We start from the raw sequence: 144,179 nt of genomic DNA on the forward strand, positions 1-144,179 counted from the left end.
GTCTAGCTGCGTGATGTTTACCTCCTCAGGCAACTCCAGCCTCCAGACCAGGGCAGGTAACGAGCCTATACATTTTGCCTCCTAACTAGAATTATACCTCCCTCTACAAAGTTCTTCCACCAGATAAAGAATTTTTTGCTTGCAAAAATATATAATTGGTTAGATCTAATTATTCCATATTCAGTTATGAGCTGAAACAATCGACAATTTCATACGTTCCAGACCTTTCAATATTGGGGAAAAAAATAAGCCTGTATCTCTTGCTTTTTAGGGTGTGGGTCCAGACGTGTGAATTTTCCCCCAGGACGAACTAGAGCACCCTTAGCGATTATTATATCTTCTTGATCATAAAAAACTAACCAAACTAACTGGATTTAACCTATAACCTAAACAACTTTCGGTAGGTGTAACCTAAATAGCTTTAGGTTATACTAACCTTTCTCCACTTTATTATTAAAGCCGAAATTTTTCTTTACATCACAATAGCAATTAGGAACCTTAAAAGATTTCTTAGATCTTATTTAACCTGGCACGGCCCTTAAGATGGCAGTCTCCAACAGTTTCCTTCTGCAAGGGAAAAATCCATGACAAGGAAAAATACGGAGGAAAATAATGGGCGGGGTAGCGTTTCAAGGGATTAGGCTGTGCTAGCTTTCGAAGGAGTTCATCTTACTTGTTACTTAGTTGGTCATCCTTCTTGTTACTTAGTTGGTCATCCTTCTTGTTACTTGGTCATCCTTCTTGTTACTTATTTGGTCATCCTTCTTGTTAGTTGGTCATCCTTGTTACGTAGTTGGTCATCCTCCTTGTTAGTTGGTCATCCTTGTTACTTAGTTGGTCATCCTCCTTGTTACTTAGTTGGTCATCCTTCTTGTTACTTAGTTGGTCATCCTCCTTGTTACTTAGTTGGTCATCCTTCTTGTTACTTAGTTGGTCATCCTTCTTGTTACTTAGTTGGTCATCCTTCTTGTTACTTAGTTGGTCATCCTTCTTGTTAGTTGGTCATCCTTGTTACTCAGTTGGTCATCCTTCTTGTTACTTAGTTGGTCATCCTTCTTGTTACTTAGTTGGTCATCCTTCTTGTTACTTAGTTGGTCATCCTTCTTGTTACTTAGTTGGTTATCCTTGTTACTCAGTTGGTCATCCTTCTTGTTACTTAGTTGGTCATCCTTCTTGTTACTTAGTTAGTCATCCTTCTTGTTACTTAGTTGGTCATCTTCCTTGTTACTTAGTTGGTCATCCTTCTTGTTACTTAGTTGGTCATCCTCCTTGTTAGTTGGTCATCCTTGTTACTCAGTTGGTCATCCTTCTTGTTACTTAGTTGGTCATCCTTCTTGTTACTTAGTTGGTCATCCTTGTTACTCAGTTGGTCATCCTTCTTGTTACTTAGTTGGTCATCCTTCTTGTTACTTAGTTGGTCATCCTTCTTGTTACTTAGTTGGTCATCCTTGTTACTTAGTTGGTCATCCTTCTTGTTATTTAGTTGGTCATCCTTCTTGTTACTTAGTTGGTCATCCTTGTTACTCAGTTGGTCATCCTTCTTGTTACTTAGTTGGTCATCCTTCTTGTTACTTAGTTGGTCATCCTTCATGTTACTTAGTTGGTCATCCTTCTTGTTACTTAGTTGGTCATCCTCCTTGTTACTTAGTTGGTCATCCTCCTTGTTACTTAGTTGGTCATCCTTCTTGTTACTTAGTTGGTCATCCTCCTTGTTACTTAGTTGGTCATCCTTCTTGTTACTTAGTTGGTCATCCTCCTTGTTACTTAGTTGGTCATCCTTCTTGTTACTTAGTTGGTCATCCTCCTTGTTACTTAGTTGGTCATCCTCCTTGTCACTTAGTTGGTCATCCTTCTTGTTACTTAGTTGGTCATCCTTCTTGTTACTTAGTTGGTCATCCTTCTTGTTACTTAGTTGGTCATCCTTCTTGTTACTTAGTTGGTCATCCTCCTTGTTAGTTGGTCATCCTTCTTGTTACTAAGTTGGTCATCCTTCTTGTTACTTAGTTGGTCATCCTCCTTGTTAGTTGGTCATCCTTCTTGTTACTTAGTTGGTCATCCTCCTTGTTACTTAGTTGGTCATCCTTCTTGTAAGTTGCAGCTGTTTTGATATTACAACTTTCAGCCGCTCTTTCCCCACACACACGAAAAAGAAAAAAATATATAAAATAGATCAGACATACTTTACCTCACCTCTACTTAATAGAACGAATATGTTTACCAATATTTAGCGAGAAAATGTATCTCAATATTCTGCATGTATTTCAAATAGAATAAGTATTCCTTCATCCTTGAAAAAAGATAAACAGACCTCATTATGAAGAATGGGCTGGTTTCACAATAATCATGTTTATTATCATTATCATTTATATCATATTCATTTTTATCATTATTATTATTAATGATATTATTATTATTATTATTATTATTATTATTATTTTATTATTATTATTATTATTATTATTATTATTATTATTATTATTATTATTATTATTATTATAATTATTATTTTCTTTTTTCTTTTCTTTTAAACTATTCGCCATCTCCCGCGTTAGCGAGGTAGCGTTAAGAACAGAGGACTGGGCCTTTTTTGGAATATCCTCACCTGGCCCCCTCTGTTCCTTCTTTTGGAAAAAAAAAAAAAAAATGAGAGGGGAGGATTTCCAGCCCCCCACTCCCTCCCCTTTTAGTCGCCTTCTACGACACGCAGGGAATACGTGGGAAGTATTCTTAATCCCCTATCCCCAGGGATATATATATATATATATATATATATATATATATATATATATCTTCTTTTTTCTTTTAAACTATTCGCCATTTCCCGCATTAGCGAGGTAGCGTTCTTAATAAGAACAGAGGACTGGGCCTTTTTATTATTATTATTATTATTATTATTATTATTATTATTATTATCATTATTATTATCATTATTATCATTAATAATAATGATATTATTATTACTGTTATTATTACTATTATTATCATTATTATAATTAATATCATTTCTTGCCTGTGAATCGTGACAACTTTGAAGAACTTGTTACTTAATCCGTATCTATGAGGAAACCATACTGTCATATTCGTTCGATAAATCTACACCAGAATAAAGATTTTCCATAATTGATCCCCACCGCAGTAATTGACACACTCACCTGCCCCGCGCTAAAATCTTTCTAAAGCCATAGTTCTTGTTGGGGTTTTACCCCTACGGATGGCAGCCACCATAATGGCGATTCCATATTTCCAGCTCATAATCACTCAATAAAAAAAAAAAGACTACCAGCTATAGATGCACAGACTGTTGATAGTTATAGCTAATCAGGAGTGAGATACGACGACATCAGAAGAGCATCACCAAAGTCCAAGGTGTACCAGCTTAATGAAATCAGAGCTCACCTTAACCAACCTCAAAGATGGATTTGAAAGAATCGCTTATCATTGACCCCTAACACTTAACAGAGGTGATTTAGTGCATGATATGAAGCCTTTTATCGTGCAATAACGGTTAATAATGGGGAGATTTAAGATAACCTAGAGAAGTGAGGGGAAAAAGTTAAGGGACTAAATATCACAGCTCACCTTAACCAACCTCATATATGGATTTGAAAGAATCGATCTCTTAACTCCTAACACTTAACAGATGTGATTTACAGTATAGTATGGCGCATTTACCCCGTCATAACGGTGATAATGAGTAAATCTATGATAACCTGGGGGAAATGAGGGGTAAAGTAAGGGGAAAGCTAACAGAATCAACAAACCCATGAGAACCTGACTCAACTTTTCATATCAACCTAAATCTATCGCACATTCCAGGTTCTCGCAAAAGAATACATTTAAATGTTGTGGTTGTTTAAATTTTGTTTTGGAGAGATTTATTCAGCGGGTGAATAAAGAGTTCGAAGCTGCTAAACACAGTTGACAAAATTATGTCAACCAGTTTCCATGATTAATTGTTGACTGCATTGTGCCTCCATATTGACAAATACGTGGGTCAGGGTGGCAGGTAAAACAGGGAATGGATCTTGAGTTTTATTTTGTTGCGTCTCGGCGTAAATCCTTGTCCTAACAGATGAAAATAATACATTACTTGGAGTTGAGCAGACTTCTATCCTGCCGTGAGTCTATACGGGTCTTCCCCTGATTGGCTGATGCCAACTTCTGGCCCCACCTCCTTCCGTGACGTCACCATTGGTTTTTCTCGCCACCTCTGTCATGAAACCTTCCCAATGCTTTATTTTCACATGATTGATTGCTATATATTGCAGCTCAGCTGTGATCCTCATCCCCTTATCTAAGCCTTTGCGGATTATCCTAACTGCTCGTCATGTCGGCGAGTGTCCACACATATATATGTAGGACAAGCGAATTGCAAGTTCCTGTTAGAACGCAGACCATCTGTCACACGGCATCTCGTATACTACACTTCTGTTCGTCCTCAACACGTTTTGTTCGCTTTGTTTCCTTCAAATTGCCCATCTTTAGTCCGGATGAGCTTGTGATATTCATCCCCCGCTTTCTGCTAAACATTTATCCACAACATGGAATGTGGAACTTACGTGTTCTATATTTAGTTTGGAGATTATGGAGATAGGTATGGTCGATCCATCTCTGGAGTTGGTGCATCATCATCTTCTACTCCTTTCCTTATCAATGGCGGTATTCTTTAATATCTATCCAACCATTTCCAATATCTATTTCTTTTTTTTTTTCTTTTTCCACAGTGAACGAAATGCGCTCACATGCTGATGACGTTGCATTCCTCCACTTCCCTCATTTCTATCCCAGTCTCTTTCGCTCGATCTACATCTCGTCCCAAAATAACATCCTCCATAACTCAGGCTAGGATGAGACATTTCCATGGGGTAGACGAAGACTGATTGAGGTGGATGCTTCTAAAGTCTCTCTCTCTCTCTCTCTCTCTCTCTCTCTCTCTCTCTCTCTCTCTCTCTCTCTCTCTCTCTCTCTCTCTCTCTCTCTCTCTCTCAAACCTCACCTATCTCTTTGGATGTATCTATTATTCCATCACTTAGTACAGATGAACATACCTGCTGCTATCACTAGAAGGTTTAGCCTACCTTGAAAACCTAGCAATTAATAGCGAAGTCTGCCTTGTTTCAAGAACGGGGAATCCAGTTTAGCTGTCGTAAATGCTGACCTGAACAGTTGCTCCATTAATGCAAAGGAGTGATCCATTATTCTAAAAAGTAACTGCTCTCGCTTCTGGGGAAGTGATTGGTGCTATATCCTTACTAAACAGAGCTGACTCTATTAGCAATTTGAATTATCCATCTTCCGAGTCGAACTTCATAACCTGACCCCACCATAGAGTTCACTTTCCCTCTTGTATAGTTGTTACTATGTTTTGTTTTTTTTTTGCACCTTAGAGCTGGCTGCCTGTGTGACCCCCATCATTAGCTAGATCGCGTGCTGTTCGCCAAACTCCTGCGTCTCATGATTATTGCGTGGTTGTTTACAGTCGAAGGGTGGGCCGGTTTGATATATATTTCACACAACATCTCGAAGCTTCGTTAGAGTTCTCTAACCCCTAGTGTCTTATGAGACAAGTAAGACCTATCCATTTATATACGACAAAGCGTTCCAATTTCTCCGAAATTCCCAGAATATTCTTATTGTTCTCTAGTTTCTCCTTTTCCATCGACCTTCTTCACCTCTCAATTAAGGGTTGAGCCTACGAAATGGATTCTTGTCAGTGACAGGAGCCTACAACATAAAACGACGAGGTGGTGTATTGTTGATGGTGTCTGGTGATCCGATGTACTGGGAAAATGCGTCTGTGCTGGTGAGGAGAAAAAGGCGGGTTTAAAAAAAAGGGAAAAGAGGACGTAGAGATCAGCAGATGTTTGTTGTCTGACAAATAGCGAAATTCAAGAATAAAAGGAAGACGAAGTATTTATGGATTTAGATAAAGCGTGAGATAAAGCGATTAGAATTCCAAAGCACTTCAGCGATTAGAATTCCAAAGCACTTCGGCGATTAGAATTCCATAGCACTTCGGCAAGTCTTGTCTTTCTCGAGGACTTTAGAAAGCTGATACGACAAATAACGAAATTCAAGAGTAAAAGGAAGACGTAGTATTTATGGATTTAGATAAAGCGTGAGATAAAGCGATTAGAATTCCAAAGCACTTCAGCGATTAGAATTCTAAAGCACTTCAGCGATTAGAATTCTAAAGCACTTCGGCAAGTCTTGTCTTTATCGAGGATTTTAGAAAGCTGCTGATACGAGCTTGTGCAGTAGCAGCAGTGAATGTGTGTGTGTGTGTTGAGAGGGAAAGCGGCGGTGTGAGTTTAATGGTGTGATGTGAAGGCGCGAGTCTCTCAAGGTTGTGTGATGTCACTGTGGCAGTTCAGTGCATTTATGTGATTATTGATCGTACGCTACGGCGAGAGAAAGTCCTACATCCATGTCACAGCCCCGTCTCGTAACCTTGTGCATATGCATCGTCTTTAATTCCTAAGGATGTTAACACACACACACACACACACACACACCTACATACATACACCAGTCTAAGCTAGGGTCCATGAGTGACATGAAACACCATTGGAGGCGACTGTGATGTGTTCGTTGACCAAGGAGAACCATACCAGTTGCCACAGTTGATATTGTGTTGGTTGCTAGATTAGGATAACGACTGGACGTACTAGCAGACCAATTTGATGCTGTACACTACCATTGCCTGTTAGTACAGAGCTGGGAGGGAGGGAGTGAGTTCTGCACGGGTGCTTACCCCATCTCTCGGACTTTCGTTACTATCTAGCAACATTTGAAACTTTACCATGATGTCAACTGTCACACTTAGCTCATGCCATTCAACCATTACACTGATGCTATACGTCTTATTCATTCATAAAGTCTTTTATGTTTTATTTCGTTCTATGGCCTCTGATTGTTCAGTCTTTCCATCTCACCAAGAACTGCCCAACTTTTAACATCATCCAAATGGCAGGAAAAAAAAAAAACCACTTAAAAGGTTGTTATCAAGGCAACATTTCTTTTCCTCTCTCTCTCTCTCTCTCTCTCTCTCTCTCTCTCTCTCTCTCTCTCTCTCTCTCTCTCTCTCTCTCTCTCTCTCTCCTTCAATAAACAAACTCGTGGCCTCTAACCTCTCACTGTAACTCAGTTGTTTTGATTATGATACCTTTTGATGTGCCATCCTTTGATTTGCAATAATTCATTCCACTTCGTCAATTATGGTGACCAAACTTGAGAAGCATATTGTAGATTTGGCATGTAGTAAGGTGTAAATAGTTTGCTCAATATTTCTGTATTCGTATGTTGGAATGTGATCTTAATATATGCCAATATACAGTTTGTCTCCTGTTCAATTTTCCAAGGGCATGGCACAGAAGTCCCTATCAAACACAGGTTCTTACACCTTATTTTCCTGCTAGATAATATTCATATCAACACCTTCTTTTATTGTGCCTCACCTGTTTCATTAACCACGCATGAAAATAATCTTGGAGTTTGTTTAGGTCCCCTTGTAAGTTGATGCAATTCTCCTCAATCACTCTTACTATCATTTCCTTGATGACCTGCATATTATTGACAGACATATCCGCATATACATCCATGGTTTTAGGACCTAACTCTGCCGCAAATCCATAGCAATCCCTGCCCATTTCCAATAAGGTAATTTCCATTCCATTGAAGGAACATTTTCCCCCCCTTCATTTCTACCTAAAGATCCAGCTTCTTTACGAGCTTCGTATGTGATACACTCAAGTGATCTCAGGCAGTCTGGATGCATATAATCCATGCAGCCTCTTCAGTCTGTCATGGAGATTTCTTGCTCATTGAAACCTAAAACATGATTATTAAACATGAAACATGATTATTTTTTTGTTTTTTGACGCATAACCACCTTGACTTGAATCTATGTTATCCCTCGCAGTCTATAGGCTGCAAATAGTAATCCATTTGTTCTCTGGTTTCCTTTTCCATCGTTTCGTTGACCACACTCTTCAGATAAACCTGTTTGTAGTTCAATGCAACTTCGCGATCCCGTGTCGTGTTGCGTGACTCTTGCTCCTTCCTCCAGCTACATTTTGGACAAAAATATCAAAAGGCCGAGTCTTCAGCTCATATGGAGAAAGTTTGTATCAGGAGTATAAACTTTTTATAGGTCAAGACCCTTTGAGCATGTTTACCTTTTTTTGTTTAAGAATTTAAATGTTTTCAAGGATATCCCTGTGTCTGTTATGGTGGGGTGATTATGATGTCTTCTGTTAAAACACAGAGGAGGAGTGTAGAGAAGGAAGAAGAAGAGGATAAGTCGGTTGTAAAATGGTAGGTTATGATTTAAGAGGGAAGGAAGGTCAGACTGGAGGATCAGCTTGCATTGTGGAGAACTGGAGGTAGCGGATGTTCCAATGTTTGAAGGTAAAAGTTATTAAGGCTGAAGTAGCGAGGAGAGTTAGGAAAGGCAGAAAAATCTGGAATGCATTGAAAGCTCTGGGGTGCTCCCCCACCGCTTGCTAGACTACGCGATACCCGGCAAGCTGCTGCGTCGTATGACTAGTGTGTGGCCATTGGCAACAACAACAAGGTGGGCCGTTTTGATAACTGTTTCCACACTCCTTGAACCCTTGTAACTCTCTACCCTCTCATGTCTTTCATAATAACTATGACATGGCAACATTTTAAGACACGTTTTCCCTTTTCATTGACCTTTCCGTATTTCAATTAAAGCCCGGCTTTGATTTGGAATTTTCTCCGTGACTGGAGCCTCCATTGATAATAATGATATTTTTTTTTCATTTATTTGAATAAACAGATAAAAAAAATGCTTGCGTGAGGTGGTACTTGTCCGGGCCCTGATTGTAGCTATTATAGGTCATGATGGATAAAAGATAAGTAGATATGGTAATGAAGTGAGAAAGGATATTTTAGGTGAAAAGATATTCGGGGAATGATTGGTGGCCGGATGCAATCACATAGTTTTGTGTACATGAGTGGTATGATGTAGACGTCTATTGGTCTGACGTGAAAACATTATAAGTGTAAAGTGATAAGAGAGACGGACGTTTATAAGTGTAATAGTCTACGTTTCACTTTAGTCTACTTGGCGTAGGTTGTGGATAAGTGGGCCTACCTACCTGATCCACTTCTTATCCAGAAATGTTGCATTAGTAACGAAAATTACTGGTCTAATGGATTTTAGAGGATCATCCATAAGCATTTCACCTACTACAACTGTGGAAATATTTCCTGATAAGTCTAATAATACTTCAGAAATGCGTTAACAAAAATGCTAAGATCAACAGGTTATATTTCTCACGCTCTGCATATTAGGGTAATGGTGAAAAAAATCAAAAAGTAGACACTATTTAGCGTCCTTAAGATAATTATTATTCAAATCGCCATATAAGATTACAGTTGGCACTATATGGACGATTATCTACATATTTTTAGTAATTATATATATTTAGCTGTTGTTGCGTACATTGAGAAATAGTTTGGCCGGCAGTCTCTCAGTGTTTTCAATATGGCGGATCCCCTAAGTATTCTCCGTCAGTACAACGTCAATAAAAAGGAAATAATCACCAAAGGAGACAACATTATCTTTGGGGAATTCTCATGGCCAAAGACAGTGAAGACTAACTACCTAGTTTACGGGTGAGTATACACAGTATGGTGACCAGGAGTGTCTGGAGGGAGGTTGTTTACACGCACCTTCTGGAGGCGCTGGAAGATGTGATGGTCGAGGTCTGTCGTGGGTTATTATATGTTGGGTATATATATATATATATATATAAATATAACGTGGTGGATTATATTTGGGATATATCTAATAATATGCCGTGGAGGCTTTTATATATTGATGTATTTTCCTGTATGGTGTGGTTGAGTTGTGTATTTTAACGTGTGTTACCAGGAATTCTGTGTAATATGGGAAAAGGCGATATTTTATTCTAGGTTGTTGATATGAAATTTAATATGATTATTAGTGGTTTCGTATCAAGCTTAGCACAAGATGATAAGTTTTTATCAAGTGATATGACTGTTGTAGGCTGTGGTTATTTTCCCAACATACAGCTGTGAACTGAATGGTCTTTTGCCGACATTTTCTGTTTTCTGTATTCCACTTTATTATTGTATTTAACGACTTCTTTTATAGAAAAAAGGGTATTAATGATTTAGAACAAAATTCACTGTATTATCCTTGGATATCAAGTGATTTTGTTATGGACTGTTAATGTCTAAAGAATATAATAATAACTATGAAGCATTGTGTTTTGCTAAACGTTGTTAATCACATTACATTAGGCAATTTAAGGTGTCATAGATTCTGGAATATGTGGGGCTAATTAACGTTAAAGTAGGTAGCACCTTAGTAAAAATGTTAATAGGACCTACGTATACCTCATTTAGTGTCCAAAAGTGATTGTAAATATAGTCCAGGTTTATATAGTAAGCTGCGAAGATTTCATGGCTGCTTGCTGGTTTGTCTCTTTGTTGACATCCAACACCATTATCATGGTGCTTAGTCATGGTTTTAACATGTATTTCAACAAAATTAGCAAATATTGATATAATTCTTGACTACTAGAGAGGTTAGGTAAAGTTTTCACGTGTTGATTTCTTCAAGTATAAGTTAAAGGAACACAAAGATTGCATGTCACAAATAGTAGTCATTTGTCAAAGCATTTTTTATCGACAGCTGTTATTTTATGATTCGAGTCTGGATTTTGCTCAGTGCTTCTTTTTCTTTTATTTTCTTATATTAATGAATTATTTGTCATGTTTACCCAAGTTATACCTTTGTATAAGAGGACCAGAGTGAAAGAAGTTGTTATATAGTATGCTTCTTGTACCATCCTTGGCAGTATACTTGTGTACTATTATCATTGTATGTTTAATTTTATTAGCAATTAATCAAGTTTTGGTGGTTTCTTGTTCAGTAATTCCAGTTTTGTTCTTTACTTTCCCTTCCTGACCAGTATAGCCATCTGCAATGATGTCACATCGTTTATTGCTCTCAAGATAGGAGATAATGTTCCATGTCTCGCTCCCTAGTCCAGCTCACTTCTAAGTAAATAGAGCCCAATGATATGTGTTTCTTCAATATCCATAAGCTAATTTTCTGATCCCCCAAATTGGAACTTTCCTGGATTTTGAAATCATGATTTCTGAGGTATGCTGCTCTACCTGGCTTAGTCAAGGCTTCTTTGTTAACGCTTATGAACTGATTCATAATTTTGAATGTCTCAGCCAGGTTATCTAGCTTCTTAATCAGCCCCTGATGGGGTACAGTGCTAAAAGTTTTCTGGCAGTCCAGGAGTATACAGTCTACACAGTCATTCCTCTGATAGTAAGATGGAGCTCATCCTTTTGTAAAAGTTTTTGATATCTGTAATTTGTTACCTTTCACTGAATCTCTCTTGGCTCCCATTTAGTAGTTTCTCCATTGCACATAGTCATCCATTTGCTTTTCTGTTTATGTTTTCCAGTATGTTACTGACTGCAGTTGTACTTCAGCATAATTTTTCTGTCTTTTTGAAAAAGACAGGATTGACATTTTCCTTCTTCCACATTTTTGAAACTACACTTTATTAAAGTGACGTGTTGAACAACATTTAGAGTGGCCTACCAAGTACTTCCACATGTTGCCTTTGCATAAAGGGGGAACTTCAGAACCGTGAGCCTTGTATGGGTCAAGTTGTTGGATTAGCCTGATTATGTCATTTCTCTGTTTTATATTTTCCAAGACTTTGTTTCCATCCCACTTTGCTGATGTTAGGACAGTAGTGTTCTTCACTGTGGGAACACTGTCAGACTTGATATTCCTCACAAATTGACTCATCACCTTCTCTGTGTCCCTCAGTCTGAATAACTGCTCTTTAACCAGTACCTTGCTCCTGATAAACTATTTTTTGTGCCTTAGACCTCTTTGCTCTTTTCAAAGTTTCTCTGCCCCTCCCTCCTATCTTCCAGTACACATTTCTTGCCTTCTTATATATTTCATAAGGTATTCTTCTATTTCTGTGCATATTGCTCCTTTGGTTTTCAAAGGTAGTATTTTACAGTCTTCCATTCCTGTCATACCAGTAGGATGTTATTTCCAAATGTAAATTGGGAACCATACCATCTAGGGTTTTCCAGGTATAGATGATGATGTACATCTGTTTGCACCCAGTTTATACTTTCAAAGAACCTGATCAGCTCTATGTACTTGGCTTGATTATATTTTTTGGGAGATTCTATTAACCCTCTTAATTCCCATCTTAAGCCCACTTGAAGCTCATACTGTGGTCAAAATCAAACATGACATAACTTTCTCAAGTTGATGTATCATGTTATGTGTTTCTCTTCTGTAATGGTTTTTATATGATTCATAAGTTACTGATACCGGCAGTTCTCCTTTATACTTTACTACAGTAATGAAACATGTCTCCAAAAGAGTAAGTTTTCCTTGTTTGTTTCTCTTTGAAATATTTTGTTATCGACATTGCCAAATCTGAGGAGTGTTTCACTACTTCCTTTACCATCCTGTGTGTTCCTTGATTCTGTCTTAATGTTAACAGTGTCAGTAAGGTCATAGACATACATGATAAATGGCAATGGACTTTTATGAACTTTCACCTGCTTGTGATTACATTGCCATTGAAAGGTCACTTTGGGTGAGGCTGTATTATCATCATTGGCCAAAAAGGAGTACAGTCTTACTCAATAACTCCTCACTCCATGCAGAGAAGTCCATTCTTTGCCTGTTAGTGATTGTAGCACAATCTTGAAGCTGCAGGAACCCACTAAATGGGGTCCTGGGGTTATATGATTGATTGATGAACAGTGATGGCCTGATGACCAATCCATGTGGGATACCACTTATGACAGCAGCTCATTCAGAATTGCTTCTGTGGAGATGTATGATTATTTACTTACTCAACAGGAAAGCCTGTATTCTGTCCGGGATCATACCTTTTATGTTTGCTCTGATCTTGGAAATGTGCTTTTTTGGGGACAGTATCCAAGGCTTTCTGGTAATCTCAGATGATATTTACCCTATAGCCATTATGTAGATTGCTCCTGGAAGATGGTGAAGCAGGACTTTCCCCTGAAGAACCTATACTGATATATAGTCATGGTTTTCTGAAATTCTCCTTGAATGAGTACAGCATCTCTCACAGGTTCTTTCATTAGATTACAGATGACTCACTCACTTCCTGCTCCAGAAGTCCCTTCTGTTTTCTCGAGGCACTCAAGAAGCTGACCACATCCACCAGATGGGACCCTAATTCATAAATAGTTATGTGCATGTCCATGTGTAGGGAGTGAAGGGCAATTTAGTAGTAAGTGCTTGGTGTCTTTTTGGCAGTTGCATCGTTGGCCTGAAGGGTCTTGGAATATGGTGATACTTGATACCTGATGATACGTTTCAGGTTAGATGTATGGTAATTACCTGAAGTCTTCTGATTGGATACTTGTCAGTTAACTAGATGATAGTTACCAGTTGTCTTCTGGTTAGCTTTCATGTGGATGGAAGAGATCAAAACAATCCTTAATCTAGGGGCACAGTGCCTAGACATTAGGGAAAAGTTTTTTTTACACATTAGGCACATTCTTAGAACAGTTTTTGATGAATGTCATATGTACTTATAGATTTGCTTTTAGATTTGCAAGGCTCTTACATCTTTTAATGTGAATTCAGGGTCCATAATACTTTCGTTATCAGAAAGTCTGGTTTGAAATTCAGATATTGGTACATCATTGTATGTCACAAAGACACTTTTGAAAAAGTCACAAAGTGACTTTTTGAGCTAAGACTTGGTCATTGGTTTTAAGGAACCATCATTTATTTTTTATATTTGCTACTCTTACTTTTGCTTACTGATGCTGTCTCACATAGTTGTAGAAAGCTTTAGACTTTTCTGTATACTGCTTGACTAGCTGTTCCTCATTTGTTCTAGAATGATCTCATGGCTGGCAGGTGCTGAAAGGCTACGAAGAGACATAAACGAAGTCTTTAACTGGGTAATTGCGATTAATATGCTTTTCAGTGGTGAAAATTTTCAACTTCAGTATGGGGAAAATGAAAAATCAAAAACAACACTGAATACTGGACAAACACAGAAGCAATCAGCTATCTGATGCTGACTTGTTGAGCCAAAGAGAGGTATCTCTGGCTTTTGTGCTACTTTTTGAATGTGGGCCCCTTTAACCCATCTCTATCAGTACCCTGAGTTTTCTTCCCATCAGCATTTTCCTATCAGTTGTCCTTGTTTTAACACATCAACTGTTATTTAAGTTTTGTATAATTACTGGTATACTACTAAGGCCCAGAGGCAAGTTAAAGCCAAGGCACTCAAGGCATTTGCTGTCAGCCCAGTGCTTTGAGGGGCCCTGGTCCTAATCGCAAATGAAGTCAATTCAAAGCTGGTGACAATTGATGAAATGTTCTCTCTCGAGTCATCATGATGTCACAGTTTGAAAGCAGAGAGACACTAATTGGCTTATAACTGTGGTGCTTGTGAGAGTTGATTGATATGTTAGTTTATAATTAATACCTGCTTCCAGTCAGACTAAGCTGAAATTAACTGAAAATTCATTAGGAACTCTGACATTGTTAATTAGGCACTGGGCCCAACTGACAGTCTGCTGGACTTTGATATCTCAGAACTGAACATGAATTAAGAAGCAGGAATGATGAAAGTAAGAAGGCCAGAAATATTCGAAAGTTTGAAATTGAATTTGAAACACACTCACTTTGCTGTGTGGCTGTTGGTAACTGAATGGTGGGTTGTTTTTGTGATTGTTTCTTTCCCTACACCTCGAAGCTTTGGAAATGTCTTCATTTCCATTTCTTTCCCCATAACTATAACCTGGCACATTTTAGAAGACAAGTTTTTCACTTCCTTCAAAACTTGAAAATGCTTTCCATTGTCATCTTTTTGCTTTTCTATCTATATTTATTTTTTTAGAGGCCCTCCCTTTATGTGGACTTTTGGCATGTCTGTCAAACTGTGTGAATTTGTTTTAACGAATGAACCCCATTAAAATAATGATATGGGTTTTGATGCATCATAATGTACATATACAGATTCTTGTAAGACACTGCCAAATAGTTTTCTTTTAAAAGCAGATTAGAAATGGGTAAACATTTAGTTGTTTGAATTTGATATAGTCCTTATAACCAGGCAGAATTTTTTGCTATCTTTTTTTGTTGTTTGCCAAGGTCCTTTGAGCTTTGCATATGGCTATGATAGCAAGAAACATGAAATTTGATATATCAAAGCCTGTGAAAACTACTGTCAGGGAGTGATGTAGACATCGTCTGCATTGAAACTCAGTGTGTTTACAGCCAACCAATAGTCAAAGGACTCGGAGAGCAAGAATGTTGGAAGTCACTCTTGAGCAAGGCCTACATCTGCAGGACCATGATCTGTTGCTCTGTTCAATTTAGATGGATCATTTTGGTTATCACGGTGCTTCTATAAGAGTACAATTCATTTCTCTCTGATCATCGTGCAAATTGTGGGAACAAAAGATTGGAGGACCCCATTGCATCTCAGGGATAATCTGTTGTAACCTTATCTGGTTTTTGAGAGAGTTTCAAACACAATCCCTGTTGAAGTGATGGAAGTTGTTTTTGATTTACAGTGGATGTTACTCACAGGGATCATCTAACTTCAGCTGTTCAGTATCTCCTCAATGGAACTTTTTTGAACACTTTCTCATGTTCCTCACTACTCTTAGCTACACTTCGCAGATATGGTTTCTGAGGATGAACCCCCCCTTTCAGTGTTCCCATGTGAAGGTGAGTCTTTTAACATTCCCCCTTGATTTGTTCCACTAATGAGAATCCTAGGAGACAGTCAAGTTTTATTTTTATTTTTCTAAACTTTTGCTAAGTCATTAGATAGATAAGCATCCTTAAACTACACATATACCAGGTTAGATTTGTGGATTGAAATAGTTTACATAGTACTGGACAACATGGCTTTCAGCTGCTCCCTCATTGCAGATATTTATTATAAGCATTAGAAAACAGATGAACTCTGATGATCAGAAGAAAAGTCATGAGTGGCAGATGTAAGTGTGGTGTCATAGGACAAAAGAATGTGTTAAACATGAATAAGAGGTAAAGTGAAAAGAAGAATCTATGGATTTTAGATGTACAGTTCACATCACATGACCCAGGCACTTTCTGGTTTCCTCAAAAAATGTGATTCATCTTATTACAGTTTTGAAATAACAAGCACCCTTAAATTGCTGGTGCTTGCATGCTTTTGAGAATGCAGAAATATGAAAGATGTTTCTTTAATTTGCAGTTGATACATAAAAATGGATCATGCTTCAGCTAATGAAATGAAATAATGGTCACAATTTAGACTGGGTTAACAGTGTTTTAGGTGATTTATTCCATCCTACCAAACTTTATATACATTTTACGATGGCTTTGTAGATTTTTTATCGCATTGGTTCTGAGTGGAACCAAACAGTTGTGTTGCTGTTTTTCCCCAGTCAGTCAGTTTGTTGGAGGCTTCAGCTCACAGTCTTTTGTATCCACCACATACTAATTGGTGTTGCATGCTTTGTAGGTACAGTACTTGTCTTGATCTTCTAAGGATTAATCCACAGAACAGTCCAAAGTATTATCATAATTTGATCCATGTCTAGTGTGCCACTAGCAAACCATTTTTTAAGTGCAACTCAGAAGCCATACTTTCCATAATTTTCCAGGAGCAACTTTTGAAATATCTGTCATCTGCCATAAAGTTTCATTAATTGAGTTTGTTACCAAATTCTACCTGCTTGATTTACACCTTGAGAGAGAAGTCACCTTTGGGAGGGGGGTTGTCAGTAGGAGTACAGTCTTGTGAAAGAACTTGTCTCTACAAAGGAGGTCACACTTCCCTGTTACTGGAAGTAACCTTGAGCTGCAAGAGCTTGTGGAATGAGATATCCTAGGTAACTCAAGGGCTCTTTCTTTTAATGGTTCTTGGGTAAATATTTATAAATGATTGAGTAAGGTGTGCTGTACTACAAAGGAAGTGTTTTTGCCTGTCCAAATTTTTGATGTTGCATATATGTATGATTTTTATTTTGCAGTTCTGGAAAAGATGGAGCTCCTAAAGACTACTACACATTGGAATGTCTACTGTTCCTGCTCAAGCATGTCAGCCTCACACATCCCTCATATGTGCGGAAGGCTGCGGTAAGTCACCAAACAGAGAAGTGTTTTAATTGTAGACTATATAAGATTAGCATCTGATTTATGTTGCAGACTTGTAATGGAGTAGATAATACACCGCAAAATAAGATATAAATCATAACCTGTATTGGTTACAGATGGGCATTGAATAAAGGTGTAAGTCATAAGTATGTATATTAGTAAGACTGGCGTACAGTAGGTTTGGATGAATATATGAACGACAAAAAATCACTACTATCGTCAGTATCCAAACTCCCGAGAAACTGATCCACCATAGTCTACCAAAATTTTCCACTCTCATCACACAGAACAGCTTTGTTCCCAGTCATTCCACTGCAACATTTCACATTGGTCTCATGAAATACATCCTGGATAGCTTTAACTAAACATAGAACTAATCACAGTAACATCAACAAAGCACTTGATGCTGTACATGTTATAGCCTTGTGCAAAATACGCTTTACATGCCTCACAAAAAAAAAAGATTATTAACCAACTTTATAACTGGATGCCAATTCAGTCATTCACAATGGCTTTGTCTCCAAAATTCTCACACTCCTCAATGGGCCACCAAGGATTGGCTCATTCACCAACCCCCTTCCCTCATTTCCAAGATAACCTCTCATTACCTTCTGAAGATCATAGTGTGAAAGTCCTTTTATATGTAGATGACCTCACAGTCATATCATGACACTAAAGCACTACTCAAATACTGTAACAACAAACATGCAGTACTTCATTAGGCAGTTAGAACACTGGCTCATTCAAAACACGAATGTCTGCTTTACCACAGAAATCCAGCATCACCCTCTTGAACCCAGAATGATCAACCACTACTCACAAAGGCCAGAAACTAAATGCTTTCTGAACACTAAACAGCACCAGTATAAAGAATCTTTTAAGTAACATTTACAAACTCTTCATCTTTTCCACCTCAGACTACACCTCACTGGCCTGGTTATCCACCCTGTCAAAAGAAGTTAAACAAAGCTGCAAATCATGCAAAACAGGACATTCAGAACAGTCACAGGCTGCCAAGCATTGACAAGTATTTGACACTTACACATTGAAAAAACTTCCAATACAGTCTTTCTTTAGTATGATTGGTTCTCATTTCTTTGTAGCAGCACTAGACCCTTCTCCCAGACTATTCCATAACCAACCACCAACCCTCAAGTAGGAACAAAAACTTACCCTTGCCTTGCGTTTTGGAAACCTATACAGTACTCACAGAATTGTTTGTCTCTCCAACAAACACATCAGTGACAAAATTTGTACATACTAAATTTACCAAACAAGCAGTGAGTAAATGCCCTCCCACTACTTTTCTAAATGCCATCCCACCAGATAAACACTTCTGAAACTACACTTTCAAGGCATGTACATGTCACTTTGTCATCTACATTCTGAATATCATCATTCACCATAACATTGCAAACACTTTTTCAACATATCTCATGACCCATCGTTACTAATATGCACCATCCACAGTTAAGACAATCAACGTTTTACTTAAAAGTTGCCCTGTTCTCTTTCCTCAAAGACATGCATACTTCATCAGTCTTTATGACCTGTGGTAGTTCCCAGTCAACATTGCTGAAAACAGAGAAGGAGGTGAAAGAATGGAGTGAAAGATGCTTTGAAAGCTCAAGGCCTGAACGTGCAGGAGAATGTGAAGCATGCATGGGGCAGACAGAGTAAATTTGAGCAGTGTGGCATACAGGAGGTGATATGGTATCATTGGGCTGAAGTAGGGCATATGAAATAGTCAGGGGAAAATTATTGAAGGATCTTTGGGTCTTGGCTATGAATAGGAGGCTTTGGTTTTGGTGCATTATACATGACAGCTAGAGAGTGGATGTGAGCAAATAGGGCCATTCAGTATCTGGTGTCTGTTCCTGGCATATTACTTTTTATGTATCCTGGGTATATATATATTTTTGTCATACTTGAATGTAGCAATTTGATATTGTAAACAAATGCTTCCTTGTAGGCTGAGAATATCCCTGTGGTACGTCGTCCAGATCGTAAAGAGCTTTTGGCTTACCTCAATGGGGAGACATCAACAGCCACAGCCATTGACAAGTCTGCTCCGCTGGAGATCCCCACTCAGGTTAGTACAGGAATTTTTGATGGTTTTGGTTTGATGTGAATTGACCTGATATTTCAGGTCTGTTGATCAAGTGCCGGTAAATGTGTGACTGTCTTTTAAGATAATTAAAAATTCTTGTTAAAGAAAAATTAGTGCTTAATCCTTGGCAATCACCTACTTTGGTGCCTAAGTGTCACAACAGTTACTGAGGAGGTCCAGAATTGCTAGGTTGAGTGCATCTGCATCTGAAATTGGCTCAAAAATTTGGCGTTTATTTACTCTGTCACAGGAATTACCGTTATGCCAAAGCAATCGTTACCAATCAGAGATTATGAAAAAAATGTTTTGTTGGAATTTTTAGAGAATTCACAGTTGTAGTAAATAATAAGACAACAGGATTTGGCAAAATTCATAGGAAAGCACATTGTTGGCAGGAAATAGCCAATAATTTCACTGCTACAGCTGGACGTAAGGAAACCACTACGCATACACTGGCTAAAGGGAAATCTTCACAGATCTTAAGTAAACTATTCTTTATTGTTTTGAACATAGTTCATTTTAGAAAATAAATTAAATGCTGTAGTAAATGCTTTTATGGTATGGTATAGCTGAACTGTGTTACTGATTTTGTGATATTCTAAGAGAAGCAAATATCATTTAAAAAATGTAGATTACCCCAATAATGTTATTATGTGTGTTTTATATGCATCCACATTCCAAAGAGCAGCTATTCTTGCTACAAGCTTCAACAGAAGAAAGCTGGAGTTGGGACTTCATCAGAGATAGTGGATAGTATGTATCAGAAAACAAGTAATCCCAATGATTGAAAGAGAATTGGACTCTGCAGTGATAATGCTGTCATTAACACTTGGTAAGCTTGGATTTCATTGATATACAGATTGATTTTAACTCTATAATCATCACCTAGTGCAGAAGTTCTGTGTTTGGGAAAAAATTGGAATATGTGTATATATCTATATTTATCTTTATTTGTATCTATCTTTGTGTATCACTTTATCTATCTGGCCATATCTATATATCAATTTGTCTGTCTGTTTATTATCTCTTTTTAAGTATTTATACGACTGTACATATACTCCAGATGTTTATATTTCAGCTTCGAGATGTAACATATTTTGAAATGATTTTTTTAAAATCTGGTCATTGCAGATTCAGTCAGTGGTGCAGTCACTTTGGGCACCTCTGCTCCATCACATTTTCTTATGGCTAGTTCCATAAACACAATTGGAAGCTGACCTCTCATTCCAGTTGGAAGGTTTGCCAGAACTGTTGTCTGTCCAGGAGTATCTTGAAGAAGCACATCTTGGGTTTGCAGACAGAAGTTATGTGGGAACAGCCTTTGAACCCTCATTTAGGATACCAGAAGGTGAAAATTATAAACAAGAATAGATGAATCCTATGCTGCTGTTCTTCATCGAGTTGCTGCTTGTAGCAAAAAAATAGTGGGAGTCGGATCAAATTTTACTTGACATGCAAGTGTCCTGTTTGAAGGAGTACCATCAGTGAGAAATAGCAATCCTTGACCTGCAAATGCTATACTAGGAGAAGCATTTTCATGATGGATGATATCTGTATGCAAATTGCTGTTAAACTGCAGTATGGATTTATTCCAGAAAATAAAGCTTGTTAAGGGGTGACATATTAATATGCTCCAAAGTTATTTAAAGAATTACCAGATCAAAACTCGTAAAAAGCTGCAAAATACTGTATATCACAGCAAAAATATATGTAAAGACGCCTTACACATTTCCAGGCAAGAAAAAAACGTGTGAGACAAAAAGGTAATAAAATATAAACTACTTTTATGGTATTATGATATACATTAGAATTCAGATATTCACAAAAACACTCTATGATTGATATTTGCGATCTTCCTTTGTCTTTCAGCTGACTTATGATAATGTTTCCTACATCTTTCATATCATTTTCATTGTAGTTTGATTCCATAGTATCACCTGTTTTCGGAAGATCATATGTGTACTTAATGGCTGTAACAAATTTCAGCCATAGCACTCCCTCATAACTGGCTCATCTCATTACAGGAGTTTAGAATGTTCACATCACAAAATACATGTCAAACTAAATAGTGATACACTTCTGTCTTCAATGATATTTAAAGGGACAAATAAACAAACATAACTGATGCTCTTTTCAACATATACTCTTTTGTAGTTAAAATTCATAAGGTATAACTCCAGCCTTTAAAATCTTAAGCTCATGCAAAAGATTCAGTGGCACATCTATTTTTTCATTTGTAAAAAAGTATCAATAATATAATCACATAAATCCACATATATAATCAGTTTTCATACAGGCTAGGAGTTTTTGAATACTTAGGCTAAAGATAGATCTAGATGCATTTATTTTCCAGCTGGATTTCAACAATATACCACCAAATCTGGCTGGCAAACTTCGGGCATATGAACTTTCTAGATTTTTAAGTAAGTATTGCGTTAACTCCAGATGCTACCGAGCTGACCACAATACAAATAGAAAGCAAGGGTAAAACTTAGATTCCCTAGGGAAGAGGTAGAGGAATGGTGGAAGAGAATGTGCATCATAATCTGATGTGTTACTGATACACCATTCATGCTGCCTACAAAAGGCAGAAACCAAGGCCACGCTTAGTGTCTGTAGGAATTTCATGATATTGGCACACTGTAAACAAAGCCCTTGAAGTTTTGCACTATTGTTGCGACTCCTGTCATGCCCCAGTCAGTAAGCTCTACACAGCTTCCATTGTTTAAGGGATAATGCTACATCAAAACAGAAATTTGAGAAATTATACCTGTTAATCTTTTCCTTTATTTTTTTTGAAGTATGTTCCAAGAATGATGAATTTTTTGAAGCAGTTTTGAAATTTTTACTGATTGTAAAGGAAGCACTCCAGAATTTTTATATGTTGTGTTAAGATTTTAGAAAATATTACATAATGAAATAAGCTGTTGCTGCAAGACCAGGTTATGTCAACAAACAGAAAAATAGTTCTACAATATAGAAAAGGTGTCTTTATGAACTTTTGATTTTAGAAGACATTAGAAATTACAAAGAAAAATATATAAAAATTGCATAATTCCTATTATTTCATTACTTTGGATAGGTTCCCATATATTACTTCTGTTATAGCATGAGCTACTGAAGGGTACCATTTAGTACTTTCATTATCCCATGACACTGCCATCTACCTTTGCTTAATGTGCCTGATTGTCCTTATAACTGTCATGTTAGCAAGTTCATTACTGCCTCAAGGAAACTTCAGAAATACTGTTGCATAGTCTGCCATTCATCATTTATGTAACTGACAGTATTAATACCAACAAAAGCGTATTTTGGCAGGCACAATAACAGGTAAATATAACTTTACCCTGATCCTCCCAATTGCATTAAATGGGCTGTCTGTGTTGGAGCTTATAGAATCTTGAAGTATTATCTTTACTTTATGCCTGTATGGTCATCACTATCATATTCACATGACTTAATGAGGGTGAAAAAAAATAGTGGAAAGACAAAGCAGAAATGAGCCAGATTCTTACCCCATCTCTGAGACACTTTGCTTTGATTTTATGTGCTGGACTACTTGCGATATTATCTTCATTTGTGCATCAGCATAGTCATCTTCATCATATTTATCGCTGCTGGGCATATTTGTGGTCAGAAAACAGTGGAAAAGTGAGCAAAGATAAGGCAGATTTATGCACTTCCTCTGAGAGATGCCCCCAAGCAGTCATCTGCAGATATAATTAAGTGCTTGTAATGCCATCTTTTGAGAGAAAAGCACATGGCTAATGCTCTTGTCTGCTGGCACTGAAAGAATACATACCTGTGGATAATAACTTTCAAAACATAAGTGACCCAAATTAACTTATGATGATAATTTACATGAAAAGTCAGCGTGACTGTACTTGGTATAGCAAGAAAAGGGTTTATAATTAGATGACCTGATATTCCACTGAAAGATGTCTAATGGCAGCAGTTAAACTTGTTTTTTATGAAATTAACAGCTGAAAGCTTGGTCATGATAATCCTGAATTAGTATCAGGAGTTTGATTGCAGTTTTTAAAGTTTTGGGGTTGGTCACTTTGGTTTAGCGTTTGCCAAAATAAGCTGAAGATATTTTAAACCATGTAGATGTAAGCGGCTGAAATCAATATCCATGTTAGTTTTGAAATTTAATCTTTCGTGATTTTTTGTCAAATGTGGAGATTTTTTTTAGGCCTGTATTGGTAGGCAGATTTCTACTGTCCATATGTTAACCATCTGCAAGGTGTTTAACATACTTTCATGATCTAGCTAGTGTCCACTAAAAGGTAGTGTGTCTTCATAATATGAGGATAATTAGCAGGTGTTCTGTAGTCCCTTACATTAGATTGCCCAGCAACTGAGCTGGTAATGATGACGGAATCATTTCTTTTCCTATAATGTAACTTTCATCTTGTCAGGTGCTTAGAGAGATCTCTTAGTCCAACTCTCTCTCTCTCTTCTCTTCTCTTCTCTTCTCTTCTCTTCTCTTCTCTCTCTCTCTCCTCTCCTCTCCTCTCCTCTCCTCTCTCCTCTCCTCTCCTCTCCTCTCCTCTCCTCTCCTCTCTCCTCTCCTCTCCTCTCCTCTCTCTCCTCTCCTCTCTCTCTCTCTCTCTCTCTCTCTCTCTCTCTCTCTCTCTCTCTAACAATATCACAGCTGTTTCCCAGCATCTAAAGAACTTGAATGGTATGAGACCCAATAACTCTAGTTAATTTTGCTAGATTATATCTCTTTATAAAAGGTTTTAACCTTTAGCTTGATCAACCACATAACTTGAAGAAAAGTCAACTTTAGACTGTGGGACTTTAAACTTGTGTCCCATCATAACTCTAGCTTGACTTTTTTGCCAATTATAAAAAGGTTTAACCTGGAAATCAACTTTACTATTAACTTATAAGAAAACTCCATCTTTGGCCAGTGAACTTATTACAAATACTAGTAGCTGGAAATTTTAACAGAAGTGAGAAGATAAAGATAACACATCACTTGATGTTGGTTACTATTCAGTTTGTAAACATCACATGATGTTGGCCACCATTCAGTTAGTAAGCATCACATGAAATGAGGCACCATTTAAAGGTTTATGTATGGATTTAAAGCTTTTGTTTGTATTTCTTACAGTTTAGGTAATTTAGAAATTAGAGCATTAGAGACCGGTAGTATACACTGCATAGTTGGAATAAGATGGAGTATGTAATGAAAATTTGAAAGGGGTGCTTGAATATAGAAATCATAAGAAAAATGTATGGATAAAAGTCTTTGGAAACATCATGGTCATATAATACTTACTGTAAATGATAGTTTGTTCAGGAAGTTGTTTGGTGATATAAATGAAGGAGCATGGAGAAGAGTTAGACCATAAGGAGTTGAATATATGTAGAAAGTTGATTAGAGGTATTTCAAATGAAGATGTCAGAGTAGTGATTTTTCTGAAGGGTCAGTTAATCCCTTGAACAATGATCCCCAGGTTTCAAAATCTAAACCCTCAACCTTTTGATGACTGAAATGCTTGTCATTAATGTGTTTGGTAGTAGTAACCTACAGCTTTGCCCAGTCTGCCCTCCAACCAATCAGCAACTTCCACTATTGTGATGTCATCATCCCTTGGCAATTGGTACCACTTGCCCCATATTGTCTCAGATCTTAAACACAGTAGGACATCTCCAGATGTGCAGTATTTTCAGGCTTCTTCCACCCTACAATGGATAAGTAACCTTGTCTGATTGAGATAAGGTATGATGCTTTATGTAATTGATTTATTTATATGATTCTCATGGTTTGTGCAGCATTCATAAACACTTTAGAATCATTAGAATCACATTTGCTAGAGTGATACTATTCACAACAGCTAGAGTGATACTATTCACAACAGCCAGTGTATATGTGTGTGTTTGTTTGTACCAATTATTATATAACCATTTCCTGTATACATAACATTGTGCTCATGAGCTGCTGTATAACCAGTTCCTGCATTCATAAACATATGCAGTACACTCATTGCATCCCATCCATGGTGATCATCATATGAAATCAGTGTACTGCCACTCCAGTGTTTTTTTAGGTTTGCGTTTTCACCTCTTCTCCTCCACACACTCACATACACTGAAGTTAGGGTGTGTATGTGTGCATACATACACTGGAGTAAAAACATGTTATCTCTGTCATGGACAGAAGGAAGGGATGGAGGATTTTTTATTCTGGATCATCAGAAATCATTTGACATTGTCCTGCATGGAGGCTGATTAAGAAGCTGAATCAGTAGGCAGGAATTTTAGGGAGACTCCTTCCACTGCCTTAATGGAAGGGAACAAAGGATGCATTCAGTAGAGTGCTGTAGGATTCTTTCCTTGGACCATGACTCTTCTCAATCCATTAAGATAACTTACCAGAAGGTATGGACTCCTACTTGAGTATGTTTACAGAAAATGCAAAGGTAATGAGTGAAGTCAGTAGTGAGGAGGATTGCATTAACTTACAACAGGACTACAAAGTTGATCTGAAAATGATCGATGAAGTTCAACCCAAGTAAATGTAAAGTAATGAGGATGAGTCACAGAAGGCCTTGATATGGTTATCATCTAGCAGGAAATAAACTGCAGGAATCTGTGAGAGTACTTATAAGACAACATTGTCCCTAACCTATTGCCAGAGTAACACCTTGGGAGATAAGACCAACTATCTTCTAGCAGATATTGGAATTGCATTCTGGTTTATGGTTAAGGAAATTTATGGCAAGCTGTTTGTACTATACATAAGGCCAAAACTAGAAAATGTTTCTTAGATGTGGTAACCATACATAAAGAAGTAGAAAGAGCTAATGGATAAGTTCAGAGGAAAGAATTAAATATGGTACCAGAATTAAGAGAGTGGAGTTACTGGAAAAGGCTATGGGCTTTGAATTTGCCCATCTCTGAAGAGAAAAGAGTGAGGGGTGCCCTGATTATATCTATAAGGTTTTTAAAACACTGATGAGATTGAAAGTTGACCTACTGAGAGGGTAGTAGGGGTATATAACATGAAATTGAGCAAGAAACTTATGAAAGATGTGAAGTACGGGTATTAGATTGGTGGATGAATGGAATAAAATTAATGAAGACATGGTTAATGCAGACAGCATACATTAATTTTAAAAGTTGTATGATGGGAAAGAATGTTCAGGATATGGTGCCCTAAGAGTGCAAGAATGTAGAACTCCCTTTACAGCATATGTTTGTTATTATTATACAAAACTCTGATTAGAGGGAAAATAATCGACACTTTTTGTATATATTGCGATAGCATTTGACAAAGTGATTTAGATTAAGGAGTGCTACTAAAGAAGGTAATGTAACTTGATATTGAAGAAAAGCTTGTAAGTGGATCAAAGGGTTCTTTACCAATAGAAATTTCAAAGTGGCTGCAAATGGAAACTTGTCTAAAGAAGTGTTTATTGCTGTCCCATAGTATCAGCCTTAATACTTCTTGTAATCACTACCCTACATTGATATGAATATAAAAGAGATAGTCAGATGTTTTGCTAATGACATGGGAGTAAGTAAAATTGTGGAAAATGAAGATCAAGGAAATATGCAAAAAATCTTTTGATATCTTATACAAATGGGCAGCATTCAACAGAGAAATTCTGCCAGATAACTCATGGGACAATTAGCACTGTTTCAGTGTGTTGTTTAACATCAGTTAAGCAGACTGAAAAAAAAAGCAAATTAGAATTCAGAAACACTTTAAAGTCACAGGACTAGAACTTGTGAACTATCATGAAAGATGAGATCACAGGACTAGAACTTGTGAACTATCATGAAAGATGAGACTAAAAACTCCGTCATTGAGATGTATGTAAGGGAAGATGCTGTTTATGGTAACATATGCAATGTATCAACAAATAGAGGATATAAAAAGCAGCACAACATAGTATATACAGAATCATTAGATGAAGTTTATAGTATGTTTAAAGAAATTATAAAAAGTATCAGACAAAAATATGTTCATTCCCAAAGACGAAGCTTACCTCATAATGGGATACCAGGAGAACTAAAAAACTAACATGAAGTGACTACAGAAATATTCAGAAGAAAACTAGACACTTTTATTAAGGACAGTCCTGGACAACCTTGAATAGACAACTACACCAGAGGAGTAACCCCGAGAAAAATAGCATCATATAACATGCAAGATATGTGATGAGTTGTAGGATGGTGGTCAAGAGAAACAAAGTTTTACAGCAAGCATGTAGACCATGTGTTACCTTTACCATCATGGCAAAACCTCATTGTAGATAGTTTCTGCCAACAGTCATATCAGTCTTCAGTATACAAACTCTTTGAAAAACAGAATTAAGCAGATTATCCCACTCATGTACATAATATGGCTCTAGACTCAGCGACTTCACTACCACACTAAACAAAAACTTCACAAATCACATCATAGATGGCTTCAATCTACCAAACCACCCCCTTCTGCATCATGTTAGTGCAATAGAATCATCAAAGCTTTTAATATTGTCAACTGACATATCCTTTCACAAAAGATACTCTATACCACACTCCACAACAGTATCAAAAATTGATTGGCCAACATCATAGCTGGCTGCTTAGCCAGATTCATTCACAGAGGCTTCATATCCAGAACCCTTTAGCTGTACAGTGGAGTTTGTAAGTAGATGTTCGTTCTCCAACCTTCATCAGTCTCTACCTACATATATGTAGTGAAATCTTAGCACCTTGACTCTGTGCAAGCAACAACAAACTTGCTAAACTACATCCCACATTTGCTACAGTAGTTCACCTACAACAGAATGTCTGCATCACCACAGATGTCTTTAGTTTGCCTTTTGGGCTTAGATGGACACAAATCCAACTTGCATCCTCCTGTTACCTTGAAAGGACATTTTCTCCCACTAACTAAAGCTCCAACTATTTTGGGCTTTTTTAGATATCTGGGAGTGGATCTGGCAGCGGATGGAACCATGGAAGTGGAAGTGGATCATAGGGTGGGGGAGGGGGCGAAAATTCTGGGAGCCTTGAAGAATGTGTGGAAGTCGAGAACATTATCTCGGAAAGCAAAAATGGGTTTGTTTGAAGGAATAGTGGTTCCAACAATGTTGTATGGTTGCGAGGCGTGGGCTATGGATAGAGTTGTGCGCAGGAGGATGGATGTGCTGGAAATGAGATGTTTGAGGACAATGTGTGGTGTGAGGTGGTTTGATCGAGTAAGTAACGTAAGGGTGAGAGAGATGTGTGGAAATAAAAAGAGCGTGGTTGAGAGAGCAGAAGAGGGTGTTTTGAAATGGTTTGGGCACATGGAGAGAATGAGTGAGGAAAGATTGAGCAAGAGGATATATGTGTCGGAGGTGGAGGGAACGAGGAGAAGTGGGAGACCAAATTGGAGGTGGAAAGATGGAGTGAAAAAGATTTTGTGTGATTGGGGCCTGAACATGCAGGAGGGTGAAAGGAGGGCAAGGAATAGAGTGAATTGGATCGATGTGGTATACCAGGGTTGACGTGCTGTCAGTGGGTTGAATCAGGGCATGTGAAGCGTCTGGGGTAAACCATGGAAAGCTGTGTAGGTATGAATATTTGTGTGTGTGGACATATGTATATACATGTGTATGGGGGTGGGTTGGGCCGTTTCTTTCGTCTGTTTCCCTGCGCTACCTCGCAAACGCGGGAGACAGCGACAAAGCAAAAAAAAAAAAATATATATATATATATATATATATATATATATATATATATATTGAACATGCACCACCATACCTCAGATATTAACACAAAAGCATCAAAAAAATAAATTCTCTGTTCACTTACTGGTACTAGATTTGGAGGAAAAATCGCTTAGTATCCTTTACAAACATCGTCCAGTCTACCCAAATCAGTGCCTTGCCTGCCTGATCATTTACCACGTGAAAAGCAAAGATAACAGCTGCATGTGACACAAAACAAAGCACTCAAAACAGTCACTGGCTGCCGAGCAACTAAAACACTGAAATTTTGCACAATGAAATGGGCCCTCCCAGTACAATTCCACGTTGTTATGCACTGGGCTATTCCATGATTGACAACCAACACTCAAGTAGGAATATGAAAAAACCTTACCCGTGAAACGGCATGAGATGTGTGCTAATCAAAGCCATCTCATAAATGAAAGGGCAAGAGAGATGTGGTAATAAAAAGGGTATGGTTGAGAGAGCAGAAGAGGGTATATTGAAATGGTTTAGTCACATGGAGGGAACAAGTGAGGAAAGAGAATATATATGTCAGAGTTGGAGGGAAGGAGAAGTAGGAAACCAAATTGGAGGTGGAAGGATGGAGTGAAAAAGATATTGAGCGATTGGGGCCTGAACATACAGGAGGGTGAAAGGCATGCAAGGAATAGAGTGAATTGGAACAATGGGGTATACCAGGGTGGACGTGCTGTCATTGGATTGAAGCAGGGCATGTGAAGTGTCTGGGTTAAACCATGGAAAGTTTTGTAGGGCCTGGATGTGGAAAGGGAGCTGTGGTTTTGGTGCATTGCACATGACAGCTAGAGAGGGAGCTGTGGTTTCGTGCATTGCACATGACAGCAAGAGACTGAGTGTGAACGAATGTGGCCTTTTTTGTCTTTTCCTAGCGCTGCCTCATGCACACTTGGGGGTAGGGGGTGCCATCTCATGTGTGGCGGGTTGGCGACAGGAATGGATGAAGGCAGCAAGTATGAATATGTACATATGTATATGTCTGTGTATGTATAAGTATGTATATGTTGAAATGTATAGGTATGTATATGTGCGTGTGTGGGCGTTTCTGTATATATACATGTGTATGTGTGTGGGTTGGGCCATTCTTTCGTCTGTTTCCTTGCACTACCTTGCAGATGTGGGAGATAGCGACAAAGTATGGTAAATAGATAAATCGATAAATAAATAGATAAATAAATGAATATATGAACCCTTTCCTAAGCCAGGTACCCATTTCATTCACAAACCAAAGGGGAAGATGATCACCTAGGTTGGCTTTGGACTAACTGCTGCAACCAGGATTTAAACCCATGTGCTTTACTCCAGGCAGCTCGTAAATGTATCACAGTCAGGTTCATCTTGAGTTGCTTCATAGTTGCTGTGAATTTTTACTACCTTTTGCTTCACTTTACATGATATTTCAGGTAAAACGGACTGTAGAGGACACATCGGACAGTGCTGCTAAGAAGCCACGTTACGATGACAGTGACGTACAGAAGATCAAAGAACAGCTTGCCCTTCGCTTCGATGCACCTAAGAAATCATCCATTGTCAGCAACATTGATAGGTACTCTAACATTTATTTACAGGCATAATTAAAGGCTGTGCAATTCTTGTTCACTTCACATAAAACTAATGGAAGCACACCTAACCAGTTTTCCCAAGCACTGAGTTTGGCACCATTGGTCAAAGAGGGCGAAATGATTCTCAGGGTTTTCTTAACTGCCATCAGTCGATTGGGACCCATCTGACCTTTATTGACACTTTCCCTAGACTTGACACTTTCATTTCTCATTTTAACAATATTTTTTCTACTTTTTCATCTCATATTTTTTTCTCTGAAACCCGTCCTCCCAAAGAAGCCTCTCTTTCCACTGTCATATCTCTGACTATTTTTGCTGTCATTTGTACTTCAATGATGGTGTATGTCTTTACTATAGTACGTGGATACCTATTGCTTTCCTCAGGATTTTGATAATTTCAACCTTGAAGTTGTATAGCTCAAAATTTCCTTTGTCCTTTATATCTTTATCTATATGTGTTTTGCATTGCTTCCTCAGTTCCTCCAACTATATAAAACTCTTTGACTATTTGACCTTCAGACACGAGGCATTCTTGCTTCACGTACACATACTGAAAGATTATTCTGGAGTGATCCTGATAGAGTCAGGATTCTTCCTTTTTTTCTCATTAATGAACTTTAATACCCAGTTAAAAACCGAACTATAGTTCCTGATCATCACAACCACTCTTCAGACACAGCCTCCTCTTTTCTGCTGAACTCTTCTGCTAAAGATACAACGTTTCTACCCTTCCATTTGGGCATGCCAGCCCTTATTCTTTCTCAGAATGCCACTTATAGGAAGGCTTAGCTTTTTGTACTCATTTAACGTGGATCAGTACTGCTCTCAGGGCTAGGATACCTCAGCTATTTAGTGGAGGTCATCTTGGGTGAGATGGAGTCCATCACTTCTACTAGATCTGTGTTCCCCCCTCCAGCTGTAGTTTGATGGTTATTGCTTCGATGCTTACCTCATCGGAGACAGTGAAATAGGCCATGAAAGTCATCTATGCTGAATTTCATTTTGTCTTCATTTTTTTCTTAGAATCATTGCAAAGCTGTTGATAGATTCATGCATGCCTTCAGGAAAAGAAAGTCTACCAATCACACTGTCTCAACTAATGAATCTTTCTGGCTCTTAACCAGTAATTAATGTAGTTTAACCTTTCATCCTCTTCGGACTTCATTTAACTCACCCCCTGGTAAAGAAAAAAAAACTTAAGATCAGTTGTGTTTTGCTCTGTATTCTTTTTAATGTCGAGAATCTGTTCCAGCATGTCATGTGCACACTATTCCTGCCTTGAGTGTAATGGGGACTTTGCCAAAAACCTGTATAATGGGTTATCAAGTGAAATCAGTAAGTGAAAGTGTAGCAAATAGACTGTGTGTAAGGGCATCTCTAGCAAAATGATAGTAGACGGTTTAGATTTTGTAGATAAAAATGAAAATTTAAAAAAAGATATAGAAAGTGATGTAGAAACTAGAATGGTCACTATGGAGACATTAGTGGATAGAAGTGGTAATTTTAGATTGCAAGAAATGGGTCAAAACCCAAGACAAGTGGTATATTAACTGAAAAAGTAACTAATTATAGGTTTATAATGTTAAATGATGAAATAGAAAAAGAATCTAGGATCACATGTACCATTGACTCTTAATCATGGCACTTATGTACAGAGTTTTGTGGTAGGAAAAGAAACAGGGAGAGGCTGTGTGATCTGGGAGCTAGGCTGGAAATCATAGTTCTCATTGTACAGCACGTGATTAGGGAAACAGATGAAGACAGCGCTGTCATTGTCCAGGCTGACAAAGTAATTATTTGTTAAAGAGATACATGGGGGATAAATAGGATTATATTCCCAGATATCATGAGTTGCATGAAAAACTGAAGAATAACTGCAAAAAACACATACCCAGGAAGTGTCTTCAGCACTGATGTACTATGATTTTTTTTATTTGTTTCCATGTATCGCCTATGTTTTTAGTCAATGGAGGTTCAAAATATTCATCTCGTAATAGTTGAATGATATGGTAATTTCCATTTTTCACACATTATTTTGTACACATTACATATTCAGAAAAGTATATAAGAAAATAACTAAAATAGGTTTAAGTCATATCTCCTGAAAGTTAGTTATTGTGTTCATTTGTTAGTGACTGTACTGTCAGTGGATTGGGCTCCAAACACCGAAATACATCTTAAAAACCAAAATAGTAAGTGGGAAAACTATTTCCCTCTTGTAAATGAAAGAACATCACGTAAGAATGATAGGGAAACAAGAAATGAGATGTAGACCTCAGCTTACTCAGGGAGTGCTAGGTGCTAGAGCAGTAATATACCTTACCATACCTTCTCACCATAATTTTTTATCCTTGGAAAAGCTGAAGACTTGATAATTTTTTCTTATTCTTCTATGATATTCTTTTCATTTCATATGAGAGAAATAGTTTTTTCACTTTACTGTTTCACTATCTAGAATATATTTTTGGTGGTTGCAAGACTGAATGAGTTAGAGCACTAAGGCCTGCCAATTAAGGAGGGGGACTCCTTCAATGGATAGATTATCCTAGTTGGAGGAAGCTACAGACCCACGTTAGAGGAACCTTTTCAGGATGGGTTGAGGTAACTAGCGGAGTTCTACAGGGTTCAGTTCTGGGATCATTACAACTCTTGATCTGTGTTAAAGACTTACTGAAGGTGTGGAATCCTGCCTGGGTATATTTGCGGATGTTGCTTAGATCATGAGGGGAATGGAAAGAGAAGAGGATTGCATCAGCTTACAAGGGACCTAAACAGATCCTAAAGTTGATTTTCAATGTGGCTGATGAAATTCTACCTGAATAGAAGTAAAGTAATTTGGGTAAAGCAAAGTGAGAGATAGCCTCAATGTGATTATTATCAAGCAGGAAATAAGCTTCAGGATTCTTTGTGTGAGGACTTGGGAGTTGACATGATCTCTAACTTGTCACCAGAGTCCAGTATAAAGAGTGAAAAAGATTTTGTGTGATCGGGGCCTGAACATGCAGGAGGGTGAAAGGAGGGCAAGGAATAGAGTGAATTGGAGCGATGTGGTATACCGGGGTTGACATGCTGTCAGTGGATTGAATCGGGGCATGTGAAGCGTCTGGGGTAAACCATGGAAAGCTGTGTAGGTATGTATATTTTGCGTGTGTGGATGTATGTATATACATGTGTATGGGGGTGGGTTGGGCCATTTCTTTCGTCTGTTTCCTTGCGCTACCTCGCAAACGCGGGAGACAGCGACAAAGCAAAAAAAAAAAAAAAAAATTCAAGGACATGGATAAGGAAAAATTTAGCAAGTGATTCATATTCACCATAAGGCCAAGACTAGAATGTGTTTCTCAGATTTGGTCACTACCCAAAAAGACTCACAATTTGCTCATAGAGAAGGTCCACAAGAGGGTAACAAGAGATGGTGCCAGGATTGAGAGCTAAGTTAAAGGTAAAGGCTGGAGGCTTTAGGTATATCCACCTTGGAAGAGATAAGAGTGATGGGTAACCTGATCACAACCTTTAAGATTTTAAAACATCAATTATTTCTTATAGATATATATGGATAGAGGAACCAGAGGATATAACATAGAATTAAGCAACAAAATAGTTAAAAAGGATGGAAAGAAATTCTTTTATAGTATATGAGTGGTGAATAAATGGAACAGAATGACTGAGGACATGGTTAATTCAAACAGTATACATCAAGAGGTAAGGCCTCTTAAGTGTAAAACCTCCTTCACTTACAGTACAAAGAGGTAATGATTATTATTACTGTTATTATTATGATTTTTCTCCTGTGACTGCTATCCTGTTTTATCTCTGACACTTTTCTTCCATCTCATTTGAACATAGATTAGGGAAATTGGATGGCTTGCACTGTGTTATCTTGGAATATTTCAGCTAGTTTCTAAGTTTTTTCATACTAAGTAGACTGAATCCTGATGTAGGCATTGTTCTTGGCTGCCAGGAGTGCATGTGAGCTGAGTGGTTGTGCATAATTTGAAAATAGTACACTTTAAACAAGAAGGGGGTTACTAAATGAAAACTGTGGTCTGACAAAAATCCGTAGTATGAGTACATGTTATATGAGAATCTACTGTGAAACCTAGAAAGGTTTTGTGACTTAAGATAAAGTTTTGTCTGAGATGTAAAGGTATAAGATGATACCTGTACAATTTATTAGCTTTTCAGTCAACTGGCAAGAGAGACAACAATTCAGATATCTTCTGCATAGTGATTATAGAAAAGATCTGCTTCCCAAAAGCTAGAGGTGTTGTCAAGTTGCCTTTTTTGATCACTTAAGGAGCTATTCTGTATCTTGGAAGTAGTTGTTAGGCAGCCAACCAGGGAGGTATATTACCAATGATACCCGCCTGGATAGTGGGAAGCTAAGTGATGGTTGCATGGTGAACCAGAACTTCAGTGACTGTTAAGTTACGCTCATGAGACCCACATGTGCCTCCCCCACATATGGACTGCTGGTATTCTGTCCACAAACGTACAGTCTCTCCTTGTCCCACGTAACACTTGACAATAGTAAACCCTCATAGCTCATTCCTCATAACTTTAGTTTTCCTGCGGTAAATGCTGCGCACTAACCCTGCCTTTTGGCATAATGTTGATAGTAGTACATAGAAGTAGTAGTTAGGAATATTATGCAGAAGCATTAGGTAAAAACATTAGGTAAAAGTAGTGGGTAGAAACATTAGTATGTTGCAGCATTAGGCAGAAATTTTAGGTTGCGGCATTGGGCAGACTTTTGGTTGACACATTAGGTAGAAGCACTCAGTCGGAACCTCTGAAAAAACTGCTTTAGATCTGCCCTCTTGCCTGTGGCCTGTTAAGGGTGAGGAACTAAAGGTAGAGAAGTGGTACTGGAGTTCACCAGTTATGGAGACTTTTCCCATGGCCACCCTCTTGAGGGAGTTCCCAGAGGAACGGGCATCAAAGAAATAGATAGATTGCTAGATATTCTGTTTCTACGAAGGTCTCACTCACCCTGATATGGAGTACTGCATGCACTTAGGTGTCTCTTCCTTATCCTCCCTTGTAGCCAGAGTGGAATGAAAAGCCTTCTGCCCTGTTAACACCCATCCGTCTGCTAAGATGTTGGTGCTCTTTTTATGTTCTTCGAGTATTATTTTGTTGTGTGTTTTCTGGAGCTGTCTGCTTGTACCTCAGCCACTAAGGCATGGACCTATGGCATACAACTAGCTGCAACTTACCATAATTTCTGTATAGGTACTGGCCATAAGAGGATTGATAGTAATGATACTTATACTTTTCTACTTTTAAGAGTCAAGTCTGCATGGTTTATAAACATCCTAAGAATTTAAGTCATCTCTTTCTTTTTCCCATATTAGGCCCCTAATTTATCATATCACCCAAGATAACCATGATTGGGGGAATTTTTTACCCACACTGGTAGCTCCTATGAAAAAGATGATAATCTGAGAAGAAAGCTATATATCATCTGAGAGTGAAAAAGGCTCAATGAAAAGGGAGATTAAAGGTTGGTGAATAGTGTTAAGAAGAAATAGAAAAACTGGAGATAGGTTGTCAGTGTATTCATGAGGATCTATAATGTAGGTGAATGTGTGGCTGCATTAGATAAGCACCATAATGGAAGAAACTTGCACTAGATTGTCATTGTTAGGGAATGTTGATTGGATGACAAGAATACAAAGATTTTAGACAATAAATGATGAATGTAAGGTTTCCATTTCCTTGAGTAATGGATACCCATGGAATGTGTTGTACTAGATTTGGTATTGTTAGAGCAGGGTAATAATTGTTAAAAAAAAAAAAATCTGCATTTTGCTTTAGCTAACTCGTGTTATGCATTTGTAACTGCATGCACATTCATGACAAGGAAGTTTTACTGTAGCATTAAAGTGGGGAAAGTGCAGTTATGGAAGCGTGAAGAAATAAGTGATAGATAGGAACAGAGGACACAATATTAGACAATTTTGTAAGATACTGTAAACATTACTTAGGAAACTAAGGAATGTTACATTATAACAGCAACAAATTAAAGGAATCACTAGTTTGAGAAAGGTGGTTTGACTCCTTGTCTTATCCTTTGTTTTCTTGTACTGCTGAAGCACAGAGATTTGTTGTTTATTGAAGACAAGATTTGGCTGAATTTATACTGCTTTGAGATTTTTAATCTGACATTTTATGAGATTATACTGAAATATTATGTTTGTTCAGGTCTTTGTCAGAGGCTATGTCTATTGAAAAGATTGCTGCTATCAAGGCCAAACGTTTGGCTATTAAGAGAACAATGATCAAAGAGGATGATGACCTTGGCCTTGGCACAGACCTACGTAGTATGTTAGAATTTGACATCGATGTTACCAAAGATATTACCACAAAAGAGCGTCAGTGGAGAACTAGGACGACAATTCTTCAAAGTTCTGGTAAGGTAAGCATCAACTTATATATTGTATATTGTTGATGTGCATGTTTATGTATGCATGCATGTATGTTTATCTGTATTACATGTAAAATGCTGCACCTAGCATCAGTATTTTAGTGTATGTCTCATCTTGATATTCTGTGCAGAATGAAATGGGTATATGCATTTGACATAATACTATAAACAGAGGTATCATTAAACTTTTAATCATATGTCATTAAACAAATAAAGATTGAAAGAATAAGTTTGTAGTTTTTAGGCTTATGAATATTGGTCCATACTTGTCCAAATGGGATTAAGATGTTTTCATTAAGAAATTTGTTTAGTATTGATGCTTTGCTAAATCCAAACCTTCTATGAAATGGTTGTTAACACTGCTCAGAATTTGTAAATATTAAGTCTTATCCCTGGGGACAGGGGAGAAAGAATACGTTCCACATATTCCCTGCGTGTCGTAGAGGGCGACTAAAAGGGGAGGGAGTGGGGTGCTGGAAATCCTCCCCTCCCATTTTTAATTTTCCAAAAGAAGGAACAGAGGCACCATGGAAATAGATTGTGAATTTATTAGAAACACTTAATAATGGACTCCTCATACTTGTTAGAAGTGATTTGGACAAGAGGATTTAGAGCATTTTTATTTTTTCATATCTTACCTCCTTATTCAAGGAATTCCATACGTGGGGATCATGTAACACTCAGGAAGCCAGCCACATTTACTGGGCAGCACCACAGTTCATAAATTGCAGTGATCATGTGTCTGTGTCTTTGTGGGATGAATGAAAGAAAAAATTAGAGAGGTGGGTGATGAAGATCGAGGAACGTTTGGCATTAATTAGCTTACAAAGTGAAGGTTATACTTTTAGCCATCAACTTGGGGAAGTGCTTCTTTTAACTTTCCCCAGCAGCTGAGATGTAGAGTGTAGATATACTCTCGTGAACTTGATGAGCTACCAAGAACCACATTCAATGATTGATTGTTGGGAAGGTTTGGATAGCAGCTCCATCAGTTTCCCAATGCATCATATATTTATTTACAATTTTGGACTGTTTGTAAGATGTTGGAATCTTAGGATGTCTTCTATATTTCAGCTTGATTTCAAAATTTATGTAGATCTTATCTGTTAGGGGAAGCTAGGTGAAATTTTTGTAGATTATGGCTGAAATGTTGAATTATGGAGGAGAGAGTGTAATAAAGTGGATGCATTTTATATGCAGTTTAGCATGAAAATACAAGGTTGTGCTAAAGGATTGGGTGAAAGCTATTATTCTTCCTAATCAAAGGAAAAGGAGCTAAGGATGGATGTAGCAAGTACAGGAAAATAAGTCTGTTAAGTATGCCAAAAAAAAGTTTATGCAAGAATGTTGATTGATAGATTGATGGAAGTGACTGAATGCAAAATAAGAGAGGAGCCATGGGGTTTTAGGAAAGGTAGGGGATGTGTGAATCAGAGTTTTGTAATGATAATGACTGTGTAAAAGTATTTAGCAAAAGGTAAGAAGCCATAAGCAGCTTAAATGGATCTGTATGACAAAGTCGAGTAGAATGCTTTATGGAATGTTTCATGGACATCTGAGGCAGGGGACAACTTTCAGTTGGTGTGAAAGCCTTTTTGTAGAGAAGCAAATGCATGCGTAACAGTAGATGGAGAGTTGAGCGAAAGTTTTGGTATACATGTGGGTGTGACACAGGGCTGTTTGTTGTCACCATGCCTTTTTGACATATATGTATATTGGAAAGGATCACAATTTTGCACATGATCAAGATATTCCTCTGAGTCCACGGGGAAAATGAAACACGATAAGTTCCCTCGTGCACTTTCATGTCATAATCACATCAGGGGAGACACAAGAGAGAAATATAAGTATATCAACTGACTTATATTTCTCTCTTGTGTCTCCCCTGATGATGTGATTATTACACGAAAGTGCACTTGGGAACTTATTGTGTTTCATTTTCCCCGTGGACTCATAGGAATATATGTATATATGAATGGAGTGATAAGAAAGGTGAAAGCAAAACTAGGGAAAGGGGGTGCAGAGATGAAGTGTGGGAAAGAGTTATGGTGGCAAGTGACTAGTCTGTGTGTGAATGAAACTTTGTTGATTGCTGAGAGTGAAGAAGAGTTGTAGGTTATGAGTGTGTTTTATGAAGTGTATAAGCATAATTGATTAAATTTAAACGAGAGTAAAAGTAAGGCAATGTTGTTTGAAAGGAAACAGAGTGAAAATATAGATTTTGTAAAACCCAGTAAAGTGAAAGAAGAAAGTATACTAAACTATGTTATAAAAGTGGTAGGAGAAAGACTTGAAGAGTTTAGAGAATTTAAGTATGTAGGAGCTATCTTGGTGATGTGGAAGGAGGGAAGAGGAAAAGAGCAGTACAGGGTAGAAGAGTCACAGGGTCCCTTAACAGAATAATGAATGATAGGGATGTAAGTAAGGAAGTGAAGAAAGGATAAAGGTACAGCATAGTCCTCCTGACCCTAACCATGCAGCCATAGTATGGGCATAGAATGAGCTACAGAGGTCAAGAGTCCAGTCTGTGGAAATAAACTATTTGGGAGGAGCATGTGGTATGACTAGATGGAGTGAAGACAGAAAAGAGAGGGTGTATGAGAGATGTGGTATGGCAGTAAATGCATTGTAGAGTGAGTGAAACAATACTTCCAGATGAGTTAGGCATGTGGTAAGAATGCAAGAGGGAGTGTACAAGGAGAGTGTATGATGATATGATTAAAGGGGTTGATGTGAGAGGAAGACCACCTGTGAAGTGGGGAAATACAGTGGAAGAGTTCTGGAGGGAGAGAAATGGTGAAAGAATGTATGGAATGGTGTATGTAAAGGAGGCATGCTGGGACAGGGACAAGTGAAGACTTTTGCTGTGGCCACCCCCTCGATGGCCATTCTCAGAGGGAGCGAGTATCAGAGATATAGATAGATTGATTTATTTACAGTGGTTTCTTTGTTTAAAGTTGTACAACATCCAATATGGTACTGATTTTATTAGTTGATGTGTTGACTTCTCAGTGAGAGGTCGAGATGTATTTTATCATTCATTATTACTGATAGTGTTTGTTTTGGTTATTTAGAAATCACTTATAAGTGGTATGTACTGGAATTTCCAGCATGTACAATAATTGAAAATTTTTAAGACTGGTAATTTATTTGCAACAATTTTTTAGTGAGGTTGCATTTGCAATATGGTATCTTGTGAAAATATTCTTTTTCCTCAGTCTTGGTCCTTACAGTTTTAATTTAACCCAGTAATTCGATTCTTGAAGCCTTCAGTATGTGTTTTTGAGGTAACTATATTAATGAAAAATTGAATAGTGATGCCACAAAATAAGATATAATATGTTTAAGGGTGCCATCAGTAAAAAGAGGTTGAAAACCACTGATGTAGACTCATTTTCCCACCTTCTGAAGTATTTACAAGGGAAGGTGCATGTAGTACTAATCAGCCCTTCACTTAAAGGTTTATACTGAATATTTTCAGGTGTTTATGTATTTGTGTCTTTGTGCATTACTCTTTCACAGCTGAACCATAAAATCTATAGAGGTTCCACATATGGGATGAGTATACTTCAGAATGAAGGAAAGATTTTAAGTTACCATTTGTTGGCTTTGAAGGCCATTTTCTGGCTGCCAAAGCCTGCTATTCAAAAGCCCATATTTGGGTGCAGGTTGGCAACTACAATATTTCAATGCCCAAAATACAGTAATGTTTGACACATGCCAGGGGAAGACCTGTGGAGTACCTAGGGATGGACCTAGGAAGGCCCTTGGAAAAGATGCTGGGAAGACCTTTTGAGGAAGAATTGGGGAAGACCTGGGAAGACCTGTTTGTGTTATTCATTTATGACTGAACTGTAGCACCTACAATCCCCAGGTTTTGGGGGTAGGTACTCTAGAATCAGGGCAGGGTTTTAAACTGTTTGTTAACCTTGAATGTCATATTGAGGCCAAAAAGACCATTTTTTCCTAGGCAGCACCAGGTACCCAAACTAGTTTATACTATGAAATAGAGTTTTCATCTTGCAGTTACTGTCCATGTGCTGCATGCCTCTAGACTTTTAGTAATGCCCTACAAACTCATTGTCATGGAAAATGAATTGTCTGTATATAGAAGAGTAGCATTGGTTTCACTTTACTGTTAACTCTTCTTAGTCTTCCAGAAATTCCTCTGCTATATTGTTAATGAATAACACATTAAACTAAAATGCCTTTTATGTCATATCTTGACATTAAGCTTTTCCTGGATACTTAATATAACCCATGAACGTATTGCAGGATTGCTTCAAAGAAAACTCAGATGCTATAGTCAGGGTATATCCAGGCACTTCCACTCGTACATTTTTATCGTGTAAATCATACTCTTTGATGATCTTTCTATTAATTTTACAAAGTCCATATATATTTTGAAAGATAGAATTGTTCTCAAATGATTTTATTATTTTAAGTATTTCAAATTTTTTCATAGTGGTGAAATAATTACAAAATTTCTTGCAGCAATTTGCAACAAGTATAATGGGGCTTCTAAAGTCGATTAAAGCCCGTGAGGATGGTCGTATGAGAACCACAGCACCCAACCCAGTGCCCACGCCTGTATCCAGAGTACCACAACAGCCTGCTGGTTATTCCCGATATGATCAAGAAAGGTTTAAGGGCAAAGAAGGTGTGTTGTTATGTTGTCTTTCATATATGTATATATACATTGAGGTAGCATTTTTCATTTTTAGCCCAATTCCTGGATTAAGTATGCATTCTTGTGTCATGTCCTTTGACTGAGTGTCTGCATAGTCTCAAATAATTGCTTAGGATCAGTTTCATTGAGATGATTAGCTTAAAAGATATCACCTTGTCTCTCCTTGGCCTTCTTGCCTTCTTTAAGGATAAGTGTTGGACTGTCACTTTATTCTATATTCCTTTGATGTAGATATCTATGTTCAGGCATTATTTTTGTTGACATGGTTGGAATCAGTTTTCTCCAGTATTGCACATTCTGATATATGTGTGTGATTTCTTTTGTGCACAGTATTGGGAGAGAGCTCAGTTTTTCCAATATCTTCATGTTGTGTGCATTCAGTATCATAATTCAGCTCATTCCCCTTGTAAACTCCCAGTCTTTTATTCTTTTGACATACCCAAACCACTTCCGACTGTTATATCACTCTACAATTTATTCCCTTTGCATTCCCTGCCATACGCATCTCTCATATATCCCCTCATTTTCATTCTTCATTCCATCTAGTCTTACCACAGGCTTCTCTCAAGTTGCTCATTGCCACAGCCTGGCTTCTTAACGTCTGATTCATTCCATGTCCATGCCGAGGCTGCATAGGTCAGAGTTGGGGGGATTATGCTGTCTGCTTCTGCACATAATCTTTTTCTCCTTGAAACTCATCTGTCAAAGGCTGGAATACTGCTGACACATCTAGGTTAACTCGCTCTCCCTTTTCATGGACAGCATACTGTGTACTGCATGTCCCTTGGTGGATTCTGTCATGTACCAGTTGTCCCATATTGCTATGTCAGGTTTTTGAAACTTTTTTTCACGTTACATTACTTCATTTAATTTCCATGAACTTCAATTTAGTGAATACTGGATAGGGAAGCTCAAGACAGCAAGGACTAGGTATAGTTTTCTGAATTCTCATACCAGCATTTTAATTTTTTTCTGGATTCCACACCAAAGCCATGTCATCTGCAGACAGCAGGAAATATGAAAGATGTTTTGGTGTTGTATCATATGCAAGTCTATTTCTGCAAATATTTCACCATTTTGGCAATTATCACCCATTCCAGTGTCCTCTAAACATGCTTAACATAATGTGGCTATCTAGATCACAAATATAAATTAGTGACCTTGTGTTTTGTTTTGAATGTGTTGATGGAAATATCAGTAATTACAATATAATAGAAAGTGTCTTTCTGCTGTGAATATTGGACTCATCATACATGATATTGATGAATGGATGTTTTTGAGTTTTTAGATGATACAGGGTGTTTGGGCACCAAGTAGTTCATTGGGAAGAAAAAGTGCAGGAATATGTGTGCATGATTTTTGTATAGGGTTGCCAGTGTTTTGTTCTCTTGCACTTTGTATGTATGATGCTTCATTTATGTGAAGGATGTGATAGAAGATACAGACTCTTCATGCATATGTATGCAGATGTAAAGGTTATGAGAGAAGTGAAAAGAGAGAAGGATTGCATGTATTTTCAATAGGACCTAGACAAACTCCAAAGTTGGTCTGATACTTGGCTGATGAAATTCATCTCGAGCAGATATAGGAGGGACAGTGAAAGAAGGCCTCGATGTAGTTTATCATCTTGCATTAGCTAAGCTTCAGGATTCTGTATATGAGAGAGAATTGGGTTGTTATCTTTTTTAGCATGTCGCCAGAGTCCCACAGTAGGAAAGTAGTAAGGAAACAGACTGTTTGCTCTCAAATAATTAAATAGCTTTTAAGAATATGGATAAGAATATGTTTAGCAAACTTTTTGTATCCTACATAAAACCTAAACTAGAATATGCTGAAGTCACTGCTCCTGAAATACACAGTAGAGTTTATAGAGATGGTTAAGTTGAGGGGATCAAATATGGTGCCAGTATTGAGTGAACTGAGTTACAGAGAAAGGCTTGAAGCTGTAAATTTGCCCATCATTGTAAGGGGTGACCTTTTAGAAGCAGATTGATGAAGTAGACAGTGACAGTAGACAGAAGGTGTATGGACGGGATAGCCATTGGACATAACATTAAGTTAATCAAGAAATGTGTTTAAAAGGATATGAAGTTCTTTATTTTTTATTTATGGGATAACCATTGGACATAACATTAAGTTAATCAAGAAATGTGTTTAAAGGATATGAAGTTCTTTATTTTTTATTTATTATACTTTGTTGCTGTCTCCCGCACTTAGCGAGGTAGTGCAAAGAAACAGACGAAAGAATGCCCCAACCCACCCATATACACATGTATATACATACATGTCCACACATGCACATATACATACCTATACATCTCAATGTATACATATATATATACACACACAAGACATATACATATATACACATGTACATAATTCATGCTGTCTGCCCTTATTCATTCCCGTCACCACCCCGCCACACATGAAATGACAACCCCCTCCCCCCCGCATGAGTGCGAGGTAGCGCTAGGAAACAACAACAAAGGCCACATTCGTTCACACCCATTCTTATATAGTGTAAAAGTTGGGAATGAATGAAACAAAATGACTGAAGATATGGTTAATGCAAACATCTGACATAAATTTAAGAAGTTGTTTGATAGTAGAGAAATTTCATGACATAGGCCCTGCAAGTGTAAAACTCCCTTGCTGTACAGTACAAATAGGTAATTGTGTGAGGTGACTTTCACATATACCTACAGTGTTTCGATAGCAGTTGAGGCCATTTTTTCTTCATTGTTTTGTATATTGCCTTTTTTTTTATATGTAAATTTAAGTGTAGATAAACAAGTTTCTGCTATGTGATATGGCTTCAGATTATTTAGGAATTACACAGATGATGAATGTTTTGATGTATTGGATTTGTCTCTGAATAGTGTATGTAAACTCAAGTCTTTGCTTTTCTAAACTTCATTTCAGAAACTGAGGGATTCAAGATTGACACAATGCGAACATATCACGGCTTGTCCCTGAAAAGTGTGACAGAAGGAAGTCAGAGTCACAAAATGGCTCCACAACCAGATCTAACGCCACAGAATAAGGTTAGTAAGAAAGTCAGTTTTTAGATTTTTTATTGATTATTTGCAGAGGAATTTTAATGATTTGCATAATACCTTTAGTTATTTCCTAAATTTTATTTGAACTTCTACGAACCTCACATACATTTTTCATAACTTTTTTTTTTTTTGAATATAAATGGGAGCTCTTTTATGAATATATATATACATATGGAGAAAAATGGGAGGAATAGAGTTTTTTAGATACCTGGGAGTGGCCATGGCGCTGAAAGGAAACAGAAGTGATAGTGAGTCATAGGATAGGCAAGGGCATGAAGGATCAGGGAGCATTGAAGAATGTGTGGAAAGAGAGGTTGTTGTCTGGAATATAAAAAATGGGTATGTTTGAAGGAATGTTAGTTCCAACAGTATTATGAGGATGTGAGAAGTGGGCCATAGATGAGAATGTGTGGACAAGGATGGAAGTGATGGAAATGAAATGTTTGAGAACACTTTATGGTGTGAGGTATTTTGATAAAGTAACAAAAGGATAAGAGAGAGGTGTGGAAATGAAAAGAGGGGTTAAGAGAGCTGAAGAGGGTGTGCTGAAATGGTTTGTACATATGGAAAGAATGAGAGAGGAGAGGTTAACAAATAGGATATATGTGTCAGAAGAGGAGGGAACAAAGAGAAGGGGTGGATCAAGTTGGAAATAGAAAGATGGAGTGGCAAAGATTTTGAGTGATCAGGGCCTGAACATGCAGAAGGATGAAAGGTATACATGGAATAGAGTGAATTGGAATAATATGATATACAGGGATGGACACATTGTCATTGGATTGAACCAGGGCTTGTTAAGTGGATGGGATAAACCATGGAAAGGTCTGTGGGTCCTGGTTAGTTAGAGGGAGCTGTTGTTTCAGTACATTGCATGTGAGAGCTAAAGAATAGATGTGAGTGAATATGGTCTTTCTGTGTCTGTTCCTGAAGTTACCTCGCTAACATGGGAAATGGCGATCAGATATGAGAAATATCTTTTATTTATTTTTTATTATACTTAATCCCCCACCTCCCTTTTAGAAAGTTGAAATACAAGGAGGGGAGGTTTTCTATCCCCCTGCTTTCGTCCCCTTTATTCGCCTTCTACAACACGCGGAGAATGTGTGGGAAGTATTCTTTCTCCCCAATCCCCTGTCTCCAGGGGATAGGTTGTGTTTATTATGTACATGTGTATATATGTATATGTCTGTGTATGTATATATATGTGTGTATGTGGGTGGGTTGGGCCATTCTTTCTACTGTTTCCTTGCGCTACCTCGCTAATGTGGGAGACAGCGACAAAGTATAATACATAAAAAATAATCATACTTAATCACAGTTTCCTATGTCAATGAGGTAGCGCAAGGAAACAGATGAAGAATGGCACAACCACTCTTTTTTTATTATTATTATTATACTTATTCACCGTCTCCCATGTTAGTGAGGGTAGTGCAAGGAAACAGACGAAAGGTTGGCCCAACCCACCCACATACACATGTATATATGTAAACGCCCACACATGCACATATACATACCTATACATTTCAAAGTATGCATACATTACATACACAGACATATACATATATACACATTTACATATTCATACTTGCCGCCTTCATCCATTCCTGTCGCTACCCCACCACACATGATATAGGCCCAACCCACCCACATACACATGTATATGCATAAACACCCACACATGCACATATACATACCTATACATTTCAATGTATACAGACATATACCTATATACACGTGTACATATTCATACTTGCTGCCTTCATCCATTCCTGTCACCACCCCACCACACATGATATAGGCCCAACCCACCCACATACACATGACCGCCCACACACGCACATGTACATACCTATACATGTCAACGTATACATACTTATGCATACACAGACATATACATATATACACATGTACATATTCATACTTGCTGCCTTCATCCATTCCTGTTACCACCCCACCACACATGATACATCCTTGATAAAAACTTCACTGCTTCTTGCAACTTACTTCCCACACCCATATACTCTTATTACCTTCCACAAAGCATCTCTATCCACCCTGTCATATGCCTTCTCCATATCCATAAATGCTACATACAAATCCATTTGTTTTTCTAAGTATTTCTCACATGCATTCTTCAAAGCAATCACCTGATCCACACATCCTCCACCACTTCTGAAACCACACTGCTCTTCCCCAATCTAATGCTCTGTACATGCCTTTACCCTCTCAATCAATACCCTCCCTTATAATTTCCCAGGAATACTCAACAGGCTTATACCTCTGTAATTTGAACACTCTCTTTTATCCCGTTGTCTTTGTACAATGGCACTATGCATGCATTTCACCAGTCTTCAGACACTTCACCATGAACCATACATACATTGAATATCCTTACCAACCAATCAACAACACAGTCACTCCTTTTTTTTTAATAAATTCCACTGCAATACCATCCAAACTCGCCGCCTTACCAGCTTTTATCTTCCACAAAGCTTTCACTACCTCTTCTCTGTTTACCAAGCCATTCTCCCTAACCCTCTCACTTCGCACACCACCTCAACCAAAACACCCTATATCTGCCACTCTATCCTCTAACACATTCAACAAACCTTCAAAATACTCACTCCATCTCCTTCTCACATCACCACTTCTTGTTATTACCTCCCCATTAACCCCCTTCACCGATGTTCCCATTTGTTCTCTTGTCTTACACACTTTATTTACCTCCTTCCAAAACATCTTTTTGTTCTCCCTAAAATTTAAAGATACTCTCTCACCTCAACTCTCATTTGCCCTCTTTTTCACTTCTTGCACCTTTCTCTTGACCTTTTGCCTCTTTCTTTTATCCATCTCCCAGTACTTTGCACAATTCCCCTGTAGAAATTGTCCAAATACCTCCCTCTTATCATTCTCTAATTATCTTATTACTTCAACCCACCGGTCACTACCCTTTCAAATCTGCCCGCCTCCCACGCTTCTCATGCCACAAGCATGTGGAAAAAAGCTATGGTGACATCACACAGCCCTGCCTCACACCCACATGTATGCCAAATCTTTTGCTCAACTCTTACACATGTATTTACTCTTCTATAGAAGGTTTTCACACAATCCACCAGTTGTCCCCCTACCCCATATATCTTTTAACACATACCATAAAGTGTTCCTCTGAACTCTCTCAGATGCTTTCTCCAGATCTGTAAAAGCTGCATGCAACTTCTCACTTTTCACTAAATACTTTTTCAGTCATTTTCACTGCAAAAATCTGATCTACACATCCCCCCTACCTTTCCTAAAATCCCCTTGCTCCTCACTTATTCTGCATTCATTTGCATCTATCACTCTATCAATCAACTGTTGTTTACACTTTTCCAGATATACTTAACAGACTTTCACCCCTTTGATTAAAGAAACAATGATTGCTTTCACTCAATCCTCAGGCACAACCTTCTGCTTCCATGCTAAATCTCATATCAGATGCATCCATTTTGTTATGCTTTCTCCTCCATCCACTCCAGGTGCCTTTCCTACCTTCAGCCTCATTATTGCCCTTTTTAGCTCCCTTCTTGCTTTAGACCACTGCACTTGTATCCTCTTCCTTCCATCCTCCATGCCCATGCATGTAACACCTGCTGCCTCACCATCTATATTCATAAGTTCTTCCTTTCACTTCCTTCTTTTGTTCAGCAACTCCCCTTCTTTATTTGCCACATTAATATTTCCACTCTTACATCCACACATTCCCTTTTTCACCTCCTTCCAGTACAATTTGTTAATTTTCTTAAATTGGTCTGAATCTTTGAAATTTGTTGGATGAATGCCTAACCCATATGTAAAGGATTAAGAAAAGTTTTAAAGTCCACTTCTTGTATGAGGTTAATCTTGTTAAAATAGCCACATTATAATTGTGACTTCAACTAGTCCACCACATATTTTCTAGTCTAGCTACTTGAGAGAGAGCTTTTTCCATACTTGATTGCTGTTTTCAACATTAGCCTCTTGTAACTTTTAGAGTATTCTATTCTTTTTTTGTTCCTCTACTTCCTATGTAAATAAAATGTTAAGGTAACCCATATTTTATTTTTATTTTTATTACTTGTTCAAGTGGCTGGCAACTCTTTTACCATGTTGGTAGTCAAAGTAACATAAGAACTCCTCAGGAAGCATTTCTGATACTTCTGGTTGTTCTTTAGAATTGACATTGTAAAGGTGGTCTGAAACTGGCATATTAAGAACAGTTACTTGATACACTACTCTGTCTGAATATAGAGTGTCATACTTGATATGAACAGATCTTCCTAGTTTAGTCAATACCTCTTTTTATTAATGCTTGTGTGCACTGTTTATGAAATGTCTCCCTGTGAGCAAATGAAGCCTTTGTCTCTTTTGTTCTTGGAGCTACCTTGCTTACATAGGAAACAGCAAACAATTATGAAACAGAGAAAAAGAAAAGTCTCTCCATATAGTGTTCATTCTCTTAGTATACTTGTTTATTGTAACATCTGATATTTTGGATATTTTCCCTGGTACACATATCCTAATATATACCAAACAACCTAGATTTACGGTATTTGCTTCTATTTTGTTTCCATCATAGCTGGCCTCATATTGGCTAGGCTCATCTTATCTATAGTTTTTTCTTAAGGACAAAGGATTATGATTTGACACTTCTTTTATTTTTAATTTCAGACTATACCTGGTCAGCAGATGAAGAAACCATCACGAACCCCCATCATAATTGTCCCAAACTCTCCTACGTCATTAATCACAATGCTTAATGCTAAAGATCTCCTTCAAGATATGAAGTAAGTTATTTGGTTGATTTGCTGTTGTGGTTAGATCTAGAAAGCTTAATTTTGAATATAGCTTGATTGCTTTTTTTTTGGCTGCATTTAGAAAATACCAATTGTAGAAGTCATAGAAGATGAAGAAAAGATAACTGATTTTGTTCAAAGTTGCAGTTGTGGCGCATTGATTTATAGAAATGGGAAACAATTTATGTTTTAAGAATTGAGAGTTCATATTGGCAAGTATTTCTTGATTCTTCGTACTATAATCTTCAACAACAAAAAAGTAAGAGAAGGAGAGGCAAAATGATGTTTCTGATTAAGTAACAATTACCTGCAACTCCAGTGTTGTACTGGCTTCTTTGATAGGCATTTAAAAGATGAAGAAATGTTATTAGTGATGTTGCTCTGTCTTGCACAGGTGATTCAGTTTCAGTGTCCCATGATAATTGTCCCAGTGCATCTGTCTGCATGCTTTGAGTCTGTTGCCAGCCCTAAAACCTACACCTCCATCGCTACTATTTTCATCAGCATATACATATACTCAATGTTATGGGCATTTTTCTTGTTCAACAGCTATAGGGTATCTAGAATAGCCCCTCTTGACCTTTCCTGCTCTTTAGTCATTCTTCCTTCGTTCCTCTAGTCATGAAATAAATGACAACAAACTTTTGATCCAAGATTACAGGTGAGCAAATTTTGAAAACATTAGACATGAAATTCACAGTACCAATTGGACAAAACTCTTTGATGTTCACGCAGTATAGGAAATGTGGAATAATTCTTAAAACACACATATTCCAAGAATTACTAAGAATTACTAAGTGAGAGGGTTAGGGAAAATGATTTGGTAAACAGAGAAGAGGTAGTAAAAGCTTTGCGGAAGATGAAAGCCGGCAAGGCAGCAGGTTTGGATGGTATTGCAGTGGAATTTATTAAAAAAGGGGGTGACTGTATTATTGACTGGTTGGTAAGGTTATTTAATGTATGTATGACTCGTGGTGAGGTGCCTGAGGATTGGCGGAATGCGTGCATAGTGCCATTGTACAAAGGCAAAGGGGATAAGAGTGAGTGCTCAAATTACAGAGGTATAAGTTTGTTGAGTATTCCTGGTAAATTATATGGGAGGGTATTGATTGAGAGGGTGAAGGCATGTACAGAGCATCAGATTGGGGAAGAGCAGTGTGGTTTCAGAAGTGGTAGAGGATGTGTGGATCAGGTGTTTGCTTTGAAGAATGTATGTGAGAAATACTTAGAAAAGCAAATGGATTTGTATGTAGCATTTATGGATCTGGAGAAGGCATATGATAGAGTTGATAGAGATGCTCTGTGGAAGGTATTAAGAATATATGGTGTGGGAGGCAAATTGTTAGAAGCAGTGAAAAGTTTTTATCGAGGATGTAAGGCATGTGTACGTGTAGGAAGAGAGGAAAGTGATTGGTTCTCAGTGAATGTAGGTTTGCGGCAGGGGTGTGTGATGTCTCCATGGTTGTTTAATTTGTTTATGGATGGGGTTGTTAGGGAGGTGAATGCAAGAGTTTTGGAAAGAGGGGCAAGTATGAAGTCTGTTGGGGATGAGAGAGCTTGGGAAGTGAGTCAGTTGTTGTTCGCTGATGATACAGCGCTGGTGGCAGATTCATGTGAGAAACTGCAGAAGCTGGTGACTGAGTTTGGTAAAGTGTGTGAAAGAAGAAAGTTAAGAGTAAATGTGAATAAGAGCAAGGTTATCAGGTACAGTAGGGTTGAGGGTCAAGTCAATTGGGAGGTAAGTTTGAATGGAGAAAAACTGGAGGAAGTAAAGTGTTTTAGATATCTGGGAATGGATCTGGCAGCGGATGGAACCATGGAAGCGGAAGTGGATCATAGGATGCGTGAGGGGGCGAAAATTCTGGGAGCCTTGAAGAAAGTGTGGAAGTCGAGAACATTATCTCGGAAAGCAAAAATGGGTATGTTTGAAGGAATAGTGGTTCCAACAATGTTGTATGGTTGCGAGGCGTGGGCTATGGATAGAGTTGTGCGCAGGAGGATGGATGTGCTGGAAATGAGATGTTTGAGGACAATGTGTGGTGTGAGGTGGTTTGATCGAGTAAGTAACGTAAGGGTAAGAGAGATGAGTGGAAATAAAAAGAGTGTGGTTGAGAGAGCAGAAGAGGGTGTTTTGAAATGATTTGGGCACATGGAGAGAATGAGTGAGGAAAGGTTGACCAAGAGGATATATGTGTCGGAGGTGGAGGGAACGAGGAGAAGTGGGAGACCAAATTGGAGGTGGAAAGATGGAGTGAAAAAGATTTTGTGTGATCGGGGCCTGAACATGCAGGAGGGTGAAAGGAGGGCAAGGAAAAGAGTGAATTGGATTGATGTGGTATACCGGGGTTGACGTGCTGTCAGTGGATTGAATCAGGGCATGTGAAGCGTCTGGGGTAAACCATGGAAAGCTGTGTAGGTATGTATATTTTGTGTGTGTGGACGTATGTATATACATGTGTTTGGGGGTGGGTTGGGCCATTTCTTCGTCTGTTTCCTTGCGCTACCTTGCAAACGCAGGAGACAGCGGGGAAAAAAAAAAGATCTAAGAGAACGTGCAATATTTCAAAACCATCATGGATGACTAGGGGAATAGAAGGATTAATTTGCCAAAAGAAGAAAACATAAGAAATTCAGATCAGTGGGAACTGATGAAAATTGTCAGGAATTAACGAAAATACAAAGAGAAAGAGTGTAAGAAGATCATGAGACAGAGTAAATGCGAGGAAGAGTTAAGAATTTCCTTGAAAGTTGAAAAAAATCCTAAGGAATTCTTCAGATATATAAAACAAAGGAAGATGGTGAAAAAGTGTTGAAGGTTAAACAAATAAAGAGCTCTGAGGTACTTAAATACCTGGACCAATAAAATCCTAACAAGTCCAATGGCCCAGATAACTTAGCTCCAAAATTATTGGAAAAGAGGTTAGAAGACCCATTTAATGTAGAATGTGAAGCTCAAAGGTAGAGTTACCATTTATGAAAGAGAATGTACACAACACCCACATATCAAACTTTTAGTACCCCAGTAGCTACTCAGGTTAATCTGAGTAAATGACCATCAAGTTTTCCGTTCAAACATCTCTGAAATGACAGCAAAAATGTGAAACAGTAGAAGATCCATGCAAGATAGTATGAACTTCAGAGGAGTTTTGTTAATTTTGGGCTCTATATTTTCAGCTGATTGATCAACTGATAGATTATTTTGCATTGTAGCCTCAATTTCACTTTCTTTTTGCTAGAACATTACTTTGATTTTTAGAAACATTTGACAGATTATGTACAGTTTTTGTATATGATCTGCCAGTGTGAACATTTAGAATTACCAAGTATGATTCTAATTGAATTTTATTTTTCAGGTTTGTCACATCTGAGGAAAAGCGACGACAAGGCACTAAACGTGAGACAGAGATCCTGATTCAGCGACCCAAAGCTGGAGGTCTCACTGTGCCATATCGTGTTACTGACAACCCCTCCAAGCTCAACTATGCTGACTGGGACCGTGTTGTTGCAGTGTTTGCCATGGGCCCAGCTTGGCAGTTTAAGGGTTGGCCGCATGAAGGCAATCCAGTTGAAATATTTAATAGAAGTAAGTTTTGAAAATATCTTCACATAAGTTTCTTTTTTCTAGCTCACTTACTTTCACCATTCTCTTCTCTCCGATATTGTTTCCTCTTTTTCCTAAAACTCTACAAATCTTCACCCATGCTTCCACAAGATAGTGATTAGATGTCCCACCAGCTGCCAGTTTCAGCACATTTACTTCCAAAAGTCTTTCTTGTACAAGCCTATCAATGGATAATTTAATCAAATAATGCTCGCTCACTATCTCTCCTCACATACATATACTTGTGTATGTCCCTCTTTTTAAATGGGGATATTCTCAGTCACCAGTCCTTTGTCAGCACACAGCTTCACAAGCTGTTCACCATTTCCATTCATAATACTGAATATCCCATGTCCCCTAATTATGCCCTCAACTGCCATGTCACTCACCTTTGCATTCAAATCACCCGTCACTAATAGCCAGTCTCTTGCATCAAAGCTGCTGACTTTCTCACTCAGCTGCTCCCAAAACATTTACCTTTCATGATCTTTTTTTCTCATGGCCAGTTGCATAAGTGCTAATAATTACCCGTCTCTCCTGCTTTCACTTTAATTCTTACCCACATCAGACGAGAATTCACTTCTACACTCACATACTCCCACAACTCTTCCTTCTGGAGTAGTGCTACTCCTTACTTAGCTGATGCCTTCTCACCAACCCCTGACTTTACTCCTAAGACATATCCAAACCATTCTCCCCTTAAGCTTTATTTCACTCAGAGCCAGAACATCCATGTTTCTTTCCTCAAACATACAACATATTACTCCTATCTCATTTTTGTTATAGCCCACTTACATTTAGAAACCCCAGCTTGAGCCTTCGAGTGGAGAATATGCATTCCTTGCTTTGTTCCTCCTTCTCTTCCCTCTTTTAGAAATTTGAATACGAGAAAGGGAAGGTTTTCAGCCCCCTGCTCCCATCCCCATTAGTTGCCTTATATGATATGCAAGGAATATGGAGGTAGAAAGTTTTCTCCCCTACCCCTTAGAATGAGAGTAAATGAAGCAAGCTTAGTGGGTGAGAAATGGGAGGTATTTATGGAAGTGATGCTGGAATGTGTGGCTTAGAAAGGTTGGAGGTGGGTAGGTTGGAAGGGTTAGCGAGTTGTGGGATGAAGAAGTAAAATAGCTAGTGAGAGAGAAATGGGGGGCATTTAGGTGGTACTTATGGGCAAGGATTGCAAGTGAATGAGAGATGTACTGGAGAAAGTGGCTGGAGGTCAAGAGGATGGTGCAGGGGTTGAAAAAGAGAGTAAATGAGAATTGGGGTGAGCAACTATCAGTAAACCTTAGGGAAAGTAAGATATTTTGGAAGGAGGTTAATAATATGTGAAAATAAGGAGTACAGGTAGAAATATCAGTGAAGAAGGCAAAAGGGGAAGTGGTAACAATTAGTGTTGAAATGAGATGGAATGAGTATTTTGAAGGACTGTTGAATGTGTTTGATAAAAGAGTGACATGTATGGTGTTTGTGTAGGGGTAGTATGCGAAGTGAGAGAGTCATGGAGAGTGGTTTAGCAAAGAGAGAGAAGAGGTGAATGAAATGTGGCAAGACAGCTGGAGTGGATGGTATTGCTGTTGAATTTATTCAGAAAGGGGGTGACTGTGTTGTTGATTGGTTTGTTGGTGCTTTCAGTGTATGAATGGATATCATGGTGGGGTGCCTAAGGACTGGCAGAATGCACTTATAGTACCTTTGTATAATGGCAAGGGAGATAAAGGTAGGTTCACACTACAGAGTTATAAGTTTGTTGAGTGTACCTGGTAGGTTATATGGAAGAATAAAGATTGAGAGGAAGGCATGTAGAGAGCATCAGATGGGGAGGAACAGTATGGTTTCAGAAGTATGAGAGGATGTGTGGATCAGGTGTGTACTTTGGAGAATGCAGAAAATACTTAGAGAAATGGATGGATTTGTAGGTGGCATTTATGGATCTGGAGAAAGCATATGGTAGAGTTGATAGAGATGCCTCGTGGAAAGTCTTGAGAATATACGATGTCGAAGGAAATCTACATGAAGCTGTGAGTTTTTATAAAGGGCTTGAGGCTTGTTTGCAAATAAGAAGAGAGGAGAGTAAATGGTTCCTAGTGAATTTTGGTCTACAGCAGGTGTGTGTGTGTGATGTTACAATGGTTGTTTAGTTTGCTTATGGATGGGATGGTGAGAGAGACAAATACGAGTCCTAGAGAGAATGGCAAGTATGCAGTCTGTTGATGAGAGGGCCTGGGAAGTGAGCCAGTTGTTGTTTGCTGATGATGCAGCTCTGGTGGCAGATTGGAATGAGGAACTGCAGAAGTAGGTGACTGAATTTGGAAGAATGTGTGAAAGGAGGAAGTTGAGAGTATATGTAAATAAAAGTTTTTTTTTTTTTCTGATGTGTGTGTGTGTGGAACCTTGGTGCCAGAAACTTTAATCTTTACAATTCTCCTGAGCTGGTGCCTCAGGTTTTTCTAAACCACCTCAGCTTTGCTCAGGAGATTAACATTTAAGCTCTGGATTTTGAATGTTACTCATCAAATTTTCAAACATTCTTATTCTTAGATTTGGAGATCATTTAACATGATCAGTTTGAGATTTAGAGAGTATTTGATTAGATGACCCTCTTCATAATAGTCATCCTTCATAAACAGCATCAGTTAGTGTGGAAATCCTACAAGTTTTCCATAAATGCTCAGGATTTTCCAAGATTTAGAAGCTTTGCATTTATAGTTTTCTTTCATGCTTTTTCGTAATGAAATCAGCTAGTAATGCTATTGCTCCCTACAAGATTGCCCAATAGGAACCACTTACTGTGGGTTCAGGAATAAACTAATCTTTATTTTGGATGAGTCCAGTTGCCATACCTCAGCAGTCCAGATGATAGTTGCTAAAAGTCCTAGAATTGTTGCAATCAGAGGATTAATCTGGTAATGTAGTGCCTCAATATCTCAATATAAACTTTCCTTTTGATTGCTTATGGTGCTGGGAGAAAGTGAGGTGTCCATAATGTTCAAATGTAAGAAGCTTTTCATTTTAATGGTGATAATGTCTTAGGTTCATTAGATCCACATTTTCTAGGTTTTTAGCAAAATGAAGTAAGTAAACAGAAATATCCCTATATTGATGTATTCTTGGAAGACTACAGCCAGAGAACATCATTCCTTAATACCATTTGATTGCGAGCAAATTTGAAGAGATCACCAAAGACTATCTGTTTTTCTATCCAGAAAACTTAAAACCTCTCTCACTGGAAAATACTTTGACCCCAAAACAAGCTAGATGTAGAAAACATTAAGATACCTAGAAAAGGGAGCAAATGGGAACTTCAGTGAAGGGCGTAAATGGGGAGGTGATAACAAGTAGCGGTGATGTGAGAAGGAGATGGAATGAGTATTTTGAAGGTTTGTTGAATGTGTCTGATGACAGAGTGGCAGATATAGGGTGTTTTGGTCGAGGTGGTGTGCAAAGTGAGAGGGTTAGGGAAAATGATTTGGTAAACAGAGAAGAGGTAGTAAAAGCTTTGCGGAAGATGAAAGCCGGCAAGGCAGCAGGTTTGGATGGTATCGCAGTGGAATTTATTAAGAAAGGGGGTGACTGTATTGTTGACTGGTTGGTAAGGTTATTTAATGTATGTATGACTCATGGTGAGGTGCCTGAGGATTGGCGGAATGCGTGCATAGTGCCATTGTACAAAGGCAAAGGGGATAAGAGTGAGTGCTCAAATTACAGAGGTATAAGTTTGTTGAGTATTCCTGGTAAATTATATGGGAGGGTATTGATTGAGAGGGTGAAGGCATGTACAGAGCATCAGATTGGGGAAGAGCAGTGCGGTTTCAGAAGTGGTAGAGGATGTGTGGATCAGGTGTTTGCTTTGAAGAATGTATGTGAGAAATACTTAGAAAAGCAAATGGATTTGTATGTAGCATTTATGGATCTGGAGAAGGCATATGATAGAGTTGATAGAGATGCTCTGTGGAAGGTATTAAGAATATATGGTGTGGGAGGCAAGTTGTTAGAAGCAGTGAAAAGTTTTTATCGAGGATGTAAGGCATGTGTACGTGTAGGAAGAGAGGAAAGTGATTGGTTCTCAGTGAATGTAGGTTTGCGCCAGGGGTGTGTGATGTCTCCATGGTTGTTTAATTTGTTTATGGATGGGGTTGTAAGGGAGGTAAATGCAAGAGTCCTGGAAAGAGGGGCAAGTATGAAGTCTGTTGGGGATGAGAGAGCTTGGGAAGTGAGTCAGTTGTTGTTCGCTGATGATACAGCGCTGGTGGCTGATTCATGTGAGAAACTGCAGAAGCTGGTGACTGAGTTTGGTAAAGTGTGTGGAAGAAGAAAGTTGAGAGTAAATGTGAATAAGAGCAAGGTTATTAGGTACAGTAGGGGTGAGGGTCAAGTCAATTGGGAGGTGAGTTTGAATGGAGAAAAACTGGAGGAAGTGAAGTGTTTTAGATATCTGGGAGTGGATCTGTCAGCGGATGGAACCATGGAAGCGGAAGTGGATCATAGGGTGGGGGAGGGGGCGAAAATTTTGGGAGCCTTGAAAAATGTGTGGAAGTCGAGAACATTATCTCGGAAAGCAAAAATGGGTATGTTTGAGGGAATAGTGGTTCCAACAATGTTGTATGGTTGCGAGGCGTGGGCTATGGATAGAGATGTGCGCAGGAGGATGGATGTGCTGGAAATGAGATGTTTGAGGACAATGTGTGGTGTGAGGTGGTTTGATCGAGTAAGTAACGTAAGGGTAAGAGAGATGTGTGGAAATAAAAAGAGCGTGGTTGAGAGAGCAGAAGAGGGTGTTTTGAAATGGTTTGGGCACATGGAGAGAATGAGTGAGGAGAGATTGACCAAGAGGATATATGTGTCGGAGGTGGAGGGAACGAGGAGAAGAGGGAGACCAAATTGGAGGTGGAAAGATGGAGTGAAAAAGATTTTGTGTGATCGGGGCCTGAACATGCAGGAGGGTGAAAGGAGGGCAAGAAATAGAGTGAATTGGAGTCATGTGGTATACAGGGGTTGACGTGCTGTCAGTGGATTGAAGCGGGGCATGTGAAGCGTCTGGGGTAAACCATGGAAAGCTGTGTAGGTATGTATATTTGCGTGTGTGGACGTGTGTATGTACATGTGTATGGGGGGGGGGCCATTTCTTTCGTCTGTTTCCTTGCGCTACCTCGCAAACGCGGGAGACAGCGACAAAGTATAAAAAAAAAAAAAAAAAAAAAAAAACCTAGAAAAGACATTTACTGAATACTAAAAGGTCTTGACTCTTACAAGGCTCATAATCCTTATATTCTTCATATATGCTTAAAAAGTGTACATGATTACTAGATATACCTCTGGAAATACTGTCAGGATGTCAACGGGGTGCAGAGTGGCAAGTGAATGGAAAAGCTTGATTGTCATACATGTCCATAAGAAAGGAAACCTGAAAGAGATACTGAACTACAGATGTGATGTGTGTGTGGTCTGTAAGGGTCTGGGAAAGATAGTAAAGTGGATATCTTTCTGCTGAGGAGAAATCACTTAAGGGAAAAACAGCACAATTTTTGTGAAAGATCTTGTGTAACAAACTTCTTAGATGTCAATAAGAGAGTGAGCTTTGTCATACAAAAGGCAAATCTAGGTGGATTGTTTGCAAATGGACTGCCAGAAAGCATTTGACATTGTACCACATGAGAGGCTGATTAAGAAGGTATATCACTAGCCAAGAATAAGGAGGAAAGTCCTTCAGTAGATAGATTCTGATTGGAAGGGAACAAAGGACTTATGTCTGAGGAGCTTTCTCCAAATGTAGATAGATTCTGATTGGTAGGGAACAAAAGGACTTATGTCTAAGGAGCTTTCTCCAAATGGGTTGAGGTGCTCAGCTGAATGCCCAGGGTTCTTTTCTGGGACCACTATTCTTCTTGAACAATGTAAATCATTCTTGTGAAAGGATGGATTCTTCATATGTTTGCAGATGATGTAAAAGTCATGAGGGAAGTGAAAACCAAGGAGGATTGCATCAGCTTACAAAGTAACCCAAACAGTCTCTAAAAGTTAAGTCTGATACAAGAATGATGAAATGCAACCTAAGCAAGTGTGAAGTAATAAGAATAGGACTAAGTGTAAGGTCTCAGTTTGATTATTATCTAACAGGAAATAAGCTTCAGGAATCTGTGTATGAAAAGGACTTAACAGTGGACTAGTTCCCTAACCTGTTACCACTGTCCCATATTAAGAGAATAGCTTATACATGTTTATACATGTGTATGTGGGTGGGTTGGACCATTCTTTCGTCTGTTTCCTTGCGCTACCTCGCTAACATGGGAGACAGCAACAAAGTATGATAAGATAATAAGAATAATAAGTTAAAGAGGCAAACTGTCTGCTGGCAAATATTAGAATAACTTTTAAGTACATGGGTAAGGAAATATGTAGCAAGATATTCATATCATATGTAATGCCAGAATGTGAATATGCTTCTTAAGTTTGATCAATGCACCAAAAGAAGCAGAAAGAGATAGTAGAGAAGGTCCAAAGGAGGACAGCAAAGATGGTACTGTACCAGAATTCATAAAACTAAATTACAGGGGAAATCTAGACTTTCAATTTGCCTTCCATTAAAGAGAGAATAGTGAAGGGAAATGGGATTACAACCTTTAGATTTTTAAAACAGATTGATGGCATGAACAGTAAACAGTTCCTCAAGAGATGTAAGGATAAAGCAACTGGAGGACATAACATGAAATCAGTTTCATTGTAAAAACAATTTGAGGAAGTGCTTTTATAGTACTATATTATTAAGAATGGGGTCTGAATGTGATAAGATGACTTGGGACATGGTTAATGCAGACAAAATACATAAATATGTCAAGTTGTGTAACAGTGGAGAATGTTCAAGAGATAGGGCCCTATTAGTATAAAACTCCTGAATGGGAACTTCAGGTAATTACTAAATTAAGAGATTTTTCGTCGACCCAACATGGCTTGTCTGTTAAAGCCCATGATTTTCGGAATATAGATTCCACTTTGGCCTTTCTGAGGGGCCTTTACCAGGAAGAGATTAATGACAGAGTTCTTTAGTATTCCTCTAAGACATTTATTAAACAGTACCTTAATGTAGATTTGGAGGATTGCCACCTTCAGAGCAGACAGCCCTTAGTGTGCCGTACGGTAACTCAAAAGGTAATTTCTTTGCCTTTATCCTCTTTTCTGAGAAAGTTTTTCTCTAACTCTTGCCCTCCATGTCCAAGTTTTCTTTAGGCTCTCAGGATGATCCAGCCCTGGAGAGAAATGTAAGTTTTAAGTATGAAAAACTACTCTCTTGGGTGGCGTCCAATGAACCATTTTTCCAGTTTGTTATTTCCTACCCTACTTTCCTCATCAGGTTGATGTCCATATTATGAGAATCGTGAGGTAGGTTTGATACCAATACAGTGACCAGCATGGCATGATGCTGTCATTGAGTGGAGGATACTGATTGGTCGGTGGTTAGACCCCAAGTTAAACTAGCATACTGCAAGCATCAAATTGGTGAGAAGTCAACCTCACCAAAAGGCAGGGGGTTAGAAGTTTCTGAACCCAGGAAGCAAGAGATTCTCTCAAGCTTGAGCTCATGGGACTCTGGCCTGGAGAAAAACAGTTTTTGATATATCAAAACATGGAAATTCTGTGTGTTTGAGGCTCTCATTGAAAGTAAGTTTTCTTTTGGTTTTGCGGTGCTTTTCATTGGAAGCGTAAATGCTGTGTAGAATTCTTTTGGGGGTGTCATGTAACAAATGCATGTAAAAATTATCCTTTTTCAGTTTGTGCTTTTCATATCAAGTTTGAAGAAATGAAGCTAGATAACAACATTGCAAAGTGGGCAGTGCATGTCCTTAACTTGAGCCGTGTCCGTCGACATTTAGATAGAGCTAGATTCTTGGAATTTTGGGAGAATCTTGACAAGTAAGTACTACAGAGATTTTAGATTAATCAGTTGAGTGTTATCCCATTAATTTATCATAATACTGTGCTTTAGGGAAGATAAGAGTATGGTGAAGCTAAAATGCTTGTATTAAGGGAGTAGCTAAGTAATGCTTATTTGTTAATTTTTTGAGATCCATACTCTTACCAGGAACCATCACCTTCATTAAATAATTTATGCCCTTTAAGAAATTTGGTTGCATAATGGTAATTGCTTTGCTTCAGCTCATCTTATTAGTTTTACTGATTCTTTTCTTGTGTTAGATTTTTTTCAATTCATTTACAGGTTTGTACACTTATGTTTTGGAAAAGTTCTGGAAGAAAGAAGGAAGTGTTATTTTTCAAGTATGATTACTGAAAAAAAGATTAAATTATGGAGTATTGCGGAATTTTGGGAAGAAAATACTGTTGGACAAACAATGGTCTGTGATTTGAAGGCTCAGAAAGACAAGATTTTCTAGTTTTATCGTGAAGTGAATAGATAGAATATTCAATACTCATAGGAAAGCTGAAAGAACATCTTTCATTGGTGTTATCTGTTTTTCAAGACCTCCTTGGGGAGAATGAAATAGAGCACTACAAGGAGTTGAGGAACAAAATTACAGAGGAACAAGGCTCCATACTTAACCAGTCAGTACATGAAAAATAAGGTTTTACACCAAACCTACCAGTATGTAGGGAAATTGGTTCTTCTATGTAAACAAACATTAATGAGAAACAAGACTCTTTATATGACCCAACAGTGACAAAGGAACATTGTTTTACACTTGACATCACAAATAAGGTCAAGGAAAAGTTCCTGTGTTACTGGTGGGCCAGTGATGAAACTTTGTTCCATAGATATTGGGAGATAAGGCAAGGAGCCTCATTGATTTAGTTTTGTATTGTTTTCATATCTTTCAGAAGAGTTTGGGAAAATTGATAAAAAACTTTGAAGATGTTCTTTCATTTTTTCTGAGTTGAAAGTTTTTATTTGCTCATTTTAGCAAATAACATCAGAATTACATTTTTCTCTACCTTTGAATCATAGATTGTCCTTTGTTCAGCACCATTATCTTCCCAGGTGTTTGTAGTACATACTTCTTGATTTATGATCTATTATTTTAAGCAACTCTAATTTCTTTTCTTCTTCATAACCAAACCACATTACTTTCCCACATTTTTTCTTATTGCTGTATCTTTTTTATCACTTTTATCTTTTTCATTATTTGGTAACCTTTTACTGCATCTCTTACTGCAGTCATATTTACCACAGTCACTAGCACCCAAAGGATGTGTTTAGTAATGCTTATGATTTGCTAACTCTGCATGTTTAAAGTTAAGTGTGTGCAAAAAGTAGGAGAGAGACAAAATGGCTGACTGAACATTGTTTCTGGTTTTTCATCAGACTTATACACAAAGGTTAAGTCAAACTTGGACATTTGGGCTTCCATGTGACTTAAAAGGTACTTAAAACACTGCAAACCAATGTCTGGTGGTGATTGAATTCATGTATAATGGAGCATGATTAGAAGTCTTATTTCTATATTTAGCTTTCCAGTGAAAAGATGTTTAATGTATTGTCCATACCCCCATGAAGTGAATGCTTCATATCAGCTTTCATTACACATTCTTTGTCAAGCAGAGGCTTATTAAGTCTTTAAATAATCAGCTGAAGGTTGTAATGTTGTTGTACTGCATTGTAATTCATACATACTGCCTGAATTTGATATTTATAGATGTTGATAGATTACTTTGGGTATTATTTTTTTTAGTTATACCTTATGATATGGTTTAGTATTGTATTGAATTAAAATGTTCTTTTTTACAGGTTCATATTATTTAACAAATCTCATCTGCGATGGTAGTGTCACTATTTCAGCATCAAATAGAAGGCAATTTGGAGCTATACCAGTGCAAGAATGTCATTGTATCAACCATCATCTACTAGCAGGAAACTAAATGCTTTCATTGATAATTACATTTCATACACCCTTTGTTTTGTGTGTAGCTATTCTTACAATCAGTTTTGAATTTTCAAGGCTGTGAAGTTAGTTATGTACAGCCAATTCATTGATTTAATGATGCAGTCTGTCCCCCCTGATCTAGGCTGTTGCCAAAGGGGGAAACCCAGGATCATTCATTTTCTGATATTGTGTGAACTACTTTTTGTTAGTCATAAAAAAAGGATAAAAAAAAAAATTAATTAGATGGTCTGAGTAGCATAATGAATTTTGTATGCATTATGAATATATTTGGAATTAGTGCAAGGAGAAACATTATCTCTAACCTCTTGGTATAGCACTAAACAAGATGTGAAAACCAGTCTCAGGCTTTTCAGAACATTCATAGTGGCTTCACTGAAACGTATTTCACATTTTTTTATAAAGATGTCATTGCCTTATTTTAATGTTAATGCAAGATGAGGAGTTTTTAAAGGAATAAGGCCAATTTTTTGGATAGTTATCCTCTTAGGAAAGTATGGAACCGGTGAGAGCCTGGATTAAGCAACCTTTGATTATTTGGGACAGAATGTATATTTTTTGTAATTGTTTTCTTTGGATTCTTAAATGTCTTATAAACCAGAGTATCTATGTGTTTGCTTGAGACAATGAGTAAGCTCAGAAGGACCTCAAGTACACTAGCCTTGACTGTAAATTGAAATTTATGCAAAGTGCTTAACCTCTGTTCAAGACTTGGTTTTATCCCACCTCCAAGGCACATATTTGTAATGGATAGTATGATCTGTTTAGCCCCTTATTTGTTACATAGATGGCATGGGTGAAATGTAGTATAACTTATAAAGTTGTTAAAAGATATCATACCCCTCCACATGATTTTATATTTATAGTTGTTTGCCATTTCCCATAATAACAAAGTAGTGTGAAGAACAGTAAGAAAAAAGCTCTGATTTGCTCACATTCACCATGAATTATGTATTTTTCATTTGGTTATATTTTTACTAGAAGCAAAAATGGATATATTAAGATTTATACAAATGAATAGAACTGAATACTGGTATTACATTGTATTATTACACATTTTTTATACTCTTATATTCATCCCTTATGTAAATAGCAGTTGAAAGGTCCATTACCTATGAATAGCTGCATAACAGGTAAGATAACTTTAAGAAATAGTAAGCCAGCACTTAGTCGTTGTCAAGTTGCACTTCTGTGACCTAGGTAGCTGTCTTTTTCTGCCTCACTAACATGTGGATTGCTGGCATCCTGTCGACCGACATACAATCTTTCCTCGTCACATATAACACTTAACTCATGCAGCTCTTTCTTCATAATTCTAGATTTTCCAGTGATGAGCACGTGCTAGCCCTGCTTTTTTGACAAAATGTTAGGAGCAGTAGATAGATGTAGTAGGTAGGAACATTTAGGCAAGAGCTTTAGGTAGAAATATTAGGTAGGAGTATTAGATAGAAGTAATCGTTAGGAACATTAGGTAGAAGCCTCTGCAAACACTGCACTAGACTTGCCTTCTGGCAGTTTCCTGTTAAGGGTGAGGCACTAAAGGCTAAGAAGCAGCACTGGAGTTTTTAAGTTGCCATGGCCACCTCTTTGAGGGAGTTCCAATTGGAACAGGTGTCAGAAATATAGACAGATAGCCATCTGTTTTTGACATTACCTCACTCACATGGGAAATGGTATACATGTATGAAAAAATTTATGATTGGGAGATGTATAAGAGAAGGCAGTAGAAGGTCAAGAGAATAGTGCAGGGGTTGAAAAAAAGAGGGCAAATGAGAGTTAGGGTGAGTGAGTGTCAGTAAACTTTAGGGAGGACAACAACATATTTTGGAAGGAGGTAAATAATGTGTAAAAGGCAAGAGAACAAATGGGAAGAAAGGTGAAGATGGTAGGAGGGGAGGTGGTATGAGGTAGTGATGAAAAAAGAGAAGGAGATGGAGTAAGTATTTTGAAGGACTGTCAGATGTGTTTGATGATAGAGTGGCTGATGTAGGATGTTTTGAAGAGGGTGGTATGTGAAGTAATAAAGTCGCAGAGAGGGCTTTAGTGAAGAGAGAATAGGTGGCGAAAACCTTACATAAGATGAAATGCAGCAAGATGGCTGGAGTGGGTGGTATTGCAGTTGAAAATATTAAGAAAGGGGGTGCCTTTGTTATTGGTTTATTGTTAAAGATTTTCAATGTACATAAGTATGGATCATGGTGATGTGCCAGAGGAGTGGTAGAATGCACATATAGTGCCGCTGTATGATGGCAAGGGGGATAAAGGTGAGTGTTCAGACAACAGGGGTATAAGTTTGTTGTGTATACCTAGTAAGTTGTGTGGAAGGATATTGCTTGAGAGGATGAAGCATGTACAAAGCATCAGATTGAGGAGGAGTAATGTGGTTTCAGAAGTGGTAGAAGATTTGTGGATCAGATGTTTACTGTAAAGAATGTGTGAGAAATACTTTAAAAACAGATGGATTTGTATGTAGCATTTATGGGTCTGGATAAGGAATATGATAAGGTTGATATGCATTGTGGATGGTCTTAAGAATATATGGTATTAGAGGAAAGCTGCTAGAAACAGAGAAGTTTTTATCAGGAGTGTAAGACTCATGTACAAGTAGGAGGAGAGGAGAGTGAATGGTTCCAATTGAAGGTTGGTCTGTAGCAGGGGTGTGTGATGTCACCATGGTTGTTCATTTTGTTTATAGATGGGGTGGTGAGGGAGGTAAATGCAAGAGTCTTGGAGAGAGGGGCAAGTGTGCAGTCTTTGGGGGATGTGGCCTTTCTTCCTCTGTTCCAGGCACTCATTAACCCAGTTTACCACATCACTTCAGTTCTTTTTATCTGATGTACATATCTTACCCTCCAGAATGTATAGGTACATACTTCTTTCTTTTTTCTTTATTCTGCCCTTTCATAGGTGACAACCTAAACTGATTTTCCAAGGATACATCCTCACCTGTTCGTCCTCCTGTTCCTGCTTTTAGTAAGTGATAGTCAAGGAGGAGAGAGTTTTCAGCCACTCTAGTCCCTCTTACTTGCCTGCTATGACATGCAGGAGATACCTGAATAATGACTTTTCTTCCCTGGTCATAGAGTTGCCTTGAATATATGTACTATCTACATCTTTTCTCCACTTTGGGCCCAGAGTACATGGTTTCACTTGTAAAATTCTGTTTTTGATATCAGTTGCAAAAAAAACAGTATGGGATTCACTCTTACATGCTCAGTTTTTGGACGCCAGTTTCAGGAACATGGAATAGGTATCACGCACTTGTTAAGCGCTCTTAAAGCTGAGTGGGTGAGCGAGTTGATGGCAGACTGGATGATTATAGGCTACCCACTCCATTAACTGATGCTCCACTTAACATTTTCTCATCTCCATAAATTGAATTTCTAGTTATTTAAATCCACCGGAGCCAGAATGCAGGATTACACTTGACATTGTTTTTGACACTTGTCTTAAGAAACAGAACTTGATTCACTCAACTCGCTTAGTTTTTTATGCCAGATTCAAGAAACATGGAATAAATATCACACACTCCTATTTTAAACACTTACAAAGTTGAGTAGGTGAGCAAGTTGATGATAGACAGGGTGATCGTAATGCCACCCAGTCTCTAAACTAATGGTCCACTCACTGTGCACCATCTCATCAACGTATATTGAATTCTCTGTTATCTGAACCCACTTTTCCAGAGAATTTGTTAGTGTCAGAGGTTGTTTGTATATATGTTTGTGTGATTATTATTTGTTTACCATTTGTGATTACTATTTGTGTATTACGGGAAGACAGTTTTACACTCGTGTTGCCCTGTCACTTAACTTTGTATATATGTACTTTGTCCTTATTTCTAAGTATATGCACACACACACACACACACACACACACACACACACACACACACACTTACACACCCTAGCCTAAGCCAGGTACCCATTTATCAACCAGCCTTGAAGAAAGGATGAACACCTAGGTTAGGTATAGGCCAACTGCCACATCCAGGATTCAAACCCATGTAGGTCCAACCTTGGGCTGGCCCATGCTAACTCACAGTCAATAAAAGAAACAACTATACTTGGACAGAGCATGTTTCTTAATGTTTCGTGCAGTATAACGTAAGAGCGAAGTAAGCTTATAAATGTTTAATCATTTGCACTATCAAAGATACATTTTTCACGTATATTTTTGGTAATGTTTCGTGCATTATATTGTAAGAGCGAAGTAAGCTTATGAATGTTTAATCATTTGCACTAACAAAGATACATTTTTCATGTATGTTTTTGGTAAAAGTCTAAGTACTTTACTCTGGAAAACTCAGATGACTAGATTCAGTATTAATTGACTAATAACCATGACTTTTGTGTGTGTGTATATCATATCTACAAAACAGGAGAGCATGCATCTTTTTTTTTTCAGTAGTGGGAGTGAAAATAGGGCAATAGCTGGAGGTGTTGGGAATGTACTCCTATTTTTCCCATTTGCCATTAGGTCTACAGTGAGGAGTTTTACAATACAGTCTTTTTACCCTCTACAAGTCTCAGACTGAAACTCCTCTTCAAAGCAGATTACCACATGATTTCATCAAAGAACCCTGACACTACACAAGTAACAACAAACAAGTGGCACAACAGCATGCAATTAGAACATGCAGAATGTTTATCCCTACAGAAATCCACTATTACCCTATTTACCCCTGAACAAACATGAATTAAGCCTCCACCCTCCTATAATTCTTCTTGAACAACCATTCCCACCCAGTAAAATCACTTATGACATTCATACCCCACACCACTGTAAAAGTCATGAATTAACTAAAGGCCATTGGAATACCAAGCGACACCAGCTTCAAACAAGGAAAAGAATTCTGCAGTATCCTTCACAAACAGCTCATCCACTCTACCTTAGACTATGCCGAACCTACTTGGTGGTCCACCCTTTCAAACTGCATGCAAAAGGACACTCAGAACAATCACTGGCTGCTTAGCAACCACAATCACTTAACACTTGATGAAACAGAAATTCTTCCAACCCACTTCCAACCTTATTTGCAGTATTTTTTTTTTTTTTTTTTTTTTTTTTTTTTTTTTTTTTTTATACTTTGTCGCTGTCTCCCGCGTTTGCGAGGTAGCGCAAGGAAACAGACGAAAGAAATGGCCCAACCCCCCCCCATACACATGTACATACACACGTCCACACACGCAAATATACATACCTACACAGCTTTCCATGGTTTACCCCGGACGCTTCACATGCCTTGATTCAATCCACTGACAGCACGTCAACCCCTGTATACCACATCGCTCCAATTCACTCTATTTCTTGCCCTCCTTTCACCCTCCTGCATGTTCAGGCCCCGATCACACAAAATCCTTTTCAATCCATCTTTCCACCTCCAATTTGGTCTCCCTCTTCTCCTCGTTCCCTCCACCTCCGACACATATATCCTCTTGGTCAATCTTTCCTCACTCATTCTCTCCATGTGCCCAAACCATTTCAAAACACCCTCTTCTGCTCTCTCAACCACGCTCTTTTTATTTCCACACATCTCTCTTACCCTTACGTTACTTACTCGATCAAACCACCTCACACCACACATTGTCCTCAAACATCTCATTTCCAGCACATCCATCCTCCTGCGCACAACTCTATCCATAGCCCACGCCTCGCAACCATACAACATTGTTGGAACCACTATTCCTTCAAACATACCCATTTTTGCTTTCCGGGATAATGTTCTTGACTTCCACACATTTTTCAAGGCTCCCAAAATTTTCGCCCCCTCCCCCACCCTATGATCCACTTCCGCTTCCATGGTTCCATCCGCTGACAGATCCACTCCCAGATATCTAAAACACTTCACTTCCTCCAGTTTTTCTCCATTCAAACTCACCTCCCAATTGACTTGACCCTCAACCCTACTGTACCTAATAACCTTGCTCTTATTCACATTTACTCTTAACTTTCTTCTTCCACACACTTTACCAAACTCCATCACCAGCTTCTGCAGTTTCTCACATGAATCCGCCACCAGCGCTGTATCATCAGCGAACAACAACTGACTCACTTCCCAAGCTCTCTCATCCCCAACAGACTTCATACTTGCCCCTCTTTCCAAAACTCTTGCATTTACCTCCCTAACAACCCCATCCATAAACAAATTAAACAACCATGGAGACATCACACACCCCTGCCGCAAACCTACATTCACTGAGAACCAATCACTTTCCTCTCTTCCTACACGTACACATGCCTTACATCCTCGATAAAAACATTTCACTGCTTCTAACAACTTGCCTCCCACACCATATATTCTTAATACCTTCCACAGAGCATCTCTATCAACTCTATCATATGCCTTCTCCAGATCCATAAATGCTACATACAAATCCATTTGCTTTTCTAAGTATTTCTCACATACCTCCCACAAAAATATTCCATAGCTGTCTGCTTCACATTTTAGCATCCTATACTTGCAGATTCATCCCAAGAAATGTTTTTTACTAAACAGATCCATACTGTAATGACTCAGCAAAAACTAGACATCTGTATCCCCCAGCCAAATCTAAAATTCTGCTTCAGCAGACATACTCTTGTCTGAAAGTACACTGCACAAACGTATATGACTGAGCAAATAAGGTCTTTTCTTTGACTGTTCTGGCAGTACCTCACTAACATGGGAAATGGTAAACATGCATAAAAGTAAATAAGAAACACCCTTATCTGCTTTTGGGACACCACCCACCTCTCCAACAATACTAAACACCAGTTCAGCTTGTTCCAAGAACTTTCTTATCTAAAATGAAATTTCCACTAACCCAACAAAGGCAAACACACATCACCAGACTTTGTGACATTTGTCCTGTTCTGTGGTTGTAGCAGACTTCCTGGATCAGGAAGGTTAAGGTAAGTTAAAGTGTGTGTGTGTGTGTGTGTGTGTAAGAGAATGTGATCTTTCTCCAGAGGAAAGGATTATGAGGATTTCTTACCTATGGTCTTTGTGAGTATGAATGAAGTAAAAGCATATTTAAGAAGCATATTAGATAGCTAATCTAGAGTTCGAGGGTAAATTCAAATATATTTATTGTATTATGATTTTTAGTAGAACAACTTAAATCAGGTTTCATGTGTATGGACTTTTTGTCATATGTGCTGCTTATTTATATTTTTATTGGAATTGATTGCTTGTACTCATGTGGAGAAAATCGTCTTTAAGTTTAAATTTAAAGCAGAGTTAAATTATTGTCAGGGAAGATTTTGTTGGTGTTTAAGGTTTTGGATTTACTTATTAACATTCCTTTGTTCACAGTACATGCTTTAAAATCATCTCTGTGGTGCCTTAACTTGTATTTATATTGACTGGGTCTCACCAAACAGATCTCAGGTAGAGTTTCACAAAGCATTGAAGATTTTGGTTATGATATTAACACTTTATGTATTACAGTATGTGCTGAATTGTAGTACGATTTTGACAAATTTGACAAGAATTTTATTTGAATGTACAGTTAACTATATATTATATAAGTATTTAGTTTGCAAATTTCTATTTGCAAATGTATCCAAACGGTATTTTATTTTGTATTTCTACTGATGGATTGACTTGGAAAGTTATGGTGCTGGAAAATCTTAAAGTTTTCCAACTTTTCATCCCTTTCCATTGTATAGTATGATTATTGATTTATCTTTATATGGAATGAAGAAGTAAATACTTTTTGGTGTACTTTGAATGACAAAATTGAAAAAAAAATCTTGGAGGTGGGAATGTGAAACAAGATCATTTCTGTATTTTGTTGAATCATTATGTAGCATTTACTTTATATTTATATAATACTTTATTCAGACAAACCTTTTACATTAATGAGAGAAAGGTGATAAGGGATCAAAAGCTTCTCCCATTGACTATATGTAATTTATATTTATAGTAGAATTTGAATCCTCATTTCAATATCAATCACAGGATACATTATGGGACATAAAAAGTAGATTGGTGTACATTTTATTTTTTTTTTATTATTATTATTATTATTATTATTATTATTATTATTTGATGAGCTCCAGATAAGCAGCTGGGAGTTCTCATCCTTGACAGTAGAGTGATGTAACACTTTATCACTAGTTCAAAAGATGGACAGTTTATGAATATATGTAAATAGTTTTATAGCAGATACAGTTTTGATTTAGCAAGTTGTCAGATATATTGTAATTAAATAAAATATAAAAATTGAAATTGTGCTAGTTATCCTTGATACTTATTTTGCATTAAAATACTCTTTTCTATTTTGTTCAGACGACTACTTTAGAGGGTGTCAAGAAAACATAGCATTTTAATCAATGAACTCTTGGCATGGGTTGTGGGCAGGCCCTGATTTCTGTATATTACTAGCAGGTGTGTGTGAATAAGGCTTAGTAACATATCTTTTTGATATGTTACTAAGGAAGGAGAAGAAAGTAGCTATAAAAAAATGGTTGTATGTTAAGATTGTGAACACATCTGTCTTGGTCTCATGTCTTATCTTTGATAAGCAGGTCCGCCAGGTTAGTGGACCACTTCTATTAGAAAATTCTTATTACATGCTTTGATTTTACTCATATCAACCTTTGAGATTGATGGTTTTAGTCTAAACAGCATTTTATTGTGTAAAATGCATGGGTTCTGTTACACCTTATTCCATCAACGATATTGAAAAGGGTAGAACAATGGGGACCATAAGACTTATAAAGGATTCTGTATTTTTGAAAATTTAGATATCATACAACTTGTCAGTTTACAGGGTGACATCTACCATTGTTTAAGTTTTCATATGACTACAGAGACTCCTGTGGTAAAGACAGCACATGAAAGTTTGAATGCAGTATTTTACTTTGGCAACAAGCTGTTTCTGTTCTTGCCTTCAGATCTCTCGCTGCTTGATATGTATTGTCCTCAACTTCAAAACATTCTCTTCAATGCCTCCTGGCATTTTTTTCAGTCTCCACTTATTCACAGGCTGAGTTGAGGGTGTTTGCTGTGCTGAAATGCCTGCCAAACCTGCTCTTGCAAGGAGTTGAACATCATAGACACTGTTATGCCATCTGATGCCCATCACTTGGTGCAGGTGTTGCAAATGGGAAGCACCAAGTTTTCATGCTGCTAATGACACATCCATGCATGACATCAAGCAATATTGTGAAGACAATGACTTATTTGTTGAATGCTGACTAATTTTATGAGGCAAACATATGCCATGTTGCTTCCATACCTGCTGATGCAGCTGTCCAAAAGTAGCACTTTACTAATTCAAGTCATCCCAATGTTCAGTATGTTTTCAAGGTAAGTAAACACATATCCTTGAGCATCTGCTTACTGGCACATTAACAAAGTTTTCTTTTGATAGATCATAAGGCCAAAGTTTTGACTTGATTCTGTTAAGCAATTTATAAATTTTTATAGTTCCTCTGCAGTGTATTTATCAATGCAGTGTAGATTAATTCCTGAGCTAGAGTTTCAGTAATCCTGTTATTTGTTCACAGGATAGTGTTCTATAGCATACTTAGAATTCGAAAAAAAAAAGTTTCACTGAGGTTGCAACTGAGAAAAGGATAAGTTGCCACTGAGAGTGGTTCATGCCCATAAAATCATGGAATTGATGAGAGATTTTAAGGAAGTTATGCATTTTTTAGGACATTATTGAACAAAAATTGATGTTGATCATGGAATCTTTCATTTGTTGCCATGCACCAAAGACCATGTCAACATTGCAGGGTGTAAGAATCTCAAGCAAAAGACAATACAACCATAAACACACAGAACATGGCTTAAGATACAAACACCCCACACCATGCTACACATTGACCTGACAACATATCCTCGATGACTTCAATCATCCACAACTCCAATCCTGCACAGAACTAGTGGCAGTTGACATCAACAAAGCATTCAGAACTTACCCCACACATATCCTCAAACTAAAGGTACTTGACACCATTTTCCATAACCATGACATAAAGAGGATGGCCAATTTCATAGCAGGCCGCCATAGCAGTCACTCACAACGGCTTCAGCTTTAAAACTTAAACTCTTCAACAGAGTTCCTAAGGGGCGGCTCTTTCTCCAACTGTTTTTAATTCTACATAACCTTTAGCAAACCACAAGAAGAAGGTCCTTTCATATGCAATCACATGACAATGTCCTGATACCACAGGATCAACAGCAAACATGCAACACTACACAATTGGAACAATGGCTCACTCAGAATATCTGCATCTTCACAGATAGTCTTTGATCACTCTTTTAACCCTTGACAGGCACAAATCCATTTCAAACCTTCCAGTCGCCTTAAATGAACATTCACTCCCAATGAACAAAACAACAACCATCCCAGGCATATGACATTCACTCCCCATACCAGTAATATCAACACAAAAGCAACACCCAAATACCCTCATAACACTAACCTGGCACCAGACTTAAAGAAGAAAAGAAATACCTCAACATCCTCCACAAACAATGTATCTGCTCCACTTTATGCCTCAACTGCCTGGTCTTCTGTCCTTTCAATTAGGAATATAGCAAAGCTGAAAGCCACACAAAATAAAGCACTCAGAACAGTCACTGGCTGCTCAGCAACCACAGACACTCAATACCCACATAATGAAACTAAGATTCTCAATACGCTCCCATCTCGATGAGCTTGGCACCCTTTTCTGTGCAACAGGAACCTCGCCCATCCAAACCACCCCATAAGGAATCACCAACTGCAAGTGGAAATCAATAGCTCACTGCTGCTTCACACTTCAGTAACCCCTACTTGCAGATCTCCCCAGCCCAACAAACAGAACTGACAAACTTATAACTTGTGAAATAAAAACTAAACACACTGACCTCCCAACTCAGTCTTAAAGATCAGCCCATGAGACAAACACCCTTAAAAAGTGCCGCTCTCCAGACAAACACAAGTCATACTTTCTTGTCTACATCTGGTCATTACCTGTTCCTACAATACTATATATATAATTTTAACATATCCCTAAACCCTTCATGCCCACGATACATGTACTATTATGAAGACAATGAGTACATACTTTGGCAAGATTTGTGTGAGGAAATACCCACAGAGAATTGAGTATATAGAATGGCAAAAGATAAGAGCAAATGAAGGGACTGGATGAGGATGAGGAAGGAGTGATGGCATGTGGAAGAGATGTGTGTGCCATGCAAAAGATGAAGTGGGCAGATTAGAAAGGGTAGTGAGTGTGTGGATGAAGAAGTATAGCTGCTAGTGAAAGAAAAAAAAGAGGTGTTTGGGCGGTACTTAACCGGAAAGATGTGCAATTAAATAGGTGGTATAAGATAAAGCGGCTGGAGGTCATAGGGGTTGAAAAAGTGCAAATGAGAGTTGGGGTGAAAGGGTAACATAAGAAGATTTTTTGGAAGAAAATGAATAATGTGTGAAAGACAACAGAACAAATGCGAAAATTGGTGAAAGGGGAAATGATAACAGGTAGTTATGAAGTGAGGATGAGATGGAGTATTTTGAAGAATTGTTGAATGTGTTTGATGATTAGAGTGGCAGATGTAGGATGTTGTGGATGGGCTGGTATGCAAAGTGAGAAGGATAAGAATCGGTTATTGAGGTGGAGAAATTCAGTGACCAACACAGACGTATGTGAAGCAGCCATATTGTGGGTGATGCACTGTAGTGACGATTGTACTCTACTGTAGTGGTTTGGTCTTTGTGTGACGGACGGGGTACGGAGATGGTTCGTTCTGAGGGGGACAGTTGTGACTAGCAAGGAGGATATATGATCTATTTTTTTTGGAGGGTCCAATTGAAACCAGAGTGATGGTAAATAAAGAGGCTACATATGTACTTACTCATGTATATGTACTTACTATCCATTGAGGGAAGGGGGGGGGGGATCAAGTGATTAACGCAATAACTAATTTTCTAGATCCTATATTCAATAATTCCTTTGCTGATACAGTTTAAAGATTTTTAATTATCAAACTGAGACGCAACTTTTCTTTTAAAACGTGTTTATGGAAGATGGAGGGAAGCATTCACGGCTCCTGAAGAGGGGGAGGTGGGGTCTCTACCAGATGTCAGTCTAGGGGAGCCGCGGACCATCCTGGACCCCGGGGATAACCTCGCACCCCTTTTGAAAAGGAAACCCAGCGATGTCCTTTGGGACCCTTTCTCTCCTTTTTTTTCTTTTTAGAAATAAAGATCTAAATACAGACAGCAACGAGCACATAGATAAGGCAGAATGCATGTGGTGTATTACGTAATGACTTTACCTATGTATTTACATATAATGGCTGATAAAAACAGCTACTACTATGATTTTTGCTTTGTTTATGAGCTGTGCTGATATAGGAAGTCCTACTTAGTTCATTCTTAAAGTAGAAAAAAAAAAGAGAGGAATGGCAACGGTGAGGTCTTTTTCTTCCCAGGATGGGTAGAGGAGAGGAAGAAGAGATGGGACAAGGGGAGAGGATAGTTTGAAAGAGAAGAGTTACGTGTGTGAGGATAGTAAATTATCTTTATGTATGTGGATGATTTTCTGGAAGCATGTTTTCGGTGCCTTAATTAGTCCCTCCCCAACCCCATGGGAGAGAGAGAGAGAGAGAGAGTATGTTTTATCTTTAGTTTTCATGGAGGAATTATTATGCTAAGCGAACCATTATTTATTATATGGATCACCGGAGCCTTTCTAGGAGTGTTGTGTGGCACTGAGGGAGCCATGGATGTTACATGTTTGTACTATTACAGTCTAGATATCAAATTTCTTTGTAGTTTGTAACCATCGTTGTCTCCAGCTGGTCTTTAGACACATACGTGTTGGGTTGCTTCTTTTACATATGAACCCGACAAGTTTGATTTAATGCTTTTCTAAAGTTTCTACAAATTAAAGGTATTATTTTTTTTTCCTTTTGTGTCAAATCGTTAAGCCGTATTTTGTATGCGTGAATTTTCATTGTGTGCCAAATGGATAGATATGGTCCCAAATCAGGTCACGCCAAGAATTTTGGTCATGATAGATAAGGTCCCAGATCAGGTCACACCAAGAATTTTGTTCATGATAGATATGGTCCCAAATCAGGTCACTCCAAGAATTTTTATCATGTTGATAGATATGGTCCCAAATCAGGTCACGCCTAGAAATTTGATGATGTTGATATCAGATATGGTCCCAAATCAGGTCACGCCAAGAATTTTGATCATGTTGATAGATATGGTTCAAAATCAGGTCACGCCTCGAATTTTGATCATGTTGATATCAGATATGGTCCCAAATCAGGTCACGCCAAGAATTTTGATCATGTTGATAGATATGGTTCAAAATCAGGTCACGCCTAGAATTTCAATCATGTTGCTTTAATTTTTTGTTGGGCACTCAGAATTAGAAAAAAGAAATAAAGTTCACAGTCAGAATAACCATAACTACAGATATTAATTAATGGAATTTCAATAAGTGAGTAGAATAGGGCAGGTATTATTTATCATCATAGCCCTTTTAAATTATTGCTACCAATTTGATTTGCTTTTCTTTTACGTGTATGTCATTTCGCCCCTGAGACGGACACAGAACAAGAGTAGAATTTAACGTAAAACTTTTAAATCCCATAGTAATATATGTCTTAGAAATCTCTCCAAGTAGCACTTTATACAGAGGAACAATATTAAATAGTGTGAACTTACAAACATTTTAAAGCTCCCAAAATTGTACAAACTTTATTCTTTTCAAAGTTTAAGGGATTCACTGACATGAATATTACACAGAATACATATCTTTGTAACAATGGAGGGCCATTATACGCGTCTCCTTAGAAGTAAATAGGGAAGACCATTATGTAATTTCAGTTGTAGTCCTAAGAAACATCATGCGTCCATATTTATTGATTAAAACGCACCCTTTTACTAGAACCACTTGTAGTACATTTATAGTATCGTATTTCAACAGGATAACGAACAGTAATGTTGTTATGAATGCGTTAAGTGTCTGATGGCAAATAAATCAGCCAAAATAAGGTTGTGGGGTAATGATAATGGCGAGAGTGGCAACTCTCCCGGGAGCAATCAGCTGGCGGAGGAGGAGAAGGAGGCAAGAAGCGGCAGTGGTTGTTGAGGCGTTAGAGGGTACACTGTGTCGTAATATTCTCTCCCGATTTGTTCACGATGCTGGTGAAGTTGTGGTGCGTTTTCGCTGTTTTATGTGTTCTCGGAGCCGCCACGAATAAGTCAACTCCTCTAGTGATATGGCATGGCATGGGTAAGTTAGGGGATCGTTAATTTTAGAAAGGACGTTTCGTTCGTGTGGTAGACTTGTCATGTGCATATAATTGTTCCGTATAACGCAAAACACCGACTGTTAAAGTTTATTATTTTGGTGAGGTGTTATTTAGTCGTCGTCACATTCATTTATTTCTGTTCCGTTGTAAATGTATTTCTTTTTTTTTTAATACAATAGCCATTATCACTAAATAGTTTGCATTTCCTTAGCTGATTTCCAGCAACAGACTTTGAGTCATGTATGGTGGAAGTGCCCACTCAGCAATATGATCTCCATCCTCCATCCATCCAGCCCATTGATCCTTTGTCCTTCCCAGCTGTCACTCAGCTTACTGATCCACCATCCTTTTTAACTATCCCGGTGCTCACTAACTCACCATCCTATATATTCCGCTGCTCGCTGATCCACCATCCATTTTAGCAAACCCTCTGCTCACTGATCCTCCATCCTTGTTAGCTGTTGTCCAGCTCACTGATCCTCCATCCTTGTTAGCTGTTTTCCCAGCTCACTGATCCTCCCTATTTCCTAGCTGTCCCCCTGTCCACCATTTTTCTTAACTATCCCCATGCTTGCTGATCCTCCATACCTCCTAGCTGCTGGCTTCCTGCTCAGTGATCCTCCATCCTCCCTGCTCAGTGATCCTCCTATCCCTCCTAGCAATCCATCTACACATTAATCCTCCATCGTTCCTAGCAACCTCTCTACTTACTGATCCTCCATTCTTCCCTAGCCATCCCTCTGCTCACGGATCCTCTATCCTTTTCCAAGCTATCCCCCAGCTCACGGATCCTCCATCCTTCGTAGGTGTTCCCCCTTGATCACCGATCCTCCATCCTTCCTCGTTGTCCCCCCCCCCCTCTAGTTCGCTGACCCTCAATCCATCCTAGTAATCCCTCTGCCTATTTATCCTCCATCCTTCTTACCTGCTGTTCCCCAGATCACTTGATCTTGTAGCCTTCCAAGCTTTCCCTTTGCTCACTGATCTCCCATCCTTCCTGGCTATATATATATATATATATATATATATATATATATATATATATATATATATATATATATATATATATATATACCCCTGCCTTTTGACCCTTTTCACCATCCTGCGACAAGGACGCCCCCAGAGGAGGAGGGTTGCACAGCAAGACACAGTGCAAAGACAGCAGTCCACACTATCGGTTGTCTTACTACTACCTCCTCCTCCCGCCCTTCCACCGTACCAACTCATCAGACTCTAGCACAGCCTCCCCTCAGTGTGAGGGTTAATGGTCAGGTCAGGTCAGGTCAGCACCAGCCGCGCGCGTACCCAAGGATTGCAAACTCGCTTAAGTCCATGATGAAAACCTCTAAACATGAGTTACAATATGTCAGAACATTACATATTAGCATATTTTACATTTGGATATCAAGTTCAATTATTCCCCCCCCCCCAAACCCCGATCCACAACACTTTACCATCAGACCTCACCATATCGTCACACGGCAGAAAGACGAAAACGGCGAAAGGAGGACAATTCTTACCCCATCCTACCTTCCAACCTCACATTCAACCTCACTATGACGCTAGTGCCCACCCCAGACTATAAGGGGAGGGAGGGGGGGGTGTGCTACTGAGGAAATCCCCCCCTCCATTCTCGAGATGTACATTGATTATTATAATTACTAAATGATAATATTGGTGTATAGTCTTTGTTTATTTTTAGCGCTTTTAATCCCTTGGAAGAAAATGTAATTTATAGGCACATATTTAATTGTTTTACTGTTTTACATTAGTTACCAATGAAATAACTTTGTCCCAGTACACTGAGGTACTGTACGTGTATAATGAAATTTCTCTTTCTTCAGAGCATAGTAATGTTACCAAAATGTCCTGAAAATATATTTTCAGTCAACACTGAATGCCGGTCTTGTCATAAAATGTACAACAGCTGTATTCAGTTTTATATGGGAACAACTTGACGTGAGTGTAATTGAACTTGATATCCAAATGTAAAATGTGCTAAGAAGATGTAATGTTCTAACGTATTGTAACTCATGTTTAGTTTTCATCATTAACTTCAGCGAGTTTGCCATCCTTAGCTACGCGGCTGGTGCTGACCTGACCTGACTTTTAACCACCTCACACTGAACATCATTGTTTGGTAACTTGTTAAGGTTCTGGGTATGGTTGTGTGTGAGTTTTAAAGGTTAGGTTAGAGCGAGTATTGCCATGGCTTGTGCTCTTTTTACACGTTATCATGTGTGACGAGTTGGTGAGATGTGCACGTCAGAGGTTCTCTCTCTCTCTCTCTCTCTCTCTCTCTCTCTCTCTCTCTCTCTCTCTCTCTCTTTTATTCGCTGTCCATCTCATGTGCCCACATTCCCACCGATCCATCATTCGTGTCAGTTGATCTCCCTATCAGTTGATCCATCCTTTTCCTACCGATTCCCCGTTCATCCTGGCAAGCCTCCAACACACTGATCCTCCTCCATTCTTTTTTTGCTGTCCTCGCGCGCGCTGGTCTTCCATCCACAGTTGCCCTCTAACCCACAGTGGACCCAACATTCCTCTAAGGCCTTCTTAAAACACAGATCCTCCATCCTTCGTATCAGTCTTCTATACTCCCTACTCTCCCATTGTCGTCCATCATTCCCAGTCCGCAGACCACTGATGTACTAACCCTCCCAGCACCCGCCGTCCATGCAATATCCATCCTCTCTTAGCAACTTCCCTACTTACCCGTTGCTGTTCATCCCCCCCTTATCCTAGTGCCCTTCCCAACACTGCTCATTAAAGCCTCCAGTTAGTTCCCCAGTCCACTTTTTTTTTTTTTTTTTAGCAAAGTGATCAAAGGAGAAAAAAGATGGTGTGTGACGGGAAGAAATAGTTTGGATTGAGAAAGAAGATTGAAGTGTATCTTTATTGCACGTGAACGATTTTCCGAAAGCGTGTTCTTCTGGGTTTCGTATTTGCATACGCTCGGCACACAATGGCTTCTTTGTACGTAATCGTGTTGAATATTTTGGCTTTTGAAGGGAGATCCACCGAGACGCAAAACATTATTTGTTTTATGCGTCGAGGCTTACTAATCATTCAATTCTCAATTCCCTCTCAGGCCATCGATCCCTCCATCCAGGACAGACTCCCTGCCCAAATGACCATTTCTCCTTCCAAGTTTCCAAACTCTCCCAAGACCCCCTATCCTCTCTCTTCAAGTCTCTCACCCTGCCCGCTGATTCTGTCCTTCCTTGTCACCCAAACCGCCGATTTCGTATCCGTCTTCCAAGTCTTCCCGCCCCACTGATCATGTACCCTTCATATTCTGTCTACTCTGATCAGCTAACCTTCTGTTCCTCGGAGTCTCCCTGCCCCTTTCAGCCTCCGTCCATTGAAGTTTCCCTGCCCGCTGTTCCTCTATTTCTTGTGGTCTCCCTGTCCACTCGTCTCCATCCTTTGTAGTCTCTCTGCCTGCTTTTCGTCTGTTCCTTCTAAGTCTCCCTGCCCACGTATTGTCCACCCTTCCACTTGCCCTAATCTGTGTAGTCGTCCTGCCCACTCATCCTCCATCCTTACTTGTCTACCTGCTCACTCATCCTCCTCCATTCCAGTCCCTGTGCCCAGTGATTCCCTCCCACCCCCTCAAACTTCCTTGCTTTTTCGTCCCATAGCCTTCCAAACTCCGTGGGTAAAGATTTTAGAATATGGTATGAGAAATTTTGTTTTGCAGTGTTCATGTGGTGGATAGCTTATATAGATAAAAGTGGAGGAGCAGTGTTGATATTTTTTTTGTGTGGTGAAAATTAAGGGCACCACCAGAATCACAAATATTTAGATTTCTTTTTTGCAATACAATTCTGTATACTGGATTTAGAGTAAAATCAGACTGACATAGTGTGATTCGAAACTTTTTCTTGTTTTCTGATGGTCAGTACTTAAGGTGACAGTGGGGAGGTTTATGAAGTCCATGAAAAAATGGGGTTAACTTAGAATTAGGTGAAAGTTGGAAATTAACAACCTGTGACTATTTCATCAGAGTATCTCTAGCAGCTGACATTTACCTTAACCGTTAATGTTATTTGTAGAAATATATTACTGATTGCAGCTTTGCTCTGTGGTCCAGATTTGGTTACCAGGTCCTGTTTGTATTGTACAGGGAAAGACTGGTACCCTGTTCTTGCATCTCTTTATGCATGCCTATAAAGATGATAGATTGTGTCGAATGAATCTGTTGAGAATTTTGACCACATTTGGTGCACAGTCATGAGTTTAAAATAAGGCCATTTGCTGAATCAATGAGTGGTGATGTTTCATTAGACGTTGATATGCATATTTATTTAATGTATCATGAGGATGCAAATGAAATAAAAGAAAAAGTGTAGGCAAGAGTTAGTGACAGGAAGAGAATACCAGTTATTGGCCCTTATGACATCTGACAGATGCATTCATCCATTCAATAGCCTGAAACCATTGAAGTGACCTCATTCACAGGGGAGTGCCTGTTGTCTGTGTTCATAATAAAAGGAACCAGCTTTTATGGGGAAGGAGTTCATGACTCACCATGGCTCACCATATTAAATTTTCCTGCTATTTTATTGTACAGCTTTGTGTTCATAGGAAGAGGAACCAGTTTTTATGGGAAGTTCATGACTTGCCATCTGAACTTTTTCTGCTATTGTATCATACAGCTTTGTGTTCATAGTAAGAGAAACCAGTTTTTATGGGGAGGGAGTTCATAACTCATGGCTCACCATCTGAGCTTTTCTGCTATTGTATCATACATCTTTGTCAGTGGTGTATTCAGGGTATGGCAGGTAGGGCAGGTGCCCTGGGCGCCACTTGAAGGTGGGGCTCCACTCAACAGGTTTGTTTATGACATATGCTACCTGATTGACATTTTTACTGGTTTTGTGAGATAAGAAAGAAACTTGCCTACTTTTCAACTATAGTAATAGTTTTCTACTTTCAGTTGCATTAGTACTTGGACAGTACAATTTTGATCATTTGAATAAGTCTTTTAAGAGTTTATATAAATTTAAGTGTGAACGAATGGGGCCTTTGTTGTCTTTTCCTAGCACTACCTCGCACAAATGAAGGGGGGGTTGTCATTTCATGTGTTGCCAGGTGATGATGGAAATGAATGAAGGCAGACAGTATGAATTATGTACATGTGTATATATGTATATGTCTGTGTGTGTATATATATGTATACGTTGAGATGTATAGGTATGTATATTTGCATGTGTGGATGTGTATGTGTATACATGTGTATGTGGGTGGGTTGGGCCATTCTTTCATCTGTTTCCTTGCGCTACCTCGCTAACACGGGAGACAGCGACAAAGCAAAATAAAATAATAATAAAAGTTTGGCCTAACTCTTCAACAGTTTATAATTACATTGTACATGTTTTTATATACATCCACTGTATGTACATTTTTAATCAAGCCAGAGGCACAATTTAAGTACTTGACAGAGGTGCTATTTCCCCTAGATATGCCCCTGAATAGTTAGGGATATTTTTTAGCTCCAAAAACTTTTCTTTCAAAATTGAAGGATAACATAATCAGACACTTCTATACTTGAAATAGTCATGGCTAATACTTCATAATGCTCTCAGTTACCAATACATACGCAATAAATATGATGTAAAGGAGCAGAAAATATTTTGAAAATCTTCATTTGACAGCTTAATTGAATGTCATTAAGATGACTAAATGTTATTTTAACACCAGATTTGTATTCAGCATAAAAAATCTTATACTGAGTTTTTAAAGGAAATATGTTTTTCTGACAAAAAAATAGCTCCAAAAACTTTTTGTTTCAAAATTGAAAGATAAGATATTCAAATACTTCTATACTTGAAATAATCATGGAAATATATCATAATGCTCTCAGTTACCGATATATACCCAGTAAAACAATGCAAAGGATCAAAAGATATTTTGAAATTGACTTCATTTAACAGCTTAATTGAATGTCTTAAAGACGACTAAACGTTAACACCAGATTTGTATTCAGCATGAAAAAATACTTCTTATATTGAGTCTTTAAAGGAAATCTATTTTTCTGAGACAAATACCAAAAATTGAAGGTTCAGGGGGATTCTTTAACTTAAAAAACTGTGCTTCAAAATTGAAAGATATAATATTCAGACACTTCTATACTTGAAATAATCATTCAAACATATATCATGATGCTCTCAGTTACTGATTCATACCCAGTAAACATGATGCAAAGTATCAGAAAACATTTTAGAATTGACTTCAATTAAGAGCTTGATTAGATGTCGTAAAGACGAGTAATTATATGTTAATACCAGATTTGTATTCAGCATGCAAAATACTTCTTATAATGAGTTTTTAAAGGAAATCTATTTTCTGAGAAAATTCCCAAAAATTGAAGGTAATAGTTCATGGTATTTATTAGCTGAAGAATCTTTTTCTATCAAAATTATAACATGAGATATTGAAACTCTTCTATACTTGAAAGAATAATGAAAAATATATCATAATGCTTGCAGTAACCGATACATACTCAGTAAATACAATGCAAAGGAATAGAAATATTTTAAGATTGACTTCATTAAACAGCTTCATTGAGTGTCATTAAGAGGACTAAACATTATTTTAACACCAGGTTTGTATTTAGCATGAAAAATACTTCTTATGATGAGTTTGTAAAGGAAATCTTTTCTTAGAAAAATACCAAAATTTGAAGGTAATAGTTCAGGGCATTTTTTGGAACAAAAAAATTTTGTTTCAAAATTGAAAGGTAAGATAATCAAACACTTCAATAGTTGAAATAATCATGGAAAGTATAATTCTTTCAGTTAGCAATACATAACCAGTAAATATGATGCAAAGGAGCTGAAGATATTTGAAATTGATTTCATTTAAGCTGTTAGATTTTGAAAGAAAAAGTTTTTGAAGCTAAAAAATACCCTGAAGTATTACCTTCAATTTTTTGTCATTTTTCTCATAAAAAATAGATTTCTTTTTGAAAACTTATTGTAAAAAGTATTTTTCATGCTGAATACAAATCTGGTGTTAAAATATCATTTATTCGTCTTAATAACATTCAATTATGCTGTTAAATGAAGTCAATTTCATAATATTTTCTGCTCCTTTGCATCGCATTTACTGGGTATATATCAGTAAATGAGAGCATTATGATATATTTTCCATGATTATTTGAAGTATAGAAGTGTTTGAATATTGTATCTTTCAATTTTGAAAAAAAACATTTTTTTTGAAGCTAAAAAACACCCTGAAGTAATTTTTTTTTTTTTTTTTTTTTTTTTTTTATACTTTGTCGCTGTCTCCCGCGTTTGCGAGGTAGCGCAAGGAAACAGACGAAAGAAATGGCCCAACCCCTCCCCCCATACACATGTACATACACACGTCCACACACGCAAATATACATACCTACACAGCTTTCCATGGTTTACCCCAGACGCTTCACATGCCTTGATTCAATCCACTGACAGCACGTCAAACCCTGTATACCACATCGCTCCAATTCACTCTATTCCTTGCCCTCCTTTCACCCTCCTGCATGTTCAGGCCCCGATCACACAAAATCTTTTTCACTCCATCTTTCCACCTCCAATTTGGTCTCCCTCTTCTCCTCGTTCCCTCCACCTCCGACACATATATCCTTCACTTTTTCTCATTTTTCTCAGAAAATAGATTTCCTTTAAAAACTCATTATAAGAAGTATTTTTAATGCTGAATACAAATCTGGCATTAAAATAGCGTTTAGTCTTCTTTATGACATTCAGTTAAGCTCTTAAATGAAATCAATTTCAAAATATTTCTGCTGCTTTGCATTGTATTTCCTGGGTATGTGTCGGTAATTGAGAGCATTATGATATATTTTCCATGATTATTTCAAGTATGTAGGTTTGCGGCAGGGGTGTGTGATGTCTCCATGGTTGTTTAATTTGTTTATGGATGGGGTTGTTAGGGAGGTGAATGCAAGAGTTTTGGAAAGAGGGGCAAGTATGAAGTCTGTTGGGGATGAGAGAGCTTGGGAAGTGAGTCAGTTGTTGTTCGCTGATGATACAGCGCTGGTGGCTGATTCATGTGAGAAACTGCAGAAGCTGGTGACTGAGTTTGGTAAAGTGTGTGAAAGAAGAAAGTTAAGAGTAAATGTGAATAAGAGCAAGGTTATTAGGTACAGTAGGGTTGAGGGTCAAGTCAATTGGGAGGTGAGTTTGAATGGAGAAAAACTGGAGGAAGTGAAGTGTTTTAGATATCTGGGAGTGGATCTGGCAGCGGATGGAACCATGGAAGCGGAAGTGGATCATAGGGTGGGGGAGGGGGCGAAAATTCTTGGAGCCTTGAAGAATGTGTGGAAGTCGAGAACATTATCTCGGAAAGCAAAAATGGGTATGTTTGAAGGAATAGTGGTTCCAACAATGTTGTATGGTTGCGAGGCGTGGGCTATGGATAGAGTTGTGCGCAGGAGGATGGATGTGCTGGAAATGAGATGTTTGAGGACAATGTGTGGTGTGAGGTGGTTTGATCGAGTAAGTAACGTAAGGGTAAGAGAGATGTGTGGAAATAAAAAGAGCGTGGTTGAGAGAGCAGAAGAGGGTGTTTTGAAATGGTTTGGGCACATGGAGAGAATGAGTGAGGAAAGATTGACCAAGAGGATATATGTGTCGGAGGTGGAGGGAACGAGGAGAAGAGGGAGACCAAATTGGAGGTGGAAAGATGGAGTGAAAAAGATTTTGTGTGATCGGGGCCTGAACATGCAGGAGGGTGAAAGGAGGGCAAGGAATAGAGTGAATTGGAGCGATGTGGTATACCGGGGTTGACGTGATGTCAGTGGATTGAATCGGGGCATGTGAAGCGTCTGGGGTAAACCATGGAAAGCTGTGTAGGTATGTATATTTTGCGTGTGTGGACGTATGTATATACATGTGTATGGGGGTGGGTTGGGCCATTTCTTTCGTCTGTTTCCTTGCGCTACCTCGCAAACGCGGGAGACAGCGACAAAGCAAAAAAAAAAAAAAAATTTCAAGTATAGAAGTGTTTGAATATCTTGTTTCAATTTTGAAACAAAAAGTTTTTGAAGCTAAAAAATACCCTCATTATAAGTAGTATTTTTCATACTGAATACAAATCTGGTGTGAAAATATCATTTAGTCATCTTTATGACATTCAATTATGCTGTTAAATGAAGTCAATTTCATAATATTTTCTGCTCCTTTGCATCGCATTTACTGGGTATATATTGGATACTGAGAACTTTATGATATATTTTCCATGATTAGTTCACGTAAAGAAGTATTTGAATATCTTATCTTTCAATTTTGAAACAAAAGGTTTTTCGAGCTAAAAGATACCGTGAAGTATTACCTTTAATTTTTGTCATTTTTCTTAGAAAAATACATTTCTTTTTAAAAACTCATTATAAAACGTTTTTTTCATGCTGAATACAAATCTGGTGTTAAAATATCGTTTAGTCGTCTTTATGACATTCAATTATGCTGTTGAATGAAGTCAATTTCATAATATTTCTGCTCCTTTGCATCGCATTTACTTGGTATATATCGGTAACTGAGAACATTATCATATATTTTCCATTATTTGAAGTATAGAAGTGTTTGAATATTGTGTATTTAAGTTTTGAAAAAACAAAAATTTTGAAGCTAAAAAAAATACCCTGATGTATTACCTTCATTTTTGGCATTTTTCTCAGAAAAATAGATTTCCTTTAAAAACTCATTATAAGAAGTATTTTTAATGCTGAATATAAATCTGGCGTTAGAATATCGTTTAGTCGTCTTTATGACATTCAGTTAAGCTCTTAAATGAAGTCAATTTCAAAATATTTCTGCTTCTTTGCATCGTATTTCCTGGGTATGTATCGCTAATTGAGAGCATTATGGTATATTTTCCATGATTATTTGAAGTATAGAGGTGTTTGAATATCGTATGTTTCAATTTTGAAACAAAGAGTTTTTGAAGCTAAAAAATACCTTCAATTTTTGGCTTTTTTCTCGGAAAAATAGATTTCCTTTAAAAACTCATTATAAGAAGTATTTTTCCAAGCTGAATACAAATCTGGTGTTAAAATATCATTTAGTCATCTTTATGACATTCAATTATGCTGTTAAATGAAGTCAATTTCATAATATTTTCTGCTCCTTTGCATCGAATTTATTTGGTATATATTGGTAACTGAGAACATTATGATATATTTTCCATGATTATTTGAAGTATAGAAGTGTTTGAATATTGTAGCTTTCAATTTTGACAAAAAATTTTTGAAGCTAAAAAATACCCTTCAATTTTTGTCATTTTTCTCAGAAAAATAGATTTCCTTTAAAAACTCATTATAAGAAGTATTTTTAATGCTGAATACAAATCTGGTGTTAAAATAACATTTAGTCGTCTTTATGACATTCAGTTAAGCTCTTAAATGAAGTCAATTTCAAAATATTTCTGCTTCTTTGCATCGTATTTCCTGGTTATGTATCGGTAATTGAGAGCATTATGGTATATTTTCCGTGATTATTTGAAGTATAGAAGTGTTTGAATATCGTATGTTTCAATTTTGAAACAAAAAATTTTTTGAAGCTAAAAGATACCCTGATGTTTCAGGGCATTTTTCTCAGAAAAATAGATTTTCTTTAAAAACTCATTATAAGAAGTATTTTCCATGCTTAATACAAATCTGGTGTTAAAATATCATTTAATCGTCTTTATGACATTCAGTTATGCTGTTAAATGAAGTCAATTTCATAATATTTTCTGCTCCTTTGCATCGCCTTTACTGTGTATATATCGGTAACTGAGAACATTATGACATATTTTCCATGATTATTTCACGCATAGAAGTATTTGAATATCTTATCTCTCAATCTTGAAACAAAAATTTTTGGAAGCTAAAAAATACTTCAATTTTTGGCATTTTTCTCAGAAAAATAGATTTCCTTTAAAAACTCATTATAAATAAGAAGTATTTTTCGTGCTGTATACAAATCTGGTGTTAAAATATCATCTAGTTGTGTTTATGACATTCAATTATGCTATTAAATAAAGTCAATTTCATAATATTTTCTCCTTTGCATCGCATTTACTTGGTATATATTGGTAACTGAGAACATTATGATATATTTTCCATGATTATTTGAAGTATAGAAGTGTTTGAATATTGTATCTTTCAATTTTGAAAAAAAAATTTTTGAAGCTAAAAAATACCCTGATTACCTTCAATTTTTGTCATTTTTCTCAGAAAAATAGATTTCCTTTAAAAACTCATTATAAGAAGTATTTTAATGCTGAATACAAATCTGCCGTTAAAATATCATTTAGTCGTCTTTATGACATTCAGTTAAGCTCTTAAATGAAGTCAATTTCAAAATATTTCTGTTTCTTTGCATCGTAATTCCTGGGTATGTATCGGTAATTGAGAGCATTATGGTATATTTTCCATGATTATTTGAAGTATAGAAGTGTTTGAATATCTTATGTTTCAATTTTGAAACAAAAGATTTTTGAAGCTAAAAAATACCCTGATGTATTACCTTCAGTTTTTGGCATTTTTCTCAGAAAAATAGATTTCCTTTAAAAACTCATTATAAGAAGTATTTTTCATGCTGAATACAAATCTGGTGTTAAAATATCATTTAGTCGTCTTTGTTACGTTCAGTTATGCTGTTAAATGAAGTCAATTTCATAATTTTTTCTGCTCCTTTGCATCGCATTTACTTGATATATATCGGTAAATGAGAGCATTATGGTATATTTTCCCCGATTCTTTGAAGTATAGAAGTGTTTGAATATATTATGTTTCAATTTTGAAACAAAAAATTTTTGAAGCTAAAAAATACCCCGATGTATTACCTTCAATTTTTGGCATTTTTCTCAGAAAAATAGATATCCCTTAAAAACTCATTATAAGAAGTATTTTTCATGCTGAATACAAATCTGGTATTAAAATATCATTTAGTTGTCTTTATGACATTCAATTATACTGTTAAATGAAGTCGATTTCATAATATTTTCTTCTCCTTTGCATCGCATTTACTTGGTATATATCGGTAACTGAGAACATTTTGATATATTTTCCATGATTGTTTGAAGTATAGAAGTGTTTGAATATTGTATCTTTCAATTTTGAAAAAAAAATTTTTGAAGCTAAAAAATACCCTGATGTATTACCTTCAATTTTTGGTATTTTTCTCAGAAAAATAGATTTCCTTTAAAAACTCATTATAAGAAGTATTTTTAATGCTGAATACAAATCTGGCGTTAAAATATCATTTAGTCGTCTTTATGACATTCAGTTAAGCTCTTAAATGAAGTCAATTTCAAAATATTTCTGCTTCTTTGCATCGTATTTCCTGGGTATGTATCGGTAATTGAGAGCATTATGGTATATTTTCCATGATTATTTCAAGTATAGAAGTGTTTGAATATCTTATGTTTCAATTTTGAAACAAAAATTTTTGAAGCTAAAAATACCCTGATGTATTACCTTCAGTTTTTGGTATTTTTCTCAGAAAAATAGATTTCCTTTAAAAACTCATTATAAGAAGTATTTTTCATGCTGAATACAAATCTGGTGTTAAAATATCATTTAGTCGTCTTTATGACATTCAGTTATGCTGTTAAATGAAGTCAATTTCATAATATTTTCTGCTCCTTTGCATCGCATTTACTTAGTATATATTGGTAACTGAGAACATTATGATATATTTTCCATGAATGTTTGAAGTATAGAAGTATTTGAATATTGTATCTTTCAATTTTGAAACAAAAATTGTTTGAAGCTAAAAAATACCCTGATGTATTCCCTTCGATTTTTGGCATTTTTCTCAGAAAAATAGATTTCCTTTAAAAACTCATTATAAGAAGTATTTTTAATGCCGAATACAAATCTGGCGTTAAAATGTCGTTTAGTCGTCTTTATGACATTTAGTTAAGCTCTTAATTGAAGTCAATTTCAAAATATTTCTCTTTCTTTGCATCATATTTTCTGGGTATGTATCGGTAATTGAGAGCATTATGGTATATATCGATGATTATTTCAAGTATAGAAGTGTTTGAATATCTCATGTTTCAATTTTGAAACAAAAAATTTTTGAAGCTAAAAAATACCCTTCAATTTTTGGCATTTTTCTCAGAAAAATAGATTTCCTTTAAAAACTCATTATAAGAAGTATTTTTCATGTTGAATACAAATCTGGTGTTGAAATATCATTTAGTTGTCTTTATGACATTCAATTATGGTGTTAAATGAAGTCAATTTCATGATATTTTCTAGTCCTTTGCATTGCATTTACTTGGTATATATTGGTAACTGAGGACATTATGATATATTTTCCATGATTATTTGAAGTATAGAAGTGTTTGAATATTGTATCTTTCAATTTTGAAAAAAAAAAACCTTTTGAAGCTAAAAAATACCCTGATGTATTACCTTCAATTTTTGGCATTTTTCTCAGAAAAATAGATTTCCTTTAAAAACTCATTATAAGAAGTATTTTCATGCTGAATACAAATCTGGTGTTAAAATATCATTTAGTCGTCTTTATAACATTCAATTATGCTGTTAAATGAAGTCAGTTTCATAATATTTTTTGCTCCTTTGCATCGCATTTACTTGGTATATATCGGTAACTGAGAACATTTTGATATATTTTCTATGATTGTTTGAAGTATAAAAGTGTTTGAATATTGTATCTTTCAATTTAAAAAAAAAAATTTGAAGCTAAAAAATACCTATTCAATTTTTGGCATATTTCTCAGAAAAATAGATTTCCTTTAAAAGCTCATTATAAGAAATATTTTTCATGCTGAATACAAATCTGGTGTTAAAATATCATTTATTCGTCTTTATGACGTTCAGTTATGCTGTTAAATGAAGTCAATTTCATAATATTTTCTGCTCCTTTACATCGCATTTACTGGGTATATAACGGTAACTGAGAACATTATGATATATTTTCCATGATTATTTCACGTATAGAAGTATTTGAATATCTTATCTTTCAATCTTGAATGAAAAATTTTTTGAACTTAAGAAATACCCTGATGTATTACCTTCAATTTTTGGCATTTTTCTCAGAAAAATAGATTTCCCTTAAAAATTCATTATAAGAAGTATTTTTCATGCTGAATATAAGACTGGTGTTAAAATATCATTTAGTCGTCTTTATGACATTCAATTATGCTGTTAAATGAAGTCAATTTCATAATATTTTCTGCTACTTTGCATCTCAATTACTTGGTATATATCGGTAACTGAGAACATTTTGATATATTTTCCATGATTGTTTGAAGTATAGAAGTGTTTGAATATTGCATCTTTCAATTTTGAAAAAAAAATTTTTGAAACTAAAAAATACCCTTCAATTTTTGGCATTTTCCTCAGAAAAATAGATTTCCTTTAAAAACTCATTATAAGAAGTATTTTTCATGCTGAATACAAATCTGGTGTTAAAATATCATTTAGTTGTCTTTATGACATTAAATTATGCTATTAAATGAAGCCGATTTCATAATATTTTCTGCTCCTTTGCATCACATTTACTTGGTATATATCGGTAATTGAGAGCATTATGATATATTTTCCACGATTATTTCAAGTATAGAAGTTTTTGAATATTGTATCTTTTAATTTTGAAAAAAAAATTTTTGAAGCTAAAAAATACCCTAATGTATTACCTTCAATTTTTGGCATTTTTCTCAGAAAAATAGATTTCCTTTAAAAACTCATTATAAGAAGTATTTTTCATGCTGAATACAAATCTTGTGTTAAAACATCGTTTAGTTCTCTTTATGACATTCAATTATGCTGTTAAATGAAGTCAATTCCATGATATTTTCTGCTTCTTTGCATCGCATTTACTTGGTATATATCGGTAACTGAGAACTTTTTGATATATTTTCCATGATTGAAGTATAGAAGTGTTTGAATATTGTATCTTTCAATTTTGAAAAAAAAAAATTTTTGAAGCTAAAAAATACCCTGATGTATTACCTTTAATTTTTGGCATTTCCTCAGAAAAATATATTTCCTTTAAAAACTCGTTATAAGAAGTACTTTTAATGCTGAATACAGATCTAGCGTTAAAATGTCGTTTAGTTCTCTTTATGACATTCAGTTAAGCTCTGAAATGAAGTCAATTTCAAAATATTTTGTTTGTTTGCATCGTATTTTCTGGGTATGTATCGGTAATTGAGAGCATTATGGTATATTTTCCATGATTATTTGAAGTATAGAAGTGTTTGAATATCTTATGTTTCAATTTTGAAACAAAAAATTTTTGAAGCTAAAAAGTACCTTCAATTTTTGTCATTTTTCTCAGAAAAATAGATTTCCCCTTAAAAACTCATTACAAAAAGTATTTTTCATGCTGAATACAAATCTGCTGTTAAAATATCATTTAGTCGTCTTTGTTACATTCAGTTATGCTGTTAAATGAAGTCAATTTCATAATATTTTCTGCTCCTTTGCATCGCATTTACTTGGTATATATCGGTAATTGAGAGCATTATGGTATATTTTCCACGATTCTTTCAAGTATAGAAGTGTTTGAATATCTTAAGTTTCAATTTTGAAACAAAAGATTTTTGAAGCTAAAAAATACCCTGATGTATTACCTTCAATTTTTGGCATTTTTCTCAGAAAAATAGATTTCCTTTAAAAATTCCTTACAAGAAGTATTTTTCATGCTGAATACAAATCTGGTGTTAAGATATCATTTAGTCGTCTTTGTTACATTCAGTTGTGCTGTTAAATGAAGTCAATTTCATAATATTTTCTGCTCCTTTGCATCGCATTTTCTTGGTATATATCGGTAAATGAGAGCATTATGGTATATTTTCCCCGATTCTTTGAAGTATAGAAGTGTTTGAATATATTATGTTTCAATTTTGAAACAAAAAATTTTTGAAGCTAAAAAATACCCTGATGTATTACCTTCAATTTTTGGCATTTTTCTCAGAAAAATAGATATCATTTAAAAACTCATTATAAGAAGTATTTTTCATGCTGAATACAAATCTGGTATTAAAATATCATTTAGTTGTCTTTATGACATTCAATTATACTGTTAAATGAAGTCGATTTCATAATATTTTCTGCTCCTTTGCATCGCATTTACTTGGTATATATCGGTAACTGAGAACATTTTGATATATTTTCCATGATTGTTTGAAGTATAGAAGTGTTTGAATATTGTATCTTTCAATTTTAGAAAAAAAAATTTTTGACGTTAAAAAATAAACTGATGTATTACCTTCAATTTTTGGTATTTTTCTCAGAAAAATAGGTTTCCTTTACAAACTCATTATAAGAAGTATTTTTAATGCTGAATACATATCTGGCGTTAAGATATCATTTAGTCGTCTTTATGACATTCAGTTAAGCTCTTAAATGAAGTCAATTTCAAAATATTTCTGCTTCTTTGCATTGTATTTCCTGGGAATGTATCGGTGATTGAGAGCATTATGGTATATTTTCCATGATTATTTCAAGTATAGAAGTGTTTGAATATCTTATGTTTCAATTTTGAAACAAAAAATTTTTGAAGCTAAAAAACACCCTTCAGTTTTTGGCATTTTTCTCAGAAAATAGATTTGCTTTAAAAACTCATTATAAGAAGTATTTTTCATGCTGAATACAAATCTGGTGTTAAAATATCATTTAGTCGTCCTTATTACATTCAGTTATGCTGTTAAATGAAGTCAATTTCATAATATTTTCTGCTCCTTTGCATCGCATTTACTTGGTATATATTGGTAACTGAGAACATTATGATATATTTTCCATGATTATTTGAAGTATAGAAGTGTTTGAATATTGTATCTTTTAATTTTGAAAAAAAAAATTTTTGAAGCTATAAAATACCCTGAAGTATTACCTTCAATTTGTGTCATTTTTCTCAGAAAAATAGATTTCCTTTAAAAACTCATTATAAGAAGTATTTTTCATGCTGAATACAAATCTGGTGTTAAAATATCATTTAGTTGTCTTTATGACATTCAATTATGGTGTTAAATGAAGTCAATTTCATAATATTTTTTGCTCCTTTGCATCGCATTTACTTGGTATATATTGGTAATTGAGAACATTATGATATATTTTCCATGATTATTTCAAGTATAGAAGTGTTTGAATATTGCATCTTTCAATTTTGAAAAAAAAAATTTTGAAGCTATAAAATACTTGATGTATTAACTTCAATTTTTGGCATTTTCTCAGAAAAATAGATTTCCTTTAAAAACTCATTATAAGAAGTATTTTTAATGGTGAATAGAAATCTGGCGTTAAAATATCGTTTAGTCGTCTTTATGACATTCAGTTAAGCTCTTAAATGAAGTCAATTTCATTATATTTCTGCTTCTTTGCATCGTATTTTCTGGGTATGTATCGGTAATTGAGAGCATTATAGTATATTTTCCATGATTATTTCAAGTATTGAAGTGTTTGTATATCTTATGTTTCAATTTTGAAACAAAAAATTTTTGAAGCTAAAAATTTCCCTGATGTATTTAATACCTTCAATTTTTGTCATTTTTCTCAGAAAAATAGACTTCCTTCAAAAACTTATTATAAGAAGTATTTTTAATTCTGAATAAAAATCTGGTGTTGAAATATCATTTAGTTGTCTTTATGATATTCAATTATGCTGTTAAATGAAGTCAATTTCATAATATTTTCTACTCCTTTGCATCGCATTTACTTGGTATATATTGTTAACTGAGAACATTATGATATATTTTCCATGATTATTTGAAGTAGAGAAGTGCTTGAATATTGTATCTTTCAATTTTGAAAAAAAAAAATTTTGAAGCTAAAAAATACCCTGGCATTTTTCTCAAAAAAGTAGATTTCCTTTAAAAACTCATTATAAGAAGTATTTTTCATGTTGAATACATATCTGGTGTTAGAATATCATTTACTTGTCTTTATGACATTCAATTATGCTGTTAAATGAAGATAATTTCATAATATTTTTTGCTCCTTTGCATCGCATTTACTTGGTATATATTGGTAAATGAGAACATTATGATATATTTTCCATGATTATTTAAAGTATAGAAGCTTTTGAATATTGTACCTTTCAATTTTGAAAAAAAAAAAGATTTTTGAAGGTAAAAAATACCCTGATGTATTACCTTTAATTTTTGGCATTTTTCTCAGGAAAATAGATTTCCTTTAAAAACTCATTATAAGAAGTATTTTTCATGCTGATTACAAATCTTGTGTTAAAATATCATTTAGTTGTCTTTATGACATTCAGTTATGCTGTTAAATGAAGTCAATTTCATAATATTTTCTGCTCCTTTGTATCGCATTTACTTGGTATATATTGGTAACTGAGAACATTATAATATATTTTCTATGATTATTTGAAGTTTAGAAGTGTTTGAATAGTGTATCTTTCGATTTTGAAAAAAAAAATTTTTAAAGCTAAAAAATACCCCGATGTATTACCTTCAATTTTTGGCATTTTTCTCAGAAAAATAGATTTCCTTTAAAAACTCATTACAAGAAGCATTTTTCATGCTGAATATAAATCTGGTGATAAATATCATTTAGTCGTCTTTATTACATTCAATTATGCTTTTAAATGAAGTCAATTTCATAATATTTTCTCCTTTGCATTACATTTACTTGGTATATATCGGTAACTGAGAACATTTTGATATATTTTCTATGATTGTTTGAAGTATAGAAGTGCTTGAATATTGTATCTTTCAATTTTGAAAAAAAAAATTTTTGAAGGTAAAAAATATCCTGATGTATTACCTTCAATTTTTGGCATTTTTCTCAGAAAAATAGATTTCCTTTATAAACTCATTATGAAAAATTTTTTTCATGCTGAATACAAATCTATTGTTAAAATATCATTTATTCATCTTTATGACATATAGTTATACTGTTAAATGAAGTCAATTTCATAATATTTTCTGCTCCTTTGCATCGCATTTACTGGGTATATAACGATAACTGAGAACATTATGATATATTTTCCATGATTATTTCATGTATAGAAGTATTTGAATATCTTATCTTTCAATCTTGAATGAAAAATTTTTTGAATCTAAAAAATACCCTGATATATTACCTTCAATTTTTGGCATTTTTCTCAGAAAAATAGATTTCTCTTAAAAATTCATTGTAAGAAGTATTTTTCATGCTGAATAAAATCTGGTGTTAAAATATCATTTAGTCATGTTTATGACATTCAATTATGCTATTAAATGAAGTCAATTTCATAATATTTTCTGCTCCTTTGCATCGCATTTACTTGGTATATATTGGTAAATGAGAACATTATGATATATTTTCCATGAATGTTTGAAGTATAGAAGGGTTTGAATATTGTATCTTTTAATTTTGAAAAAAAAAAAGTTTTGAAGCTAAAAAATACCCTGATGTATTACCTTCAATTTTTGGCATTTTTCTCAGAAAAATATATTTCCTTTAAAAACTCATTACAAGAAATATTTTTCATGTTGAATACAAATCTGGTGTTAAAATATCATTTAGTTGTCTTTGTTACATTCAGTTATGCTGTTAAATGAAGTCAATTTCATAATATTTTCTGCTCCTTTGCATCGCATTTACTTGGTATATATTGGTAACTGAGAACATTATGATATATTTTCTATGATTATGTGAAGTATAGAAGCGTTTGAATATTGTATCTTTCAATTTTGAAAAAAAAAAGATTTTGAAGCTAAAAAATACCCTAAAAAATACCTTCAATTTTTGGCATTTTTCTCTGAAAAATAGATTTCCTTTAAAAACTCATTACAAGAAGTATTTTTAATGCTGAATACAAATCTGGTGTTAAAATATCATTTAGTCGTCTTTATAACATTCAATTATGCTTTTAAATGAAATCAATTTCATAATATTTTCTCCTTTGCATCGCATTTACTTGGTATATATCGGTAACTGAGAACATTTTGATATATTTTCCATGATTGTTTGAAGTATGGAAGTGTTTGAATATTGTATCTTTCAATTTTGAAAAAAAACAAGTTTGAAGCTAAAAAATACCCTGATGTATTTACCTTCAATTTTTGGCATTTTTCTCAGAAAAATAAATTTCCTTTAAAAACTCATTATGAAAAATGTTTTTCATGCTGAATACAAATCTGGTGGTAAAATATAATTTATTCGTCTTTATGACATTCAGCTATGCTGTTAAATGAAGTCAATTTCATAATATTTTCTGCTCTTTTGCATCGCATTTACTGGGTATATATTGGTAACTGAGAACATTATGATATATTTTCCATGATTATTTCACGTATAGAAGTATTTGAATATCTTGTCTCTCAATCTTGAAAGAAAAATTTTTTGAAACTAGAAACTACCTCATGTATTATCTTTAATTTCTGGCATTTTTCTCAGAAAAATAAATTTCACTTAAAAACTCGTGATAAGAAGTATTTTTCATGCTGAATACAAATCTGGTGTTAAAATATCATTTAGTCGTCTTTATGACATTCAATTATGCTGTTAAATGAAGTCAATTTCATAATATTTTCTGCTCCTTTGCATCGCATTTACTTGGTATATATCGGTAACTGAGAACATTTTGATATATTTTCCATGATTGTTTGAAGTATAGAAGTGTTTGAATAATGTATCTGTCAATTTTGAAAACAAAATTTTTGAAGCTAAAAAATACCCTGATGTATAACCTTCAATTTTTGGCATTTTTCTCAGAAAAATAGATTTCCTTTAAAAACTCATTATAAGTTTTTTTTCATGCTGAATACAAATCTGGTGTTAAAATATCATTTATTCGTCTTCATGACATTCAGTTATGCCGTTAAATGTAGTCAGTTTCATAATATTTTCTGCTCCTTTGCATCGCTTTTACTGGGTATATATTGGTAACTGAGAACATTATGATATATTTTCCATGATTATTTCACGCATAAAAGTATTTTAATATTTTATATTTCAATCTTCAAACAAAAAGTTTTTCAAGCTAAAAAATACCCTGAAGTATTACCTTCAATTTCTGTCATTTTTCTCAGAAAAATAGATTTCCTTTAAAAACTCATTATAAGAAGTATTTTTCATGCTGTATACAAATCTGGTGTTAGAATATCATTTAGTCGTCTTTATTACATTCAGTTATGATGTTAAATGAAGTCAATTTCATAATATTTTCTGCTCCTTTGCAACGCATTTACTTGGTATATATTTGTAACTGAGAACATTATGATATATTGTCCATGGTTATTTCAAGTATAGAAGTGTTTTAATATTGTATCTTTCAATTTTGAAAAAAAAAATTTTGAAGCTATAAAATACCTTGATGTATTACCTTCAATTTTTGTCATTTTTCTCAGAAAAATAGATTTCCTTTAAAAACTCATTATAAGAAGTATTTTTAATGCTGAATACAAATCTGGCGTTAAAATATCGTTTAGTCGTCTTTATGACATTCAGTTGAGGTCTTAAATGAAGTCAATTTCAAAATATTTCTGCTTCTTTGCATCGTATATTTTGGGTATGTTTCGGTAATTGAGAGCATTATGGTATATTTTCCACGATTATTTCAAGTATAGAAGTGTTTGTATATCTTATGTTTCAATTTTGAAACGAAAAATTTTTGAAGCTAAAAAATACCCTGATGTATTACCTTCAATTTTTGTCATTTTTCTCAGAAAAATAGATTTCCTTTAAATACTCATTATAAGAAGTATTTTTCATGCTGAAAACAAATCTGGTGTTAAAATATCATTTAGTCGTCTTTGTGACATTCTTTTATGCTGTTAAATGAAGTCAATTTCATTATATTTTCTGCTCCTTTGCATCGCATTTACTTGGTATGTATTGGTAACTGAGAACATTATGATATATTTTCCATGATAATTTCACGTATAGAAGTATTTGAATATCTTATCCTTCAATCTTGAAACAAAAAATTTTTGAAGTAGTTTTAATGCTGAATACAAATCTTGCGTTAAAATATCGTTTAGTAGTCTTTATGACATTCAGTTAAGCTCTTAAATGAAGTCAATTTCAAAATATTTCTGCCTCCTTGCATCATATTTCCTGGTTATATATTGGTAATTGAGAGAATTATGGTATATTTTCCATGATTATTTCAGGTATAGAAGTGTTTGAATATCATATGTTTCAATTTCAGGTATAGAAGTGTTTGAATATCATATGTTTCAATTTTGAAACAAAAAATTTTTGAAGCTAAAAAATACCCTGATGTATTACCTTTAAAATTTGGCATTTTTCTCAGCAAAATAGAATTCCTTTAAAAACTCATTAGAAATATTTTTCATGCTGAATACAAATCTGCTGTTAAAACATCGTTTAGTCGTCTTTATTGCATTCAGTTATGCTGTTAAATGAAGTCAATTTCATAATAATTTTTGCTCCTTTGCATCACATTTACTGGGTATATAACGGTAACTGACAACATTATGATGTATTTTCCATGATTATTTCACGTATAGAAGTATTTGAATATCTTATCTTTCAATCTTGAAAGAAAAAGTTTTTAAAGCTAAGAAACACCTTCAATTTTTGTCATTTTTCTCAGAAAAATAGATTTCCTTTAAAAACTCATTATAAGAAGAATTTTTCTTACTGAATACAGATCTGGTGTTAAAATATCGTCTAGTCGTCTTTATGACATTCTGTTATTCTCTTAAAGGAAGTCAGTTTCAAAATATTTCTGCTTCTTTGCATCGTATTTCCTGGGTGTGTATCGGTAATTAAGAGCATTATAATATATTTTCCATGATTATTTCAAGTATAGAAGTGTTTGAATATCTTATGTTTCAATTTTGAAAGAAAAGATTTTTGAAGCTAAAAAATTCCCTGATGTATTACCTTCAATTTTTGGCATTTTTCTCAGAAAAATTGATTTCCTTTAAAAACTCATTATAAGAAGTATTTTTCATGCTCAATACAAATCTGGTGTTAAAACATCATTTAGTCGTCTTTATGACATTCAGTTATGCTGTTAAATGAAGTCAATTTCATAATATTCTCTGCTTCTTTGCATCGCATTTACTGGGTATACATCGATAACTGAGAATATTATGGTATATTTTCCATGATTATTTCACGTATAGAAGTATTTGAATATCGTATCTTTCAATTTTGAAAGAAAAATTTTGTGAAGCTAAAAAATACCCTGAAGTATTACCTTCAATTTTTGGCATTTTTCTCAGAAAAATAGATTTCCTTTAAGAACTCATTATAAGAAGTATTTTTCATGCTGAATAAAAATCTGGTGTTAAAATATCGTTTAGTCGTCTTTATGACATTCAATTAAGCTCTTAAATGAAGTCAATTTCAAAATATTTCTGCTCCTTTGCATCGTATTTCCTGGGTATGTATCGGTAATTGAGGGCATTATGATATATTTTCCATGATTATTTCAAGTATAGAAGTGTTTGAATATCTTATGTTTCAATTTTGAAACAAAAATTTTTCAAGCTAAAAAATACCCTGATGTATTAACTTCAATTTTTGGCATTTTTCTCAGAAAAATAGATATCATTTAAAAACTTATTATAAGAAGTATTTTTAATGCTGAATACAAATCTGGTGTTAAAATATCATTTAGTCGTCTTTATGACATTCAATTATGCTGTTAAATGAAGTCAGTTTCATAATGTTTTCTGCTCCTTTGCGCCGCATTTACTTGTTATATATCAGTAACTGAGAACATTATGAAATATTTTCCATGATTATTTCACGTATAGAAGTATTTAAATATTTTATCCTTCAATCTTGAAACAAAAAATTTTTGAAGCTAAAAAATACACTGATGTATTATCTTCAATTTTTGGCATTTTTCTCAGAAAAATAGATTTCCTTTAATAACTCATAAGAAGTATTTTTCGTGCTGAATACAAATTTGGTGTTAAAATATCATTTAGTCGTCTGTATGATATTCAATTATGATGTTAAATGAAGTTGATTTCATAATATTTTCTGCTCCTTTGCATCGCATTTACTTGATATATATCGGTAACTGAGAACATTTTGATATATTTTCCATGATTATTTGAAATATAGAAGTGTTTGAATATTGTATCTTTCAATTTTGAAAAAAAAAAATTTTGAAGCTAAAAAATACCCTGTTGTATTACCTTCAATTTTTGGCATTTTTCTCAGAAAAATAGATTTACTTTAAAAAGTCATTATAAGAAGTCTTTTTAATGCTGAATACAAACCTGGCGTTAAAATATCATTTAGTCGTCTTTATGACATTCAGTTAAGCTCTTAAATGAAGTGAATTTCAAAATATTTCTGCTTCTTTGCATCGAATTTCCTGTGTATGTATCGGTAACTGAGAGCATTATGGTATATTTTCCATGATTATTTCAAGTATAGAAGTGTTTGAATGTCTATGTTTCAATTTTGAAACAAAAAATTTTTGAAGCTAAAAAAAAAATTTTGGCATTTTTCGCAGAAAAATATACTTTAAAAACTCGTTATGAGAATCATTTTTAATGCTGAATACGAATCTGGCGTTAAGATATCGTTTAGTCGTCTTTATGACATTCAGTTAAGCTCTTAATTGAAGTCAATTTCAAAATATTTCTGCTTCTTTGCATCGTATTTCCTGGGTATGTATCGCTAATTGAGAGCATTATGGTATATTTTCCATGATTGTTTGCAGTATAGAAGTGTTTGAATATTGTATCTTTCAATTTTGAAAAGAAAATTTTTTGAACCTAAAAAATACTCTGAAGTATTACCTACACTTTTTTTTCATTTTTCTCAGAAAAATAGATTTCTAAAAACTCATTATAAGAAGTATTTTTCATGCTGAATACAAATCTGGCATTAAAATATCGTTTAGTTGTTTTTATGACACAGTAATTCTCGTAAATGAAGTCAATTTCAAAATATTTCTGCTTCTTTGCATCGTATTTCCTGGGTATGTATCGGTAATTGAGAGCATTATGGTATATTTTCCATGATTATTTCAAGTATAGAAGTGTTTGAATATCTTATGTTTCAATTTTGAAAGAAAAAGTTTTTAAAGCTAAAAAATACCCTGAAGTATTGTTTTTGGCATTTTTCTCAGAAAATTAGATTTCCTCTAAAAACTCATTATAAGAAGTATTTTTCATGCTGAATACAAATCTTTTGTTAAAATATCATTTAGTTGTCTTTATTACATTCAGTTATGCTGTTAAATGAAGTTAATTTCATAATATTTTCTGCTCCTTTGCATCGCATTTACTTGGTATATATTGGTTACTTAGAACATTATGATATATTTTCCATGATTATTTCACGTATAGAAGTATTTGAATATCTTATCTTTCAATTGAGTAATGTGGCAGTTGAGGGAATAATTGGTATACATGGAGTGTTCAGTGTTGTAAATGGAAATGGTGAAGAGCTTGTAGATTTATGTGCTGAAAAAGGACAGGTGATTGGGAATACCTGGTTGAAAAAGCGAGATATACATAAGTATACGTATGTAAGTAGGATAGATGGCCAGAGAGCGTTATTGGATTATGTGTTAATTGATAGACGCACGAAAGAGAGACTTTTGGATATTAATGTGCTGAGAGGTGCAACTGGAGGGATGTCTGATCATTATCTTGTGGAAGCAAAGGTGAAGATTTGTGGGGGTTTTCAGAAAAGAAGAGAGAATGTTGGGGTGAAGAGAGTGTTGAGAGTAAGTGAGCTTGGGAAGGAGACTTGTGTGAGGAAGTACCAGGAGAGACTGAGTACAGAATGGAAAAAGGTGAGAACAAAGGAGGTAAGGGGAGTGGGGGAGGAATGGGATGTATTTAGGGAAGCAGTGATGGCTTGTGCAAAAGATGCTTGTGGCATGAGAAGCGTGGGAGGTGGGTTGATTAGAAAAGATAGTGAGTGGTGGAATGAAGAGAGGCATTTGAACGATTTTTGCAGGGAAAAAATTCAAATGAGTGGGAGAGGTATAAAAGAAAAAGGCAGGAGGTCAAGAGAAAGGTGCAAGAGGTGAAAAAGAGGGCAAATGAGAGTTGGGGTGAGAGAGTATCATTAAATTTCAGGGAGAATAAAACGATGTTTTGGAAGGAGGTAAATAAAGTGCGTAAGACAAGGGAGCAAATGGGAACTTCAGTGAAGGGGGCTAATGGGGAGGTGATAACAAGTAGTGGTGATGTGAGAAGGAGATGGAGTGAGTATTTTGAAGGTTTGTTGAATGTGTTTGATGATAGAGTGGCAGATGTGGGGTGTCTTGGTCAAGGTGGTGTGCAAAGTGAGAGGGTTAGGGAAAATGATTTGGTAAATAGAGAAGAGGTGGTAAAAGCTTTACGGAAGATGAAAGCCGGCAAAGCAGCAGGTTTGGATGGCATTGCAGTGGAATTTATTAAAAAAGGGGGTGACTGTATTGTTGACTGGTTGGTAAGGTTATTTAATGTATGTATGATTCATGGTGAGGTGCCTGAGGATTGGCGGAATGCTTGCATAGTGCCATTGTACAAAGGCAAAGGGGATAAGAGTGAGTGCTCAAATTACAGAGATGCTCTGTGGAAGGTTTTAAGAATATATGGTGTGGGAGGAAAGTTGTTAGAAGCAGTGAAAAGTTTTTATCGAGGATGTAAGGCATGTGTACGTGTAGGAAGAGAGGAAAGTGATTGGTTCTCAGTGAATGTAGGTTTGCGGCAGGGGTGTGTGATGTCTCCATGGTTGTTTAATTTGTTTATGGATGGGGTTGTTAGGGAGGTAAATGCAAGAGTTTTGGAAAGAGGGGCAAGTATGAAGTCTGTTGGGGATGAGAGAGCTTGGGAAGTGAGTCAGTTGTTGTTCGCTGATGATACAGCGCTGGTGGCTGATTCATGTGAGAAACTGCAGAAGCTGGTGACTGAGTTTGGTAAAGTGTGTGGAAGAAGAAAGTTAAGAGTAAATGTGAATAAGAGCAAGGTTATTAGGTACAGTAGGGTTGAGGGTCAAGTCAATTGGGAGGTGAGTTTGAATGGAGAAAAACTGGAGGAAGTGAAGTGTTTTAGATATCTGGGAGTGGATCTGGCAGCGGATGGAACCATGGAAGCGGAAGTGGATCATAGGGTGGGGGAGGGGGCGAAAATTCTGGGGGCCTTGAAGAATGTGTGGAAGTCGAGAACATTATCTCGGAAAGCAAAAATGGGTATGTTTGAAGGAATAGTGGTTCCAACAATGTTGTATGGTTGCGAGTCGTGGGCTATGGATAGAGTTGTGCGCAGGACGATGGATGTGCTGGAAATGAGATGTTTGAGGACAGTGTGTGGTGTGAGGTGGATTGATCGAGTGAGTAACGTAAGGGTAAGAGAGATGTGTGGAAATAAAAAGAGCGTGGTTGAGAGAGCAGAAGAGGGTGTTTTGAAGTGGTTTGGGCACATGGAGAGAATGAGTGAGGAAAGATTGACTAAGAGGATATATGTGTCGGAGGTGGAGGGAACGAGGAGAAGAGGGAGACCAAATTGGAGGTGGAAAGATGGAGTGAAAAAGATTTTGTGTGATCGGGGCCTGAACATGCAGGAGGGTGAAAGGAGGGCAAGGAATAGAGTGAATTGGAGCGATGTGGTATACCGGGGTTGACGTGCTGTCAGTGGATTGAATCAAGGCATGTGAAGCGTCTGGGGTAAACCATGGAAAGCTGTGTAGGTATGTATATGTGCGTGTGTGGACGTATGTATATACATGTGTATGGGGGGTGGTTGGGCCATTTCTTTCGTCTGTTTCCTTGCGCTACCTCGCAAACGCGGGAGACAGCGACAAAGTATAAAAAAAAAAAAAAAAAGTTTGTTGATTATTCCTGGTAAATTATATGGGAGGGTATTGATTGAGAGGGTGAAGGCATGTACAGAGCATCAGATTGGGGAAGAGCAGTATGGTTTCAGAAGTGGTAGAGCATGTGTGGATCAGGTGTTTGCTTTGAAGAATGTATGCGAGAAATACTTAGAAAAACAAATGGATTTGTATGTAGCATTTATGGATCTGGAGAAGGCATATGATAGAGTTGATAGAGATGCTCTGTGGAAGGTATTAAGAATATATGGTGTGGGAGGCAAATTGTTAGAAGCAGTGAAAAGTTTTTATCGAGGATGTAAGGCATGTGTACGTGTAGGAAGAGGGGAAAGTGATTGGTTCTCAGTGAATGTAGGTTTGCGGCAGGGGTGTGTGATGTCTCCATGGTTGTTTAATTTGATTATGGATGGGGTTGTTAGGGAGGTGAATGCAAGAGTTTTGGAAAGAGGGGCAAGTATGCAGTCTGTTGTGGATGAGAGAGCTTGGGAAGTGAGTCAGTTGTTGTTCGCTGATGATACAGCGCTGGTGGCTGATTCATGTAAGAAACTACAGAAGCTGGTGACTGAGTTTGGTAAAGTGTGTGAAAGAAGAAAGTTAAGAGTAAATGTGAATAAGAGCAAGGTTATTAGGTACAGTAGGGTTGAGGGTCAAGTCAATTGGGAGGTAAGTTTGATTGGAGAAAAGCTGGAGGAAGTGAAGTGTTTTAGATATCTGGGAGTGGATCTGGCAGTGGATGGAACCATGGAAGCAGAAGTGAATCATAGGGTGGGGGAGGGGGCGAAAATTCTGGGAGCCTTGAAGAATGTTTGGAAGTCGAGAACATTATCTCGGAAAGCAAAAATGGGTATGTTTGAAGGAATAGTGGTTCCAACAATGTTGTATGGTTGCGAGGCGTGGGCTATGGATAGAGTTGTGCGCAGGACGATGGATGTGCTGGAAATGAGATGTTTGAGGACAGTGTGTGGTGTGAGGTGGATTGATCGAGTGAGTAACGTAAGGGTAAGAGAGATGTGTGGAAATAAAAAGAGCGTGGTTGAGAGAGCAAGAGGGTGTTTTGAAGTGGTTTGGGCACATGGAGAGAATGAGTGAGGAAAGATTGACTAAGAGGATATATGTGTCGGAGGTGGAGGGAACGAGGAGAAGAGGGAGACCAAATTGGAGGTGGAAAGATGGAGTGAAAAAGATTTTGTGTGATCGGGGCCTGAACATGCAGGAGGGTGAAAGGAGGGCAAGGAATAGAGTGAATTGGAGCGATGTGGTATACCGGGGTTGACGTGCTGTCAGTGGATTGAATCAAGGCATGTGAAGCGTCTGGGGTAAACCATGGAAAGCTGTGTAGGTATGTATATGTGCGTGTGTGGACGTATGTATATACATGTGTATGGGGGGGGGTTGGGCCATTTCTTTCGTCTGTTTCCTTGCGCTACCTCGCAAACGCGGGAGACAGCGACAAAGTATAAAAAAAAAAAAAAAAGTTTGTTGATTATTCCTGGTAAATTATATGGGAGGGTATTGATTGAGAGGGTGAAGGCATGTACAGAGCATCAGATTGGGGAAGAGCAGTGTGGTTTCAGAAGTGGTAGAGCATGTGTGGATCAGGTGTTTGCTTTGAAGAATGTATGCGAGAAATACTTAGAAAAACAAATGGATTTGTATGTAGCATTTATGGATCTGGAGAAGGCATATGATAGAGTTGATAGAGATGCTCTGTGGAAGGTATTAAGAATATATGGTGTGGGAGGCAAATTGTTAGAAGCAGTGAAAAGTTTTTATCGAGGATGTAAGGCATGTGTACGTGTAGGAAGAGGGGAAAGTGATTGGTTCTCAGTGAATGTAGGTTTGCGGCAGGGGTGTGTGATGTCTCCAGGGTTGTTTAATTTGATTATGGATGGGGTTGTTAGGGAGGTGAATGCAAGAGTTTTGGAAAGAGGGGCAAGTATGCAGTCTGTTGTGGATGAGAGAGCTTGGGAAGTGAGTCAGTTGTTGTTTGCTGATGATACAGCGCTGGTGGCTGATTCATGTAAGAAACTACAGAAGCTGGTGACTGAGTTTGGTAAAGTGTGTGAAAGAAGAAAGTTAAGAGTAAATGTGAATAAGAGCAAGGTTATTAGGTACAGTAGGGTTGAGGGTCAAGTCAATTGGGAGGTAAGTTTGATTGGAGAAAAGCTGGAGGAAGTGAAGTGTTTTAGATATCTGGGAGTGGATCTGGCAGTGGATGGAACCATGGAAGCAGAAGTGAATCATAGGGTGGGGGAGGGGGCGAAAATTCTGGGAGCCTTGAAGAATGTTTGGAAGTCGAGAACATTATCTCAGAAAGCAAAAATGGGTATGTTTGAAGGAATAGTGGTTCCAACAATGTTGTATGGTTGCGAGTCGTGGGCTATGGATAGAGTTGTGCGCAGGAGGATGGATGTGCTGGAAATGAGATGTTTGAGGACAATATGTGGTGTGAGGTGGTTTGATCGATAAAGTAATGTAAGGGTGAGAGAGACGTGTGGAAATATAAAGAGTGTGGTTAAGAGAGCAGAAGAGGGTGTTTTGAAATGGTTTGGTCACATGGAGAGAATGAGTGAGGAAAGATTGACCAAGAGGATATATGTGTCAGAGGTGGAGGGAACGAGGAGAAGTGGGAGACCAAATTGGAGATGGAAAGATGGAGTGAAAAAGATTTTGAGTGATCGGGGCCTGAACATGCAGGAGGGTGAAAGGCGTGCAAGGAATAGAGTGAATTGGAACGATGTGGTATACCGGGGTCGACGTGCTGTCAATGGATTTAACCAGGGCATGTGAAGCGTCTGGGGTAAACCATGCAAAGTGTGTGGGGCCTGGATGTGGAAAGGGAGCTGTGGTTTCGGTCCATTATTGCATGACAGCTAGAGACTGAGTGTGAACGAATGGGGCCTTTGGTGTTTTTCCTAGCGCTACCTCGCACACATGAGGGGGGAGGGGGTTGTTATTCCATGTGTGGCGAGGTGGCGATGGGAACAAATAAAGGCAGACAGTATGAATTATGTACATGTGTATATATGTATATGTCTGTGTGTGTATATATATGTGTACATTGAGATGTATAGGTATGTATATTGTGCGTGTGTGGACATGTATGTATATACATGTGTATGTGGGCGGGTTGGGCCATTCTTTTGTCTGTTTCCTTGTGCTACCTCGCTAACGCGGGAGACAGCGACAAAGCAAAATAATGAAAAATAATAATCTTTCAATCTTGAAACAAAATGTTTTTCGAGCTAAAAAATACCTTCAATTTTTGTCATTTTTCTCAGAAAAATAGATATCCTTTAAAAGCTAATTATAATAAGTCTTTTTAATGCTGAATACAAATTTGGTGTTAAAATTTTATTTCGTCATCTTTTTGACATTCACTTAAGTTCTTAAATGAAGCCAGTTTCAAAATATGTTTTGCTTCTTTGCGTCGTATTTACTGGGTATGTATCGGTAATTGAGAGCATTATGATGTATTTTCTATTATTGTTTGAAGTATAGAAGTGTTTGAATATTGTATCTTTCAATTTTGAAACAAATATTTTTTGAAGCTAAAAAATACCCTGAAGTATTATTACCTTTAATATTTGGCATATTTCTGGTGTTGAAATATCATTTAGTCATCTTTATGACATTTATTTAAGATCTTGAATGAAGTCAATTTTAAAATATTTTCTGCTTCTTTGCATCTTATTTACTGGGTATGTATCGGTAATTGAGAGCATTATGATATATTTTCTATGATTATTTGAAGTATAGAAGTGTTTGAATATCTTATGTTTCAATTTTGAAACAAAATGTTTTTGAAGCTGAAAAATTCCTTGAAGTATTATTACCTTCAATTTTTGGCTTTTTTCTCAGAAAAATATATTTCTTTAAAAACTCATTATAAGAAGTATTTTTCATGGTGAATACAAATTTGGTGTTAAAATATCATTTAGTCGTCTTTATGACATTCAATTATGCTGTTAAATGAAGTCAATTTCATAATATATTCTGCTCCTTTGCATCGCATTTACTAGGTATATATTGGTAACTGAGAACATTATGATATATTTCCATGATTATTTCATGTATAGAAGTATTTGAATATCTTATATTTCAATCTTGAAACAAAAAGTTTTTCGAGCTAAAAATACCATGAAGTATTTCCTTCAATTTTTTTCATTTTTCTTAGAAAAATAGATTTCTTTTAAAAACTCATTATAAAAAGTATTTTTCATGCTGAATACAAATCTGGTGTTAAAGTATCGTTTAGTCGTCTTTATGACATTCAATTATGCTGTTATATGAAGTCAATTTCATAATATTTTCTGCTCCCTTGCATCGCATTTTCTGTGTATATATCAGTAAATGAGAGCATCATGATATATTTTCCATGATTATTTCAAGTATAGAAGTGAATATCTGATGTTTCAATTTTGAAGCAATAATTTTTTGAAGGTAAAAAATACCTTCAATTTTTGTCATTTTTCTCAGAAAAATAAGATTTCCTTTATAAACTCATTATAGAAGTATTTTTCGTGCTGAATACAAATGTGGTGTTAAAATATCATATAGTAAATTTTATGACATTCAGGTAAGCTCTTAAACCAATTTCAAAATATTTTGTGCACATTTCCATTGTATTTTGTGGGTATGTTTCGGTAATTGAGAGCATTGTGATATATTTTCCAGGATTATTTCAAGTACAGTAGTGTTTGAAGATCTTTTCTTTGAAACAAAAAGTTTTTGAAGCTGAAAAATACCCTGAAGTATTACCTTCAATTTTGGCATTTTTGTCAGAAAAATAGATTTCCTTTAAAACGTTGAAAACTCATGATAAGAATTATTTTTCCTGCTGAATGGAAATCTGGTGTCAAAATATTGTTTAGTCATCTTTATGACATTCAATTAAGCTCTTAAATGAAGTCAATTTCAAAATATTTTCTGCTCCTTTGTATCGTATTTACTGGGTGTGTATCAGTAATTGAGAGCATTATGATATATTTTCCATGAGTATTTCAAGTACAGAAGTGTATGAATATCTTGCCTATTGATTTTGAAACAAAAATAGATTTCCTTTAAAAACTCATTATAAGAAGTATTTTTCATGCTGAATACAAATCTGGTGTTAAAATATCATTTAGTCATCTTTATGACAATCAGGTATGATGTTAAATGATGTCAATTTCATAATATTTTCTGCTCCTTTGCATCTCATTTACTGGGTATATATCGGTAACTGAGAACATTATGATATATTTTCCATGATTATTTCACATTTACAAGTATTTGAATATCTTATATTCCAATCTTGAAACAAAAAGTTTAAAGCTGAAAAATACCCTGAAGTATTACCCTCGATTTTTGTTATTTTTCTCAGAAAAATATATTTCTTTTAAAAAGTCATTATAAAAAGTATTTTTTATGCTGAATACAAATCTGATGTTAAAATATCGTTTAGTCGTCTTTATGACTTTCAGTTATGCTGTTAAATGAAGTCAATTTCATAATATTTCCTGCTCCCTTGCATCGCTTTTACTGGTATATATCAGTAAATGAAAGCCTTATGATATATTTTCCATGATGTTTTTAAGTATAAAAGTGTTTGAATATCTTATTTTTCAATTTTGAAACAAAAAGTTTTTGTAGCCAAAAAATGCCCCAAAGTATTACCATCAAATTTTGGCATTTTCCTCAGAAAAATAGATTTCCTTTAAAAACTCTTGATAAGAATTATTTTTCATGTTGAATACATACTCAGTAAATACGATACAAAGGAAGAGAAAATATTTTGAAATTGAATTCATTTAACAGGTTAACTGAATGTCATAAAGGCTACTAAACGTTATTCTAATACCAGATGTGTATTCAGCAGGAAAAATACTTCTTATATTGAGTCTTTAAAGGAAATCTGTTTTTCTGAGATTTTTTTTTTTTTTTTTGTCGCTGTCTCCCGCTTTTGCGAGGTAGCGCAAGGAAACAGACGAAAGAAATGGCCCAACCCACCCCCATACACATGTATATACATACGTCCACACACGCAAATATACATACCTACACAGCTTTCCATGGTTTATCCCAGACGCTTCACATGCCCTGATTCAATCCACTGACAGCACGTCAACCCTGGTATATTCTGAGATATGTACTTAAAATTGAAGGTAATAGTTCAGGAGATTTTTTAGCTTTAAAATTTCGTTTCAAAATTGAAAAACAAGGTATTCAAACATGTCTATTTTTGAAATAATCTTGCAACATATATCATAATCTCTCAGTTACCAATTCTAACTTAGTAAGTACAATGCAAAGGATCAGAAAATATTTGAAAATTGATTTCATTTAACAGCTTAATTGAATTTCAGAAAGATGACTGAATGATATTTTAACACCGGATTTGTATTCAGCATCAAAAATACTTCTTATAATGACTTTTTAAGGGAAATCTATTTTTCTGTGAAGAATTCCAAAAATTCAGGATATTCTTTAGCTCAAAAACTTTTTTTTTTCAAATTGAAAGATAAGATATTCAAACACTTCTATAATTGAAATTATCATGAAAAATATATCATAATTCTCTCAGTTACCGATACATACTCATTAAGTAAGATGGAAAGGTACAGAAATATTTTAAGATTGACTTCATTTAACAGCTCAGTTAGGTGTCATTAAGAGGACTAAATGTTATTTTCATACCAGATTTGTATTCAGCATTCAAATTACTTTTTATACTGAGTTTTTAAAGAAAATCGTATTTTCTGAGAAAAGTACCAAAAATTGACGGTAATAGTGACAGTAGCATATCTAGGATATAGCAGGTAGGGCAGGTGCCATGGGCACCACTTGAAGGGGGTGCCACTCAACAGGTTTGTTTTTTGACATATGCTTCCCGATTGAAATTTTTAACAGTTTGGTTTTGTGAGGTAAAAAAGAAACTTGCCTACTTTTCAACTATAGTAATAATTTGCTACTATGAGTTGCATTACTACTTCTACGTTACAATTTTGGTCAAGTAAGTCTTTAACCTTAAGTCTTTAAGAGTTTATATAAAATTACATTTGGCTTAACTCTTCAATGGTTTATAATTACATTGTATATATTTTTATATACATCAACTCTATGAACATTTTTAATCAAGCCAGGGGTGCAATTTCAGTACTTACCATAGGCGCTACTTCCCCTAGATAGACCCCTGACCTTTGTAAATTTCTTTATTATCACTTACAAATTTTACTGTTCAGGTTTATTCAGTTCATCAACTATACTGATAGTATTAAAGTACTTTTTTACTGTTTTTGTATCAAGCTCTTTGCCAGATGTTGTGTTATGGCCTAGGGTTGCTCTGTCTTTGCATCTTTTAAGAGAAGTTTCTTTTTCACTATCATGAGACTTGTTGAGAGGCATGATGGTTGTCACCTAATTACCCCTTACCCATCTCCCTTCCATGGCAGGCTAGTGTATGACTTCAAATCCTCACTGTGACTTGGCCTAATTCTGGTAACATCTGTGTTGCCCACATTTTGACTTTTGATTTTGTTACCATCTTTGGTGCCTATATCAAGACTATTTCTGTTAGTTCTATGTGCTTAATTCCAGTTACCAAACTTTAGAAGTATATTCAAATTTAGGCCTAAAATGCAGGTATACTGTGAGTAATTTCCTGCATATTTTCTCATGTTCTTGGAGGCAAACGAGGTTGAAGCCCATGGCCCATTCTCCTTTATTTGTTTGTTCATGTACAGTTTCTATATACTGTACAATTTTTTGGTGGTCTTTTTGAAGTTTCAGGAGTTCTTCAAAGGGCAGCGACACTTAGGAACTAACTTGTTCCATTTTCAGGTTGGATCTGATGGTTCTGTTGTGGGTGGCTACTTATATACAGAAACATCAGATCCAGCCTGAAGATGGAGCTTGGCTTTCCTTAGGGAACTCCTGAAGAAACTTCAAGAAGACCACTGAAAAATTGTTCAGCAAATAAAAACTGTACATAAGAAAATAGCTAAAGGAGAATGTGCCATAGCTTTCAACCTTGTATGCCTCCAGGAAAATATCCTGCCTGGCTACACCAACATAAGATTTTCTTATGTATGATTGAAGAGCAGTTCTAATATTTACCAACAGACAGTGTTTCACCTTTACAGTTTACAACAGGATTAGTATATTGTCAACTCTCGAGTCCCTCTTACAAATAGATCTCTCCAGCTTACTTCCTGTAAGATAATACTCATATTGAGGTTTTGATTTACTGTGCTCCATCCTGAATACTTTTATCTAGGTTAAATTTCATTGACCTTTTATCACATTAACTTGGGTTTGATATGGTCCATTTGTGAATTAATATAATTTTCAATATCCTCTATGTTCCTCATGACATTTGCGTCATTCAGGTATGATTTCACTCCTGGTGAGTCATTTACTTAGATTAAGAAGAGCAGTGGTTCCAAAACTGAGCCCATTTACTTAGATTGAGAAGAGCAGTGGTCCCAATACTGAGCTCTGCAGTAGCCACTGATCACCCCATTCCATTTCAAGAAGGCTCCTTTGCCCTGCATCCTTTGTTTCTTTCCACATAGGTAATATTTTTATTCTGTCGGAGGAGTGTCCTAGTTTTTGCGGAAGATCCAGCATCTTTACCAACCTCCTAAATGGCACAATGTCATGTGCTTTCTGTATAAGAATGGTGAATGAATGGAACAGAATGTCTGAGAACTTGATTCATGCAAACAGCATACATAAATTTAAGCAGTTCTGTGGTAGTAGAGAATGATGAAGAGATAGGACACAGTGAGTGTAAAACTTCCTCCCTGGACAGTGCATATAGGTAATTACACACATTCCATGCATCTTTCTGTTTTATCTAAACTGGAGGTCACTTTTTATCATCTTTCTTTTTTATAATCTTTTCCAGTGTTTTACAGACTATACTTCAGTGTCCTGTCTTAGAAACTGGCACATTTATTCCTTTAACACTTCACTCTCTTACAGTGACATAAAACAAATTTCCAAGCAGTTTGTTAGCACATATGGAGTGATTTCATTAGGACTCCTGAACCTTACTTAAATCAAGACCTTTTAGTTGTTTGCTTGGGTCTTTGTAATTTATTGCAGCCTCACTGCTTTCCAAAACTCATCACCATCCCATCACACTGATGCTAGGGCTGCAGTGTCTTCCATTTGAAAGCCGTTTTGAACTTGTCACTTTGCTCCTCATATATTTTTACATCTTTTTCTATATAACTTTCCCCCAGAAATCTATAAATTGATTAGATGATTAGTCAGTTTTAATTACTATATCTTTATGATGTTACAGTTATAATAGAAATTTGATATTTTTAAAGGAAATAGAAGTAGTATCATCAGCTTGAGAGACAGTTAGACTGTTGATTGAAATGTGATCACTGCTAATGATAAGAAAGAGGAAAAGAAGAGGTAAATCTTTCAGCATTCTCAGCAATAACTGTTTGGGGAAACAGGAACTAGCCAGCAATGTGAGATATTTTCAAAATGATATTATCAAGTTGTTTGTAGTTAGGACCAGACTCATGTTTTTTGCCGATCATTTTCGCTTTTAAGGTAGGTGTGATGCATTATTCTTTGCACTTTATAGAAATAACAAATTTGTAGTACTTGTATAACAGTTGTTAGCCAAAATCAAGCAAGTTCCTCTGAACTTGTTACATTTTCATGTAAATGACAGGGAAGTATTGTATTCTTTGTTATTAAATGAAAGCTATCAGAATATCATATACAATACTGTATTGAAATTTGAAAAAATAGAATTTAGATTTGTGGTGTTTGATAAGGTAACTATTAGAAAGAATTATTGAATATGTGGAAGATACTTTATTATTATTTTACTTTAGTAAGTGTTCCAAATTCCATATTTGATTACTTTCAGATCTGTTATACATTTGAAAGATCTGAAAAACTGTCTTTGTAACTAATGATTTCAGGTGACACCTGCTGCTTCTTCTTCAGTATGGGTCATATAAAAAAGTTGGTGGAGGAGCGTATCCCAGGGATCTATGTCAGGTCCATCATGATTGGTGATAACATCATCGCTGTAAGTCAGTACTAAAGCTCTGTAAAGATGTCTTTTTGATTGTATACCAGTAATTCTTGTAATGAAATCTTTGAACACCATTGCAGTTGATTACTTTTGATTTATTGCATGCTCTGTAAATGTGAAAATACATCTTTTTTCCATGATATCCAGTGTAAAAGTTCTCATGGTACAGTTATGTTAGCATTGTACAGTGTAATTTTTCTGCCTGTTGATAGTTATTCTCTTTTACACTTCTGGGACCCCATATTTTGAACTTTATCATCAGCCAGTTAGTTGCTGATGAATATATAGTTTTTCATATAGATTATAGTGGCTAATGCTTACATAATTGTTGCAAAATTATTATTTTTGTATGCTTTAGGATGAAGAGCATGGTTACTTTGGGAATGTGAATGAGCAGGTGGAAGGGGTGTGCAAGAAGATAGCAGCAGACCCAGAACTCCAGGGAGGATATCATGCTATGGGATTCTCTCAAGGTGGCCAATTCCTGTAAGTGTTTCTCATTACCATAAAGGCAGGGTAGCTGTTTAACAGTTTAACTAGCATGATTTCTCACCATTGTAGAGGTAGGGTAGCTGTTTAGCAATTTAGCTAGAATGATTTCTCACCATTATAGAGGCAGAGTAACTGTTCAGCAGTGTAGCTTGAATTAGTGATATTTTTTGAAATACGTTTAGTTTATAAAGTTTCTTATTACAGTAAGTTCGAAAGTACCTTTTTTTTTATAAGATTGAATATCTTGTTATTCATATATTTTGATATATGAATTGTTTAATTTTATATTATTTCATTTACATTTTTACATACAGTGCAGTAAAGCTCCATAGAAAAGGACATATTTGAAGACCTATGATGTACAGTTGTGTCATGGAATGTTTGCTTCATCATGTTGATTCTGTACATTTATGGAATATGACCAGCTGTAAGGTTTGCAAGACTGGACAGTTTCTAAAGAACAAGTAGGAAAAGAACCTTGGATGTTTGCATTTTCTTACAAGTTAAGTGAAATATTAGAAGATTTACTATTTTCATGTACATAGCATACCTTATCATTGAATCATCACATGCAAGACTGAAACGTTGCTGTGGAAAGTATGGGCTTGTAAGGGAAATAAGTATTTGATAAGAAACAATGAAAATCACAAAACTTTCAGCTGCAGAGGGCTGCAGTGCTTGACATCTTAGATCATAAAAGATGCTATCTGGAAAATGTAATCAGTTTATCACTGTCATGTTCTTATTTTGTAGGTATTTTTATTGATTTGAGATGCTATTTGCTATCAGCTTTCATGCAATATATCTACTAGTATCTGTTATCATTATTCCTTCCCAGGTCAGTTGGATGGATGATATAAAACAGGTTTTATTATGCAAAACAGTAGGTTTAGATGACCTGTGAAATGCACCTGTGACTCAGTATTGGATAAATCTTCACTGTGCATTAGTGTCCTAACCAGTGGATGGAAAGAATGTTTAAGAGTTTTTATTATTTCATTATTATGGTGAAGTGAGCATTTTTGTGGTTCATGATAGTATTGCAGTGGAATTTATTAAAAAGTGGGTGACTGTGTTGTTGACTGGTTGGTAAGGATGGTTCATGGTGAAGTGCCTGGGGATTGGCGAAATGCATGCATAGTGCCATTGTACAAAGGCAAAGGGGATAAAGGTGAATGTTGAGTATTCCTGGGAAATTGTGTGGGAGGTTACTGATTGAGAGGGTAAAGGCATGTTCAGAGCATCAGATTGGGAAAGAGCAGTATGGTTTCAGAAAAGTAGAGGATGTGTGGATCAGGTGTTTGCTTTGAAGAACGTATGTGAGAAATACTTAGAAAAGCAGATGGATTTGTATGTGGCATTTATGAATCTGGAGAAGGCATATGATAGAGTTGATAGAGATGCTTTGTGGAAGGTATTAAGAGTATATGGTGTGGGAGGTAAGTTGCTAGAAGCAGTGAAAAGTTTTTACCAAGGATGTAAGGCATGTGTATGAGTAGGAAGAGAGGAAAGTGATTGGTTCCCTGTGAATGTTGGTTTGCGGCAGGGGTGTGTGATGTCTCCATGATTGTTTAATTTGTTTATGGATGGGGTTGTTAAGGAGGTGAATGCAAGAGTTTTGGAGAGAGGGGCAGGTATGCAGTCTGTTGTGGAAGGGAGGGCTTGGGAAGTGAGTCAGTTGTTGTTTGCTGATGATACAGCATTGGTGGCTGATTCGAGTAAGAAACTGCAGAAGTTGGTGACTGAGTTTAGTAAAGTGTGTGAAAGAAGAAAGCTGAGAGAAAGAGCAAGGTTATTAGGTACAGTAGGGTTGAGAGACAAGTTTATTGGGAGGTAACTTTGAATGGAGAAAAACTGGAGGAAGTGAAGTGTTTTATATATCTTTGAGTGGATTTGGCAGTTGATGGAACCATGGAAGCAGAAGTGAGTCACAGGATTGGGGAGGGGGCAAAGGTTCTGGGAGCGTTGAAAAATGTGTAGGTGAAAATGTTATCTCGGAGAGCGAAAATGAGTATGTTTGAAGGAATAGTGGTTCCAACAATGTTATACGGTTGCGAGGCGTGGGCTGTTGATAGGGTTGTGCGGAGGAGGGTGGATGTGTTGGAAATGAAGTGTTTGAGGACAATTTGTGGTATGAGGTGGTTTGATCAAGTAATGAAAGGGCAAGAGAGATGTGTGGTAATAAAAAGAGTGTGGCTGAGAGAGCAGAAGAGGGTGTGTTGAAATTGTTTTGTCACATGGATAAAATGTGAGAGGAAAGATTGACAAAAAGGATGTATGTGTCAGAGGTGGAGGGAACGAGAAGTGGGAGACCAGATTGGAGGTGGAAGGCTGGAGTGAAAAAGATTTTGAGAGATTTTGGCCTAGACATACAGGAGGGTGAAAGGCGTGCAAGGAATAGAGTGAATTGGAACGATATGTTATACCGGGGTCAACATCTGTCAGTGGATTGAACCAGGGCATGTGAAGTGTTTGGAGTAAACCATGGAAAGTTTTATGGGGCCTGGATGTAGAAAGGGATCTGTGGTTTCAGTACATTACACATGACAGCTAGAGACTGAGTGTGAACAAATGTTGCCTTTGTTATCTTTTCCTAGCGCTACCTCACACAGGCGCAGGGGAAGGGGGTGCCATTTCATAATTGGCGGGGTGGCGACGGGAATGGATGAAGGCAGCAAGTATGAATATGTACATGTGTATATATGTACCTAATAAATATGAAGAGATTAACCACAAAATTTTCTCATACTCTTAACTGTTGATCAATTATTTACAGGCATAGATATCTCTCAATATACATTTGAACCATAAGTTTGAATTCAGGATCAGAAATTGTCCTTATACTGAGGTTTTGAGGTGAATTTATAGTCTTCAGAAAAATACGAAAATACAAAAACCTGGCCATAAATTCCCCTGACATATATTTTGAGCCCAGATTCAAATTCATCAAGAATGATAGACCTTTTCAAGCAGATTTAATACCCTCACAAAGATACCAAATATTGCAGTTAATAGTTCAGGGAATATTTTAGTTGGTATCTTCTGGCCAGAGGTAGCTCATTGATTTACTTTATATTATCATTTCAAGTATAGTGGACTTTCATTATTTTTTTCAAAAGTGTTTAAAGGATTCGAGAAGTAAAAACTTTCATGAGAATTTGTTTCTTATTGATGTGGTATTTGTTGGCCAGTAGAAGCATTACAGTGTATTTTACATTGTATATTTTACATTATCATTTCTTGTTTTATTTCAGTTCTGAAACAAAAAAAATTTCAACTCAAAAAATTACTGTGCATTTTTTGGTATTTTTCTGTGGAAATGGATTTGATTCAGAACTTCAGTATAGCAATTGTTCTTCATGCTAAATGTGATTCTGGGCTGATATAATGTGTCGGGGGTATTAAGTCCCATAATTAAGTATGTGAATGTCCACAAGATTAAAACATTTTATGTGAAATCACTTTATAGTCATCTCATATTTGTTGGTTAGTGGAAGCATTATGATATAATTTACTTTTTGAAAGGAAACTTTTTCGACTTATAAATTTAAATTTCTCTGAATTATAAAACGGCATAGTTTTCAATTTATCCTCAGAAAATAAATTTGCTTCAAAAATCAGCAAAGCACCTTTTCTTCATGCTAACTATGATTCTAGGGCTGAAATATTGTTTGAGGGCTGTTAAGTTTTGTAATTAAGGATTAAAGTTGTTATAGAATTAAAAACTTTCTGGAGAATCCATTCATATTGGTATCCATGAGAAAGCATTTTAGTATATTTTATATTATATATTTAATTATAGAAGACTTTCAGTAATAGATTTTCCTTTATTTCAACTTGAAACAAAACGATTTTTTTATTTTGGCTCTTAGAATTACCCAGAACTATTGTTTGCAATTTTTTTTTTTTTTAAATAGATTTGCTTGAAGACCTCATTATATCTCATTTTTTAATGCTGAATACAATTCCAAGGCTGAAATATTGTTTATGGGCCATTAAGTACTGTAATTAAGTATTTAAATGATTACAGAACTGAAAATTTGCATGAGAATTTACTGTGTGTTTGTTTGATGTCATCCAACCAGAATGGGCATTATCATACATTTTACATCATCATTTCAAGTTTAGAAATGGGAGCTATGCATTCTGGAAGGCTCCTTAATGAGTCTAGATGTGCATTTTGGTTAAAGAATACAGCTTGTGAGAAGCAGACCCATCATCTGCTGTACAAACCATTCCAAATAGGTCTCGAAGTCTCAAAATTATTTTATGTTAACGCTTGGATTATACATAACAGAATTTCAGAATTAGTGACAACAGCATTAGATTGAAATTATGATTGCCATTTCTGAATCTTAGTTAGATACCAGAAATAGAGATTTCTCTACTGAATACTCAGTTTCAGGGTACACTCTTCTTAATAGGGATAGGAAACAATGTAGGTGGTGATGTCCTGCTCTTTGTTAAAGTTCACATAATTTACATTCTCTAGTAAAGAAATGCTGTAGTCCTTGAGAATGTTGACTCCATTTTTTCGAAATAGTGTATAGGACCCCCCCTGCATAGTCATCAGAGGTAGATGAAAGATCTTATGATCAGATAGCAGAAGTTTGTAATGGACAAGATTGTATCATAGTAGGAGATTTTAACATAACATTATCTAAATAGGGAGAATCCCTTTTCTCTTGCTCCGTGCAAAAATCCAACCTAAATTTTCTTGATGGTGCCCTAATCTAAATAGTTTAAAAACCTACTTTTGACAAGAATATACTAGATTTAGTTCTAACTACAGATGAAGATCTTGATAAAGTTGAAGTTAGAGAAAAGTTTCGTGCAAGTGATCTCAAACAAATTACCTTTGAGGTCTCTCAGTGCAAGTCATGTTGATGAACATGATATTTACAACAAAAGGAAAAACACTTTTAAACATGTAGATTTTAGTGATCTTCACATTGCTCTTGACAGGCAAACCTGGGTTGATATGGTCAATAAAATGAGATGAATATTGCTTGGAAAAGCTTCATTAAAAGCTTCAAAGCAGTAGAGGGAAAATATGTCCCAGTGTGTAGTGGATAGTCTGTTTCTAAAACGAAGCGAAGGTGGTGGAATGGTGAAATAAAGAAGTGCCTGTTGACTAAGAAAGTAGCTTATAAAAAACTCAGAGAATCCAATAACCAACATGTAAAGTAAGTCATGTGAATTTGCTTATAAAAAGTAAGAGAATTAACGACAAAGTAAATTTCATTATGAAGCACATATTGCTTGAAATAGGAAAAGAAACCCTGAGGGGTTTTACATTTATGTAAGAAGCAAGAGAGTCATTATCTTGTCAATGGGTCTGTTAATTATGGAAAATGGTGACTTGGTTCAAGACATCAAAGCCATGGCTGTGTGAGGAGGGTGGATGAGTTGGAAATCAAATGTTTGAGAACTGTAAGGGTATGAGGTGGTTTGATTGATTAAGTAATTAAAGGGTAAGAGTGAGGTATGAGAATATAAAGTGTGGTTAAGAGAGCTGAAGAGGTGCACTGAAATGGTTTGGACACATGGAGAGAATGAGAGAGGAAAGGTTGACTAAGAGGATATATGTGTCAGAAGGGAAGGGAACAAGGAGATGAGGAGACTAGATTAGAGATGGAAGGATGGAGTGAAAAAAGATTTTGAACTATTGGACCCTGTACATGCAAGAGGTTGAAAGGCATGCACAGCATAGAGTGAACTGGAATGATGTAGTATACAGGGGTCCTTGCACTGTCAGTGGACTGAATCAGGTCATGTGAAGCATCTGGGGTAAATCATGGAAAGGTCTGTGGGGCTTGGTTATTGATATGGAACTGTGATTTCGGTGCATTACAGATGACATCTAGGGAATGGATATGAGCCGATGTAGCCATTCTTCATCTTCCTTGTTCTACTTTGCTAATGAGGGAAGTAGCAATCAAGTATGAGAAAAAATTATTATGCTTAATTGCTGTCTCCCATGTTAGCGAGGTAGCACAAGGAAACAGATGAAAGAATGGCCCAATCCACCCAAATACACATGTATATACATAAACACCCACACATGCACATATACATACCAATACATTTCAACATATACATACATATACATACACAGATATGTACATATATACACTTGTACATATTCATACTTGCTGCCTTTATCCATTCCTGTCACCACCCCGCCACACATGAAATAGCACACACACACACACACACACACACACACACACACACACACACACACACACACACACACACACACACTTACCCTGTGCGCGCAAGGTAGCGCTAGGAAAAGACAAAAAAGGCCACATTCATTCACACTCAGTCTCTAGCTGTTGTGTGTAATGCACCCAAACCACAGCTCCCTTTCCACATCCAGGCCCCACAAAACTTTCCATGGTTTACCCCAGATGCTTTACATGCCCAGGTTCAATCCATCGACAGCACGTTGACCCCGGTATACCACATTGTTCCAATTTATTCTGTTCCTTGCATGCCTGCCACCCTCCTGTATGTTCAGGCCCCTAACGCTCAAAATCTTTTTCACTCCATGCTTCCACCTCCAATTTGGTCTCCCACTTCTCCTTCTTCCCTCTACCTCCGACACATATATCCTCTTTGTCAATCATCCCTCACTAATCCTCTAAATGTGAACAAACCATTTCAACGCACCCTCCTCTGCTCTCTCAACCACATTCTTTTTATTACCACACATCTCTCTTACCCTTTCATTACTTACTAGATCAAGCCACCTGTCACCACGTATTGTCCTCAGACATTTCATTTCCAATGCATCCACCCTCCTTCGCACAACTCTATCTATAGCCCATGCCTCACAACCATATAACATTGTTATAACCGCTATTGCTTAAAACATACCCATTTTTGCTCCAAGATAACGTTCTCGCCTTCCACTTATTCTTTAACGTTCACAGAACCCTCGCCCCCTCCCCACCCTTTGACTCAATTCCACTTCCATGGTTCCATTCGCCACTAAATCCACTCCCAGATATCTAAACACTTCACCTCATCCAGTTTTCTCCATTCCAGCTTACTTCCCAATTAACATGTCTCTCAACCCTACTGAACCTAATAATCTTGCTCTTATTCACATTTACTCTCTGCTTTTTTCTTTCACACACTTTACCAAACTCAGTCACCAACTTCTCCAGTTTCTCACCCGCATCAGCCACCAATGCTGTGTCATCAGCGAACAACAACTGACTCACTTCCCAAGCCCTCTCATCCAGAACAGACTGCATACTTGCCCCTCTCTCCAAAACTCTTGCATTCACCTCCCTAACCACCTCATTCATAAACAAATTGAACAATCATGGAGACATTACACACCCTTGCTGCAGTCCGACATTCACTGGGAACCATTCCTTTTCCTCTCTTCCAACTCGTACACATGCCTTACATCCTTGGTAAAAGCTTTTCACTGCTTCTAGCAACTTACCTCCCACACCACATACTCTAAAATCCTTCCACAAAGCATCTCTATCCACCCTATCCTATGCCCTCTCCAGATCCATAAATGCTACATACAAATCCATCTGTTTTTCTAAGTATTTCTCACGTACATTCTTCAAAGGAAACACCTGATCCACACATCCTCTACCACGTCTGAAACCACACTGCTCTTCCCCAATCTGATGCTCTGTACATGCCTTCACCCTCTCAATCAGTACCCTCCCATATAATTTCCCAGGAATACTCAACAAACTTATACCTCTGTAAATTGAACACTTACCTTTATCCCCTTAGCCTTTGTCCAGTGGCATTATGTATGCATTCTGCCAATCTTCAGGCACTTCACCATGATCCATACATACATTGAATATCCTTACCAACCGGTCAACTACACAATCACCCTCGTTTTTTATAAATTCCAAAGCAATACCATCCAAACCCGCTGCCTTGCTGGCTTTCATTTTCCACAAAGCTTACACTACCTCTTCTCTGTTTACCATTCTGCACTCAGTCTCTCATAGTACTTCCTCACACAAGTCTCCTTTCCAGGCTCACTTACTCTCACCACTCTCTTCACCCCAACATTCTCTCTTCTTTTCTGAAAACCTCTACTTTCACCACTCTCTTCACCCCAACATTCTCTCTTCTTTTCTGAAAACCTCTACAAATCTTCACTTTTGCCTGCACAAGATAATGATCAGACATCTCTCCAGTTGCCCCTCTCAGCACATTAATATCGAAAAGTCTCTTTTTTACACGCCTATCAATGAACATGTAATCCAAAAATACTGTCTGGCCATGTCTCCTATTTAAGTATACTTATGTATGTCTCTCCTTTTAAACCAGGTATTCCCAATCACCAGTCCTTTTTCAGCACACAGATCTACAAGCTCTTCACCATTTCCATTTACAACATTGAACACCCCATGTACACCAATTATACCCTCAACTGCCACATTACTCACCTTTGCATTTAAATCACCCATCACTGTAACCTGGTCTTGTGCATCAAAGCTACTAACGGACTCACTCAGCTGCTGCCAAAACACTTCCCTCATGATCTTTTCTCTCTCCATCCACTTTCAGTTTTACCCATGTCACTGTCTTTTCTTTCTGCCTCACCCACACGTGGACTACTGGCATTCCGTCCACAAGCATATAATCTCTCCTTGTCATACATATCACTTGACAATACTCAACTCACACAGCTCACTTTTCTTAGCACTAGATTTTCCTGCAGTGAGCACTATGCACTAGCTCTACCTTTCGGCAAAATGGTAGGAGTAGATAGAAGTGGGAGCATTTTGGCAGGAACCTTAGGCAGAAACATGAGGCAGGAGTAATATGTAGAAGTAGTCTGTAGGAACATTACGTCGGAACCCCTGCAAACACCTCACTAGAGTTGCTCTCTAACAGTGGCCTGTTAAGGATGAGGCACTAAAGGCTAAAAGTGTCTCTGGAGTCCACTGGTTATGGAGATCCTATTGCTATGGCCACTCCACTGAGGGAGTTCCAGATGGGAACAGGCATTAGAGATATAGATAGATAGACAGATGAATACAGTATATTAGAAAAATATGAAGTATGAACGGCACAAAAGTGTACAGTTTGGAACGTTTCCAGTTCAGGGAGGCAAGTGGTCAGTCATCTCACAGGTATAAATGTACAACTTAACATGATGAATAGTACAGTAAACTGTACTCATTATGTGTTTTTTTTACACAGTTTTCTTTGGTATGTTATTACATATTGCGTGAACTTAAGGTTATCAACATATTCAGAAAAGCTATAGGAAAAACTTATCCAACACCTGAAGTTACATTGCTTGTTTTTCATAAATTTTCTTTCACACAATGAATGAAACACTGATTTATAATTTTTGATATAATTTTATAAATGTTTCTCCCTAGTAGGTTTAAGACAAATTCATACACCAGTAATGAATTACAAGAAGTACAACATCAAGAAATATCTTGTAACAGAAATGTGAGCCAAAACAGGACTAGAAATACAATGTGTATTGTAGTGAGCCTAACTACATTCAAATTTTATAGTCGTGCTGTAGCAGAACGCTGTCCTGAGCCAGTAATGCATAACCTGATCACATTTGGTGGTCAACATCAAGGCATATTTGGTCTTCCCTCCTGTCAGCCTGATGACCTGTTTTGTGAGGAAATGAGACGCCTGCTCAGCATGGGAGCATACATTAAGTAATGAAAATAAAGAATGATTTATATTGATTTGGATAGATTTCAAGAGTGTACTGGGTTGGCAGGTGGTGTGTGCTGTGGGTTGGGTATTCTGATGTTTGAAATATGATGCTTATCATGTAAACAGAATTTTCCTGACAGTGAAGAATTACTTGATACTTCAGCCTCTTTGATGCAGACTGATAGTGGACCTCTCTCCTAACAGTAGAACAGCCTCTTTGATGCAGACTGATAATGGACCTCTCTTAACAGTAGAAAAAGGAAGAGAAATGATAGAATATTGAAAGATCAAATTTAATTAAGTCTGTAAGGGATATAATGTTTGGAAAGGCTGTAAGTGTTGGTTTTGTGAGACCATCTATTTTCATTTGTATTATTAATGTTGGTCATTTTACCTTATCACAGAAGAATCAAGCTTAGATGTAATATTTGCATTTTAACAGAAAGAAAAGTTCTTGTGGCCATATTGAATAAAACTAAAGTGTTTCTGTTTTTTGCCTGGAAATGCTAAATGCACATGCTTATACAGTCATGCAAAATGTCATGGGTTTTCCTCAAAGTTCATGCATTTTGTTTTTCTTCATATTGTTGGACTGTATTCTACAGAAATGCCTATTTTCACCATTTGTAGAAACTAACTGCTTCATATATTATGGAAGCAGCACATCATATCCCAGTGGATTTGAGAAACATGAGATTTTCATCATCTTGAATTCACAAAAATTATGACATTTCCTTTACTTTATAAGTTTCCCTTTGGTATTGTAAGAGAGACTTTTTGAAAATGTTTATTTATAGTGTTGTATTTAACCGTATGATACCACATAAATCTTTTGGGATTGTTATATTATGTAGAAACTGAATAGAATTACAATCTGATTAATATGATACATGAATTAACAAAGCCATGTGTGTTCAAATGACAGATTGAATTTTAACAGTGTGATGTTGACTTTAAAATTGTAATGTTAATGTTATCTGGCAAGCATCAAGAGTCCTATCACATTACTGCCTCCCAAATTTTACTGTATTTGGCTAAAGTATCGAGTAGTTTTTCTCTGGAAGAAATTTTGATTCTGAGTATTTTCTGATGATATTAATGGTCATTTGATAATGCTTACCTCCTCCCCATCCCTCTTGATTTACAGTGTTGCACTGTAGCCATTTCCCTTCATGAGAATGTGCATTGCTAGCTGCACTGTCTGTTCTCATCAGTATTTGTAGGTATTTTTTTTGTATTGGTGTCAATTTTTTCATTTCAGTTCATTTCCTCTCATTAATTGCTTGTAAAGAAAGGTCCAACATGACATGATAAAGACTTATCAAGTGATCATTGGTGCTATCGCAAAGTATTCTTGCATTCTTTTTCCTATTTTATTTATTATTACTGTTGTCATTATAATCTTTGTGTTTGCATGATTTTATCCTTTGACAATTTCCAACAATCAGTAGAAATTGTGTGTTCTGATGTTATCAGATTTTCAGTGCTCTGTGTTCTCTTATTTATAGCTGGACATTAGGTGATGTATGACTATGCATCCATTATAGACACATTTAAAGATGACTCCTGCAGCAAACTCTTTCGTGCATTTCTGTTTTTGTACAGCTTCATGTATTTCTGTATGTCAATATCCCTTTCATCCATATGATCCCTCATTCTATCCTCCTTACCTCACTCGTAGTTTATCTGTTCCCTTTGTAACTTTTATTTACCTTTGTTATCCTTTGTGCATTATCTGTTCCAAAAGCCCATATCTTCCCAGTGCTTTCTCCTAATTATTTTCACCTACAGTCATCTCTTTTTCCTCTCATATTCAGAGTGCATATTGTTCTTACTGAATTTAAAGGAATATGTATATTGTCTTTCATACTCTTTCTTATTTTGTTGTTGCACATCCACATATCTCTAGCATGCATTGATATATGTTGAAAATTTCCTTTCAACAGGCTCCTTCATCTCAGCAAAACCATTTTATTTCCGTATAAGCTTTGCTTGACTTTCACCACTTGATATCTCAGGATACATTTTACACAGAATATTCAGGATAGATGCACTCCTTAGATATTTGAGAACCAGAACTCCTTTTCAACCTCCCAGTCTTTCCTCTTAGACATATACACTTTGTATTATCATTTACTGTCAGCTTCCTCTTTTTTTGCATAATTATTCCAGTTTTCTCACACTGTTCTTGTGCCCCTTTGCAGTTTAACCCATTTGTATTTAACTCTGTCCCAATACTTCATTCCATGCCATCTTTTCCATTGTAACTTTTTACCTGTACATTTTTTCGTATCATCATGATTTCATCTTGAGGACATAAAACATCACTGCTTAAACTCATCTTTACCCTAAGCCACTTGCTCGTCCATCTGCTTGTTTTTATGCATTTTATTCAGTGAAAAGTGTGTAGGTCATCCATTACCTTTTGTGCAACTCCACATCTTAGTACATTTCACACTCCTTTTCTCTCACCTCTTTAGTATGCATGTCTCCAAATTCTTGATAGCTGTTTAGCTTGCCTTGTGTTTCTTTAGTATTTTTCAGCTATGTCACATGATAAAATATATAATGATCTACACATCCATACCTCTCAGGAAAACCTCCCAGCCACTCACTTTGTCGCTTAATTCTTACCATAACTACTCTTCTATATACCTTGTCTCCTGTATTAGGTAGGTTGATTTCCTATCTTTTTTTAGCTATCCTTAACAACTTTTTCTTTCAAAAAACATTCAGTGGCATATACCCAAATACAATAACCCCAGACACTTGCATATGTTACTTGAAAGCTGCTGCAACTACCTTGACTCCTTCCCTCACCATCTCTTCTATTGTCTACTCTGGGCATTGAACCATATAATGTAACGTTTTCTGCTTGTTCCACTTCACCAAACTCATTCTGTCAGAAATACATTATTCTTTCCCAGTCTCTTCCTTCAAGCTCAGTCACAACACAGATAGCCTACTGAATGTGAATAAACTAGCTAACATTCAACAACTTTTCAGATTATTTCTCTTCTCTTTTAAACACATTTGGCTTAGTGCTTAACTGCCACATGTGTCCCTAAACTTCTTCCTCAATACACAGTATCTTTCATTCTTTTCATACTCCTTCCCTTTTTTGTTCCAAATTTTCATCTTTCCTGTTATTCCTTTTTCTTGGAGCATCCTTTGTTTTTCTTTTGTGCTGAATTATGTTCTTTTATTCATATTCTTTTCACTTTATCACTTATGCCTCCATATTTTGTCATCCCTTTCCTTCTCTGTTTCATATTGTCATTTTACCTGATTGTTCCCGACATTCTTTCAACCTTCTCTCCCAACCCACTTATCTCTCTTGTTGCAGTACTGTCTTCCTTGCAACTGTGCAATTTGTGTCCTCAACAGCATGTGATGTTTTAGTGCATTGGGTGTGGCGGTGATGGTGTTAGTTATTTTATGTGCAGACGTGCAGTGGCAGAGCGTTGTCCAGATCCTCATATGAAGAATTTGATTACATTTGGGGGGCAGCATCATGGTGTGTTTGGCTTACCGTCTTGTCCTGAATCCCCAGTGCAGTCCCGCATGTGTGAATATGTCCGCAGAGTGCTGAATTATGGATCGTACATTCAGTAAGTATCAGATATATTCTGTATGTTAAACTGATAATCATACTGAAACCAAGTTAACATTTTCAATAAGGAAGATGTGATTGTAACCGTAAAAAAATTTTCATTAATTCTGGTGGTAGTTTGGTTACTCCTGTTTTGTAACTGTATAAAACTATGGTATAATGAAATAAGAGTAAGGATATCCTCTGCAGGTGATTTGACCCATAGAGTTGACGTATAGTTTGGGTTGCTAAATATAAGAGAGTATGAAATATTTGGGAAATGTTGATTGTAAATATTAGGATTTAGTTGGGTTTTTAAGGTAAGATATAACTTATTAATGTGAACTTGACAGTTTTGTTCAGAATTTTGATGTTCATTAAAAATGATTATCATTTAGCTGGATCCAGGACACATTGGTACAGGCTCAGTATTGGCATGACCCTCTTCATGAAGAAGACTATCGCAATAAGTCCATTTTCTTGGCTGACATCAACAATGAAAAGGTTAGCTGTGGATAAGGTTGATCTTGTTTTTGTTAAAGTATATACGTTAATACTTCATCATACCCTTCTAGGGCATAATGTTGCTCAATGAAATAAGGTTTTTGATATATTATGTGAAGGTTCTGAATGTGAAATATTGGTATGTGTGTATAAAAATATACACCTATACATACATACCCACTCCCCTGTAATGATAAGGTAACATTCTAGCAAAACATGTTGTAGTGTGAATGTGAAATATTGAAAAACACTCTCACAAACATACACATATGAACTCCTTCAATGGATTGTGAAATACTTGTCTGGAAAGGAGTGAAGGATGCAGTTAAGAGACACATTTTCTAAATGGGCGGAGGATGCAAGTGGACTGTTACATGGCTCAGTCATGGGGTGCTGCTTTTCTTGGTGTATGAAAACGATGTACTTGAAGGACTAGACTCATACCTGAATATGTTTGTGGATGATGCCAGGGCCATGAAAACCAGTTGCCCCACCTGTTTTATTGAGTTAGCATCAAGAACAAATGAATAGTAGCTTCATTTGACTACATCTATCTAGCTGTCAGGTATTCTGTATTGAAACTAAAGCATATAAGGTATGGCACCAGTGTCTTATATCTAAACCTCCTTCTTTCAACTTCCCTCCTTCACTTTGTTCTCTCATAACTACCTTCCTCTTTGGCCAGTCTGTCTTCTTAATTTATCTGGATCAAACTATCCCTTTTTCTGTCAATGGCAGTGTACCTCTGGGTTTTGTCTACTTTCCCACACGTCTTTAAAAATGTAATTTTTTCTTTTCTTCTAAGGATAAACAGTTGCACTTTTTTTTTTTAAGGCTCCAGTTGTGGACAAAAGTCCACATCAGGGCTTGGCCTTAATTGAAGAATTTAAAGAGGTTAATGAAAGGGAAAAAGAAGAGACAAGGAAAAGTATTTACCTGTTTTGGAGGAAGAGAAAAACCTGTCCTTTATAAAGTGCTTGGGAAAGACATAAAAGAAAGTAGAGAATTTCAAAGCTTTAAGGTGGAGGAAGGAAACATTTATCGAAATGGCCCACCCTTGAGTTGCCAACAGCCACACAGTAATCATGTGACACAGCACTGCATTCCTCCACTGCCTTTTAATATGTTCCATTTTTCTTGCTGAAACTGCATCTTTTCATGACAGTTTTCAGCATAGACTCTGACTTGGATATGATATTTCAGGTGGGTTAGACAACCTCATTGCCTCCAAAACTCAAATTTCAGCACATATCTCTAAAACTTTATTAACTCTTTCTCTTTACATGGATCTCTAATTCAACCTTCAGTGTAATGGTATGGTGGTACTTGGTATCACTTTAATGCCTTACCCATCTTGGAAACCTTACAGTACACAGATAGCCAAGTGTGCATATAAGAAACTGGGAGCACTGCTCTCGTACTGGAGAGATTCAAGCTTAATGTACTTATGATAACCCATCTTGGAAACCTTACAGTACACAGATAGCCAAGTGTGCATATAAGAAACTGGGAGCACTGCTCTCCCACTGGGGAGATTTGAGCTTAATGTTCTTATGATACAGAGTTAAATCTGAAACAGTTTGACTTACCAGCTCTTCCAGTTAGACCTCACAACTTGACCCACTTGCCCTACACTGCAGTATTGGTTCACTTTCCCTCTTTAAAAGATTTTACTTTCATTTATACCCTCAAGAGTCGGGTGCTTGCGTGCCCCCACCATTAGCTAAACGACATAATAATCAGCAAGCTTCTGTGTTATATGATTACTAGGTAACAGTTAGCAACTCGAATGGGCTGTTGTAATGCTTCTGTTTCTTTCCATACATCCTAAAGCTGTAGGACTCTTCACTTCAAATGTCTTTACTGACAATAATGACCTGGCCCTCTCTGAAAGGCAGATTTTCCCTTCTATTGAATTTTTAGAATATCCTTTCTCATTTCTTTTTTCCATGAACCCTTTTTATATTTCAATTAAGGCCCAGCCAAATGTGGACTTTTGTCTGTGATTGGTGCCTTGAACATAAAAGAAATCCACAGCCCTGCAGACTGCTTCACAGGCCCTGATTCAGCACATTTCCCCCTTTATACTACATAGAACCAGTTCATTAGGTCTTGATACCGGCACCCCAAAGCCCCCATTATTCCATCCTCCTGTCTGTCTGTCTCTCTCTCTCTCTTAGCCTTCCTTTCTATCTTCCTTCTTCTACTTTTGACGCATAAATCCTCTTTGTCAGTCATTGTCTTCTTATCCTCTCCATATGTCCAAACTATTTCAGCACAATAGTCTGCTCTCTCTCAGATTGTGCTTCCTACATTATTTCTTTCTTACACTGATTTCTCCCATGATCATTCAGAGTCACACTACTTATGTATTCTCATGCATTTGATTTACATCATTTCTACTTTGTTCTTCTTATGTATATAGATATTTTGTTTTTAAGATCTTTAAAAAGGTGCAAATTACTATTGTACCATCAATCCTGCTATTCGTACTTTAATGTTTTATGAATCTCTGTCATTTTCTTTAGAGTTGACAGATATTTTATCATTTTCATATGGTTTAGAACCTTGCATTAAATACTTCAGGAACATTTTCTGATGATAGGGATAGAATTGTCACACTTAAAAGACGAAGAACAAAGTGAGAATGGGAGAAAAATAGTTTTTGGATGGAGCATCAACTCATTGTATCATACCTTTCATATTTTCAGGTACTGAATGAAGACTACCGAAATAATCTGAAAAAGTTGGACAATTTTGTGATGGTCAGGTTTCTGGAGGACAGAATGGTAGTCCCTGCTGAGAGTGAATGGTTTGGTTTCTATGCACCTGGCCAGGATATTGAAGTCATACCACTTCAGGAGTCTCGGTTGTACTTGGAGGTCAGTCTACACATTTATATTTCTAGATATATGGAAAGAAATATTTCTCACATGTTCCTGCGTGTCTTAGAAGGCAACTAGATTTCTAAAAGATTGGACTGAAAGAGCTAAGCAAGGAATACTCATCCTACTCGAAGGCTCAGGCTAGGGTGACTGAAAGTGTAGGGATGTAACTAAGGTAGAAGAAAGGAGAGATAGATAGGATGTTTTAAGGAGAGAAGCCTTGATGTTCTAGCTCAGAGCAAAACAAGGCTAAAGGGGAAAGGGAAATAATGGTTTTTGGAATGTTTTAGGGCTAAAGTCACATGATAACAAGAGCTAAGCAAGGGGTAGCATTCCTGATGAAGGAGGTTTGGGCTTCTGTGAAAAAGTATAAGGAAGTGTGTCCCAGACTGATGTTGGTAAAAATTAAAGTGGATTATGAGAGGTGGTTGATTATGCACCTGGAAATTAGAGGACTATGGGAGAGAGATGTGTGTTCTAGGAAAAGCTGAGTGAGTTTGTCAGCAGATATGATGGCTCGGCTACTGATGCTTATTCTTGCTTTGCAGCAGAAGTTTCCCCTTTAGAGTTGAATTTTAGCATAAATGTATGATATTTACACTGCATATACATATAGCCAGTTTTGCAAGTTCTATTCGTACATTCTAGGTTTTTCATAGCATGAAGTATAATCATATGTTTTATAGTGAGTTATCCTGATACATCTCACTAACCAAATACTTTCCAAATATGTACCTCAGTCAATGTGGAGTCAGTTTGCTAGGGATTCATATAATTCTGCACAATGAATGAAAGAATAAATGAATGAATGAATGGGGAGGGGGGGGGGTTGCCATAAATTCTCAGTCAAGCGGCCAACCTGCATTTGTGTGGCAGGCACATCGGTGCTCCATTCCTTTTGTCATATCTTAGACAGTTACCCACGCTACTCCACTGTCAAGAATGTTGCCGTCTTGCACAGCATCCTTCAGTGTAACACTGATGTTACTCGACATGTTGTTCAGCTTGGCATCCACCCTGGTGTTGCATGTTACTCAGCATGTTATCTAGCTCACTGATGGTACTGGTAGATTAGGTTTTGGGAATAAAGTCTTCTGGATGGATGGAGCAAATTTCAGTCATGGGATTTTGGGCAAAACATTTTTGGCCAGTGACACGTCTGAGTGAAAATGGGTCATGTTGAGCCATTTTTGAGGAATGCACATAGCCTGTTAAGCAAGACCAACTTGTGTCTGGAAATTTGCATTAATTTGATAGAATGTTTAGAGAAGAGAAAGGATCAGCATTCCTCGTTTCTTTGCTTGCACCAAGTAGACCCTTAGTATGCAAACATTTGCATTCATTGGCACATAAAAAGTTATAGTACTGAAAGACAATTTTTTTTGTGATATTTCAACAGGACCGACTTGGACTGAAAGAAATGGATGAGGCTGGTAAGCTGCACTTCCTTAGCCAAGAGGGTGATCATCTTGAGTTTACTGATGAGTGGTTCTTGGAGGAGATTGTTGATAAATTTGTGGCTTAAGAGTCCCAAAGATACATAGCAGAAAGCTGAGGAGTCCAGGATGTTTGCTTGTAGTTTACCTTGTTAATAGATTAAGCCTTAATTTTACTTTACTTACAGCAGTTATTTTGAAAAACTTTGTAATCTACTTATATAATTACCTTTTCCAAAGGGTTGTTAAGTTTATTGTATAAGTCTTTTTCTAGTTTTAATTGACAGTTGATATAGTAAGGAAAACACGTATGACATTGAAGAACATCCCTATCAACCACGTGTCACATGGTTTGTCGAGACCCTTAAATACCACATACAAGTCTTGTTATCTCTAAGTATTTCTTGCACAGATTCTTCAAAGCACACATCATATTTACCACTCCAGAAGCTACATTGTTTTTCTCGTCTGAAATTCTTTGCATGCCAGCACCCTCTAAATTACCACTCTTCCATGCACAATACCAGCTACCCTCATGATTCATGTATAACTTGAACATTCACTTTTGGCCCCCTTTCCTTTATACAGTGGCACTAACAAGCATTTTACCAATCCCAGGCACTTTACCATGAGTCATACACACATTATAAATCCTGACTAGTTAGCCATTGAATCAGTCAATACAATCACCTCCATTTTTAAAAAAATTCAGCTGTGGTTTGATTCACTCCAGTCTCTTTGCTGTACTTCATCTTCTGTGAGGCTTTCACCACTTCTCTGACTTTTATTGAACCTTTTTCCATGACTCTTTCACTTCTCATACATCCACATACATCAGACACAATGTACAAAATATTCAGTCAAACTCCTCTTTTCATTTTTGCTTGTTACCACTTCCCCATTTGCCTTCCTCACTGATGTTTCCATTTGTTCTTGGTTTTCTCACACTGTTAACCTCCTTTCAAAACATTTTCTTATTCTTTCTTCCTGACCCTTTCAAAACATTTTCTTATTCTTCCTGAAGTTTACAGATACTTGCTCACTCCAACTCTCATTTGCCCTCTTTTCAATCCTTACACCTTCCTCTTGACCTGCTGCTGCTTTCTCGTGTGCCATTCCCAATTACTTGCTCTCTTTCCTTGTAAGTACTGCTCATACATTCTCTTTTACTTGGAACTTTACTTCATTAATACCCTTTTTCACATGCCCACATCATTCCACAATTCATTACCCTTTCTCACCTGCCCACCTTCCACTTTATGCATGCCACACACATTTCTTGTGCATACCAACACTGCTTTCCCATGCATCATCTATTCCTCATTCACTCCCTTAGCTTTCTTTACTTTCACCTTTTGCCATTCTACACCCAGTTTCTCTTAGTATTTCTTCACACAAATCTCTTTGCCAAGCACACTAACTTTAATCATATCATTTCCTCTTTTCCAAAAACTAGCATATCTTCATGCTTACCTCCACCGCATAATGATCAGGCATCCCACCAGCTGCCCCTATCAGCACATTCACATCCAAGGGTCTCTTTTGTGTGCTTATCAGTTAGTATGTAAATTCAGCGATGCCCTCTTGCCATTTTTTGTACCCACCAACATTTACTTATTTTTCTCTCTTTAAAACCAGGTATTCCCAGTCATCTGTCATGTTTTGCAAGCTGTTCACTGTAATTCACCTCATAGGATACCCAGTGTTCCCAAATATACCTTCAGCTGTGACATAACTCACCCTTGCTTTTAAATCATACACTGCTAATACCTGATTTCTGGCATCAAAACTATTACACACACTCTCTTAAACAAAAATTGGCTGGAAAGTGCCATATATCCTAACTATGTAGTAATGGTAAGATGTCACATTTTTTCTTTCTTTCTTTCAAACTATTTGCCATTTCCCGCGTTAGCGAGGTAGCGTTAAGAACAGAGGACTGGGCCTTTGAGGGAATATCCTCACCTGGCCCCCTTCTCTGTTCCTTCTTTTGGAAAATTAAAAAAAAAAAAACGAGAGGGGAGGATTTCCAGCCCCACGCTCCCTCCCCTTTTAATCGCCTTCTACGACACGCAGGGAATACGTGGGAAGTATTCTTTCTCCCCTATCCCCATATTTATGAAAATATATTATTTATTTTATTTTATTTTGCTTTGTCGCTGTCTCCCGCATTAGCGAGGTAGTGCAAGGAAACAGATGAAAGAATGGCCCAACCCACCCACATACACACGTTTATACATACACGTCCACACATGCAAATATACATACCTATACATCTTAACGCATACATATATATATACACACACAGACATGTACATATATACACATGTACGTAATTCATAGTCTGCCTTTATTCATTCCCATCGCCACCTCGCCACACATGAAATAACAACCCCCTCCCCCCTCATGTGTGCGAGGTAGCATTAGGAAAAGACAACAAAGGCCCCATTCATTCACTCAGTCTCTAGCTGTCATGTAATAATGCACCGAAACCACAGCTCCCTTTCCACATCCAGGCCCCACAGAACTTTCCATGGTTTACCCCAGACGCTTCACATGACAGCACGTCGACCCTGGTATACCACATCGTTCCAATTCACTCCACAGCGTTTTCAATCTGTATGTGCTGTATGCATTGATGATGTCCTCAGTCATTCTGTTTCATTCATCCACCTCCCTTATACTGTAAACGCATTTCTTTACATTCTTTTTAACAAATTTCTTAATTTCATTGTGTCCTCTAGTTAATCTTTTCCTTTATCTCTTGAAGAATTGTTCACTGTCTACATTATAAATCTGTTAAAAATTCGGAAGGTTGTAATCTGGTCAGTCGTTTAGTCGTCTCTCTTCCAGTGTGGGTAAATATGAAGAATCTAGCCTTTCCCTGAAAATTAATCCTCATAATTCTGATGCAATCCGAGTTGACGTTCTCTGTCGGCACCTTGTACTTCTTTAGGTGCAGTGACCAAATGCAAGAAGCATTTTCCTGTTTTGGCCTTTTATATGAAAAGCTTGCTCTTTCCTTATCCACTTCTTAGAAAAATGGTTAGGGACTGTCACCTCCAAAGTCCTTCTTACACACTCAATCCTGAAACTTATTTTCTATTAGATAATAACCCCATTGAAGCTGTCTTTCACTTTGCCCCATCCTTGTTACTTTACATTTGCTCAGTTGAATTTCAACTGCCTTGTTTCAGACCAGTTTTAGAGTTTGTATAGCTCCCCATGTAAACCGATGCGATCCAGCTTAGTTTTTACTTTCCTCGTGATGTTTGCATCTTCTGCAAACATATCCAGGTAGGATTCCATACCTTGAGGCAAGTCATTACGTTGTTCCCTCAAAGGAGATTTCCCATTATTCCTGCCTGGTGGTACAGCAGCTTATTCAGCTTTCCATGCAATACAGTGTCAAATGCTCTGTAGTGATCCAATGAACTTTCCCTTGAGCACAGGACTGAGCTCACTTTCTTGTAGAGCTAAAAGAGACAGGATCTTACCCTAAAACCATAGAAAAGTCCTTTGGGGGTCTGGTTATGGATAAGAGGCTGTGTTTTTGTTGCACTACACTAAAGCTAGAGAGTGCATGCAGGCAAGTCCATTTCTTTATTTATCTATTTATTAAACATAATCGGTGTTTCCTACATCAGAGGAAGTGCCAGGAAACAAATGAAGAATGGCCCATCCACTCATATACACATAAATGCCCACATAGACATTACATACATGCACATGTAAATATTCATACTTTGCTTGCCTTCATCCATCCCTGTCGCTACCCAGCCCCACAGGAAAACAGCATTGCTATCCCTTGCTTCAGCAAGGTAGCCACCAGGAATACAGACAAAAAGGTTCACACTCAGTCTCTAGCTGTGTAATGCACTGAAACTACAGCTCCCTATCCACATCCAGGCCACACAGACATCTCCATGGTTTACCCGAGATGCTTCACATGCTCTGGTTCGGTCCTTTGAAGTATGTCAACCCCAGTATACCACATTGTTACAGTTCACTCTATTCCTGTCATGCCTTTCACCCTCCTGTATGTTCAGGCCCCGATCGCTCAAAACCTTTTTAACTCCATCCACTTCCAATTTGGTCTCTTGCTTCTCTTTGTCAATCTTTCCTCACTCATTCTCTCCATATGTCCAAACCTTTTCAACACACCCTCTTCTGCTATCTTTTTATTTCCACTCATCTTTCTTACCCTTTCATTACTTACTCGATCAAACCACCCCTCACTACATATTGTCCTCAAACATTTCATTTCCAGCACATCCACCATCCTCTGCACAACCCTATCTATAGCCCATGCCTTGCATCATTATAACATTGTAGGAACTACTATTCCTTCAAACATATTTGCCATTTCCCACATTAGTGAGGTAACATTAAAAACAGAGGATTGAGCCTAAGAGGGGGAAAATCCTCTCTTGGACCCCTTCTCTATTCTTTCTTTTGGAAAAGTAAAAGCTGAAGGGGAGGATTTCCAGCCCCCTTGTATTCCCTGCATTTTTCCAAAAGAAGGAACAGAGAATGGGGCCAAGTTAGGATATTTCTTCTCGAGCTGTCCTCTGTTTCTAACGCTTCCTCAATAACACAGAAAATCATAAATATTTATGAAAAAATGTAAAATTTCTCTTTCTCTTTTTGGTCTTCAAATTTTAATATTTTCATCGCACTAATTTTTCACTTTCCTATGTTTGTGATGAACATGGTACCAGCAAAAGGTTAATGATAAAAAATTTGTGAATGCCTTTTTATTCAATTTTAATGACATGTCCACAAGGTTTGAATCATACTTTTGTTTTCATGTATGTACTATATATGGAAGATTGTTGGATAAACTTTTCATTCATCAAGAGCTCTGTATCTTCTCCAGCTATACAATCAAGAGCAACATTTGTGTATATCGGCATGTATTCCAGTAATCGGATATAACACGAATGACAAATGGTATAAATTTTGCCTCTTCCAAGCTGTTCAGAATGTTGCAGAAAGTACATTTGTAATGTATCTGTGGTGAAGGAAGTAATTTTGAACTTTTATTAGAGTCTTAAAGAATATTAAAGTTATATAGTAACCTCAAAGTACATGAAAATAATGTTTCACCAAGCAAGTATTCCTTTAATTGTCTTCTAATGAATTGGTCATTAGGCTTCCCATGAGTTGTCAGCCATTATGAAATTAATGCCTCAAATGAAAAGTACCTAAATACATGTATTAATGCACTACCATATTTTTTTAAGTGACTAATAAACTTGGATCATTGGAAGACTTTTCCAGTGTCAAGATTATGCATTTATAACGAATTAATGCCGTCCTAAAAAATTCCATTCCCTATGACATTAACCAAATGATGGGTAATACAACCTGTTATAGCTACTAACTCAGTATGGTACTAGTATGCAAGATGGCCTGACTTGAATATTTACCCTCAAGTTCTATATGATAACTTTTCCCTTATAAAATCAACCACATGTGATGGGCAGATAGTGGATATCTTTTTCTCCACTGTATGCTCATTCCCCATGATCAAATCTGATTAATCTAACAACTCGTACTGCACATTTTTTTTTCTCTGGTTGTCTAAAGAATTTTACAGAGCTGTCTTCTACTTGCACAATTCTGAGCACACATAAGTGTCTTGTCAATGGAAGACTAGTAAAGTCAAGGGAGAAAACAAAGACAATGACTAATGATAAACCAGAAACTGGGACAGCTATTTCCAATAAATAACTGATAATTTATATCCTCCATGCAAATCTCCTTAAAATTTAATGCCACAGATATGCTTTTCACAAGTAATGGCATCATAAAAGCCTTGCACTACTTAATGCAATGCAAAATATATAAAACTTCTAGAAACGTACAAAAGGAAACATTAGACTCTAATGAATATATGTACTGCAACAGCCAAGATAATTTTTAAAAACATGTTTCTTACTGAATATGGCCAGGGATATTTATGAATAACTTTTCTCATCCATTCTTCTTAAAAGATTGTCCATTAAAAAGAGCAGTTTGTTAAAAAATATTTTAAGGGAAGTAAATTTCTATATATAAAATAAAACTAATTCTAAAAAACCAAAATCTGGTTACCAGCTCTGTAAAACCTACTTTCATGCTTTGTAACTCTCATAGTTAGATATTTAAACTAATAACAAAGTCAATAGCTGATGGAAAAATATTTTTCTCATTCTCAAAGAAAAAAGTAAAAATACAGAATCATTCCCATTCACTTCCTAACTGACATAGTATCCAACAGTACTTACAATGTAGCACCATGGCTTAGCAAAATTATGTATCCTTAAACTTACGTATCTAGACAATTACTACATGATATGCAGTTAAGAAAAATTAACACACTATAATCTGGAAGCAGTATAGCAAAAATTAAATCTATTTGTGAAAGCACTTACCTGAATTTTAATCGTCATCTACTCTTTTTCTACAAAATAAAGCCAAAAATATTGAATTCCCTGACAAGTCAATCTGAATCTGGATTACTTGTGTGTGTATATTATATATATATATATATATATATATATATATATATATATATACTGTGTATGTAAATCTTTGTTCTCAAAGGCAAATGCCTCATCAAGTGATAAGTCAACAAACTGACCTTCCTATTGGCAAGATAGCACTAACCAAGGTTAGATTTGCCCATCCTGCCACATCAAACACTCGCACACACTCTAAACATCTTGGAAAGGAGAATTTGGACATTTTCCAAAAATATAGTCCACAAGGCAAACTTGCATAAGAGTAAGCTTAACTTGATATATATATATACTTTGTACAATTACTGTTCACATATACAGACATGAAGCTATTTAAGCCAAATAATTTAATGTACACAGGTTTTGTTTAAAACCTACACTGTTCATCACACAATATGGTGAGTTGTAGTGAGTATTCAATATCACATTTAACCAGTCACAGTATACAAGAGGAGTAATCAAGTCATTATTCCCATCTGATTAAGGGTTCAAAAATAAAGTGATACGCCTTAAAATGGCTCTAAATCTGATAACTGCTTATTTATATAAATACCACATACTTTCCAAACTATATATAAATATTTTTCTGATACAACCCCAGGACCCCTTCCAAGGGACTCCTGCAGCTTTGAGGCCGCACTCAATGTAGCAGCAGGGAACTGATGGACTCAGCTGAAGCAAGCAGTTCCTCTTTGAAATTAAACTCCTATCCATCCATTGACAATAACATACCCTTATTGAGGGTGACTTCTTACTCACTGTGTAACCACTTGCAGGCACAATGCAATAACACTTCTGTGTATATATATTTATTTATTTTGCTTTGTCGCTGTCTCCCGCATTAGCGAGGTAGCGCAAGGAAACAGACAAAAGAAAGGCCCAACCCACCCACATACACATGTATATACATACACGTCCACACACGCAAATATACATATATACACATGTACATAATTCATAGTCTGCCTTTATTCATTCCCATCGCCACCTCGCCACACATGAAATAACAACCCCCTCCCCCTCATATATAGTTGATAGGAGCTTCTTGCATTAGCACGGTAGCACCAGGAACAAAAGAAGAAAGGCCACATCCTCTCATCCATTCTCAGCTGTTGTGTGCAATGCACTGTCATGAACATGTATGAAGATAAAACCAACTTCATGAAGACTTGTTACTATTCTAATAATGATTTAGGCAGGCCCTTGTCAACTGGTTACCAATGTCAAGGGCCTGTGAGTGGCTGAAACTTTATTGGAATAGTAATAAATAAGTATCTAAGAAGTGTGGTTATTATCTTCTCACACATGCAAACGAGTAGAGCAAGAGTGAGAAACAATGGAAAGGTCTGTGGGGCTTGGTTATGAATAGGGGACTGTGGTTTTGGTACACTGCACATGACAGCGAGCAAGTGAGGCCTTCCTTCATGTTTTTTTTTTGAGCTACTTCACTGATACAAGAAACTGCATACACTCTGAAAAAATAAGGCTGTACACCTTCCACAAAAATTAGAAATTCATCTCAATGGAGTTATGTTTTTTAACAGCTAATCTGAATTGTAGTAATCATCTATCTATTTGAATTGAAGTAAATATTCAGTCTATTTTAAAATTTCATAAGCTTTGGATGAATACTGGTCTTGTATACAGTAACCTTTGGTGGACTGGCACTAAGAACAACAAAAACTCTGTTAAGGAAACACATTTCAATTATTCGACAGACTTACCTATGAAGAACTAACAAATACACTTGTAGCATTTTTAAGATGAGCCATAAAAGTGCTGGTCTAGGTCAGAACATGATAAAGTTTTAAATGTTTGAGTACTGCAGTTAAATAAAATGGGAACTGATGAAGAGCAATGGTTGTTGTTCATCATTATTTACGATATAGAAAGAGATTTTTCACTGGAGCATCTCCCACGGACTAGCATAAAGTTACTCATTCCAGTTATTGTTTCATGTTCTCAATAATTTTCAGAAAGTTATTTTTCTTTTAACTACTCAAAGCAAGCATAGTCTGGATCATTTATATATAACTAAGTGATATAAAAGATTACTGGCAACTAAAATAAAAGAAATGTAAATGATCCTCTCCTGTATTATCACAACAAATGTAGAACAGGAGTAAAGCCAGAAATTTTCTTTGATGTTTGAAATGGTTGCATTATGTAAAAGTACAGAAATAAGGATATATATATATATATATATATATATATATATATATATATATATATATATATATATATATATATAGCAAGATGATCAAAAGTCTATGCACCCATTCAACAGAGAAAAAACTAAATTTTTTTAACACTTGCATGACATATCATTGGCACTGCCTTTAGTTGTATAATCCTCCAACTCTTAGCACACTTGTACAATCAATTTTATAAAAAAAAAGAAAAAAAAAGTGACTGGAATAACATTAGTTTTCACTTTGTGTGATGCACTTTGCAACAGTTTACCAAGCTTTAAGAATTAATAGTCCTCCGAGTGCTGCAGTTTTCAAATGAGGTAAAACAATATTTCATAGGTCCATTCACACTATTAACACTCAAGGAAGCAGACCAACACTGTCCTAAGGACTGGTTTATGCCTTGTGGAAGATCAGAGATTTTTTCTTTTTCTTTTTTCTCACAATTCCTCGGTGAACATGCAGATTTCAAGATTTTTTTTTTTTCTAATAATGTGACAGCACAATAATATTAATCTAAACCAGCATAAAGTACAACTTTTCTACGTGCTAACATTCACACAATAAGCTGTCGATAAAGCTTGTCTTTTCCTTTAGTAGGTGACTCCAGAAGATGCAGGTACTGTCCACCACTCAAGTTAGTACACATAAGGGTTTACATTTATTATAAAGAACTTTTCTCTCTAGTTCAAGCTACTTTCAGTTGTGTATGCACCTAAAGCAATTCCAATTCCTGAGGGAAGTATTGCCAACCCCTCTTGTTGTGGAAGCTAACTTTCACTATATCAATGTACATTAACAGTTCACTTCCACAGCTGTCCAGGTTTCATGGCTTCAAAGTGCTGAGGATTCAGGTTAACAATAACCATATAAAAAGCAGCACATACAAAACTATCACGAGGCTGTATATAGTAGTGTTTCACTGTTTGAAAATGCAGTTCTGGTCGACTTAACACACTACAGTCATTAACTAGGAGGTTCTCTGTGGATTTTTGCTACTCCATCTCCTAGGCCAGGGTAATGGCCACTCATAATGTCGAGGAACAACACCTTGCACATTGCGTTCAAACCTCCAGAAGAGAGGATACCACCATAACCTCTCGAAGAAGTTACTTGGACCACTCTCCTGAAAATAAGTAAATACATTTATGTGTGAAAAATTTATCCGTTACAGAGGATTTATTAATTTTACGTATATACATACAAAATGTTTGGAATTTAAGATGTTCTATCTACAGACAAAAACTTGTAAATCTCAAAAATCTGTATGCAAAGACTAAGAAAATTGAACATTTTACAGCTTAAATTAATTTTCATTGATCTGCCAAAATGGACTATACAAGTAAAAACTCTGCAGATTAAGTACTCTTGGGTGTGAAAATATTATGTAATATGACACTAGTCCAACATAAACGTGAAAGCGTCAGGACTGTGTGATGTTACCATGGTGGTTCTAGGTTCTTATGGAGGGGACAATGCTTGAAGTAAAAATGAGAAGCAGTGCTGAAGGTATACCTGAAGCAACAATGAGCATATCTGAAGAGAACATGTTATGCACATTGTTCTCACTGCAGAATGAAATATTGATTACTCAGCAGTGAACATATGATGATGGACATGATTCACTTTTTGGCTAAGAGACAATCTCACATGAAAAAACAGCTATAGGAGAAGATTTTTTTTGCAATGGATGTAGCCGGTGCCTTTGAGGACAAGGATAGCTGATGGAAATTAAA

The 144,179-nt window shown here is 36.5% G+C and overlaps 3 protein-coding genes across 14 annotated transcripts in view; 2 read left to right on the forward strand and 1 right to left on the reverse strand.

Moving 5' to 3' along the window:
* Positions 1-9,486: 9,486 nt before the first annotated feature.
* Positions 9,487-64,012, forward strand: hyx (cell division cycle 73 hyrax). Its single transcript, XM_071675124.1, has 11 exons — positions 9,487-9,645; positions 17,080-17,185; positions 19,176-19,295; positions 30,454-30,596; positions 36,820-37,033; positions 41,537-41,702; positions 44,655-44,776; positions 49,478-49,593; positions 52,956-53,185; positions 60,970-61,111; positions 62,940-64,012. The coding sequence occupies exons 1-11, from the start codon at positions 9,515-9,517 to the stop codon at positions 62,974-62,976; spliced, it is 1,527 nt and encodes a 508-aa protein (XP_071531225.1). The 5' UTR covers positions 9,487-9,514; the 3' UTR covers positions 62,977-64,012.
* Positions 64,013-77,168: 13,156 nt separating this feature from the next.
* On the forward strand, positions 77,169-140,161 carry Ppt1 (Palmitoyl-protein thioesterase 1). Of its 3 annotated transcripts, none has more exons than XM_071675137.1 (7): positions 77,169-77,334; positions 115,031-115,140; positions 115,505-115,632; positions 125,172-125,327; positions 129,319-129,424; positions 132,136-132,306; positions 133,709-138,604. In XM_071675137.1, the coding sequence occupies exons 1-7, from the start codon at positions 77,241-77,243 to the stop codon at positions 133,832-133,834; spliced, it is 891 nt and encodes a 296-aa protein (XP_071531238.1). In that variant the 5' UTR covers positions 77,169-77,240; the 3' UTR covers positions 133,835-138,604. The 3 variants fall into 3 exon arrangements, with proteins under 3 accessions (XP_071531238.1, XP_071531237.1, XP_071531239.1); XM_071675136.1 differs by lacking the exon at positions 125,172-125,327 and adding an exon at positions 128,775-128,939 and having other exon boundaries at positions 77,171-77,334; positions 133,709-140,161; XM_071675138.1 differs by lacking the exons at positions 77,169-77,334; positions 125,172-125,327 and adding exons at positions 80,158-80,332; positions 128,775-128,939.
* The window catches only part of LOC139756091 (phosphatidylcholine:ceramide cholinephosphotransferase 2-like), a 396,755-nt gene continuing 391,063 nt past the window's right edge, over positions 138,488-144,179 (reverse strand). For all 10 annotated transcript variants that reach the window (XM_071675131.1, XM_071675128.1, XM_071675129.1 and 7 more), the window contains one exon: positions 138,488-143,569. In XM_071675131.1, the coding sequence (XP_071531232.1) occupies positions 143,414-143,569 (156 nt within the window). In that variant the 3' untranslated portion in view covers positions 138,488-143,413. The remainder of the gene's footprint in view (positions 143,570-144,179) is intronic.

The sequence above is a fragment of the Panulirus ornatus genome, chromosome 20 (genome assembly GCF_036320965.1).
Source record: "Panulirus ornatus isolate Po-2019 chromosome 20, ASM3632096v1, whole genome shotgun sequence".
Lineage (NCBI taxonomy): Eukaryota > Metazoa > Arthropoda > Malacostraca > Decapoda > Palinuridae > Panulirus > Panulirus ornatus.

What these genes read in the sequence shown, in the direction of transcription:
- hyx (XM_071675124.1), top strand. Translation starts at nt 9,515, where the DNA reads ATGGCGGATCCCCTAAGTATTCTCCGTCAGTACAACGTCAATAAAAAG. An exon ending in CGCTGGAGATCCCCACTCAG is followed by an intron (nt 19,296 to 30,453) that starts GTTAGTACAGGA and finishes ATGATATTTCAG; the next exon opens with GTAAAACGGACTGTAGAGGA. An exon ending in TTTTGGGAGAATCTTGACAA is followed by an intron (nt 61,112 to 62,939) that starts GTAAGTACTACA and finishes TCTTTTTTACAG; the next exon opens with GTTCATATTATTTAACAAAT.
- Ppt1 (XM_071675136.1), top strand. Translation starts at nt 77,241, where the DNA reads ATGCTGGTGAAGTTGTGGTGCGTTTTCGCTGTTTTATGTGTTCTCGGA. An exon ending in AGTGATATGGCATGGCATGG is followed by an intron (nt 77,335 to 115,030) that starts GTAAGTTAGGGG and finishes TAATGATTTCAG; the next exon opens with GTGACACCTGCTGCTTCTTC. An exon ending in TTGGTGATAACATCATCGCT is followed by an intron (nt 115,141 to 115,504) that starts GTAAGTCAGTAC and finishes TGTATGCTTTAG; the next exon opens with GATGAAGAGCATGGTTACTT.